This window comes from Ricinus communis, chromosome 10 (assembly GCF_019578655.1).
Source record: "Ricinus communis isolate WT05 ecotype wild-type chromosome 10, ASM1957865v1, whole genome shotgun sequence".
In the NCBI taxonomy this organism is placed as follows: Eukaryota; Viridiplantae; Streptophyta; class Magnoliopsida; order Malpighiales; family Euphorbiaceae; genus Ricinus; species Ricinus communis.
The window spans coordinates 18,469,825-18,612,240 of NC_063265.1; the positions used below are offsets into that span (position 1 = coordinate 18,469,825).

The 142,416-nt window shown below is 31.2% G+C and overlaps 18 protein-coding genes, 1 non-coding gene and 1 pseudogene across 24 annotated transcripts; 14 read left to right on the plus strand and 6 right to left on the minus strand.

Annotated features, from left to right (window-relative positions):
• The first annotated feature begins 993 nt into the window (after positions 1 to 993).
• LOC8267086 (delta(12)-fatty-acid desaturase FAD2) lies at positions 994 to 5,493 on the plus strand. Of its 2 annotated transcripts, none has more exon segments than NM_001323719.1 (2): positions 994 to 1,127; positions 4,089 to 5,493. In NM_001323719.1, a coding segment is annotated over 1 exon segment (1,152 nt). In that variant the 5' UTR covers positions 994 to 1,127; positions 4,089 to 4,099; the 3' UTR covers positions 5,252 to 5,493.
• A 9,547-nt stretch (positions 5,494 to 15,040) lies between these two features.
• Positions 15,041 to 16,002, plus strand: LOC8267065 (VQ motif-containing protein 17). The gene has a single exon (XM_002530659.4). It carries the CDS (start codon positions 15,188 to 15,190, stop codon positions 15,740 to 15,742), a length of 555 nt encoding a protein of 184 aa, XP_002530705.2. The 5' UTR covers positions 15,041 to 15,187; the 3' UTR covers positions 15,743 to 16,002.
• Positions 16,003 to 21,562: 5,560 nt separating this feature from the next.
• LOC8267066 (probable plastid-lipid-associated protein 13, chloroplastic) lies at positions 21,563 to 26,197 on the minus strand. Its single transcript, XM_002530660.3, has 7 exons — positions 25,842 to 26,197; positions 25,634 to 25,755; positions 25,453 to 25,536; positions 25,268 to 25,364; positions 23,895 to 24,111; positions 22,533 to 22,585; positions 21,563 to 21,815 (listed from the first exon to the last, which is right to left on the minus strand). Exons 1-7 carry the CDS (start codon positions 26,067 to 26,069, stop codon positions 21,723 to 21,725), a joined length of 894 nt encoding a protein of 297 aa, XP_002530706.1. The 5' UTR covers positions 26,070 to 26,197; the 3' UTR covers positions 21,563 to 21,722.
• Positions 26,198 to 28,249: 2,052 nt separating this feature from the next.
• TRNAA-UGC lies at positions 28,250 to 28,322 on the minus strand. Its single transcript has one exon. It is a non-coding gene; the product is annotated as a tRNA-Ala (tRNA).
• Positions 28,323 to 28,336: 14 nt separating this feature from the next.
• Positions 28,337 to 34,830, plus strand: LOC8267087 (DNA polymerase delta small subunit). The gene is made up of 15 exons (XM_015726315.2): positions 28,337 to 28,484; positions 28,647 to 28,776; positions 29,422 to 29,528; positions 29,636 to 29,762; positions 30,366 to 30,473; positions 30,713 to 30,828; positions 30,924 to 31,007; positions 31,530 to 31,598; positions 31,699 to 31,770; positions 31,840 to 31,931; positions 32,015 to 32,142; positions 32,335 to 32,436; positions 32,555 to 32,622; positions 33,302 to 33,368; positions 34,455 to 34,830. Exons 1-14 carry the CDS (start codon positions 28,428 to 28,430, stop codon positions 33,359 to 33,361), a joined length of 1,320 nt encoding a protein of 439 aa, XP_015581801.1. The 5' UTR covers positions 28,337 to 28,427; the 3' UTR covers positions 33,362 to 33,368; positions 34,455 to 34,830.
• Positions 34,831 to 35,813: 983 nt separating this feature from the next.
• LOC8267068 lies at positions 35,814 to 36,681 on the plus strand. The gene is made up of 2 exons (XM_002530662.4): positions 35,814 to 36,303; positions 36,432 to 36,681. The coding sequence occupies exons 1-2, from the start codon at positions 35,932 to 35,934 to the stop codon at positions 36,519 to 36,521; spliced, it is 462 nt and encodes a 153-aa protein (XP_002530708.1). The 5' UTR covers positions 35,814 to 35,931; the 3' UTR covers positions 36,522 to 36,681.
• Positions 36,682 to 41,388: 4,707 nt separating this feature from the next.
• On the plus strand, positions 41,389 to 45,011 carry LOC8267069 (probable protein phosphatase 2C 68). Its single transcript, XM_002530663.4, has 4 exons — positions 41,389 to 42,162; positions 42,494 to 42,858; positions 44,128 to 44,364; positions 44,459 to 45,011. Exons 1-4 carry the CDS (start codon positions 41,850 to 41,852, stop codon positions 44,699 to 44,701), a joined length of 1,158 nt encoding a protein of 385 aa, XP_002530709.1. The 5' UTR covers positions 41,389 to 41,849; the 3' UTR covers positions 44,702 to 45,011.
• Positions 45,012 to 46,045: 1,034 nt separating this feature from the next.
• Positions 46,046 to 50,222, plus strand: LOC8267070 (bifunctional purine biosynthesis protein PurH). Its single transcript, XM_002530664.4, has 12 exons — positions 46,046 to 46,320; positions 46,427 to 46,550; positions 46,686 to 46,761; positions 46,867 to 46,963; positions 47,160 to 47,262; positions 47,382 to 47,515; positions 47,858 to 48,035; positions 48,349 to 48,503; positions 48,643 to 48,852; positions 48,979 to 49,326; positions 49,428 to 49,554; positions 49,797 to 50,222. The coding sequence occupies exons 1-12, from the start codon at positions 46,171 to 46,173 to the stop codon at positions 49,946 to 49,948; spliced, it is 1,854 nt and encodes a 617-aa protein (XP_002530710.1). The 5' UTR covers positions 46,046 to 46,170; the 3' UTR covers positions 49,949 to 50,222.
• A 1,277-nt stretch (positions 50,223 to 51,499) lies between these two features.
• LOC8267071 (actin) lies at positions 51,500 to 54,054 on the minus strand. 3 transcript variants are annotated; one of them, XM_048380204.1, is made up of 5 exons: positions 53,866 to 54,054; positions 53,553 to 53,647; positions 53,062 to 53,455; positions 52,269 to 52,882; positions 51,500 to 51,940 (listed from the first exon to the last, which is right to left on the minus strand). In XM_048380204.1, exons 2-5 carry the CDS (start codon positions 53,610 to 53,612, stop codon positions 51,611 to 51,613), a joined length of 1,398 nt encoding a protein of 465 aa, XP_048236161.1. In that variant the 5' UTR covers positions 53,613 to 53,647; positions 53,866 to 54,054; the 3' UTR covers positions 51,500 to 51,610. The 3 variants fall into 3 exon arrangements, with proteins under 3 accessions (XP_048236161.1, XP_002530711.1, XP_048236159.1); XM_002530665.3 differs by having other exon boundaries at positions 51,500 to 51,935; positions 53,553 to 53,624; positions 53,866 to 54,046; XM_048380202.1 differs by having other exon boundaries at positions 51,500 to 51,935; positions 53,866 to 54,045.
• Positions 54,055 to 59,230: 5,176 nt separating this feature from the next.
• LOC8267072 lies at positions 59,231 to 65,733 on the plus strand. 2 transcript variants are annotated; one of them, XM_002530666.4, is made up of 6 exons: positions 59,239 to 59,963; positions 61,820 to 61,912; positions 63,508 to 63,637; positions 64,370 to 64,652; positions 64,762 to 64,816; positions 65,260 to 65,733. In XM_002530666.4, the coding sequence occupies exons 1-6, from the start codon at positions 59,841 to 59,843 to the stop codon at positions 65,332 to 65,334; spliced, it is 759 nt and encodes a 252-aa protein (XP_002530712.1). In that variant the 5' UTR covers positions 59,239 to 59,840; the 3' UTR covers positions 65,335 to 65,733. The 2 variants fall into 2 exon arrangements, with proteins under 2 accessions (XP_015581810.1, XP_002530712.1); XM_015726324.3 differs by lacking the exon at positions 61,820 to 61,912 and having other exon boundaries at positions 59,231 to 59,963.
• A 3,366-nt stretch (positions 65,734 to 69,099) lies between these two features.
• Positions 69,100 to 69,651, plus strand: LOC8267073 (agamous-like MADS-box protein AGL61). The gene has a single exon (XM_002530667.2). The coding sequence runs from the start codon at positions 69,100 to 69,102 to the stop codon at positions 69,649 to 69,651; it is 552 nt and encodes a 183-aa protein (XP_002530713.2).
• A 1,250-nt stretch (positions 69,652 to 70,901) lies between these two features.
• Positions 70,902 to 75,949, plus strand: LOC8267074 (nudix hydrolase 23, chloroplastic). Its single transcript, XM_002530668.4, has 7 exons — positions 70,902 to 71,406; positions 71,917 to 72,045; positions 74,142 to 74,218; positions 74,407 to 74,542; positions 74,639 to 74,779; positions 74,860 to 74,918; positions 75,447 to 75,949. The coding sequence occupies exons 1-7, from the start codon at positions 71,119 to 71,121 to the stop codon at positions 75,505 to 75,507; spliced, it is 891 nt and encodes a 296-aa protein (XP_002530714.2). The 5' UTR covers positions 70,902 to 71,118; the 3' UTR covers positions 75,508 to 75,949.
• Positions 75,950 to 77,024: 1,075 nt separating this feature from the next.
• LOC8267075 (metal tolerance protein C2) lies at positions 77,025 to 81,840 on the plus strand. The gene is made up of 10 exons (XM_015726316.3): positions 77,025 to 77,638; positions 77,843 to 77,951; positions 78,063 to 78,102; positions 78,728 to 78,804; positions 78,992 to 79,080; positions 80,120 to 80,189; positions 80,311 to 80,349; positions 80,472 to 80,622; positions 81,269 to 81,358; positions 81,544 to 81,840. Exons 1-10 carry the CDS (start codon positions 77,191 to 77,193, stop codon positions 81,643 to 81,645), a joined length of 1,215 nt encoding a protein of 404 aa, XP_015581802.1. The 5' UTR covers positions 77,025 to 77,190; the 3' UTR covers positions 81,646 to 81,840.
• Positions 81,841 to 87,994: 6,154 nt separating this feature from the next.
• On the minus strand, positions 87,995 to 90,384 carry LOC8267076 (probable L-type lectin-domain containing receptor kinase S.5). Its single transcript, XM_002530670.4, has one exon. It carries the CDS (start codon positions 90,299 to 90,301, stop codon positions 88,343 to 88,345), a length of 1,959 nt encoding a protein of 652 aa, XP_002530716.1. The 5' UTR covers positions 90,302 to 90,384; the 3' UTR covers positions 87,995 to 88,342.
• Positions 90,385 to 92,900: 2,516 nt separating this feature from the next.
• LOC112536600 lies at positions 92,901 to 93,872 on the plus strand (annotated as a pseudogene).
• Positions 93,873 to 94,192: 320 nt separating this feature from the next.
• LOC8267077 (LOB domain-containing protein 24) lies at positions 94,193 to 95,092 on the plus strand. Its single transcript, XM_002530671.2, has 2 exons — positions 94,193 to 94,422; positions 94,753 to 95,092. Exons 1-2 carry the CDS (start codon positions 94,270 to 94,272, stop codon positions 94,951 to 94,953), a joined length of 354 nt encoding a protein of 117 aa, XP_002530717.1. The 5' UTR covers positions 94,193 to 94,269; the 3' UTR covers positions 94,954 to 95,092.
• Positions 95,093 to 95,209: 117 nt separating this feature from the next.
• On the minus strand, positions 95,210 to 97,348 carry LOC8267078 (probable L-type lectin-domain containing receptor kinase S.5). The gene has a single exon (XM_002530672.3). It carries the CDS (start codon positions 97,256 to 97,258, stop codon positions 95,297 to 95,299), a length of 1,962 nt encoding a protein of 653 aa, XP_002530718.2. The 5' UTR covers positions 97,259 to 97,348; the 3' UTR covers positions 95,210 to 95,296.
• Positions 97,349 to 107,413: 10,065 nt separating this feature from the next.
• Positions 107,414 to 109,454, plus strand: LOC8267079. The gene is made up of 2 exons (XM_015726320.3): positions 107,414 to 108,990; positions 109,079 to 109,454. Exons 1-2 carry the CDS (start codon positions 107,707 to 107,709, stop codon positions 109,175 to 109,177), a joined length of 1,383 nt encoding a protein of 460 aa, XP_015581806.1. The 5' UTR covers positions 107,414 to 107,706; the 3' UTR covers positions 109,178 to 109,454.
• A 4,030-nt stretch (positions 109,455 to 113,484) lies between these two features.
• On the minus strand, positions 113,485 to 114,152 carry LOC8267080 (putative defensin-like protein 244). Its single transcript, XM_002530674.4, has 2 exons — positions 114,004 to 114,152; positions 113,485 to 113,819 (listed from the first exon to the last, which is right to left on the minus strand). The coding sequence occupies exons 1-2, from the start codon at positions 114,077 to 114,079 to the stop codon at positions 113,620 to 113,622; spliced, it is 276 nt and encodes a 91-aa protein (XP_002530720.1). The 5' UTR covers positions 114,080 to 114,152; the 3' UTR covers positions 113,485 to 113,619.
• A 14,478-nt stretch (positions 114,153 to 128,630) lies between these two features.
• LOC8267082 lies at positions 128,631 to 131,200 on the plus strand. 2 transcript variants are annotated; one of them, XM_015726318.3, is made up of 4 exons: positions 128,631 to 129,338; positions 129,558 to 129,616; positions 130,094 to 130,164; positions 130,265 to 131,200. In XM_015726318.3, exons 1-4 carry the CDS (start codon positions 129,087 to 129,089, stop codon positions 130,957 to 130,959), a joined length of 1,077 nt encoding a protein of 358 aa, XP_015581804.1. In that variant the 5' UTR covers positions 128,631 to 129,086; the 3' UTR covers positions 130,960 to 131,200. The 2 variants fall into 2 exon arrangements, with proteins under 2 accessions (XP_015581804.1, XP_015581805.1); XM_015726319.3 differs by having other exon boundaries at positions 128,655 to 129,338; positions 130,268 to 131,200.
• The last annotated feature ends 11,216 nt before the right edge of the window (positions 131,201 to 142,416 follow it).

A 142,416-nucleotide genomic window follows, 5' to 3' on the forward strand; every position in this document is an offset into this window, starting at 1 on the left:
AAAAATCTATTAAAAATATTTTAGTAAAAGATAATTAAAAATAATAATATTGATCAAAAATTTAAAAATAAGCTTCTAAAAATAATATCAAAGTTCTCGAGGATTATTTAACGTGTTGATTCAGTAAAATCTCATTAGAATCCATATATATAACTATTAGTAGCTAACTTATCAAATGTTTGAGTATTAAATATTTTTAATTTAATATTTAATTTTATTAATAAAATAATATCAATTAAAGATAAAATATATTAGTATTTCATTATATTAATAAATAAAATTAATAAGATAAAGAATAATATAATAACTTAAAATAGAATATATTATATATTCTTTAAAATATATATATATATATATAATAATATTTATATATAGTTATATATTTACGATCAAATAAAATTTATAATTATAAAGAGATTATAACTTAATATAAATTTAATACTAATTTTTGAATTTAATATTTAATTCTATTGACGAAATGATAAAAATTAAAAATAAAATAAATAAATATTTTATTATATTATATAAATAAAATTAATGAAATAAATAATATTATAGTAAGATAAAATATAATATAATATATATTTTTAAATTATATAAATATTATAATATTATTATAAAAATTAAGAAATATAATATTTTATTATAGAAAATAATTTATTTCTATTTAAATCGAAATCAGATAGAATTTATCACTATATTAATCTATTCTACTTATAATCGGTATTACTGTGAATGAATTTTAGACAATACAAATTTAAGTGTTTTAAAATTGGAACCGGTCTCGGTAAAAAAAAAAAGAGTTAGAATCGGAGAAATTGACACGTAATTTAGAGGAAAAAATATAAATAATAGAAAAAAGAAACTTAAGATAGCAAACAAATATCAGGTTGCAGGTGGGGCCCTCTGAAAGGCGTTGGAGGGGGAGAGGCGCAAGGATAAGTAGTGGCCTCATGTGCATGCTTTGTGAGAAGAGCTCGGCGATTCCTCCACCCCCACCACCACGCCCCCATTCCCTTTCCGTTCCCTCAGATAGTTAGCTTAGAGAGAGAAACTCTTTCCCTGAGGCGGAAAAGAAAAGATAGAGAAATTTTAAAAGGAAGCTTTCTCTTCTATCTATCTATCAGGTACTTTCGTCCATTCATCATCATCTTCTTCTTCTTCTTCTTCTTCTTTTTCATTAACTGATTTCCGCACCCTACATTTTTGCTTCTGGTTTCATAATGGTTTCCTTTTTTGGTTTTGCTGTAATGATATTATTATGTGGATCCATTATTTCTATAACAAGATTAGTAATTTAAGATCTTCTCTTTCAAGCTTAGATTTGAAAAGAAAAAAAAGTTGAAATTTCTTTTCTTGATCTCGTTCTGATGACTCTGCCTTTTTTTTTTTTTTTTCGGTTTGACGCTTTCTTTTGCTCTATAATGGAGGTTAATATTTAATGGATCTGCTGTCACGTGATTATCTCAGGATTTGTGCTTTTTATCTGGCATCTTTAGCATGATGCTATATTCTGCATTTCTTTTTTAATTTCTTTTCAAAGCCTGCTTTAGATTTATAATAAAATATCTTCTGAAAGCGATTTTGTTTTGTTGTTAACTAACTTATGCGTATACTTAATATTACATTATGAATAATTAATATAATAGTTAAAAACAGATAACTTTTTTATTCGGCATGTTTAGAAATTTTTCTTTGGATAGGAATCTTTGGATTTTGATTCTTTTCTTATTTACTATTTTCTTTTGTTTTCACTGAAATTATGTTGTTATTAGGTAAAAAAATCGTTGCCGGCGATTTTTTCTTTTTAAAGAGTCCGATAATAATTATGTCTAATTTGGAAAATTATGGTAAAAAATATAGATTTATACCTAACAAGACGTTTGTAGTTCGCAACCGCAAATTTCTCTGGTAAAGCCATCATGTAGGTTGTTAAAGCTGCAAATATAGGGATGCGGTCAAATTAGCTGGCGCTGGACCCCCAATAGCTGTAGAGTTACTGTACAATTCATTAAATTTAGAGATGCATTCAACGAATTTTTGTTGACACACACACACACACACACACACATATATATATATATATATATTTATATATTGGACTGTAGCAAATGGATTCTCTTTATCTGATACAAATGGCTAGCTTTCATTGGGTATTAAGTGTGTTGTTTTACCAATCAAAGCATTAATTTGGGTAGTTTTTGAGTCAATATTTGTGGACGTAGGTCGGTGGTCCTCTTGGTTAAGCTTCGATTCATCTGTTAATTTGTTCACCGTTTCCTTGAATTTTCTCTTTTTCAAGTTGTTATTAGGCTGGTGATGGTGCTACATGTTTTTGAATGGGCAAACACTTTTTGGTAGGTTAATAATTTAGGCACTATAAACCTCTCGAGTCCAAATGAGGACACAATTCTAATGCTAATTTAAATGTGAGGCCGTTAAAGGAAGTCTTTTTTTGGCCTCGCATCTTATGGTTTCCTTACCCTTATTACAGTCCGTTAGAATAGGCTTCACATATTGTGAACAACCTAAAATTTGGCCTTAATTGGCTTCTTCTGCGTGCCAGGTGGTATTTGGATTCTAAATTTATGGATGCAAGTGCCCCCTTGTTTACCATATGGCCGAGATTAGATCTTCATATTTTGTGGACCACCGCCCCGTTTGTAATGTAATGCTGTATGGACGTTTGTTTCTGTGAGATACACTTAACGGATTACATCAACTATATATATTTTTTTATATTGAATTTGGCAAGACATGAGGTTGCAACTTGCAGGTACTTGGACTTTTGGCCTTTAATATAAGGCACAAAGTCATTGCTAGTTTAATGGCTTAACTTAATGGATGGTTGGTAGATTAGGCTCTCACTGTGAGTCGCACAATTTTGCATCTACAAGCGCATGTCCAACTTGGGTATATTTTATGTATATTCTTTTTCCTGTGAGCTATATCTTTGTCTTTAATATTGTTTGGTAAGAGGAAGAAAAAGGAAGTACTTCTACACAAATTGTGTAATTGTTTGGTAAAAGCATAGTACCATGATCACCTTATATTCTATGAATGATGTCATATTCCACGTCAGAGTGCTACTTAGATGACAACATGCCCTTGCATTTGCTTTAGAGGAAAATTCCATGTAATTTCTTGAAATAATGGTACCACCATTTTATTCTTACATGATGTATGCAAGCTATATGGTGGACCAGAAAAAATGTACTTGGGCATTTAGGACATTCCCCACAGAGGAAACAAGTGTTAGGTCTTTATGCATGTGATTAACTTAATTGTGATGTTCCAGAGTATGGTGCAGGGTTAACGATGGATTGAGGTTTTGGTGGTTGATATGAGATTTGGAGTCATTTGAGTCTATTTTTTAACTCTCAGACGTTTAGTTGAAAATTATTTAGTTTGCAAACCAATAGGGGAATTTGTCTGGTCAAATTTTATATAAGGTGCAAGAGTGGCTTTTGTTGGTTAGAGATCTATTTGAATGCTGCTATTATTACATATTAGCCTAGTATTTAAAGCAACTTATGCCTATGTCTAGGGCTGCAGGCGAGTTTAACTATTTATCATTTTTAGTGAAGCTGGATTGTAGGCTAGGTATACAGATCCATCGCCTACAAACTTTGTTCTGCGTTCAAATCTTTTTGCTCTGCTTTAAATAGAGGGATATTTTTACCTACTCTTTTGTTTTGGCTATAATAGCTGATTAAGACTGATGATTTTTTTATCAACTACATTTACCATTAGGATGGGATTTGTCCAATATCTGCACAAGACATTTTCTGCTGCTATTGCTAGATGTTCATTGTTGGATCTAGGTTGATTCCTGTGTAAGAAACTGCCTATTAATATAACTTGATGGCTGTAATATCAAGTGATTAGTTCATTACATAGATTTTCATGCTTTTATCAAAGCAGGAGTTTACATGTTCTAAAGCTGGTTACTTCGTAAAGTTGATTGTTGATGTTGTGACTGTTATGTAGTTGGGAAACACTAATACCCCTAGGTTATTTTTCTTTTCCCTCAACTCTATCATTTATCCCATCGAATGGGAACTCACTCTTCCGCTATTATTTTTCAGGTCGTGGAACGATGGGTGCTGGTGGCAGAATGTCTGTTCCTCCTCCATCTAAGAAAGTGGAATCCGATGACTTGAAGCGAGCTCCCTCCTCAAAGCCGCCATTCACCCTTGGTCAGATCAAGAAGGCCATCCCACCTCATTGTTTCAAGCGATCTATTCCCCGCTCATTCTCATATGTCGTTTATGATCTGACCATTGCCTTTCTCTTCTATTATGTTGCCACCAATTACTTCCACCTCCTTCCTGAACCTCTATCTTATGTGGCCTGGCCAATTTACTGGGCTCTCCAAGGATGCGTCCTCACTGGTGTTTGGGTTATAGCACATGAGTGTGGCCACCATGCCTTCAGTGACTATCAATTGCTTGATGATGTAGTTGGTCTTATCCTACACTCCTGTCTCCTTGTCCCTTATTTTTCATGGAAACACAGCCATCGCCGACATCATTCCAACACAGGGTCCCTGGAACGGGATGAAGTGTTTGTTCCCAAGAAGAAATCTAGTATCCGTTGGTATTCCAAATACCTCAACAACCCTCCAGGTCGTATCATGACAATTGCCGTCACACTTACACTTGGCTGGCCTCTGTACCTAGCATTCAATGTTTCAGGCAGGCCATATGATCGGTTCGCCTGCCACTATGACCCATATGGCCCGATCTACAATGATCGCGAGCGAATCGAGATATTCATATCAGATGCTGGTGTTCTTGCTGTCACTTTTGGTCTCTACCAACTTGCTATAGCGAAGGGGCTTGCTTGGGTTGTCTGTGTATATGGAGTGCCATTGTTGGTGGTGAATTCATTCCTTGTTCTGATCACATTTCTGCAGCATACTCACCCTGCATTGCCACATTATGATTCGTCGGAGTGGGACTGGCTAAGAGGAGCTCTAGCAACTGTTGACAGAGATTACGGGATCTTGAACAAGGTGTTCCATAACATAACGGACACTCATGTAGCTCACCACTTGTTCTCAACAATGCCGCATTATCATGCAATGGAGGCTACAAAGGCTATCAAGCCAATTTTGGGAGAGTACTACCAATTCGACGGGACTTCGTTCTATAAGGCAATGTGGAGAGAAGCTAAGGAGTGTATTTATGTAGAGAAAGATGACGCAGAACAGAATGGAGGCGTTTTCTGGTATAACAACAAATTTTGATCCACTCTGGACATCACCAAATATTATTCGTCTGTGGAAGTTCTGGTGTTAGAATCTTAGCTTTGCTTTCTTGGTAATTTAGCCTGTTCAACTGTCTTGTGCTTTCTCTTTGGAATAATTTTATCCAACCTTTTGTATTGTAGAACTTGTATTCCTCGGGGAAAAAAGAACTTTTAATTTTATTTTCGTATAAGCCTGTCATCGTATTCTTACTTAACTTATCATAAATGCTTGATTATGGATAATATTTAATTTTTCTTGCGCATCCGTCAATTTGGTTTAAAAACATGTGAAAATTAAATTATCTAAATCTTTTCAAAATGACATCTCAACTAAACAAAAATAAGAATAAGAAATTAATGGAGTTTAAGTCTTTTTGGTTCAATATTTTGGATCTTGAAATTTTTCCTTTTCCTTTCCTTTTCATAATAACCGTAGTCAATATCTTACAAACAATTGGGAAAAGAAATTCACATATATTCTAATTAATGTTTTATTAGTATATAAGTATACACCGGACTGTTTTTCTTTTTTAGTGCTTGAGTTCCTTTTTTTCCCGACTTATTTCAGTTTAGTTTTACATTTTCTTAAGGACAAAGTACACAATTATATACTCTGGTTAGGTGCTTTTGCATTTGGAGGATTATCGTTTTTTTCGTAATAAAAAACTATTTTATGATTTAATTTTTTTACACTTTTACTACCTTATAAATTAGTATGTTTTGATTTTTATGATTTGATATTAATATAGTATTTATTTTTTAATAATAAAATTATTTTATAGGTGATTTATAATTAAATTAATTGTAAAGTATTTCTAAAAATGTTAAAATTTTAATAATTTTGTTATTGAAAATGAGTATTATACTAATATTAAATTATAGAAATCTAAAAATATTAGTTTGTAAAGTAGTAAACTAAATCACATGGTATTTCTTTATTAAAAAAAACTAAACTTTTTTAAGTGTAAAAGCGTCAAACCACGTTGCACTTTTTTTTAATATACAGTCGTCCTAATTTTAGTTCATAATCATGAAATTTATAAACAACATATACATAGATGATGATTTCATTTTTCTTTCTAATACATACTTGTCGTTTTATTCACGTATTTTGCATGTAAATATTAATAATTAATTTTTTTATTTATATAATAAAAATAGAAAAATCATTAAATACCTTTATTGATAAAAAGAAAAAGCATATAGTTAATGTAGTTACTTAGATCAAAAGTTATAATAGAATTAAAATTAAGTTTTCATATACAATCTAACTCTCTTTTGGATCGATTGTAATTTTTTATTATAATCAAATTCAATAATTTTAGAAATAATTATAAATTTAGTGTCTTAACTTTTAGATTTTTTTTATTTTAACATTTGATTTTTTTTATTTTAACATTTGATTTTTTTTATTCAATTAAGTGTCTGAACCTTGAAATTTATGTATATTATAATGTGTCTGTCTTGCAAGTTTTACATATTAAAATAATAATTTAACTCATTATACGCATAAAATAATCCAAATATCCTCACTCTTCATTACTTATAATTTTTCTATTTCTTTTCAGTTTTTTTTTATCTTCTTTCTATTTTCTATCAAATATTTTTAACACTAAAAAATTTATTTAATTAATTTTTTATTTTTAGTTTTTATTCATTTTTTGAAAAATAAATTTACTTATTATTTTTTTATTACTAAACATTATTCTTAAAAAAATTAATAGCTCTTTCTCTATTTTCTTGGCGTTTTAAGTGGAAGAATATATCTTTTCTTTGAGAGTATACAAGAAAATAAAAAAACAAAAAATAACATCTAATTTTCTACTTGGATGAATGAGATTTTTTTTTCTTTTTTTAATTTCTTGAGAAACAAATAAAAATTTGGAAAAAAGGTGTTGAAAATGAATAAAAAAAAGAAAAAAGAAATTATAAATTATTTTAAATAAAAATATTTAAATCAATTTACGGTTTAAAATAAGTAGCATATGTAATTTAATTCGTAAAACCAGTTAAAGAAACCATACTAATATATGTATTAAATTCACATATTTAATTAAACAACAAATAGTTTTAGATACTAAAATAGAGAAATATTAAAATTAAAATACTAAATTTATAATTTTTTTATAAATATAAAACTATCTTAAATTGTTTACTTCCTAAATATATGAAAATGCAGCTATAGTTCTGTTAACACTCCCATTAATTCTAATTAATATTAAACTTCTGTCTGTTTTCTTTAGTTTCTAAATCTATCGCCAGATGTTGGCAGGCATCTGTAGTCAGTCATCAAAGGTAATGGTTGACTATTTACAATTGTCTCGCTACAGTTAACCTCTTACAATTTGGTTTGGAATAACTCATGTTAACCTCTTAAACATGACTAGAAATTGTTAATTAGATGGAACCCTCTTACACTAAACTGAAATTACCAAATTGTTGGATATTAAAATCGTACAATATTTTTTTATATACTTCACGTTTTTTTTTTAATTTTTTAAAACTCTTAATAATTTAAAATTATGTTTTATAACTAATATTATAAATCATAATAGAATTGAGTTAGATTTATATTTAATAAATTTTAATATTATTATTTAATAAATTAATGACCTAATTAATCTAATTAACTAAATAATTATTAAGATATTTTTAGTAAATTTATGTGATAGGTCCAAATTTTATATATATATATAGTATGGTAAAATTATATATTTTTATCTCACTTCAGCTAAATTGTCTATTTCCAAATAATATTAGCCAAGAGAAAAAAATATAGAGTAAAATATTCAATAATGGACTTAAATTGGACTGTTGCTGTCAAAAACTCACGATTAAGATGCATGAGCTGCGATTGCAAAGCCTAACTGAATATATAAAGGCGCACGATGAGAAATTAATCAATTATTATGGAAAAGTACTTTTAAGTTGTTTATTGTATTTAGGAAAGTTAAGTGATAACTATTAAAGGTGTTGTCCTTAAGGAATGACTCTGCAAAAGAAATCTCTACAAGCAGGGGAGATCTATTATACTAAATATGAGAGTTTTCTCCTAAATGCTCTTTGCATTTATCTACCATTATTTTCTTTGTAATTCTTTTATAAACACTTCAGTTTAGTTTTCATTACTCTTTATAAGATCTAAGGAGCTTTTCAAGAAATTGAGAACGATTACCAATCATTTTTCTATTTGAAGAAATTCTGGATCTAAAATGAGCTTTTAATTTATTGCTTTATGTCTCTTTATTTAATTTTAATATAATCATTGGGTTAAATATGTTAAGCTAGTTTTTATAAGTATTTAGTTTAGTTTTATTTGTATGAACCTTGTTATTTATTTATTTAATGAATGATTTATTTACCTTCGTATCTTTATTAGTTTTAGTTATTATTGTTAGTTAACCATCAAACTAATTTAACAATAGTAATTGTTATGAATATATTTAGGTTGAAAGTATTAAAGACATCAACTTTGCTTCAATCTATATAGGTATAAAAAATTTTAATTGCATCATTAGCTTGAGTGACTAAAGGAAAATGCACGTCATTATCTCATTCATTAGATCTAGGCTTAATGTAAAATAAAGGGATTACTAAGTAAATAGCTAGGCTAAATACTCTTTTTTAGCATATAATTTAAATCATAAGCATTTGCATTGCATATTAAATAATTTTGTTGTTTTTATTTATTCAAATAAAAAAATTTAAAAAATTAAATATCTTTTTTAATTTTTGTGCATTCACCTAAAAAAAAAATAGAATATATCATTTCACCTTAAAACAATAAAAAAGAAAGTAAAAAGTATTAAATATTTTTCTAAAAATAATTTCTAAAAACATAAAAATGATGAATAATTCTTAAAAAGTTAAATAAGTTTAATTCAATATTTTCTTTAATGGTAAAAAGATTTAATAAAAAAATTAAAAAAATTAAAAAAAAAGAAATAAAAATTTTAAATTTTGTAAGAATTAGAATTGTTTTATATATAAAATGAGTAAAATATTATTTTAATCTTCAAGAGATTTCATAATATATATAAATTAATAGGTACGAATACTTATTTAAATAAAAATAATTTAAATACTGAAATAGAAAAATAAAAAGTACTAAATTTATAATTATTCAAATATTAATATTATAATTTTTATATAATAATTTACAGCTTAAAATTATGAGGAGAAGTGGGAGATGGATCATGGAGGCAGAAATCTTCAAAAGATATAGCGGGAAAGAAGTGGTCTCCAACTGACTAAACGTGAAGGGAAGGAACCACCACCTCAACGATTGGGGTCCACTCTCTGTTGGTTCGGACAGGCAGTTCAGTTCGTTTGGGCTGGCTCTAGCTAACCCAACTCATGGGTGCATATGATTCTTCCACGTGGCATTAACAGAATAAATCCCCAAATCGGCTGGTACTGCTGAACTTAGATTTTGGTGCCGGGCCGGCCACGAGACTCGTGTGTTCTCTGCTTGTTTTACGCGCTTTCTAAATCATCTCTCATCGTATCTCAGTGTTTCACGTGCATATATATATATATATCATACGGTCCCTATTAATTCTCGTTCTCTGTCAACTCCAATCTTTTGATTTTGCCTTTTCTATTAATTAAATATATTATCTATAAACCTATAATGGTCTATGTATGACTTATAAACTATAATTATGATTAATAAAAATACAATTAATTTTAATTTGGGTCACATTATTTTCTCTTAACATCCAAAAAAAGCTAAAGTTAAATTAATCATAAACTATATGAAAACTTATCATTATTTAAGTGAAAGCCAAAGATGGTCTTTTGCTTATTCATTTATTTACTTGTTTAAGGTTTTGAAATCAAATAGAAGAAAGGGTAAGAAATATATGCAAGAAAGATATGATATTTTTATATGGTTTAATTAGCAATTATGAATTTGTTGTTCATTTTTTATTTATTTGTATTTTAACCGAAGAACAATTTTATCAAATTTGTGAGTTAAATTCCAGTTCGAGTGCAACAATAGACTGAAATCTAAAGCACTTCACAACTTTAGTATCCACGTAACACAGTCACATCCATTTCTCCAATTCAAATAATTATCCTTTTCTACTATGAATAAAAACTGAAATAAATAGTATTATTTTCTTATATATTTTATTATAGAAATTAACTCGTATTATGTTTTGTTTATCTTCTTCTTATTTTTAACTCACCCATAGACTGATGCATTTCGTTTAGGCCATCATGCCAGCCATCATTATACAACTTGGTTGCTTTAAATTAGATACAAATGGTTTCCCTTAAGATTGCTATCAATTATTTAATTTCTATTAGATTGCCTAAGTCCAATGAGATTTAGAGTTGGGTTTTAAATATCTTATTAAGAACATATATATGAGCTAATTTTATAAATTAATATACTCTTATTTTATTGGCAAATAGAGATGTCAAGGACTTTTATAAAAAAAAAAAAAAAACGCATGAGAAATAAAAAAAAAAAAAGAAATAGGGGCAAGAAATGAGGAAAATTAAAGAAGAGGTGCATATGGAAGGCGGATATGGTTTGTGCAAACAATGACGATTGCTATAACAATTTTGCATCATCTTTTTCTTCCAACTACGCGGATTCTTTTGTCATTAAATTCAGTAGTGGGAATCACACACACTTTTTTGTACACCAATTTTATATTACCAATGACACCCTTCTCTCTCTCTCTCTCTCTCTATATATATATATATATATATATATATACAAATTGCATAAATTACTTGCTTTCTTATTTTATAAGAGTTGCATTAGAAAAGCTTTAATTTAAGTTCCTTAATTTTAAAAATCTAGAGTAAATATTCAACCACTATCATTTAAGTATATCACTTAAATTACTAAAATTCAACTTCCTATTTGAGATTAATTTTACTTTAACCAAGTAAATTATTAACTTTAATTCTAATAGAATTAATTAATTTTTGTGATCGGAAACAGTTTTGAATATAATTTGATATACTAAAAATACAAATAAAACTCAATAACTAAATAAAATAAAATTAGACTTTTATGAAAATTAATATTATATTAATCTCATATATGGTATGTCAAGTTAACCTAATTCCGTTATAATTTGAGCTAATGATTTGATTCAAATAGAATTAAACTCAATTAATAAAAAAAAAATAGACATTTGATGACTTTAAAAGCTTGAGTGATCGTATTGTAATTAATCCTCGTACTTCATCTTCTTTTATCATCTTTTACGTATTAGTTTGTCCTTATACTTATAATGAGGTGCATATTCATCCCTCAAGAATTTTCTTTTTATTCAATTTTACTTAATTTTTTTAAGGAAAAGCATGAGTCCATGTCTCTCATTATATGGAAAAATATTTTGAATTAAATAATCGTTGCTTTGAGCTGATGTGGCAAAAATTTCTTTTAGAAAGTGAGCCCCACCGCAATGCCACACATCAACCTTGAATTAAACAAAAAAAACCAACAAAGTAAGCAACATGGCAGTGTCGCATCCTTTCCTTTCGCCATAAAACCAACAACACAAGCAACATTACACTTGTAGAAATGTGGAAGAAAGAAGGAAGATAGAAATTCTTTTATTTTTCTTTTCCTCCTTTTAATTCTAATAGGCTCATTTTAATTTGATCTATTGGAATAAAAAATATATATATATATATATCTAAACTTCGATCCTTTTAATTTTGCCAAATTTGTTTAAAAAAATATATTTATTTTGATAATTTTAGTTAATTTTATAAATTGACATATTTATTTTATGTAATGTGATATGAAACACTTACTGCTATTAATATTTAAATACATATATACATAGGATGTCTCATTTGTATTGAAGAAGCGCTGACCAAGTTGGGTGAGTTTTTCTCTTCTAAATTAAAGAGTTGTATTAATATAATAAATCATCAAAACCTATAATCTTTCTTTGCAAATAGATTAGAAATGAATGAATCTTGATTTTGCTAATATTTAGGGCATAAGTTTAAATTTCTACTCTGATTATGGTTCAAGACAATAACGTTAGTTGTTAAGGTGAAAAATGAGGTATCATGTGGATTCTTTCTAAAGTTTAGTCTATCGGTTTAACTTTTTATTTAACTATATCAGTATGTTAATCAATTTGAGTCATTCTTGTTAATTGGCTAAAATTGTTAAAATGTTTGTGTTTTTCAATAAATTTATCAAACTTCAAGGAATTGAACATAATAATTGTCGGTATATGATAAAGTTGATGTTTTTTTTTAATAGTAATAGGCATTTTAAATTTATTCTACATCACAATTCGTAAAATGGAGTTACTCTTTACCGAGTTTTTAGTTGAGATAATGACTCAAATGATAAATCTAGAGAAATTTGAGTTTTGTTGGACGGAAACGAAAATTTAGGGAGGCAAATTTTGACACTCACTACAAATATAAAGGGTGAAAATGCATATTTTCTTCAAGAATTAATTATGTAGTTTAATTGGATATTTCTCCTTATAGTTTACATGCTTATATAGTGTAGGTTTAAATATTCTTGCAATGGTGTTGTTTTTATAGGCTTCTTTTGTATACTAGGTTAAAGGGAAAAAGAAGAAGAAGAAGAATTTATAAACTTACGTACAGATGTTTACAGAATAATGATCCTTCTCATCAACAATGGCATGCATTCTACTTATACTTTTAGGTGCTATAAATGTTTACACCACACATTTAGTTCTTTTTCTTTTTCTTTTTATTATTTATTATTTTTATTTTTAGAAAGAAACATGTAGCTATCATTTCTGTACATTATGGGGTTTCTATGCCCCTTTTTATACATCCCATTTGCTATTTTTAACCATTGTTAACAAAATAAATAAATAAAAAGCTGGCATATGGAGCCTTAATTAGTATTTTTAAGTCTCTTATGTCTTTCTTTATCAATTCAAGTATCGACCAAAGCTTGCTTCATGAAGAAATTTTGAGGAAAATCTTCCATATGATTACAATTATATGACGTGTCACATATTTCATAATGTATTATTATATTTATACATAATTAGTGTTTAATTATAATTGATTAATGATAATTTATGTACCAATATCAATATAAATGCAATTATACATCATGAAATAATTAAATATTATAATTATTAACCATGGATATATAATTTTACGTAACGAACATAAATCATTTAAGAATTGATATATTTAATGAAATAGATTTTTATTTTTGGCATCAATATACTTAAATAGTTAAAAATTAAATTATTGAAAATAAATTCGTGTCATTACTGGCACCGACTTGAATGGTTTGGAGACTACTTAATTGTTTAATATCATTATCAGATTCTCTACAATTTTTCTTGTTTTATTTCCTCAACAAAGCCTATGTATGTTCATGTCAATTTTCAATGATTAAGAAATTGAATAAATGCATTGACCTTTTTGTTTAGCCAAGATTTTACTTAAATCTCCTTTAATTAGAAGAACACTGTCAACTTGATACCTAATTATATGATTATTAAGGAAACTAAGTAACCGCATTAATATTATCCAAAGATTCGAAAAAAAGAAAGAAATGGTAAAAAAAATTAAACATAATGCAAGTTGGGCTATAATCCAACAGAAGATTAAGAAAGAAAAGATGGGATTTGCAGTCATTTCAGTAAAAATGGTCATTCTCTTTTTAAAATGCACCAACAAAAATTATAAAAGAGTAAATATTATTGTGTTCATATCTCTCCTTTTCACTTGCCCTCCTAAAATACACCTAAAAAGAATATTATAAAAGGTAATAAATCTTAATTAGGAAACTTTTGGGACCATTTGGGTTTTGTTACTTTATTAAAAGATAAGGGTCATTTTGGCCCCTGAACTTGGAATAAGGGTCCAAGAAATTCGAATAATTTGAAATTGTCCTAATAAATCCATAACTAGCAAAATTCGAGAGATATGAGCCCACTTATTGAGGAACACCTCCATTTGCCCATTACGCGTTGCCTATGCCAAGTGTAGCACTCGTTTAGTATTTTGTCTTATAAAAAGAATAAGTTAAATAGAATTTAATTTCTTAAATTACTTTTCCTCTCTCTTCTCTCGTTTTCTTTTGGATTTCCTCTTATCAAACTTATACATTTAAACATCGTCTAACCGCAACTTAAATCTTTAATTTTATATTTTTTAATATTTTTATTTAATTATTTAAAATTTTAAAATAAATATTCATATTTTTAATAATAATTTTCGATAACAATTATTGAAATTTTACGGTAAGAAAATTAACGTGACAACTAAAATAATAATAATTATAAATTAGTAAAAATAATTTATCATAAATTTAATAATATATTATTAAAATTTATATAAATCATTTCACACATCTTTCATCTAAATGCAATATATTTTTTTCTAGTTTGCTAGTTTTTTTAATAATAAGTATAATTGACTTGTCACATTAATTTTTAATATTGTAAAATTTTAAAAATTATTATTAAAAAATATTTTTAAAAATAAATTAAAAATATAAGTATTTATTTTAAAATTCTAAAATAATTATTAAAAAGTGTAGAGTTGATATTTAATTGGTAATAGGCCTTCACAAAGTTATGTATTTACATGGCCCAAAAGATTAATTTGGCATGCTTTTAGACCCGTATCTGAAGTTCAGGGGCCAAAATGACATTTTGTCAGTTTTATTGACTCTGTTTGTCCAGACAAGGATTCATATAATCCTTCTCTTCCTCTCAACAGACAGCTTGTCTTTCTCTTTAAAATTTCTTCTTTGTCCTTTCACTCAACAACTCCTTTCTTTTCTTCCTTTCTCACTCTCTCTCTCTCTCTCTCTCTCTATTTATATATAAGAGGCATCCTCCTCCCCTCTTTTCCTTCTAAACAACTACACCAACTCCTTTTCGTGTCTCTATCTTTCTTTGATAAAAAGGAAGTGACCTTCATATATATATCAATGGAGGAAGTGATGAAGATGATGATGAAGAAACAGCAGCAGCAGCAGCAGCAGGTACCCTGTGTGTCCTCTCATCGAACAACTACTTCATCACCACTGTCCATGCATAAAGATTCACAAACGATATCCAAAGTCAAGCCAAAAATACGCATAATTCACATATTTGCTCCTGAAATCATCAAGACAGATGTTGCTAACTTCCGGGAGTTGGTGCAAAGGCTTACAGGAAAACCAGCAGCTGATCAAAAGGGTTCCAAGAGTAAGATCAAGAAACCAAGAAGAGTAGATCATCATCATCAGCACCACCACCATCATCATCAGCCAAGAACTAACCTGCCTGCAGTAGTGACCAAGAAAGTGGAGATAAGAAGTGGGCTTGGTATGGTTAAGAAAGAAGAAGAAGAAGAAGAGGCAATGTGGAATTGTGCAAATTCAGGTGGGTTCTTAGCTGGTTTTGCAGATTTGGATGGTTTCATTCAAGAACTTGATGAGTTCTCAATGCTGCCTATGGAAACTAATCACATGCATGGTTTCGGAGAGAGTCAACTTGCCTAAATTCCTAATCAAAAATAATTTTGGGGTTTTCCTTGCAAATTGGTAGCTTGGTTTATTTAGTTTTGCTTAATTAGATAATTACTTAACTGAATTTCTTGCTATATATTTATTTTTTATTTTTTTTTTGGTTTGCCTGTCTCTCTATAAATTTCTTAATCTTAAGGTATGATGACTCTTCCTTAATGTAAATACAAAGGGGAAAAAAAGGCCTAAAATTATATATATATTTCCTTTGCAGAGAAATGGCACTTAGTTACATATTTGCCTGCTCCATTTGGATGTAAGAGATTAATTGATATTGTTCTCATTTGTTTTTGTTATAAATTGTCTGAGTTTATATAAGTTTATTTTGGATGTGGCATCGGCCTTCTCTTACTGGGAAGAACATATTGTTTGGAAGATCAAACATGAACGTGCTGAAATATATATATATATATATATATATATATGATAAATAAATTACTTTTCTTGCAAGGCTTATTGTATATATATATCTACTAGTCTTCTCATAGTAATAGTCTAACTATATGATAGCGCAATTGCACCTCTCTCTCTTTTTTTAATTAAATTTCTTAAGAGACTTGTAATTTAGATGTTTAATTTACTACAAGCATGTATTATTTATATATATGATTATCCAAATGTTCATAGCAAAACAGTTGAATTCCTATTCCAAGTGTGTGCCATGGAAAATGTTTAATTTTGCCATCTGTTTCTGTTCTTTTATATAATAATACATAATATATTTTTCATCTTTCCGCATCGGAAAGCAGCTTCTATTTTATATTGTAACGCTAAATTCAGTGATGGACAGAAAATTCCGTCGCTGAAGTCTAAGCAAGAGCATTATAGTTACAGAATTACTTCGTCCCTGAGGACCTTTGGCGATGGAGTTTTAAGCTTTAACGACGGATGTTATTGATGATACGCTATCGCTCAAAATAAGATATCAATGAAGGAAGCCTTGAATATGAATTCTATTTTATTTGCTTTTTTCATAATGTATAATGACGAGAGGTAGTCACACATTTGTGAAAAATGATATGGTGGGAGAAGAGAGTTGCTTGAGTAGCTAATGGACTGAAAGGAACAAAACAACTAAGCAGGAAGAGGCCATTTTAGCATCTCCTTCAATTTAAATTAATTAATTGTACAATACAATTAGTCATTTTCCTAAAAAATCATCTCTACTTTTTTTTATATGTCATTGTTGAAACTGAAAGTGCATGCATATCTCAAAGATGTGGAACTTTCAGAAGCCCCTTGCCCAATTTCAGAAACTAGTACTTAAATATACAATGGCAGGAAATCTCCTATAGTTATGACAAAAATGTTAACATCATGGTAAATAGTGACTATACAATCTCCATTAACATCATGTGAACACAATCCTTCTTCTTTTTTCTTTTTTTTCTTATTATATTACTTAATTTTTAGTAAATTTAAAACAACTTGCTATATTTAGACAAAACCTTTAAAAGCAAAATATCAATTATGTAATTAATTGTGATAGAAAAGGCTTCATATCAGAACATCATGTATGTCTGTATCAATGTTTTTAAAATCAGACCGGTGTTGAACAAATCAGTTAAGGTATTATTTACTGGTGCAATTGGTTAGATCGGTTGGACCTCCAATTAAACTAGTTAAATAAAAATTAATTATAATAAAATAAACTAATAATAAAATATCAATTTTTAATGGTATCTAACAAAGTCTAAACGCTAAAATTTAAATAATTAAATAACAAACTTAACTACATACATATTAGTACAACCATAGCTTATAAGTAAAATAATAAAAACATAACAGTGTAAGAAAATGAATTATAAACACCAACTTTTAAAAAAGAATTATTACTTTTTCTAAATGCAAGCTCTAATCATCTTAAACACAAAGGCATTGGTGTTATAATCCATTTTTTATTTCTTTAGTAACTCTTTTTATAAATAGATATAAAAAAAATTGGTTGATTCATTTTTTCAGTTTAATTCTATTTAATCCGGTCCAGTCCAGTTTATTCGCAAATATGATATTTTACAATTATTTCTAGACTGGAAGCAGCAGTGTCCGGTTAATTCGACTGGTCCAATTTGATTTTTAAAATAGTGATATATCGATTTTTAGATTAGTCATTTTTAAATTAAATTTTATTGGGATGTTGAAGTGTGAGTGAGAAGATAAAAAAGACTGTTTTTAGTTTACCAAAAGATGTGGGATTACTTGTTAAAGATGCGCAAAATTGTGGTTAATTTAATGTATCAATAAACAATTTATATAGATAAATGAAGATGATTCGACAAGTGGTTGTATAATTTTACTTTTCAATGAAGAAAATCCAAGTTTGTGGCTAAGTGTTAATTAACATTAATATTTGACTAAACAAAACCACATAATTGAAGTCAACTTTTTTAGTAAATTTTATGTGCAAATGGCAGAATTATTGTATTTGGAGCGGCACCATCCATAGAAATTAAGTTACCCCTTCAAGAACTCAATCTAATCAGGATAAGTACTGACGACATTAGAAGTTAGAACCACCAATCTGCAATAATTGATCATAAATCGTTTAGAGAAGATAGTAATTTAGTCGGACACTGTTATTTCCATGATTAATGTATAAGTCAAAATCAATTCATTTGCATTATCTTGTACTAGAAAACAAACAAATATCAATACCAAAAATTTGAACAAAGGGCAGGGCAATTTGCAGAGAACCCTTTAATTATTTAGTTGGTCATGATAGGATGAGTCTGTTAGATTCTCGTTTTCTGCTGATGTTGAGTAAAAGTAGAAAAAAATGTATACTTTCTAAAACGTGAGATTAGAAAAAGTTCTTACTTTCAACATTTATTACTTTTGATTTGATAAAAAAATAAAAAGAAATTTTATGGGATATGATTTTTTTAAAAAAAAAAAATTAAAAGGGAACATAGGCTTCGTTAAATTTATTTTATAATTCTTTTCAAAAACTTTTATTTATACGATTTCTTTCCTTTAGAATTTTGTAAAAGAATTACTAACAATATACTTAAAAGATATCATTTAATTTATATTACTGTGAAACCAGCCAAATGAAATAAATTTATTATTTTTATATTATATCTTTATGTTTGAAATTCATGAATTGAATGATATTATATGTTTTTCTATAGCAATTAGGTGTGATTTGACGTAAAGATATGTCTTTCAAAAAGTATATCATAATATACCAAAATATAGTTAAAATACATGAAAATAAAATTAAAATAAAACTAAAAAAGCTATTTAAGGGTGTTAATAAAATTGAGTTTTATGTTTATAGCAGTTATTTGAATTTCTATGACAATAAAAAAATGGATAAAAATAAAAGATGAAAATAATGTTGTTATAATTTTATTAAGAAAATAATACTAAAACAATACCAATAAAATATTAAAAAGATACCATAGTATAGTTTAAAAGAAATCGTATAAATAAAATATTTTTTAAATCTTAGATTGTAAAAAAAAAAAAGCTGTGAAAATAAAACCATTAGAACCCAAAAAAATAATTGTACCCAACTTAAAAGTCTTTTAATTAAATAAAAAACTATTTAAAATGATAATTTAAAATAGTTAATATTTATTATTGATTCTAATTGGAGTGATATTATACATTTAATATATGTTTAGATTATCACTAATAAACTAAAAATTGTTTATTTAACTTTTAGTATATTCCTAAGTTATTATTCACTTTTATGCTCTTGTTTTATGACTAAAAGTATTTCACTTCAAATTTTTTATTTTATTAACAAAATTTGAAATATATGAATAAATTTAAAAATTAATAACATAGAGTTATATATGTTCAATCAGTTACAAATTAATTAGATTTAGGAGTTTAAAATCTTAATATTTATTATACTAATGCCGCCTTTAATTTTCAACATTACCAAATCCGACCTAAGAATTTTATTACTAATTGAAATTTGTTTAAAGGGTGAAAATACAATCTTTAGTGTCAGTCCAATTCCTTTTGTAGCCTCAATCACAAATGACGTATAACCTACGTAGGTACTAATCAAAGAGGTCACTCATCAACAAGCTCTTAAAGAGGTGACTCATCATGGAGTTCTTAAATCATGCTTATTCCATATTATAAAAAGTATGAGAGCTCCAAAAGATTTTAATTCATTCCTTTTTTTTCTAAAAATCTAAAAAATAATTTAAGAGCTATATGCCCTTTTCTTAAATAGAGAAAAATGACTTTAACACTAATTTATTATTTTTTCTTTTCTTTTTTAAAGCAATATTCTCTACTTTTCTCATTGATAAAAAATTGAATATAAGGCCAAATAAAATTGTTCAATCACACAATTCGAGATAAATAATAACAGTTAATTTTTTATTATTATTTAATAGAAAGTATTGTTAGGGATGATACCTTAGTAGGGAATCATTTTATGAACAGCTATGGCAAATTCTTTTGAAAAAGTAAATTTTCTTCCAAATGGGCACTACGGCCCTTATTTGTTCTTGAATTTAAATGATTGCCACTTGACAAATCCTGGTAGGCGAGCAGAGAGACGTTTTGCTCGCAGAATCAAGATACGGAATTTGGGCTAGTTACCATCAACAAACTAGAGTAACATAATAAACTTGTAAATATTGGTCACCACCGTCACTAGATTTTCCTGCATTAAGTTGTATTGAATTTAGGGTTTGTGCTTTGCCTTCACGAACGCATAAAAAGGAGAATTTTCTGGTTAGTTTATGGAGGTTCAATTGATAATTTTAAAATTTGTTTTAGGAAGAGAATTTATGTCTGGTCAAGTTTGTCTACCAGAATGTAGCGAGGTAGTGGGGGTGAAAGATTAGTTGTGTTGAAGATTCCTCCATCTGTCAATGAAATAATAGCATACAAAAATAAAACACAAAGAAAACATGCTTCCCCTAGAGCAACAACAGAAGGAAAATCCTCAAACAAACAGGCCAAAGATGAAATCAAAATGTTTCTCCATTCAAATAGGTAACGTACGGTAAAAGTTAAAAAGGGAAGAGGAGTTACCCTCTACTTTTTAGCTCATTCAAGTTCCGGTTTTCTTTAATAAAAAAAAAAACGAAAAAGGGGAGAACATACAAGGTATCACATACCTTCCCTAATGATGCTCCTTAGGGATAGAAACTCAATTGTCAACTTTGAACCCAATCCCTCCAACTGATAACTGTTTCAAGTAGAATAAAGTGGAGGTTGGCAATCGCCATCCATGTTGCCTGTCATCTTCTGCTAAAAGTCAAAAGTTAGGGATTAAGATATTTATATTCATAAGGAAATCCACAATTGATAAGATCATATAAAATGCAAAACAAATCTGTCTTCCCATAGGCCAGAGTGACGTAAAGCCTAACCTTTGAGAAGCGATGAGACTGTAATCAGCATTACAGCAAAGCAAAACAGAGAGTCAACCAGCACGGCTCAAGGCACATATTTAGTCCAGAATATTCATACCTCATACCAAACTGCCTTCAATAATTAATTCAAATCTTCCACAACTGACGATGAAAGCACCAATCATTTATAATGAGTAAAATATGCTCGAGGGCACTCTTGATTTGTCAATGAACATGAAGAGAATAAAGATATCAAAGACGGTGTGAATACAATGGTAAGATAATAATCACACCACTTGAAAAAGTATGCACAAGATGACGAGACCATGAAAACCACTATTCAGAATCAACCACTTCATCTTTGGACAATCCAATTCACAAGGCCGAAAAGTTTCACCGACTCTTTGGTCGCCTTTGATATGATTGGTGAGCTTTTCGTGCATATAAACAGGCAAATAGATTAGGATAAAGGGGAAGAATGGTTGTCTTATTGAGAGAGACAAAATGAAATAGCTCTACAATGTAAAATAAATTCAGACAGACAGAGGAAGAATTAGTGACAACATTCATATTCTCTTTACATAGTATCAGAAGTTTGAGAAACAAAATAAAAAATCTCAGTATCTCTAGCTCTCGTATTCGCCGTTGGCTACCAGGGGAGATGTGGGAGCTTCCAACCTTGTAAGAACTTCAGGAATTCCAGCAGTATCCCTTATAATCTGAGTCAGGAAACAAACTAAGAATTTAGGTTGTGATGAGGTCTAGCCCTCCATTTGCTCTTCCTCCATATCAATTTTAAAGCAAGCTAAATAGTGTCTAATGTCTACATAAGACAATTCTTCATAACAGTGATTATACTTATTCTGGCTATGTTAGAACAGGTGTACCAAGGGAAACAACCAAATTTTAACATTCATACATTTGTTAATGAAATCAGGATTCACATCATAATTAATCTAGCAAAGCACCACTTAACAACTTATCGCAGCAGAATTGCACTGGATTTTTCAGTTCCATATACATCATTTCAATGCACAAGCCTTCATGAATGTAGATGGACTAATTTGTTGCTCTCAATTTATGATTGTATTAGTAATTCTTTGTGTTATTTAGTAATATCCTAGATCCCCAAATTCACCTTTTTCCACAATCCACAGGCATGTTTAATATTTCATGTCCGATACCTTTATGACAAATATAAATTTTGCTATTGCAGAGTAATAAATGGGTAATCCCAATGCATAAGGCTCTCCATTTTGCAAGGATTCAGAGGCTCATCGTACTATTACAGAAGTGTTAATACAACAAAACCTAGATCACATAATTTTGTTCCCAATGATTATACCCAATTCTGCCTTGAGACCACTGCATTAATAATTTAAGGGCAAAAATGTAAATCTATATTTATTCCAAGATGTACTCAGTAGAATACTTACAAGTATCTCCTCATCAAGATAAGAAATCATGAAGATTCTCTGGAACGAACCAGCTGCAGGCAATTAAAAGGAGAAGTCTTAGGATGAGTTTAAAATGATAACTTAAAAAACAAAGAGTACCATAAACATTATTAGATATCCAAATTGGTTTATTGGCAGATAAGCTATAGTAAGACTTCAAAACAGAATCATCTCATGAGCCTAAACCACCCCAATGGGAAAGTGAGTGGGTTCTTAATTCTTGGAAGTAGCACTTAAAAATTTAATAGTAAATAGCTAAAACAGTCTTATATTTAAGAACAGAGGATATAGTATTAGAAATGAAGCATCAGAAGTATCCTCAGAATAAACACCACGAAAAACTTGAATACCAAGCCATAATTATTTACAACTCCACTAGCAATGGCATATGTTGAAGCTATAATGTAATGCATAGTCAACTAATGCAATTATATGCACCCACTTAACCAAATTGTCAGTTGATTCAGATTTTACAAGCTAGTTCATTTCTACATCTCTCCACAGCAAAAGATAATGAAAGCCGTACATAAAAGTATACACTAGTCAAGGCATAGCGGGTCAAAGTCTATTGGTTTGGATTCATACAGAAATGAAATATTGTTGGTGCCAGGAGATTTACAGTAACAAAAAAACTTCCTTTGTCTCATTGGTCCAATTACTACTAGCATTATGACCTTGTTAGTGCAAGAATCTCAATTAAAAAAACTCCCTTTGTCTCCTTGGTCTGATTACCATTGATATTAAGGCTTTGTTTGCACAAGTATTCAGTTGAATAAAGTCTTGCAAAATCATGTGACTTTTTGGCATAATTTTATTTCTTTCAAACTTTTTCTTCTGAAACTGAAAAGAATCAAATTTTAGCAACTAAGAGCTCTCCAAACATGAGAATAGAATCCAGATTGAACTCTTACATTTTAGACTTTCCAAACATAACCTAAGGGATCTATAGCTAGCCTAAGCAACAAAACATCATTGGAAGTATTTCACATTTCTAAGAATCTTGTAAACGTACAGATTTCTCACAAATCCTCTATAATGAACAGTATTTTACTTATTTAACTTAAATCTAGTAACCAAATTACAGAGGTGGACTAATTTTTGAATCTAGGCATGAAATACTACTGTCAGTAACCTGATAGCAAGATACTGGAGCTTTATAGAAGTAAATTTAGTGAGGAAAGAGATTTCCCTACCAGCATGAGAAGGAAACGACTGAAACATATCAAAACCCCCTTTCTTATTCCTTTTGCTTAAAGGGATATGGAGGAAAAAGCAAGACATTTGAACCCTCAAATGCTAACAATACAAGACAGATACCATTATCCAAATTTTAGAACTTACATAAAGGAACTTTTAGCCCACTGGAAACAGCATCCCTGATAGGAACTGGAAGTTGTTGCACTGTGCTAACAGCCTGACCAAGTACACCTTTTAATTGTTCTGGTACAGATTCTTCAATGATTGTTGGTGTCTCAAGCATTCCTTCAACATATTCCTCTTTCATTCTAAGAGGTCCCTCTACAGATAACTTGGCAGACAGTACAAACTTGCTTTCTATCTGCATTAGACCAGAAATAGAAATTAATAATAAACCCAAAAGACCCACTACAAGAGCATGGCGAACAGGTTTCATAACGACTATAGCAACATTTATTCAGTTAGCATCATCCATATCTCATCAAAGACTAAACTCTGTTATGGCTGCATGGTTTTGTAACTTCACTCCATAATTCAGAAGGAACTGGTAGAAGTTTAACATGGACAGAGACATCAGATCCTTATTTCATATAACCAAACCATGAAGTCCTTATTGCACACATCACCAAAGAAATTGCAACAGGCCTTTAAGGTGGAGATCTTCCTCCAACTTTAGATTACTAATTACACCCTAAACTTCAGTTTTTGCCATGTTAAGTGCAAAGGATCCCTAATTGATTCAATCCATGCAACTGGCCCACAGATCATTCAACGCATGATTTGGATCTTAACAAAGTATTAAATAAGAAAAGGTCTAAAAAGGGGGTGTATATCAAACCCATTAGTGACACTCATTGCATTGAATTCTTATAATCACTAAAGAAAATAATTATTTACAGCTTAGAAATAAGGTTTAAGGGAGAGACAAGTAAAAGGAAACACAAGAACAACTCCATCTGCTCCAAGTTCCTCCCTTAAAATGCCATAAAACAAAAGAATCTGAAGAGATAACATTGTGACCTGACGTGAGAAGATTATGTCTCCCTTTGAATAGCTCATCTCCTCATCCAAATTAAATTTCTGATTTACCTCCCCCACCACCAACCCATAGAAATTAAGACATAAGTCCTATAGTCACCAGTCACCAGTGCCATCAAGCAAGTCATGGAAGCAAGGCATACACTAAATCACTCTAGGCAATATGTGGCCCAGGCCACAGAAAAACAAAACAGTACCAAACGGAGAAATAAATTAACTAAGAAGAATCAACTCTAGTTATAACTACAGTGTTTAATATTACACAAAGCTAAGACATTTTTGGTTAAATGAACATGAAGAAAGGATCCTGAATTATATGCTTTGCTTGTTAGAGGCTTTAATTCTGAGTTAATGGCTTCAAAGAGGTGCCATCCATTAGGTTAGCTGGCTTGAACAGAAAGCAGAGAATGCTACAATTATGGTTATTAATTGATATGCATTGAAATACATAAGTTTCCGAAAGAGAGGATGTATAATACCGAGGACAATAGTTTCATTATGGCAGTAACCTTTGCATTACCATCCTTAATAACCACATCCATTTTCGATAAATTAGCCAAACTTGAAGGAAATCTCCTGAAAAAAATGCATAAATATAAAATAAGATTAACTAACAATTCATTTAAAATAATTAACTGTAATTGATTCAGAAATCAGTACTGACTCAAATAAAAATCTAGCAGCCAATAATCCAGGACTTCCGGATCCAAACCACTCGAAATTCCATCGACCTTCGAGAAATGGTGACCTGTGTATAGCTGATAAAACAAATAAACATCTAATAACAAAATCTAATTGAAATTCTAAAAAAGATAATAAATAGATAAATAAAAATAAGCACCTACGTAGTAGGTCTAGGCGTAGGATTAAGCCTCTCAAGACCAATAATCCTTTCATTCACATCTATTCTTTGCATTTCTGTTACCTTCCCCGTCACCAGAGCTTCAAATCCACCTGAATCTTTAAACTGAATTAAGAATCCAAAATTAGAAGTAGAATGGTATTAATTGACCTAATTAAATAAAAAGTTATTGAAATTGAGAGAGACTTAACAGCGAGAAGTAAAGACTCTTTAGCAGAGAGACGTTCCATAGCTTTAGCGTAAGTAGCAGGAGCTCCTTGTACAGCAGCTGCTTCTTGAACCATTGCTTTGCATGTCATTTTCCGGTTTTCCCGGGTAAATCGCGGGAAGGAGACGAGTGAAGTCGTCGCATTAGCTGAAGTGAAAGACGGAGATGACCGCCATGTAATTGCAGAAAGCGATGTCTGTACTGATGCCATTACTGAGAAAAAAGAAAGAAAATGATGGGACGAGGGGCGGAGGGATATTTGTTATTTCAGCTAGCCAGTTGGTTCAGGACGTTGTTGCTTCACTTCTCTCTCTCCTTTCTGTTATTTGTTTCATGATATTAAGATAATTATAAATACAATACCAACTTTATATCCTAATCTATATCTTTATACCAACTTTATAATTATTTTATTAATAAATTACATTACTAAATAAATATATACTCTAAATAAAATATTAATTATATTTTAATAATAAATTAATTAATCAGATAATAATATTAAATTTATCATTAAAAATAGTATATTAATTATATTTTAATATTATATTAACTAAATTTTTATAATTAGATAATAATTTTAATGTAAAAATAATATTTTAAAATAATATTTCTAATATTATATTTATTATTATATAATAAATTTTTAATTTTAAAATAAAATAATATTAATTATATTAATATGTTAATTTATAATATTAAAATCAATTAATATATAATTTTTATATTATTGCATTAACAAAATTTTAAAATTTAAAAATTTAAGAACATTTAAAAATAGTTAGTTCATTATTATTTTTTAAAATTTTATAAAATAAAATATTAAAAATTAAAAATTTTATTAAATCAGATCTATCAACTTGATTTTTATAATTAAAATAATAATAACGCGTCAAAGTGCAGAGACGTTGATAAACGACTAATAATATATAATTTTGATATTTAATAAATAATTTTTAAATTTATTGATTTTATAGACATATAATTATTCTATCTAATAATTTTAAAAGATATTGCTATGTATAGAATGTTTTTAAAAAATAATATTTATATTGAGACATAATAAATTTTTAGTATATAGCGCTATATTGATTTTTAATTTAATATGTATATTTATTTTTTATATACAAATTTTAATTTTTTATAATCTTATAATTATTTTTATTAATTATCAATAGATACTAAATTTTTTGATTAATTATAATTTAATTTTAGAATATATTTTAATATCATAATAATTAATAAATTATTTTTAATTATATAATATTTTTAGTTTTAAGAGATAATAATATCTTATTAATTATAAAATTTAATAATTTATTAATATTGAAAATAAGAATAAGAATGAAGATATGATAATTATTTTCTTAAAAAAAGTATATCATAATGAAGGTAGACCTTTTTGATTTCTTAAACTAAAAAAGAATACTATTTAAATCCCTCTCTTTTTATTGTTAAATTTATATATTTTGGAGGAACATAATAAAATATGTATATAATTATATATTTAGCACTAAATAAAATTTATACTTATAAATAAGTTATAATTTAATGAAAATTTGATTTCTCAATCAGTTAAATTTCTAAAGAAGCTATTTCTTAAATATTACAAATAAATGAGTTTAGTATATAATTTGACTTTCTAAAAAATATAAATTTTGTTGCTTTGTTATATATTTTTAAAATTAATAATACCTGTAATAAAATTAGTGTTAACTTTTTTTAAATACTTAAATAAAGATATATTGGTCAATTGAGTTTTACTTAATTAAAAAAATCCTATTTTTTCTATATAATGGAAGTTAAATTGTCTACTTCCTAATAAAAATTTGTTTCATCATGCAATCCAAATATAATTAAAATAGCTAAATGTAATTGTAGACTTTTGTAATTAATATTTATCTGTTTTTTCAATATTTGTATAATTAATTACATTAAAATAAAGAAACATATAGCACAACGCTAACACTAAAACGATTTTGAAAGAGCATATATATATATATAAAGAGATACTTTTTTAAAAAAATTAATCTCTTTATATAGTAATATATAATTTATTCATATTTATAACTGATTTAAATAAATTTTTTATAATTATATATAAAAAAAATTCTATATAAAGTATTATTATAAATTATTTTAATACATTAATTTAATTTATTGAAATAAAAACAAGAAAATCAGGAAATATTGGTAAAAGATGTGAAAGAATATGTTGGAGGTTGCTTCAATAGAGGTAGCCAAGACTCCCAACGATTGCAGAACAACTTTCACATTGTGGTTTCTGCTACCCTGAATTCATGGTACTTCTATTTTGTGTGATACTTGAGGTGCAGAAAACGTGATTAGAGGCTCATTGACGGATAAAAATTGTATTAGGAAAAATAACATTGGAGATGCGGGGTATCGAACCCCGTACCTCTCGCATGCAAAGCGAGCGCTCTACCGTTTGAGCTACATCCCCTTGCTACTCAAATGAGTTGATTTCACATTTCAATTTGAAATCTTGAATACATATAAACCTAGAGCAAGCTAATTTACTCAGCTCGTCTCTGCTTCATTTCCCGCCATGGAGATCGACAATGAGAAAAGTCTCCACAGAAAGCAATGCACTTATGCCTCATTGGTTAGCATCTTTCCCACTCTCCAACTCATACACTTTGCTTCAATTCCTCGCGCAATAGTTTCAGATACAGTTGCATATTTGTATGCAAGTAAAGTTATTATAGTTTTCTTTTGTGTGTGTCTGTGTGTAAAATTGTTACTGAAATTTACTAAGAAAGCGCAGGATGAGACATATGAGATTCAAAATGAGACGTACAGAGGGCAGCAATACAGCCAAATATACTTTGCTCGTCTTCACATGATTAGAACTTTGCTCTATTCTCTTGTTCCTCTTTGGAAATCCCATTTGCCTGGTATCCTCTATTCTCAGCTCTTTTTTAAAACTTTCTATTTTGGTATTGGTTTATTTTTCACTTTAGTTTGGTAAGGTTCCTTTCTTGATATGATATAGGGGAAGGGGGGGCTGGCTTGTGTTAAAAGCTAATTTATCAGATTAAAGTTAGGGTTTTTAATGGTGAATTCTTATGTGCGTGTTTTGGTATACAGTTTGGTGGGGAATTTATAACTTATATACCCTTTGGCATGTTTACATTATCTGGGTTTCTCTGTATGCATTTCATTGACAATTTGGATAATCTTTCAGTTTTCAATTTCCTCTGCTTGCTGCTCAAATGATTATTTTCTTTCCTCTGCAAGTCGAAAATTTTTAAAGTTTTAAGAATGTTATAGCTTTGAATTTTGAGTTTTGACATAGATTTTAATTCTCTCTGTCCCTTTGCTGTTGAGGTTTAATTGTAATTTACAATTGAAATTTAAGAGTTTTGATCTTTTTTTTACCTTTGGAGTTCTTTTGATTCTATTAACAGGGCTGTGAATTTTGGGAATTTGTTCACATTTTATCAATAAAATATATGAAATTTGACTAGGGTGGAAGTTTACTGAGTTTTATATTCTGTGATATGATTTTGATAGTATTTTACCAGTTTTTTATATTGCAGTTTGCACAGTTTTGGGACTGGTAGAAGGCAAGGAATGTATCATTGTCGGAACATTGTATAAGCACATGAAACTCAAACCCTGTATTCTTGATGAGTACTCTAAAGAGGTAACTTGCTCGTAAGAATGCATTAGTTTCATGACTTTCATTTCTTTTAGCTGAATAAAGAAAGAAACTTTAGGTTGTAAGATATTCTACTTTTGTTACTTGTACAGAGATCTGCAATTCCACTGGTCAAGCCTCATAATTTTATGCACCTGGATGATCATTTAGTTTTGGAAGATGAGAGTGGAAGAGTCAAGCTTGGAGGTGATATGCTTACGCCTTCAGCATATGTAACAGGTACATGCTATAAACAAGAAATTTTATCAGGAAGGTTTTCTAGATCCAAGACTATGGATAGGAATAAATTCCTGCTTTTGCTGCAAATTACTTAAACCTGGTTGACCAATGTTCTTTGAGCTATTTCTGTTATTTTTCAAATGTTTAATATTGGAGTATTTGACCTATGTGTACTTGAACAGATTTGGACCTTAAATTGTTAGACCTGAAACTCTTTCTCTCAGCAAACTCCTCCCCTTCCCCTTCCCTTTCGCCGCACCCCACCCCCCCTCTCTCTCTCCTATTCCTCTCTTCTTAGATGATTGTTTTGATTATTCAAAAATTTAAGTGATTGAGTGGTTTTAATTGCTACCATGAGTTCATTTCTTGTCAAAGGTCTTCATTCTATTAGCATGTATGTGTGAACGCATGCCAATGGAAGAATAATGCTTTCCCTCCTTGTGTATTTAACAGTGTACATAGGCACTGGAATTGTGTGCATAACTAATTCACATACTTTCTCTGTTTCTGTATTGTTTATGTAGTCCTTGTTGAATAAAATTATCTTCAGTATCATCAGCTTGAATAATATTAATTATGCTTTGACATTTTTGTGTTTGGTAGGCCTTGTTGTTGCTTTGCATGGAAAGGAAACTGGTGCAGGCGACTTCATGGTTCTTGATGTCCTCGAAGCTGGTCTGCCACCACAGATAGAACTGCCACTTCAGTCAAGTATGATATATATTTATTATTCAACCTTCTCTATCTATGATACTTCTACTTTGTTGCAGATAGATGAGGGTGAATGTTGCGGAGTTTTTGTTGTGTCATTTTTGTATTTCATGTATATCTATGAGTTAACTCACAGGTCATTTACGACTTCAAATCTTAGAGTTCTATGATAAATTGTAGACTAGGAACTTTTATGTTCTATAAGCCTTAATTAAAGTATCAAACTATAACTATCACAGGAGAGGACAAGTATGTAGTTTTTGTTTCTGGGCTGAATGTTGGGAGCAGCACATTTAACCCTCTCCAATTTCAGCTTCTGGTTGATCATATAACAGGGCATCTAGGAAATGAGAAGGTTTTTACTATTTGTTCCTTGCTTCTTCAAGTTGTTTTCCGCATATCTTGTAGGAAGCTGTACTCTCCTGCTTATTTTATTCATCATCTGAGCAGGAACAAGCTATTGCAGCAGAGATAGTTCATGTCGTGATTGCTGGGAATTCAGTTGAAATTCCTCATGGACTTCTTAATGGACAAGTAATATTCTAATTTTTCCATCTTATTTATTTTAATGAGTTCTTAACTTCTTTTCTGTAAGATTTTTCTCTGATATGTTTTTTGCTAATAGTTTAATATCCCATGTCTTTCAAAGTTTTGTGGAAATGGAATCTATGCATTTTGTTTGTCGCATCATCTTTCAGCAAAAATGATGGTTGTGCTGTTTACAAAGAATTGACTTACTCATGGATTCAGAAGTTATAAATGCAGCTTTCCATAGATTTTCTTCTCTTTTTGTATAATTAAATAAACTGAAAAATGTAAGAAGAATCAATCTGATAAAGACATTTTAGCTGTTAGTCTTTTAACATTAGAGTATGTAGCATTTATTTCTCTTTTATTCTTTAATCTCTAATTCTAATTTCATTTGGATGAATTGTCTTCACTTCTTGGATTTGTTTAATAAAACTTGATTTTTCCAATTGTATAGGAGTTATTCATCTTCAATCTCTATTGCTATACATAATGATAACTTTTCACCCTTAATGATCTTTGTTTCAGAATTTGGCTTCAAAGGATCAATCAAGATTATCCGAGCCGGTGAAAGAGCTAGATATATTTTTGTCTCAGGTTGTTTTCTTTATTATTTAATGACTGGCTCTTTCTTTCCTTTTCTTCTTTCATTTTTAGTCTTATTATTTTGATTATGCTAATTGTTATATGTGTGTAGATTGCTGCAAGTATGCCAATGGATATCATGCCTGGATCCAATGACCCAGCAAACTTCTCCTTACCTCAGCAGGTGCCATTTAATTTCCAACTATAACATTATAAGTTCTTGTGCCTTTTCCTAAATTCGTTTTTTGTTCAGCCTCTGCACAGATGCCTTTTCCCTGGATCAGCAGCTTATAACACTTTTAGGTCCTGTACTAATCCTCATTGCTTTGAGCTTGACAATATCAGGTAAGATATGTTATATCTGAGTGCTGTTAGGATTTTAAGATGCATCTAGATAACATCAATCTGCAACACATTTTCTTTACCAGGTTTCTTGGAACATCAGGTCAAAATATTGATGATCTTGAGAAGTATTCAGAGGCAAAGGATAAGCTTGAATTTATGGAAAGGACATTAAAATGGAGACATCTAGCACCAACAGCACCTAATACTCTTGGTAGAAATTATGGATTTTTATTATATTGTTCATTTAATTTTTGTGCTTTTTCATTTGTTAATTTCTTTAGTAACATGGTCTCTTTGAAACCTTGGAACACAATACATTTACTTAATGGATTAGGATTACCATGATGAACTTTTTTCTTTATGAACTTATCTTCAATAATTTGGTTCTGTCAATGTCTTTCAGGTTGTTATCCTTTCACTGATAGGGATCCTTTCCTGATTGAGAGCTGCCCTCATGTATATTTTGTTGGTAATCAGGATAAATACGGAACTCGCCTATTAAAAGGTGCGGGCTTTCCCAGAAAAATGAAATTTAACCCTGCTTTACAGGTTTAGGGGAACGATTCTATTTAGTTTTATTCTTTTAGAACAAAAGCTAGTTTAATGATTATTTAAAATTGCAGGTTCAGAAGGGCAGTTGTCAAGGCTCATTTCCATTCCAAAATTCTGTGAGACTGGTGTTGCTGTTGTGGTAAGTTTCTAACATATCTAATGATGCTGAAAACTGTTCAAGGGATCTATACTGACTTAGAAATTTCATAGATCATAAAAAGCGTGTTGGATGAGCAATGCATACAGGCTGGCATGCCTTGCATCAATGTTGTCCTGGGTAGTCTAGATTTAATATCTTCCTTAGCAAATAAATAATGTGTTTCTTCCATTTCTTCAGTACTTATATGATTATGAATAGAGTGTAAAGATCAAACAAATTGGGTAATATAAATGTTCTTGAAAGAAAAGCATGCTTATTATTCAACTTGGATTTTGAGGAATGTAAATTCAATTTATGTTAGTCCTTCAAGAAACATATGGACAAGATAATGCAAGAGGGAGATGATAATTGGTGATGTGTAAACCCTGTTGCTCTTCTATGTAACAATGCTCGCATTTTGGAAATTTATGCAACTAAAACTTATATATGTGGCAATTCTGCTTAAGCAGAAGGTGCTACTACTGTTCAATCGCATGAGAGGACAACTAGAAAAAAGGAGAGTAGAATATATGTTTAAGGTGGGCAAAATGATAAAGAGCTTGAATACTTAGTGTAATTCAGATAGGGAGTAGAATTATCCCTTTTTGTCCTTTAATTTTATGTTGTTTATTGTTTTGATCTTATTCCTAATGATTGATTTTATTTCCTTAATCCACAGCTTAACATGAGAAATCTTGAATGCCACACTCTTAGTTTTGGGACTCAATTTGGCTCATAATCATGAGGTATGATGTGATGTTATATTTTAATAACTGTGGAAGTTTTACCTTTGCCTAGTGCACTTTATCCAAACAATGGCATTGTTGATCTGGAAACGAAGTGATGCACTGGAGAAAAGCACTAAATATGGCTTCACCAATTAATTAATTAGCATATGAATTCTTGGAGGACTGTGCATCACAATGTCTTGCTTCCTTTTTTGGGCTAAAATATAAAATTAGTAGGAACGGCGCATATGGGCATAATTACTCCCATTGAGGAATATTAAATGGAAAATTCGTGAGATAGTTTTCCCCCAATTAATCCATCTAAGTGACCCTGATAACAAGTTAAACAAAGGGGAAATGATTAAAGTTTTCATTTCATTGTGTATTTTATAAACTCTTGGCTGTTACAATAGATGCACTTTTAATTTTTTAACAGAAAATTATCAAGAAAGCGCCACTGGATGGTGAGAGTGAGAGGATAAGGTTGTGTTCAAAACTTATAAATGCACTAAATGAAAACCATTTATGTCCTTTTATATTCCTTCAACTGTTTTCACTTTCTATAGACCAAGCATAATTGTCTGCTTTTGTATCTCTTAGCCCTTTATGTTTGACTACATGGGCAAAATCTGTCTGTCCACCTAATGTACTTGAATGGTTATGGTGGGAAATTGGGCTATGCAATTTGATTATACATATTTTACTCAGACAATAAGGCTGTTCAGGATGCTGTAGTTTCATGTATAATATTATCTCGGTCAATTCAGATCATTCTGGCTTCTAATGCTGGTTCTGCTAATTTTTCAGTTACAAGGGTTTAGGAGCTGATGCAAATAGTTGTTTTTTTTTTTTTATTTTTATGTAATTTAAACTCTGGACCCTTTTTTATCAGAATTCACTTGGAATTGGTAAAGAATTGAGAAAACAATTTATGTCGAGAAATGAATATAGAATAACTAGTATGATACCTTAAATCTTTTATATACTAATCCTGGTTTCGATATTGAATGTACTGGAACATTGATGATCAACTCGGTTAACATTAGTTACTATAGGTGATCCTTAGATCTATGATGTTGATTTTTTTTCCTCTATTCTTTGTAGGAAATGGATATGTGAGGTAATGGCAGCTGCCTGCTCAGATGTTTCTAGCATGCAGAGAATCCGTAATGTAGTCTTATTCATTTTCTGATGAGCCGCACGAAGAATGCAGAATTCCCGAAAAGATGGTTGAGACCTGGTAACTTGAGAAGGGTTAGCACCAGATGGCATCCAAGTGTAATATGTATTTCTGAAGTGGATTCCTTGTGCATTTTACAATGTAATTTAACCTTCTTAACTCTGGAATTCATGGATCATTTGCCTCTGGCGTTTTGCTTTTTCTTTTGCCTTCCTAATTTTTTACTTTTGGTATACCAGACAAGACATGTATGTCCGAGCCATGACCCTGTCTAAAGATTATATAGGCGTGAGTTTCATCGTGATTTTTCTCCTTGAAAAGTTCTCTTTTCTAAAATCTTTGCTGAAAAACATTGTGAAGAGTATTTATTTATTTAGGTCTTGTTTGTGGGAGTTTAATTTTATGAAATAACTGTAAAATTGGTAGACAATTAAATATTTAAATTTTTAAAAGTTATAATTTAATATAAAAGTTAGAGTATTTAATATTTAAATTTGTAGAATTAACCACGTATACAAAAATAGCTAAATAGTTATAAAATTAAAATTATTAAAATTTAATAGTTACGTCTTTAAATTTTTAAAAATTATAATTAAATATATATACAGTAGATTAATAGTAGTTATAAATATAAAATTTTAAAATACATTTTACTAATTTAGATAGATTAAAAAGAATAAAATTATGAAAAAATATATGAAAATATTTATTTCTTACAAAATAATAACCACTAACTTATAATTTTGAATATTTAATTATCAAATATTAATAAATTTATACATATTTTTATCCGCTGCACATTGCAGCGGGTGTATTTCTTTCCTAACTTCTTAATTCCTGCCTTTATTGGCTTTAATGAAAGGGAAATTCTATTTCTTACAAAAGAGTTACACGGAAAGGCTTATAAATCTTTTTATGAATTTATTTATAAATAGTTTTAAATTTTATTATTGGCAGGAATAAGTGAAATGCTCTGTTTTCTTTTGGTTCTTCTTCCAGATATTTTGCTGGAAAAGTCACTATTATCTGTTATGAAATATGAAATTTGCTGTTGCAATTTATCTAATTCTATTTTTCTTTTTATTAATTCCATTCCAATCATTCCCTTGCACTCATTCACATGTCTATGCCAATTTATTGTCCTGCTGTTTGTTTATTCTCCAACGGCTATATTCCCTCCCTATGCATTTATTCAAAATCTTTAGTTTCCTTCAACGGTCCATTTCCCACTATACTACAAAACTTATCTCACTATCCATTAAAACATATAATAACTTTACCCTCCACACACATGAACACCATCTTTATATCTATGTATGCATTTCCTTTTCACCTCCACACCTCTCTCTCTCCCTCTGACCCAACTCCATTTCTCTCTATTCTTTTGCTCTCTGAATTAAAATGGACACTACAAATGTCAGTGCTGCAACAGTTCAACATGTAACCAAGAAATCTTCTGATGAGTTACTGAGGAAATTTGCAGAAGTGGGTGATGACGATAACGATACTGCAGAGGCTAAGAAAATGTCAAAAAGGCGAAAAAGAAGCATAAGAAAGGATAATACAGCAGCAGCAGGAGGAAGAGGAGAGGTTTCATCATTATCATGTGAGAGTCCTGCACATTGTAATACTACTAGTGCATTAGTGGAGAGAAGGTCACTACTTCCTGTGGTTACAAGGAAGTCTGTGTTGCTTAGACAACTTGGGATTGGGAGGTCTCAGCTTAGAGCCAGAGATATCAAGAATAAGTCTATCCTTGTTGCCCTTGAAAAGGTAATTACATACTTCTTCTTCTTCTTCTTCTTCATGTTTATATTGATGTTTCTGGTTTGCAGGGTTTATATATATAAATGGTTATTTTGTGTGAATTTAATTCATAGCGAATTCTTCTGATTTTGCAGACATGGCGCAAGACATTAGAAGGAGCTTCAAAAGTACTTTTGGAGAAGCATTACAATCGACATAGACGCTTAATCAATGACGTTGTTTAGCTCTAAATCTCTTTACACCAACTGTTTTTTTTTTTTTTTCCTTTAACTAAATGCATTGTTTTAGTCTTTGTAAATTAGCATTACATTTGTATCAATTCCTTACTATTCATAAATTTGTTTCCCATCCAAAAGGGAATAAAATTACGATTATTTGCCTCCATTATTAAGGCCATTTTTTCCCTTTATCTTTCCTTGCACAATTTGAGCTAGCTAGTCTAACTAAAATATCACTTTAGGAATTTCAAACTATTCCATTAATGGATACAGTGTAAACTGGTATATGAATTTTAGGGGCTAAAACCATAAGAATATAGATCACATTAGTTATTAAGGTCTACATAATTATGTGAATCCATTTATAAGTAGCCATCTCATTATATTTACTATGAAAATGATAACAAGTCTAATGCAACTTCCATTTCAAAAATAAAGACTTATCACTTGAGTTAATTAGATGTGGAGTCCAATTTTTGATTGCCAAAGCTTGCTTATGAGGTGAAATAATGTCCCAAGCAAAGCTAATTTTTGAGGTAAGAGTTAAATTCAGATGTGTTTTGATTTTGCAACTCAAAAGGGTTTGTAACAGTAACCCTTTTTCTTTTTAATTTCTTGAAAGTATTTATCAAAGCCAAAATAAGCAATTTTCTTCTAACTTAATTTGCTTACCAAAGAGGCCTAAAACATTCCTTTTTATGCAGTTTGTTTATGGCAATCTGAATACCAATTATATATGTGAGTCGCGTTCTGCTTTCACTGGAAAAGTTTGACTTTTAAAAAGGGGAAAAAAGATCTAATGTTTTAAAGTTTGAAAAAGATCCTTCACTTTTAATCTAATCTCAATTAAATCCTTAAATTTCAAAATGAAATAATTAAAATAAACGAACCCTTCCATGAATGTCCGTCTAAAAGAAAACTTCTAGACTTTAAGAGCAAAGGTCATTATCTCAAGTGGGTCCAAAACTTGATATTACCATTGTGAAAAATGAAGTTAGCTATCATCTCTATCCTCTTCCTTCTTTCTCCTTTCTTAAAATCTTGATTTTATTATGCAATAATTGTAAAGAAAAAAAGAAATAATCAAAAGTGAAATCAATTGAAGTTATTAGCTTTCGCGGATATATAGTGGCAATATTAATGTCTTCCACAAGCTTTAGTAGTAGCAAATAAAGGGATCCAGTGAGAGACAATGGAGTTGTTCTAAAAGCTCTAAATAATTCTAGAATAAAATTCAAATAGTTCCCTAAACTTTGTTGGTAGAGCCAAATAGACCCTTTTGATCTTTTTGGATCATTTTTATCTAAGATTTTAGATTTTTGAGTTCAATTCACCCTTATATGAGCGAGTGAAAACTACTCTCTTTAAAAAAACAGTTAAAGTAAAATAAAAAATAATTACTTTTTTTAATAATAATATTATCAATAACTAAATACTTTTTTGTTAAATTTGATTTTAAAAATTGATTTTGACTATTTTTATTGAATTCATTCTCTACAACTTTTATAAAAAAATAGTTAAATGGAGTTAAAAAAGATAAATCTTAAATCAAAATGGCCTAAAAAGGTCAAAAGAGTCTATTTGATCCCACTCTCAAAGTTTAAGAACCTATTTAAATCTTATTCCAATTTTTTTACAACGAAATTTGTAACATTTAGACGGTATGGAAGGTGTCAAAAAATAAATCAAAATTTAGTTTAATTCTGGTTATTTTCAAATAACAAATTAGACTGAAGTCTACTTTATCGACTACAAATTTATAGGGAGTAAGTATCCTGAGAATGAATAAATGTATCTTTGAGACTAGAAAAGATATCATCAAATGAAAACTCTGTATAAAATCACATTGCCATCGAAGTAATTAATACAGTTTGAGGAGTTCTCCTTTTATCTTCCTTTTTAAGTCCCAATTGTCAATTTTTGTCAAAAATGGTCAGAAACTTCTGAGAAGCTACAGTCAATGAATATTCCAAAGAATATCCAATACTTAACCAAATGCATCCTCTCAACTGTATCCTATGTAATGGATATAAATAAACAAATGAACCTTAGTACCACGAAAGAAGAAAAGAACTCAATAATCTATGTACTCCATTTTCATTTCATCATCTTGATCCATTGCTTTGTGTAACTCTGTCGCACTCCTCTCTATTAGAAAAAAAGAAAGAAAAAAAAAAGAGAAAAAAAGCGATATATATGTGAATATTTTAATATTTAATGATTGATATGTATTTTATTATTTAAATTTAATAAATATATATTAATTATACGAGAGATACTGTGGATTGGACAAAAATTTTCCACACTTAAAAAAAGTGGTAGGCCTATAAAACAGCCAGAGGAAGGAGAAACTCCAAAGTGATAGAGTGGAACATGTACATATGCTTAAATGAGATATAAGGAATCACATTTTTTTCTTTGAAAAAGGACCTGACCCACTAGCCAAAAGCCCTTTGATCTTAAGTGTAATTGTGAATAGCAGTAGTGGTAGTGAAGTGGGGTCTAATTTCATATGGCAATGGTGGCAACAGACAACAACATATCTTTAATTGCTAACTGTATTTATTGGTACCATTATAGCTTAATAAGATTTGAATGACAAATGTAGGTAAGGTAAGTAAAACTACAACACAATCACTCTCTTGTGACCAAAAACAAAAGTAGTTTCACATGTCACTTGTGTTTGTGCCTTGACAGTCCTTTTAGACTCTGATAACTACTTGCCTCTTCCTCCTTTCTGGTCTCTTCTTAATCTACCCTCTTTTATTTATTTACTTTTTTCCCATTTTTTATTTCAGTATAAAAGCTTTAGCCCTTCAACCTTTTCTTTTCTCTTTTGACAATATTTACTGTTTTGATCACTCTCATTAAACTTATCCACACAAATAAATTTTTAAGTTATAAATTAGCCATGCTTTAACTAGGATAAATTTAGATTTATTTACTATTGAATTGAGCTCAAATCATGTTTCATCCTCTCCTTTATAATTTATGAGTTTAAATGAATCTAAATAAGCCAAATAAAATCGAAATCATGAACTATGCTCATTCATGAACAAATACTTATTATAAAGTTTATAATATGTCTTATCAGTCTAATCTTATAAAAAATTTAAATAGATATTTATATTATTTATTATAAATAAAATTAAATATACTTACATGTCTGATATGTTAAAGAATTTAAGTTTATGAGTGGCTTTGTAATTTTATTTAATTGCATTATATAGATTGAATTTGATTTATTATTAAAAAAAAATCTCAATAAAATAAATTTAAATAATTTTTTATTCGGTCAAATTTTGAGAGGTTTACAGACAATTCAACTCATTTGAATTCTTATAAACATGTAAACTTTTATTTTTATTCTATTTTGTTTTATCTTTTAGATTAGGACAAACTTCCTAAAGTTATAATAAAGATTAAATGGTAACATCATAGGAGAAAGAATTACTAACTTTTCTTAAATCTCAATAATTCACTAGCTTTTTTTTTTTTTTTTTTAGTTTTTCAAAGGTTCATATTAACTCACTCATTATATATCATATCATAATTTTTGTACTATTAACAAAATTTTAGAAAGCTAAATTTAATAAAGTGTTTAGTTCAAAAACAAAAATTTTATGAAATTTATTTGTAAATTTAAAATTTATATATTTTAAATAGACTGGAAGTCAATTTAATATTTTACATAACCATATTAATTGATTATAACTAAACTAAATTCTAACAAAATAGATAGAATTTGCAAATGAATTCTACATTATTAAATCAATACGTTTTATAACATAAAAATATCTCTTTTAATTTTATTATTTTTATTTTATTTTCTCTCTCATGACTTTTTTTTATGGATTTCAACCAAACATAGCATTAAAGTTATTTAAAGATTATATTTTTATGCTCTATTTGGTTAAAATTCACAAAAAAATTATTTTATTTGAAAAAAAGACATGAAAAAAAATAAAATAAAATTGATAAAGTTGAAAGAGATATTTCGGTGTTATATACTATATTGACTTACTAATTAATTTGAAAATTTTACCTATTTTGTTAAAATTTAATTTAACTATAATCAATTCCACATAAATTTGTTTATATAGAATACTAAATTAACTTCCCTCCATTTAATATATATAAATTTTAGATTCATAAATAAATTCTATAAATTTTATAGAACACTACGTAAATCTTAATAATCTCACGTTCTTAAAAAGAACTAATAATATTATAGAAATAATAATAATAATAATAATAATAAGCTACAAAAATAAAGTTCATATACACAAACTTATAAAAAAAATATTGTTGGGAATATTGCAATCACGCTATTTTATCTAATATAGGTAACGATTGCTAAAATCTAAAATTGCGTTAAAGATTAAGCTTTAAAAAGAATAAATTTAATACTTCAAGCATAACTTAGATAATAAAAATGTTTATTTTTTAAAGTGAAAAATCTCAAATTTAAATTCTTCCTTTCTCGCTAAATAAAATTTTATATTTATAATAAATATAAAAATAATAAATTCTTTTATTGTTTAACCCATATTACTTATTTGCCGCCATTAATAATAAATTAAATTTACAAATACATTAGAAATAGAGAAAGAAAAAAATATAAAATATAAATAAAAAAATAAAACACAAATAAAAGAAAACAAAACATAAATACTTCCATTGGCTGGTATTGTATCATCACATAAACTTGTTCTATTTGTAAAAATAAAACACCATAGCCAAATCACTCGACATTTTTTGTTTTTTTGGTAAGGCACCCAACATTTTTCTTACTTTTTTAAATCACAACTAGAAAAAAATAAAAAGAAAAAGAAAGAAAGAAAAAGAGAAGAAGAGAAAAAGAAAGAAAAAGAAAAATACTTTGGTTGCACACATTGTCAACTTTCTTTCTCAACAACTCAAAAACCCAGATGTTTGCTTTCTTTCTGTACCACTTTCTCTAAAATTTTTTTTTTTTCTCTCTCTCTCTCTCTCTCTCTCTCTCTCTAAAACCCAAAATCTCTCTGTTTTTTTTTTAAAAACTTTCTTTCTACACAATGATCCATCAATCATTTAATCTTTTTCCATTTCTTGTTCTTTCAATTACAGTATCTGTCTAATTTTGTTTCTCTCTGCATTTTTGCTTTTAAAAAGACTTTTTAATCTGACTCCTCTATTGTTACTGGGTTGTATATCCACTTTCTTGATTTTGATCCACATACCCAAATCCCCAGTCTTTACTGTATTGCAATCAAAATCTTCGAAAGTTGAAACCTTTATAGTTTCTTTTGAGCAATTTGGAGAAGTGGGTATTGTTTTAAAAGGAAATGAGGGATGCTCTCGTGGCTGGCAAGGATAGCAATGGCATGTTGGAGACCAGTCAGTCGATATGCCCGTATGAACAAGGATGATAGTATTCATGATGATGATGATTCCTCAATTGGTGACTCTCTTTTATGGTCTAGAGACCTTGAAAAACATTCTTATGGCGACTTCTCTTTTGCTGTTGTTCAAGCTAATGAAACCATTGAAGATCACAGTCAAGTAGAAACTGGCCGTGATGCTACTTTTATTGGTGTTTATGATGGTCATGGTGGACCTGAGGCTTCTAGATTCATTTCTGACCATCTTTTCAAAAATCTCATGAGTGAGTGTTTCTTTTTTGTATTTTGGGTTTCCCAAATTTTGGATTTGGTGTTGATATGACTGTTTTGTGGTTTCTTAAAGAGTTTAATGTATAGCAGATTACCGGGTCATTGGTGAATTGGAAAATTTATCTCTCCATGGCTTGTCTTGATTCTTGAAATACTACTGCTAGTTATTAAATTACAAATAGAGCTTTAGTTTTGTCTGACCATGTGATTTTGTGATGTATTAGATGGAAGATTGTGTCGGCATCATTGTCTAGTGGTTTCTTTGATGGACCTGTAGTAATTCTAGAAGTTTTGAAGAATGTATCTTTGTGCATTGTTTTGTAGGGTTTGCTGGAGAAATAGGAAGCGTTTCTGAAGAAACTCTTAGAAGGGCCTTCTCTGCTACTGAGGAAGGCTTTCTTACTCTAGTTCGTAGGACTTGTTCAATTAAACCATTGATTGCTGCAATTGGATCTTGTTGTTTGGTTGGGGTTATATGGAGAGGGACATTGTATATTGCTAATCTGGGTGATTCTCGAGCTGTAATCGGTTGTTTAGGTAGATCTAATAAGATAGTTGCTGAGCAATTGACCAAGGATCATAATGCAAGTATGGAAGAGGTTAGACAAGAACTTAAATCTTTGCATCCAGATGATTCACATATTGTCGTTATGAAGCACGGTGTTTGGCGCATCAAAGGCATCATCCAGGTTGTTCTCTTTGAAACTTGTTCCGTATTTCTGCTGTGTGGAAGTTATAATGCATGTAAACTCCTTTTTCTGCTTCAGTTTTCTATTTTCTTGAAAGGGAATAATTTTATGCAAAAATAACATATATTCTTGCAAGTTCAATCTGGAATCTTCCCAGCATAATTCAAATGACTGAAAATGTATTCATTAAGCAAATAGTTGTTCTTTAATTCCTTCTGACAAGGTTTGGGAAAATCATGCAGAAGTGCCTCCCTATAAGCTTGAATCCCTTGTAGTCTCATTTTAATATCTAAAGGGGTATCATCTATCTCTTTCGATGGATGGTTGTTGACATGTTTGCATGTTATCAAGATACTGTTAAAGATGAATGATCAAAGGGCCTGGGGGAATTGATATTGCTGATACTTTCTTGTCTTTCTTTGCCCCCCCTTCCAGAACTTCGTTTTCTTCACTTTTCCAGTAAAGCCTTGTATGTGGGGTATTTGGACAGTTTCTTAAGGTATTAAATTACAGAGTTAGTCCAGAAATAAGTAAAATTGGCATAAGCATACAGCGTTTTTAAGCATTCAAGGTTATCTTGGTTGTCATGTGTGCTTCCCGGTTTCATTCTCTCCGCATCTAGTGGTTTTATACCTATTTTAACTATAAGACAGCCTCTGTTTTTTTCTAAGATATAGTTTTGATTCTTAGAAGAGTTATATTAAATGTGTTTACAATAGGCCTCTAAACCATAATCTAGAGTTCATTTGCATGGTAAAATTCAGGCATTATCATAATGCTGTCGGCTATGTCAATGTTTTTTCTAAAATAATCATTAGTTATGAAACTTAGAAACTGTAAAAGAAATTATCCTGAGTTGATGTTGTAGATGATTGCAACTGAAATGATCCTCATATTTTGGGAGGATGCATGCCCTTTATGGCTCTATCTGGAGGTCATTTTTGGGGGCTGGGCAGTCAAAGGAAAGAGTATCAGAATTCTTTTTCTTTTATCCCTTTCTTGGAAAAGAAAAGGATCAGGTTCAACTTCTCACATTATACTTATTGCAAGTCTCTATCATGTGCCAAGGTCATATGAGACTTTGACTTTTGATGCAAAATCTTAATGTCTTCATCCCTCAGTTAAAAAGAACTTTCATTTGCCTGTTAAATATCTATCACCTGTTTGTATTTCATTTGTTCTTTCATGCCAACAGGTGCTTTGTAGTTTGCTAATTGCTTGTTTTTGATTGACAATTTCTTTATTCTGTTTCTGTTGGTGTGATATTAGGTATCTAGATCTATAGGTGATGCATACCTGAAGAAGCCAGAGTTTTCTCTTGATCCTTCATTTCCACGATTCCACCTTCCTGAGCCTATTCGCCGGCCTGTGCTAACATCAGAGCCATCCATAAGTTCAAGAGTTCTACGACCCAATGATAAATTTGTCATATTTGCATCTGATGGACTTTGGGAACACATGACAAACCAGGAGGCTGTGGAGATGGTGTATAATTATCCTCGAGCTGTACGTACACGATTGATGCATCTGATACTTATTTTTCTGTTTTAAATCTTCAAGCTGCTCATTCTTTTTTTTGTTTCATTTCTTCAAATAATAGGGAATTGCAAGAAGACTTGTTAAAACAGCTTTAAAAGCGGCAGCTAGGAAGAGGGAGATGAGATACGATGATCTTAAGAAGATTAACAAGGGCAACAGACGGTTTTTCCATGATGATATAACAGTGATTGTCATCTTTACAGATCACGAATTGCAGGGTAAAAATATATCTGTACCGGAGCTGTCGATGCGGGGTTTTATTGACACTGTTGGACCATCGCGTTTTAACACTCTCCATGGTTGATGCCAGTATCAAGAATAGCCTGTAGCAACCTGAAATGGTGACTGGAAGAGCAAACTTGGCATGCTTGTGGTCTCCTCTTTGCCATCCCTTTTCTGCGCCTCGAAATGTATTCTAGTTCCTGGGGTGTAATATGTTTAGTTCTCTCATTTCTGCTTTCTTGCTATAAATCCTCATAAGGGAAGCTATAAAATCTTTTTTCTTTTTCTTTCTTTATTTTTCTTTTGGGTTTAACATGCTGGAATTTGTATACATTCAAGTTGGTAACAATTCATACACGATGTTCCAAATAAATTTCTGTATTTCATGGCAATTCCTGTTAATTCAGTTTTCATGAGCACAGTGTTTCTAAGGTTTCAGTTTCGGACTTGCAAGTTATTGCTGTATTGGTCATGCGGTTGGAGTTTTCCTCATGTCCAATTAATAAAATGTTATTTTGTTATCAATAAGGCGGCAATTTCCTTTTTAACTTATTACATATTGGAGCTCTATTTTTCACTTTAATTAGAAAATGTAATTTTGTAAAAATAATAATATACCTCGGCTAAAATTGGTCTAATTGCTATTTTTATTTATAAATAAAAATATCGCATTTTATTGTATATTTCTATTTATAAAAATTAAATATATATATTTTATATTCATGTAAAGACTTAGCAAACAATCTTATTGGAAAGTCTTAGCCATCTCTAAAATACATGATCTTGTTTTTGTAATTATTTTAATTTGTCATCAAATGAGTTTTCCATACTTAATGTAATTTATATTTAAGAATAATCAATTAAAGATATATAATGTGTATCATTGTGTGGAAATAAATATTAGAATTTCACTTATAAAAATAATTATGAATTGCAACTACATCAAATCTTCTTTACTTTATAACAATTTTTGCGGGCAATATCATTCTTTTTTCTCTAATTTTTTTCAGAATTATATATTTTTTTTGTCATTCTAAATAAATTAAAATTAAAATTAAATTGTCCTTTACTATTTTATTTTATAAATATTTTTGTGATCCTTAATTTAGCAAAACATCCGCCAATAAATTACGAGTATATTTAATTCTTGATTTTTTTTTCTAATAAATACTTAATTTTAAATATTTTTTTTTAAATTAACTTATATTTCTGTTAATTCATTAAAAACATTATGCGGTTTTTTAAAGACTTTTACAAATAAAAATATTAATAAATTTCTTAATCAAATAAATAATATATATTATTGATGAAATTTCGCAATCCAAGAAGAATATAAAAAAATAAATATCATATATTACTTTGTTTATAATTTAAAAAAAATTATAAAAACCAAATGAGGAAAAAGCGTAACGGCGTCGACGTTACGTCATTTGTATCCGTGCAGAGTCATTGTAAAAGGGTGAGTGAGCTAAAGTTGCTCTCCCTTGGCAACAGCAGTCAGCAGCAGCGACCGCTTAAAAAAGGAAAAAGAAAAGAAAAATTCTTCAAAGTATGTTTGGCTTGACTGCTACTCTCTCCACCGCTACCGCCGCCGCTTCCGCCACTAACTCTCTTCCTTCTCGCACTCCCTGCACCGGCCTGCATCATCATAGAAGTACTTCGTCTGCCGTCACCGCCGCTGTTGCTGGTTGCACTCAATCGGTAAACCTCTTTATTAACTTTTTTTTTTTTTTCATTTTATCTCTTCCAAGTTGAATACTTCTCACTTTATCTCTTTTAATTGTTGGTTGGTGTTATCAAATTTCAGGCTTCAATTGTGTGCGTTCAAGTTCACGCCACGTCTTTGAGGCCCAGTTGTAGTGCAGTAAAAGCTATGGCTGATTCTCAAACCCTTTCAGTGTCTAAAAATCAGCCTCAATCTCCTTCTTCTGGTAAGTTTATAAATTAGATATACGGTATCAGTATTCTCAGTCTGACACGCCTTAATGCTTTTGAGGTTGATTAATTTTATTATTTGTGCAAGCTTTTTATACTACATAGTCTTATATATGGTTATTTGATTTCAGGCAATAAGCAAGCTTTGATTTCTTTATCCGATAAAAGGGACCTGGCTTTACTTGGGCGTGGACTACAAAACTTAGGGTAGTTCCCCCACTATTTTATTGTTTTTCATTTTGTTTTATCTTCGTGGTTTTTCTTTAGTTAATATCTGAGTCCAGCATGCTGATTTCTTTTGTGAATTGGAAGGTACACGATTGTTTCGACAGGAGGAACAGCATCTTCTTTGGAAAGTGCTGGAGTATCTGTAACTAAAGTGGAGCAGCTTACTTCTTTTCCTGAAATGGTACAGTCGTGGTTTCTTTCTTTCTTTCCTTTTTTCTTCTCATTTGAGATGCTTGTCTAACCTAAATTTCTCTTGCATATTGTTGAAAACTTCAAAACATTAAAGTGAATGTAGCAAAGAGCATTGTCTGACATCTTCTTTCAGGGTATTTTGATACTGTTGGACGCTGATAATAGTTTTATTACCTTGTTATAAGCTTGATGGTCGTGTAAAAACTTTACATCCCAACATTCATGGGGGTATTCTAGCTAGAAGGGACCAAAAGCATCACATGGAAGCTCTTAACGAACATGGAATTGGTGAGTTGTTGTAAATTCTGTTAGTACAAGTCCTTGGTCGTAATTTTCTGGTCTTTCAGTGCACTGTATCTTTTATATGTACCTTTTAGTCTTTTTCTGCTAAAACAGTTTTTCTACAGGTACATTTGATGTGGTAGTGGTGAACTTGTACCCCTTTTATGATAAAGTTACTTCATCTGGACAAATTGATTTTGAGGATGGAATTGAGAACATTGACATTGGTGGCCCTGCCATGATTAGAGCTGCTGCAAAGGTTCATAAAATTTCTTTCTTTATATATGTTTGAAATTCTTCTATAGCTGTAGAAATTTATTGACCTAGTGAACTTTGCTGATGGTGTGCAACTGATTTCAACTTAATCCTTGACAAGGATGCATTAACCAACTTCATTCAAAATGTGCAAGCAAGATACTGTTTTAAGATGATTCAAGTGCCATACTACTTCAAAAGTAAAAGCCATAATTTTGCTTGCTTCATTATTTTTAGAAGTGCAGAGCTGAGTGCAATAGAAGTGATACAATTAGCATTATGCTAAAAGAAGTTTAATGCTATTGTTGCATTTTCATATGTTATCTGGTTTGTATGTCTTCAACAGAACCACAAAGATGTTTTGGTGGTTGTTGACTCTGAAGACTATCCTGCGTTGCTAGATTATCTTCAAGGCGACCAAGATGATCAGCAGTTCCGTAGAAATCTTGCCTGGAAAGCTTTTCAACATGTTGCTTCTTATGATTCTGCAGTTTCTGAGTGGCTTTGGAAGCAAACTGTAGGAGGTAGATTTTTGAACTTATATTTGTAGCGATGTACTTTGTTTGAGCACTATTATCGGGCAATCATGAACCACATGTTCTATGCAAAGGGTGATCTACAATAAATGAATCTTCTGAATGTCCAATTTATGTTTAAGAGAAAATGGGGTGAATAAAAAGAATTGGAGATTTTGGAATTTCCTTGGTAGGTTTTGATATAATGAAGAAAGAAACTCAGATAGGGATCTGTCCCATGAACATAGTTCAGTGGATTTATTTCATTTCACACGAGCTGTATAGTATCATAGGTTGACACAGTTGTATATATGCTTGAAAGATAAATTCCCGCCCAGCCTAACCGTGCCTCTCTCACTCAAGAGTTCTCTTCGTTATGGTGAAAATCCTCATCAAAAGGCTGCATTTTATGTTGATAAGAGTATTTCTGAGGTCAATGCTGGTGGCATTGCAACAGCTATTCAACACCATGGGAAGGTGAGACAATCTCAAAGTATTTTCATTCATGACATCTACTATCAATGGAAATTTATTTTTACTGCTATCGTTTGTAATCTGTTTATTTATTCTATTATGTGATTTACTATTATTCAGAATGGAATTTGTCTTGGTGCAGGAGATGTCATATAACAACTACTTAGATGCTGATGCAGCATGGAATTGCGTGTCAGAGTTTAAGAACCCTACCTGTGTTGTTGTTAAGCACACAAATCCTTGTGGGGTAGCTTCACGTGATGATATCCTTGAAGCATATAGGCTGGCTGTAAAAGCAGATCCAGTGAGCGCATTTGGTGGTATTGTAGCCTTCAATATAGAGGTTGATGAGGTAAGGTCTGGCTTTTGGTCTAAATATTAATTGTATAAGCTCTAGTAGTAATTTGATAAGTTGGCCAGATAAGGAGGTAAGCTTTGTTATGTAGTCTGATATCTCTTTTTCTGACTGTGTTTCTAGGTTCTTGCAAAGGAAATTAGGGAGTTCAGAAGTCCAACAGATGGTGAAACTCGTATGTTTTATGAGATTGTGGTTGCTCCCAAGTATACCAAAAAGGGGCTTGAGGTCCTACGGGGAAAATCAAAGACATTGAGGATCCTTGAGGCAAAAAAGAATGAACAAGGAAAGCTTTCACTAAGACAAGTTGGTGGTGGATGGTTAGCTCAGGATTCGGATGATTTAACTCCCCAAGATATAAAATTCAATTTCATGTCTGAGAAGACTCCACAAGAAAGTGAACTGAATGATGCACAGTTTGCATGGCTGTGTGTTAAGCATGTAAAAAGCAATGCCATTGTAATAGCAAAGGTTTGTGTTTTTCTGATGTTTAGGTTTTAGAACTTCTGCTTAAAAGAAAGTTTTGGCATATATTGCAATGATGTTCTCATTCTGATCATCATTTTGGGCAGAATAACTGTATGCTGGGCATGGGAAGTGGGCAGCCAAACCGTTTGGAAAGCTTGAGAATAGCCTTGAAAAAAGCAGGAGATGAGGTTAAAGGAGCTGCTTTGGCTAGTGATGCTTTCTTTCCATTTGGTAATTTCTTTTTCATACAGAATAACTGCATTTTATTTATGTCTCGACAATGCTGCAGAAAACTTGAATAAGTTGTAATTAGAACCATAAGGCAACTAATACGTGACCACTAACATGTCCTGATTGTTTACATAATCTTCTTCGGTGATTATAAGCTCTTACTAGCTAGAGATAATTCAGGAGTCAGGATTAGTTTCCACATGTATTAATGAATGTGCTGAAAATGGCTTGTTCTTGGACAGCTTGGAATGATGCAGTGGAAGAGGCATGTGAAGCTGGCGTTGGTGTTATTGCAGAGCCAGGTGGAAGCATCAGGGACAAGGATGCCATAGACTGCTGCAACAAGTACGGCGTTTCACTGATTTTTACCAATGTGAGGCACTTTAGGCACTGATAGATCACATTTTGAGTTTGTTTTTGCAATTTTGAGTCAAAACCTAGTAGCCAATCAGCAGAGTTTCGAAACTCTATCAGATTCCTCTGATGGGAGTTCCCATAGTTCACCAGGTGGTGGCATCACATTATGCAATTTAAAATGATGTACCATAAGCGCTCATGATATTTTTCTTTCCAATCTCTTAAAAATGAGGAAAGGGATTTAATCTCGAGTTTCTTTTTGCACATTTTGATCTCAGTCAATCACATTGTCTACTTCATTTCCCTTTTTATTTATTATTTTTTTTGTTTCTCGTTTATTCTTATAATGGTTGTTGGAGCCTTGATGTGCAGCCTTCTTCATTTCCCTGTATTTGTGAAATTGTGTCCGAGGAGAAACAGTAGAAAAGTAGCTCCACCCTCCACCTTAATCATAAACATGGGACAGAAGCAGTTCATTTACAAGTCTTGTTTTTGTGTTATGTGGATAGGTATTACTGGAAGATCCACAATGAGTTAACTTTTTGTAGCTTTTTATGATGTCAACTGACAATTTAGGATGGTTAGATTTATCCTTAAAAGACATCAACGTTAACACCAGTACCATAGGTAGGTATTTTGAGCGATTAGTTTTATTTATTTTTCTTTTACTGGTTAAAGGTAATATTGATGAAAAACTCAGCAATACTTCTATTTTTTTCTTTGACTACACACGATTTTAAAAAGGAAAATATTAATTCTACATTTTATTAAAGATAAAAATTTTAAGATATGTTCGTCATGGACCCTTTTATTTGATTTGGTTTGGGTTAATTTAAGGAATTCATTTTTGGGTTAATTTAGGGGATTCATTACATTTGTTTGATAAAAACCTACTAAGACAATAAATTGTTCCTTTTACTGATTAAAGGTAATATTGGTAAAAATTAAGTCATACTTATATTTTATTTTATCGATTATACTAGATTTAAAAAAAAAAGAATATTAATTTATCTTTTATTAAAAAGTAAAATCTTTATAACATCAGTGGTAATTTAGATTTATCATTAGAAAATATGTATGTTAGCACCAATTTCATAAGTATTTTGAGCCACTAGATTTGTTGGATAAAAATTTATTAATAAAATAATAAATTGCTTTAAATTTAGTAATATTTGTATTTTATTTCACTAAAATTTTAAGAAAGAAATATTAACTTTATTTTTTATTAAAGATAAAAAATTTATAACACAAGTTCATGTGACATCAAATATGATGTTAGGATGGTTAAATTTATACTTAGAAGGCATGCACGTTATGTAAAGTAGGCAATATAGATGCGCAACATGTATCCCAGCTAGCAGAAGTAAGATTCACATTCATTATAACCAAAGGCCGACTCTAAAAGAAATCGTAGCAGCGACTTGATTACCAGTGGCCATTAAGTGCAGTGGCGGGGCAGGGACCTGAAGTTGCAGAATGCCTACTGCTTGACAAAAATTGGATATAAAATGATATTTCTAATTTCATACTTGAAAAATGGGATATTTTCTTACCCATAAAAAGGATTGTCATTCAAATGATGATTGAGTTGTTGATAACACATGGAGGAATATAATTATTGTCTTTTTATTCAAGTAAAATGACTCTTAAAAGAAACAATATTGTAATGAATCCCTTAAATTAACCCAAACCAAATCAGTTACAAAATACACAATGCTTCTACAACCAAATAAATGAAAAAATTGAATATTGAAAATTTATCACTCGCCCTCATCTTTGGTGTCCAGACATTAACAGAGCAAAACAGAAGATGGAAAAATAACAAAATATAAAAGAGTAAAAACAGAGAAAATTTTTGCAACCACTTGATTAGAAGCCTTCTGCAAACAAAAAGAGAAGAAAGAAAAAAAGAATTTTGTATAGGATGCGTTCCGGCTTTAGCTTTATGCTTTGCATTATTAGAAGCACTTCCTGTGGACAATTGATGGTCCAGACTCATCATATTCTGCCTTTGCAATCCACATCTGCACTCAAGATCAATGGAAAATTTTTCCAGTCAGATCAGAACAGTTTCACCCAAAATGATGACACTGTATTAGCTCATGAACTGATAGTTTTAGATGTAAGCAAACGTCAAGATTATTAAATTTTGACAACCGAATGTTTTTGTCCTGTAGGGGTAGCTAAATGTAGAAGCATCTATATGATTTGCATATCAAATTAAGAATGAAACAAATGTTCCCAAGTTATTAACTAATAATCATCAAGTTAAGAATGTAAGGAATATTGATATGTAATATAAGGTACTAGCCAAAACCACATTAAGCTGTATCAGTATGAGTAGAATCAGACAGTACCTGCTGGAAGGTGCTGAGGGATGCCAAAATGGAACCTCCAATCCAGACACTGTACTTCCTTTCTGGTGGTGCCACCACCTTAATCTTCATGCTGCTGGGGGCTAATGCTGTGATCTCCTTGCTCATCCTATCAGCAATGCCTGGGAACATAGTAGAGCCACCACTGAGGACAATATTGCCGTAGAGATCCTTCCTAATATCGACATCACACTTCATGATTGAGTTGTAAGTGGTTTCGTGTATGCCAGCAGCTTCCATCCCAATCATAGATGGTTGGAAGAGGACCTCTGGACAACGGAATCGCTCAGCGCCAATGGTGATAACCTGCCCATCTGGCAGCTCATAACTCTTCTCGACAGATGAGCTGGTCTTTGCCGTCTCTAGCTCCTGTTCATAATCAAGAGCAATGTAGGATAGTTTCTCCTTCATGTCTCTTACAATTTCCCTCTCTGCAGTGGTGGTGAAAGAGTAACCACGCTCAGTCAAAATTTTCATAAGAGCATCAGTGAGATCACGGCCTGCCAGGTCAAGTCGCAGAATGGCATGCGGGAGAGCATAGCCTTCATAGATGGGAACTGTGTGGCTCACACCATCTCCAGAGTCCAGAACAATACCTAAACACAGCACATTGATCACAAACATATTAGATCACATAATTCAGCTCTATTGGCTAATCTTAAATCATTGCGAGCTAAAACATTTCTATTTCTCAAATTAAACATAATTTTCTGATCTCTGATTCCATTATAGAGTATAATAACGTGAGATAGGGTGACAAGCAATAGATACTGACCAGTAGTACGGCCGCTGGCATAAAGGGAAAGGACGGCCTGGATGGCAACGTACATAGCAGGAGTATTAAAGGTCTCAAACATGATCTGTGTCATCTTCTCACGATTGGCCTTAGGATTGAGAGGAGCTTCAGTGAGAAGAACAGGATGCTCCTCAGGAGCAACACGGAGCTCATTGTAAAAGGTATGATGCCAAATCTTCTCCATGTCATCCCAATTGCTAACTATTCCATGCTCAATTGGGTACTTCAAAGTCAAAATACCTCTCTTAGATTGAGCCTCATCACCAACATAGGCATCTTTTTGGCCCATACCTACCATCACACCAGTGTGGCGAGGGCGTCCCACAATACTAGGGAACACAGCCCTTGGAGCATCATCTCCAGCAAAGCCAGCCTGCATTATAATTCCATTAATATCCAAAAACCGAACATCACATTCAAGACATCAGATCAAATATAAAAGGATCCGCATATATAGATATAACTAATACCTTCACCATTCCGGTACCATTGTCACACACGAGAGGTTGAATATCCTCACCATCTGCCATTTCTCGTTATGTCTGCCACAGAAATGCCAACAACTCTATATCAAAATGGACAAAAGAAAAAGGGTACAATCTTCGAAGAGCATAAAATCCATTTGATGCACCCTTTTGACATCAGAATGCAAATGATGTTAATATGCAGACATATTATCTCAATTCCATAAGCCAGATATGATTATACAATACATAACTGCTTATTTCTGATTCACCGGCAGACTAGAAACAAAAAAAAATAACTAAAAATGAATGACATTACCTTCGATGAACAGGGGTTCTTTCTTTCTTTCCTTTGATTTGATTTTGTTGGTGGTTTGTGTAAGGTAAGGATAGTGGTGGCTGGGCGTTAAGGTCCCCGCCTTCTTGTTTTAAAAAAAAAAAAAGGATAACAGAAAAGGAATAGAGGAAAAAACACTCAAATGCAAATTGGCATCAAATGAAATTCTACTTAAATGAACCTCAAATTCATTCTCGAGTGATCATGGCCGTCTGTTTTCATTATATTATCTTTGGACCCCATGACGCGTCACTCTCTCGGTCGCAACAGCTGGCTCACTTTTGGTAGCTTCTTTTCCAAGGACGCATTTATCCTTCCTCATTTCCCGTATTTCCTAATCTAACCTCATCCTCGCTGCCAAGGTCATTCTTGGAAATCTAACCATTCCTTTTCTTTTTTTCTTTTCTATTTTCATATTTTATAAATCATTCCTAATAACTTAATATTTGAATGACAATACTATTGCTTATTGCTTCTAGTCTCAACCGTTAGTTCAATAATTAAAAAAATATTTTTTTTTCTCTCTCTAATTATTTAAAATTCAATGTCTTAGAGCTAGCATATAAAATAATAAATGCATCAATATAGCATTAACATTAAGATCACTCAAGAGAATTTAGCCTTTTACAAAATGAAAGCAATACTAATATATCTTAACTATTTTAATATTTTATAACATCATCTTAATAAATAATATATTCATAAATTTAATCTGGTTATAACTATTTATTTAAATTTAAATAAAGTCTCAATAATAATTTTATTTTTTTCATTTAAATAAAAAGTAAAATTTATTGTCCAATAGTTTGCATTAAAAATAATACTTAGAAATTTTTGTTGTTTTAAAACTATTTTATTTTATAATCTTATATACTAGAGTATGTTTATCATATTTTTGAGATTCTCATAACATTAAATTTAATATTATGTTTCATATATTTTAAAAAATTTAATATCAAATATATATAAAATTTATATGTAACACATAGAATTTTTGACATATTAAAATTCTTTATATATGTACTTACTTAACACATAAATATTCTGATGACATGTAATTTTTATATTTTTATTATTTTTATTTGAATTATCATAAAGTACATTAATTAATATTTTATTTTCTAATACATAATAATTGTAATCTTATAACACAATATGTTAACTAATAATTTATGTTGTTAATTAAACCTTGATTCTTAACTCTAAAAAATATTAATTATATTTTAAATATTTCCTTATATAAATATACTTAATATATTAAAAAATAAATAAATAAATTTTTTATTTTATATCATATTTTTAATTATATTTTTATTAAATTTTCATTATATTTATTTAATTTTTGAAAATAATATTAACAACCATGAAACGTTGTGAGAGAAAATATTCTTAACGTGTAGATTTAATGCATTTGATATATATATATACGTTTAACCCATAAGTATAATACTAATATATAATTTATATACTTGTTTGAATTATAGTATGTTAATAATATTTATATATTTATAATTATATTAAAAATTATAATTAATTAATATAATAATACTAGCTGCATAAATTAATACATAAAAAGACAACCAGTTATATATATATTTTTATTTATTTTATATGATTGAGGAAAAATATAAATAATAATTTAATAAAATAATCTAATTAATCTTCTTCTTTTTTCTCAACATTTAAAAGTTTTACATCCGTCCAAACCGAAGAATCAAGTTAATACAATCATCCCCAAAAAGGAATTATTTTAAATTGATTCCATAAATACCCTCAACAATAAATTGGTAGAAATTTGGATGACAAAGGGGTAAATTAGTCCGACAAAGTGCCCACTAAAAAAAGAAAAGAAGAGAAATTTCTAATTTAGATACCCATCCCACTAATCACTTTAATTCATTGGAAAAAATAGCAAAGAAAGGTGGGGACACATGCCAACTCAGAATTCTATTTCCAACTGTCTGGAGATCATGTCGGTGTGTTTGTTCAGGTGCTGTTAGTACTATTGATATACCTTCAATTTCTCCACTAATAACAGAGCCCTTGTTGACCAAGTGATGGAGTCAAGGATCTAACGGTAGATAAGGCACTTGTCTGAATGAGTAGTGACGTGACGTGACATTCATAACTAACTATCCAAAAGAAGCGGAAGGACATGCTGACCCATTTGGGACAGAATTAATGGTTGACTACTTTTTAATTAATCCACCGCTAATCTTGGTTAAGATTTTCTTAATCCGAATTAGCTCTGTTAAGCACCATTTTAAGGATCTTTTGGTAAAAGGATTTACCATATTTTTAGGACAAACCTGCGGTTATAAACCCACTATTGCTTGCCAATTGCTCGCGTGTGAGGGAGACTCGGTCTTCTTTCACTAACAAGTGAAACTGTTATTTCATATTAATTATGAAACATCAAATTAATTATGGGTTTATATATAATTTTTATAAACTGTTTATGTACAAATTTTTCATTTATAAAAATTATATAAACTCGTGATTGATTTATAATTTCTTATTGTATCTGTATTATTAAATTAAAAAGAAATGTTTAGAAAAATATACATTACTAATTTAAAAGTTTAGATGATAATTTAAATTTGGGTAATAAAAAAAGTACCAGAATATACTCTTTACCAAAGTAATCAATTAATTTAAGTAGACTTAATTTGGAAAGGGATAGGCCACTAGAGAGCCCCACTTAAGAAAAGGAAAATCTTTAATTTATAGATACCCTTTTCGCTAATCACTTTAAATTTTTTTTAGTCGTTGGTGAGTGAGAGAGTTGAGCATTCTATTTCCAACTGTCTTGAGATCATGACGGTGTGTTTGTTCAGGTGCTATCAGTACTATTGTCGATTGATTGTTATACATCGTTAGATTCTTGATTCCATCACTTCGTCTGATCAAATCCAATCAAAATTACAACTTCTCATTCCCGTTATAATCTTTATGATTTCATGTCTTAACTAATTGACTAATTAAATCTCGTTATTATGGAAGATTAGATGAAGAACTTCTATATATATATATATATATATATATATATGGAAGCTGTTAACTAATTTTATTGCTTTTCATGAGAAGACATTACTAGTAATTACAATGAAAAAGAAAGTTCTAATTACAATGCAATTATAATGTATTAAAAATATAAGGAATTAAAAAAAGGTTTAAAAATATTATTATGATTAAAGCTGGTAAAAATAAAAGTTTGGTTATCCATTACAGCCTGTCATTTTCATGTATTAGTTGTTTTAAATCATGCAAATTACATATAAATAGCTATTACAAGATTAGATGAACATGTCCAATATATGCATACTTTGTTTGACCCGAATCCTTCTTAGTTGGTAATAAGTTTATCACAGTTCTGTTAGTGGAAACCAATTTACTTTATACTTTAATCATTGTTAGGATACCTTTAATAAATTTAGAATGGGTAATTGTGAAATAAAAAGACTAAAAATGATAATTGGATGATATTCAGACAATAGCATTTTGAGGATTGATTCTATTTATTTACTTATGCTGATAATTTTACTTACTTAATTCTCAAAATGGTATTTTCAGAATATCATCCAATTATCATTTTTAATCTTTTTTCAATTTTATTTTAATTTCATGATCCAGCGATATAAATTGGTGGGAGTGGGAAGAGAAATCTTTTTATTTTTTATTTATTTTTTTTCAGTTGAAAGTTAGAGGACAACAAAATAGCTTTAAGCATGTGAATCTTACAAAGTGAATTTTAATGATCTTTTGCAATAAAATGTTAATTCTGTGTTGTTTTTTAATTTTATTTTTATGGGTGGGTGCTCATGAACTTCAAAACTTGAAGCCTCGTGTTCTTCAAGTCTAGTGGCAATCATTGGATATATATGTCTATCTTTTACGCTCTTAAGTTGTAAGTTTACCTCTATAATTATTTATTAATAATTTTTAAGTTATATTTATAAATATTAATGGAATAATAAGTGGTATGTGAATGTTTAAATTTGAATTGGATCTCAAATTCAGACTATATCTACAGTAGATTTTTTTTTATAATTATACTATATATAGCAATAATATTTATACAGTAATAAAAAATTACAGTCCCAATTTGGATCAGTTATGAATAAAAATAAATTCTTTATTGTAATAAATGATAAATTTTTTAAATTCTGTATTATTTTTTTTTTCACTATATATAGTAATATTTATATATATATGTATAATTTTAAAAAAATATTTTATACTATGTGTTTATTTTACTGTAATATTGTTTTATCTCATCAATTTTATTTGTTCAATATAACAAGATATTTATGTATTTATTTCACCAACAAGATTAAGTATTAAATTTAAAAAAAATTTAAATATTCAAACCCGGATCAAGTTATAATATTCTCTTACAACTATAGAAAAGTTTTAATATATGTATCAACTATTTATACCATTCAACATACTAGTTAATACTCATTGTTGAAGTGTACATTACACTGTGTTCATTTCCTCAACAATTTAGTATAATACTTTTAATATGAAAGTTATTTTAACAGTTTTTGGAGACTAAATAAAGAGTATAATTTATATAATAAAGAATATCTTAAAAAATATTTAAATATAAAAAATTAAATATTTTATTAATATATTTTTATATTTTATTTTTATCTTACTTTTATTTCATAAGCATTCGTAGTTTTAATTTCTATTTAATTTTATTTTTAATTTTTACTAAAAAAAAATAAAAATTATAATATTAATTAAATCAAATACTTGGAAAATTTATAATGCATTTATGTATTATAGAGTAGACAATAAAATTTGACTGTTTATATATAAAGAGTCAGAACTCTCTATTTCATATTTAAAAGATAAAACGTATATTGAATTGTCATTTTATGATATGACTTTTTAAAATAAAAAATATGAAATATATAAAAACTACATTAAAAATTCTTTTAAATAATATAATTTTTATGCATATGCATTGAAAATGCTGTTACATAACATAATTTTGAACCCAAGAAAGAATACAATGGCCATGGCCTTTTAGAATACAGAGTCAAGAAATGGACTCAGCATAAGAGGAAATGCTAAATTTACTGGGCCCATTAAGATAGATGGGTCGGAGAACGGTTACACAAAGTCAAGTGCTATAATAGGCTTTTCTCATCGTCTATAAGTACAAGAATTTCTTAAGGAATTTCTTTGGATGATTGAATATCGGGACAGGATAGATTCTATTGTTTTTTTACATATTTTATTTTTAATAAGAAATATTTTTAGAAATTTATATAATCAGTAAAATAAAATATCAATATTATTTAATTTCTCATTTATATTATCTATAAGTGGTGTTTTATTAGTAAGTTTTATTTATTTATTTCAACGGTCATAATTAAATTTAGCAAATTTAATGTCTTAAAAAACACCAAATCAGTTGCGCATCATCACTCAAACAACACCTAAATCAAAAAAAAAAAAAAACCAAAAACTAACTGCCTTTGCCCTGTCTGTGTAGTCAGTTTGAGTCTTCTTTTAATTGGTTACTACTGTATGTGTTGTTTAAAATTACTGTTTCCTATGAAGCTAGAAGTTAACACTACTGCCTTCAAAGAACTGTGAGTCATTTGAGACTAAGATTGACCATAGCCTGGTGATGTTTTTAGCTAAAGAACTTTGGCTTAATATGCTATTAGTAGAAGGTTTTGGATTAAAACGCTGATTTTGGGGCGAATTGGACCTTAAGAGAGTTGTTCAGGGGCTAAATTGACTTTTTAAGCCAATTCCAACGGTATAAGTAACCATTTACCGGGAGTCAATCTTTAATTTTAATTTTTAACCCTACCATTTGAAAGCGGAAGGAGTTAATGGAGTTGTCGATGTGCCAATATCAGACTAACTAGTTATTGTGTCGTTGTTTCAAGGACAGCAATTTTGACAAATATTTGGATTTAGATTGCAGAGAAATGATGAATAGCGGCACAAAAGCAGCCATTTTTATCCCTCAAAGCAATTGTTTTCAGCTGCGGGCTGCTCTCTTTCATTCTACTCCTGTCCTTGAACGCAAAAGACGCAATTTTTGGGATTGTGTTAGTCTCTTTCTATCTCTCTGTCTCTAAACACACAAGAACATACATAGATGCTTTATTATTTGTTTATTGTATTATTATTTTTATTATTTTAGTGGCCTTAAATCATTGGTTTTTTTTTTTTAATCTGGGTTCTGTTCTTTTCTTTTTTCTTTTCAATATATTTGTTTGGTTTCAATCTTTTTGATGATTTTTAGCCTTGTTGCAATTGGGCATTGTTTTGTTTTAGAATTTAATATAAAGGGATGCCTTTGTTTCATGGGTTTCTATGATATGAAATAGAAATCAATTTTGCTTTTTTAAAGGTATGGTTGAGTTTATGGTACGAGCTTTACAGGAAAACTGTATGGAGCAGGTGAATGTTTCTCATTGGCAATTTGTTGGTAGTTTCTAAAAGTTTGATCTAATATTAACGGGAAAGAATTTTAGTTTTTTGTAAGAGATTGGAATGGTTCCATGAAATGCTATTTGCCATTCTATAAGAATGGTCCCATTTATCTTAAATTTCTACATATGATGTTCTGGAATTTGTTTGGAAATTTGTAAATAGATTTATGTAAATGATGTTTTAATGCTCATTTTTCTGTATGCAAATGGTATTAAGTGTATTAGGATAATTTGGGTGATGGCATAATTGATGCTTCAACTTTTTCTGCTAGGGCAATTTCTGTGTCTAACAGTTTGTTGTCTGATGGAGCGCTCTTGTAAGATTGACCAGAAATGAGTTCATTGTGAATGTATTATGTAAGAGGAATTTAGTTGACAAGCTAAGAAGTGAGAGAAGAGATGGTGAATTGTTAACTGCCAGATACACTATGAAGCTGGCTGGGGAAAATGACCAATCGGAGAATATTTAACTAATTATTGTGATAGACCAGTAGGTATATGTGAGCTTAGTACATAGTTACTTTGAGTCTTAGCAATATTCTCGAAGTTCTTTATTGCATAATACATTCCTCTTATCAAAAATCTATTATGGCACTTGAATTTAGTTAACATTGTACTTGACTTTTGGTAACTAGTTATCTCTACAAACTGCAAAAGTTTTGGAAAATACTTGGGTGTAAGCCTGGATCTGTATCTGCACTAAATAGCTTATCCCTATCAAGTCTTATGTGCTAAAGTAGCCTAGGTGATTACGTAAATCACTGAATCATATGAGTGGATAGTACAGAGATTCTGTTAACAATTGTTTATTATTTTTCATTTTTTTCCTTATTTGCTTCTTCAGAATGCAATAAATACTATGACTTTACACTTTATTTCAAGTGGTTCAATTTGGTGATGGGGGGAAGCTATTGCTCGGTATAGTTGTAGTAGCCTTGGGCTTATTTCATCATTACTTCTCTCTAAATTTTTTGTTTGCTGTGGAGCAAAACCATAGGTTATACTTTGGGAACATTACAATGTATGGAAGATGGGGATGTTCATAAATTCTAAGAAAAAATGCTTTGGTTGATATTAATAATACACATTCAGTTGTCATCCTTAATCTAATTCTTAAAGGCATTTCTTTAATGTTATAAGCAACTTAAATATTGCCATCCAAGTTGCCAATATTTTATTTAAATTGGAAATATGTAAGTTTCCTAGCTGGTTTAAAGGTTTTCTCTTTCTATTCATATTTCTTTTTTTCTTTTTCTTTTGGCTCTTTCCTTGGTGCATCCTTACATGTTCTTTCCGTTCATCCATCTGTATTAGTTTTTCCTTTATTGCAAGTTCCCCACACATTTATAACTATAATCTATATTTTATATTTTCTTGTTTTCTTTCTTGCTTAAATACTCTATATGGCCTTCTTTTTGTACGATTCAAGTGGCCATATTTTCTTGCTAACTAAAATGGTTCGCTTATAGAGATCTAATGGTTATTCCCGGAGGTCAAGGAATCTGCACGGAAAGCAGTCATTATTGCGGAATGTCAGTGCTTATGCAGACTACTTGTTCCAGGTTATTCATGACATTGCTATGTTCACTGTTGATGTTTTATTGAATTTTAAGTCGTTTGCTTAATTGTTCTTTTAACATTTCTCCAACTCTGAAATGGAAATATATGTTTCTTTGGTCTTAGTGTTCCCCTTCTTGCTTTGTATGTTAATAGGAATTAAATCAGGTTAGTGGCAATCATGAAGTTCTTTTAGGAATTCTTAAAACACATGTTTGATTTTTATTCTTTTACTTTTATATATATAAAAGAATATTCTACTGTGTAGGATTATAATATTTTTTTCTTTTAAATTTCAAATTTTGCAGAAATTTATTGGTCTAAGAAATTTGCCAAAATGTGTAGATCAACCCCTGTTGCGACTTTTATGGCTCATTGAATCAGATGCACCCTGGTGAATCATTTTGTTGCTGTGGTCACACACCTTAAAATTGACAACAATGTTATCATAAGTCTTTGTCTTAAATATTTGGTGATTATACTTTTTCTTAGGTGGAAAATAATTGGTCTTGGTGTCTTCTTTTAATTTTCTTAAACAAAAAGCAAGTAAAGAAAAAGAAGGTATAGCATGTATGTTTCATAATCCTGAAAGGTTACTTGGCCTTTTTCCCTTCCCTATTCTACGACTTAGAATTTTCTACCAATTGAAAGGGCCTTTGGTTGCGGGGTTTACATGTCATGAAATAAATGAGATTTGCAAGGGGGAAATGTTAAGGGGAGAATAAAGTCAATCTGAGCAGAGGCTAAGGGGCAGTTCAGAATCAGAAGTTGACTTCATGATATCGGTGTATTTAAAGTTATGATGAGGGGTTCTTTGGTTATAGGTGAGGTATCTCGGAAAAATGGCGTGATGTTATAGATGGAGACTTGGTTTGAAACATAATTTAAGCTGAGATGGTTGATGTTGAGCTTCGGGTGTAGGACTGTTTCAGCCATATCAACTGTTAGCAGAAGAAAGAAGAAGAAGAGGAAGTAGAAGGGAAGTTCGGGCAGAGTGAGGGAGCTGTGTGTGCATGACCCTGGTAGGGAATGAGAAAGACAGGAGATTTGAAATTCTCATCCTCCCTTTATTCTTTCTCAATCAGTAACTTTTATAGCCTTCTTTGAACGTTTGTTGTTATATCACCCTTAATTGTCACTTTTCTGTATCATTCTTCATAAGACCATTTTAAAATCTGAACTGCTGATTATCAACAGCAGTCATGGCCTTATGGAATTCCAGTTTAGTAGCAGCTTATGGAGATCGGACTTCTAATCAGAATCTGAAAAGCAGACAATCTGCTATTATCTGATTTTGAGGGCTATCAGAGCATGTCGTCTTCTATTTGAGCCTAATTTGTAGAATTTGTTATTACTGACTCATTGAACTCTTTGTTTTGTCTCATTCACAGAGCAATTATAAGTTATAACAGGAAATTGTTTCTTGTGGAGTCACCATTAACATTGTTACACCATAACCAGATTGGCATGGTTCTTGTTAAATTTTCTTTGTATTACTACCTATTGCTATTTCTAATTATTATGTTTGCATATTGTATAAGTTTTCTGGTCAGTGGATTTCTTTGAGTTCCTTCAATCATTATTTTCTCTGAATTCACAGAGCTGGAAGGATGATTTTGATGAAGATGATACATCTTCTAGCAGAGGCACCTCATGGTTTAGAAAGCAATATTCTAAGGGATCCAGAAGAAACTCGACTGGCAGTCAGGGATCCAGGCGTGCGGGTAGAAGTAAGGACAATTGATATCCCTGTGCACTTAGTAGGGCATATCTATCCTGTATGATTGATATGTCAAATGGAATATCTGTTTACGGATTTCAATGTTGAGACTGTCAGACAGTAAGCAACTTACTAGGATAAAATTGTTCAGGGAATTTGTAAGTTGGCAGGAAAAGCATTGTGGATTGGAGAAAATACCTTTTATAAAAAATAGAAAAAGAAGATAAGTTATATTAAGTAGATCTATCAATCCATTAAAGTATGGAACATTTCAAATAATTCTGAGACACGGCTGAGTAACTGTTTGGTATCAATTTTCTGTTTGGTTTTGGTTTTTGTTGTTCAGTTTTCAAAACATAATATATTAATAAAATATTTCATTCCTTGTTATTTTATTTCTCAAGACAAAAACAGGTTTCACTACTTAGAAAAACCATAAAAAATAAGTAATTTGTTTGGTTTTCTCAGCTTGTTTTCCAAAAATAAATATTTTGAATTTGAAATAGAAACTAAAAATAGGAAACAGAAATGATAGCAAACAGCCTGCATTTATTTTTCCAAATCCAACACTACATACAATAGAAAATGTCTTATATTACTGCATGCTTAAGTCTTGAATGGGATTAGATTTCTGTCATTGTATGTATAGATTTGAATTATGCCTAGTATTAGTATTAGGTTCATCTTTTTCTCTTTCTGAAGTTCTTTAATAATTTATGCGGTTTTAACTTTTATTCAAAAGGTTTCCAGTTTTGCGAAGATGAGGTTGATGTCGAGAGCATATTCCGATCTGCATTTGGTGGGAATCGATACTTCTACTGGTCTTTCATAAACGAAGAAAACCCCCATTGGAGGAGATCATCTAACTACTCTAACTACTATGAGAGGACCTGGCGACACCGATTTGAACACGATTATGATTCCTCACCAGAGTCTGATAGTTTGGGGTCAGATTTGGCTTCAGATAGGCTTGCCCTCGGGCTGAGTGCTTCTGGTCCTCTTAAGATTGAAGATGTTAAAAATGCGTGAGCCCTTAATATACTTATTTCTTTATTGCACATACCTCACTTGATTGAGCATAATAGTTGGCAATTAGACCACACTTTCATTTGCTATGTGGCTTTTGACTTCCAGATATCGGGCATGTGCATTGAAATGGCATCCTGATCGTCACCAGGGCTCTTCCAAGGTACTAGCTTTGTCCAGTCATTTACTAAGCTTGGCTACATATATATGTTTTCTAATTGATTAGCTGAAGTAAAAGGGTTACTTTGATTAATTGTGGGATATTGGACAAACCCTTTAGCGAAAGGTTGCTTAACATTCTTCGGAAGGAAAAGTCCATTTTTAGTGATAGGAGTTACAGGCATGAGCTTTTTTTTCCTTTTCTTTTGAATATTGCGAAAGAGTTCTTTTTATCTCAATCACAGCTCTAATGTATAGCACGACTCCTTTCGGTAAATAGGCAAAGGTTGCTCAATCATTGTTGTTCTAGATGAATTTATATCTAACAATGGGTAAACTTTCTACGTTTAACAGGGTTTGCATGCCACTATTTTACAAATTAAAAAACTTCTGCTCCGAGCAAATGAACTAGTATCAATAGGGCAACTAATCATTGTTCTTGAACAGGCTATTGCAGAGGAAAAGTTCAAGCTTTGCAGTGCAGCATATCAATCTTTATGCGATAAGTTGGCCCCCGCATAGAGATTGTCCTAAGCATGTTTGTCTATACTTGACCTCAAGTCGCTGGAATTTCCATGGGCATGCTAGTAGATGTAATGTAGCCAGAGTGAAATTCTTATTCAATTTAACAGTCGATGAAGTTTCAAGAGGTGATGGCAGAATTGGCATAATTCTGCCCACGAGGTATACAGCACAATAACCATCTGATGATGATAGCAATAGCAATTTTTTTGACCCAAATGTATTAATAAAGGTTTGTAGTCCATATAATCAAGTTAGATTTTAGAACAAATTTGGTGATCCCTAGTGCCATTATAGATTGATAATTATTTTCTGTCACTAGTCTTCAGCAGGACGAGCATACAGATATATGCGAATCTCTACTTTCGGAGCTTAAAATATCTTGCACTTTTCATTATATGTCTTACAGGGTAAAGAAGCAGCTTGTACATGCTTGACTCGGGCAAGCAAACCTTTTTATGAATTATCTATGAAAAGGAAACCCAGCAAACCAAATATTGCTTAGTTAGATGTCTGGAAATCTCATTCTTGATTCCAATAATATGAGTTTTGATGGCTCTTTTGTTACCTCGGACTTCTAAAGTCATCCAGCATTTCCGGGGGAAGGATGACACCTGAGGTTTTGTTTGTTTTGCTGAAAATATTTTCTGCAGTTTTTTCAGTGTCTGATGCATACAGGAAAATAAGTTAATGGACAATATTTATAATTCAAAGAGAAAACAAACAAATATTTTTTTATTTATTTTTCAGAAGGAAATGAGTGTTTTGAGAAAATGAAGTCATTTTCTGGATTTGTAACTACTTATAAGTAATAAAATTAATTATGAAATATTTATATGGACATATACTAATTAGATTTAATAGCCTCCGGTGGCCATCAGGCATTAGCCATTACTTGCACTAGTGACCCGAGCCAGCCAATCACCAAACGTTTATTAGAATATTTTTTTAATTAGTAAATTTTGTATAAATTTTATTTGTTTTTAATTATAATTTAAAAATATAAAGTTCAAATGTTTACGTCTGAAGTATTCTTTTTTTTCTGAGATGAATACGTCTTAAGTATTGATATATACATAAATCACTTAAAATAGGTGATTTTTTTTTTTTTAAATTTCAGATCAATCCATTTACAGAAACACTAATATCGAACATAACACAATCAATCCGCCGAATAGTAATATAGATTGGTAGTTAGTTCTTCTCCAACAGCTGATGGAAGTGTCTTGGCAATTTGATTTTCATCTCAACTTCTAGTAGCTCACATGGTGCTTTTGACATACCTGTGATTTTCACTAGTTTCTCTACTAGCTCGTCCATGCTCGTTTGCTAAATTCAAGCCTGTCGTTGATACTATTGACATCACTGTGAATATTCAACTGATAGTTGCTAAGGCAAAGCGGAGTCATATGGTGCTAAGGGTGGTCGCCGTTCCCGGTCCCATGGCCCCTGGAATAGACCGAGTTCGACAGTGTGAAAAAGATTAAGAAAATAAGATTCTTTTAGAAACACATACAACAAAAATAATTTATGAAATCTCTTTAAGATAACTTTTTCAAATATGATTTACTTGACGGTTCTGGTTTAGGAATTAACTGCTGCAGTTCCATTAATCGAGAAATATATCCTAAACCAGTTTCCATATGGTTTGGAGCCAAGTTCTGGACTCAAAACTGGCCCGTGGCTACCTTTAGATAGTGTAACTAAAGCTCTATAAATGCAAGACTTCGCTTTTGGCATTCATTCTCAATATTAGATAGTTTGTTTGGAGACTCCAAAGTAAATCTATCCACTACTGATGAAATTGACCAGAATAAGCACAAACATATATAACTCATAAAACATGCTGAGACCAAAGTAAGGCACCCATATAACAGACAACCAAAACATCATTAACAATTAAAAAGAAAAAACAAAACTAAGACATACTAACATAGTCAAACTAAAGTCATATCAAGATATATTTATTAACTTTTATTAATGAAATATTGTTGGGGATGCATTTGATTCTTATAAAGACATTGAAATGCTTGAAGATGCTAACCTTTTTCTTTGATGAACTCCTCCTTTTACTCATGTATTGATGATAATATAGATTATTGTTATGAATTTTCATAAATAATTATTGCCTTTTTAGATTTTTATTAAGACTATTGGTATAACTTATAAGCATTCGGTGGTATTACCCCTCACTGCAAATCCAATAATTGGTATAATGAGCTGAAAACTTTTAAGAGAGGAAAAGTTTTGAAATTACATTTTGGCTATAAACAAGATATGACAAAAACAATCACATTTTATAGTTATTATTAATCTTCTTTTTTTTTTTTTTTTTTACTTTAGTTACTTAAAATATTAATTGTGATAAAAAACTTGCATTTTTTAAAACTAAAATAAACTTTTGATTTGAATAATAAGTATAAAGTAATTTAATTGTTTATGACCTTTTTTTTTTAATAAACTGTTTATAAGACTTAATTTATCATATGTCACCCCTAAATAACTTAAATTAAATATTGATATATTATATTATTTGTTAATTGGTGCGTTTGTATTAGTTGACTTATCTATTACTATTAACCAACGTGAAAAACTGAGTACTTACTGCTTTTCTAACTAATAACAAAAAAAAGGCTTAATTATCAAAAATATTTTAAACTTTACACATGTTATCAAATATAACACGTAATTTTTAAATTTTCAAATTTCAGCATATTGATTTCAATTTTGGTGTCAAGTGTAATCTTCAACTAAGTTTGCTAATGTGACATAAACTCCAGCAATAGTAAAAACGAGGCGAGTCAATATTAAGATTATTTACATATCTCGTTATTAAAATATTATCAATTTTAAGCATGTAAAATTAATTTATTTTATTTTTTTAATTTTTTAATTTTATTTTTCTTTAATGTGCTTAAATGATAAAATTTTAGCAATACGAATACTGACTTAGTTTCTCAGTTTTTTTGCTGTCGCTAGAGTTTATGTCATGTCAACAAATTTGGTTGATAATTTCATCAGAAGATAAAATTGAAATTAATTTTAAAGTACGATGCTGAAATAAAAAATTTAAAAACTATATGTTAGATTTGATAAAAAGTTCAAAGTTGATTATTGTTTTGGCAATTAAGCCTAAAAAAAATATCATAGGCTTGAGGGCTCTAACACACTGTGACTTAATAGAGAAAGATATTTGATTCGATAAACAGTTTATTCCATCAATATTAGAAAAATTATCTTGCAAAGCTATTTCATCTATAATTATAAATATGGATTTGCAATCCTTAACTAGAAAATATCTCCAAAATCGAATTGTTTTTGAAACAAAATCTAGAAAATAAAATAAAATAAAGAGAAATACTAACTAGGAATTAATATTTTCTATCAAACATATATATAACGGTTCATATTTTTTTCAATATTGTTACTCTAACAACTCATCGTCTGTGGGATTGGCATTGAATTTTAAAGGTAAAAAACGGTTGTTTTTATGATGACAACTTGTGTTGTTAATCCCATACTATGACAACTATGGAGTAGTAGCAGAAGATCACATAACACCCAAATCCTGAATAATTAAATGGTAATTATTTGTTAGAGATTAAAGTAATTAAATGATAATTATTTGGCAAATGAGTAGAATTTGGAGGGAATTTAACACTATAAATTCCCAATGTTTCCCTCCAAGTAATGCCAGTACACAGAAAAAGAGAGAGAAAAGACTAAGCATTTGACACTCTATTCAATTCTTTAATTCAGACTACGATGAAGAGGTGTAGTTTGGGTCGGCAGAAGATTGCCATTGAGAAAATATCAAAGAAATCTCATTTACAAGTTACCTTTTCCAAGCGTCGTGCCGGACTTTTCAAGAAGGCTAGTGAGCTTTGCACTCTTTGTGGTGTTGAGATTGCGATAATAGTTTTTTCTCCTGCTGGCAAGGCATTTTCATTCGGCCATCCTGAGGTTGGGTCCGTCCTGAAGAGATTTCTTGCCCGGAATCCCCTTGGTTCCATTTCATGCCAGTTCATCCAAGCTGACAGAAACGCCAATGTTCGTGAGTTAAATGTGCAACTGATTCATGCCCTTAATCAATTGGAAGCTGAGAAAAAGAGAGGAGAAGCACTTAATCGGATGAGGAAATCCAGCCAAAGTATGTGCTGGTGGGAAGCTCCTGTTGATGAACTTGGGTTGCAAGAACTGGAACAGCTTAGGTATGCATTGGAGGATCTAAAGAAGAATGTCGCAAAAGAAATCGACAGGGTTTTGGGTACTACTACTAGTTTGCCATTTTTAGCAGGAAACAGTTTCAGATTATGAGAGCAAACGAAATGAAGAACATAATGGAAAAGGGAATCTTTTGAGCTTTCCGTAATAATTTAATTAAGGCAGGGAATTACGAATTAGTATTTCACTATTTAATAACTGCCCGTTGTATTGTTCTTATAAATAAAATATAAGTCTCAAAATTTATAAGAGAGTATTTTATCATCACTAGAAGTCCTATTTGGTAAGCTTTAAATTAACTCTATTTATAAAAAAAGAAATTTATCATTGTTTTTTATTTTTCTAAAAATATAATTTATATATAAAAAATAAATTATATTATTAATAAATTCAACATCATATAAAGTTAATTTATAATTTAATATTTATGATTTATGATATTTTTAAAAGTATATCTTATTTTATTTGTTATAATATATACTATTTTGTATACATTTTTATATAAATATATTCTAATTTATCATTTTTAGTTATTTTTATAAATTTTTTATTAAAATAATTATTATAAAGTGATAAAATCTTATTTATTTCAATATTAAAATATATAGGCTTCTTATTTTACAATAACATAAATGCTTTTATTATTTCATATGTTTTAGATCTAAAAAGAAATCGGAAGTTAATATATATATATATTTGTATAGATAAAATATATAAATATATATAAATAATATATAAATAGTATAATATTAAATTAATAAATGTTTTAATAAATAATAAAATAATATAATATTAGAGGTCATGTGGTATATACATAAAAAGTTAATTCTTTTGAATTTAGAAATGGTATAGCAGAAAAAAGAAATGTTAGTTTAGAGTTTTAATTGAAAATATATAAATGGATTAAAGGGTTTTTTGTAATTTTTTTTAATTTGAATGTGTCATCCAACCCAAAATTCTTGCTCCTAACATGACATGTACAAGATATGGTGGCTCTTTCATTTTTATACTGTATTTTTTAAATAAAATCCTAATTAACAATATGTTTGGAAAAAGAAATTTTTTTATCAGGTAGATATTCTTAACTCTTTTTAAAGTATTTATAAGAATGTCTCAAAAATATTTGCACCAAATAATTAGATCAAAACGGAGTTCAACCTAAACTTAAAAAAAATTAAACCCAGCCAAAACCTGTCTCAGCAATTAAACAGAATAACAAATGACATGTCGTTCAGAACTAGATTCTTCTTCATCATAGGCAAAAGGACAGTCGTTCACATAACAAAAAGTCGTTTGAGTACGAAGATTTGATTTAATTTAATTAGTAAAAACATAAAACTTTGTGACCCGGCCTGAAGTCGCAAGAAAGAAGTGAGTTAACGCGGGATCTTTGTTAGCATTTATTTGACAATTCTTTTTCTTTTCTTTTGGAACAGTGTTTGACAATTGATTGAAACCACAAATTAGTCACCATCTATACCTTTGTTTCTTTTTTTTTGCTTTGGGAGGAATCTATAATCCATTTTTCAATATTTCAAAGCAAGAATTCTGTGAAATTCAATGCTAAAAGCAATACAAAATCTGGGTTTATCATCTTCAGGATTCGTGGCTTATCGATGGAAACCATATCCACATGCCACTAGCAGTTTAACCATAGTCTCCACTAACCCATTATCCTATTCTACTCATAGAAAAGGACCCACACCAGCAAAGCCTACTAATGTTTTCTTGTCTCCTTTGTCGATTCGCAAAGCTACTATTTGTTTGACGCCAATTCGTGCCCACTCAACTCGGTCCGAGTCCAAGATGGATCGTCCTCCTTCTTCATCAGTCGCGGTTAGATCAGCTGTGAGTTTCTTTGAGTTCCTCATGGGTTTATCATAAATATTCTATGGATATTATTGAGGATATGGCATCTAAACTCTATTTTATCAAGAAATGAAGCATACTCGGCAAAGATATGATCTTTAGACGTAGGCCGGTAGTCCATTATTGTATACTTGTTGTAATAATTCTTTGTAGTGCTGGTACTCCAATTGTATAATTTATAAAGAATTTGGTCTAATATGCATTAATATGATCGAGATTTCTACTTCGCATTGACATAAAAGAAAGAGTTTAGCGTCTTCTCTTTCATGTGCTACTTCTTTTCTGTTAAAAATGCTAAGCTTACTGCGCAAAGATTTGATCTTTAGTAATTTATTCTACAACAGCAATAAGAATTCTTTGTAAAGCTGGTATAAAGAATTTGATGCAAAGGTAATTTCAGTTATCAATTTCTCTGAATTTGATGCAAGTTTGTGAACCTGTTCTATTTTGAACGTAGTTGTCGGCGTTTATAATTTATTTTTGGTGCAGCATGTTCGGAACATCAAGTTTTGTCAGTGGTGTGGTGGTGCAGCAAAGCATGAGATACCTGAAGGAGAGGAAAAGTTGAGAGCTATTTGCACAGTTTGTGGAAAAATTGCCTACCAAAACCCTAAAATGGTATGATGATGCGTTGTGTTGAAGCTTTCTGATATCTTATTTGATTCCACATATGGGTGAAATTTTTGAGGGAACAATTTTCTCCTCTACAGTACTCCTTGTGAACTTGAATATAGTTGGTTAGATATTACCAAGGAGTGGTTGCGCATGGATGACTGCATTTAACTTGAGATTTTGTTTGGATTAACGCGTTTGATTTGAAATATTAAGTTTTAAATATAAGGATTTCAAATAACATATGGTTAGAGGTTATTTTAAATTCTCATTAATCTGAAGCCATGTAGTTGCCACAAAAGAGATTTATCACAAATCCAAATCCAAATCCAAATCCAAATCTTAATATCCAAAATGAATTGCTAGATCTACTAATTTCTTAGCACACTTTTGAAAGTATTGATCTTAAATCAAGGTGTTTTAAGGATTGAATACAATTTTGGACGTTATACATAGGGACAAAGTTGATATAAAGGGTATATAAAGGATGTGCAGAGATTTTCCAGGCTAGAGACCAATGATAAAGAAAGAGTTAGAGGATATAAAGGACTTAAGGCGTTGAAATTTCTGCCATAAAATAGAAATTAATGAATTATAATGCTTGTTTTGGCTCATTTGATGAGATTGAAAGTGATTATTGTAAGCATGTAGCTGAAGCATAAAAACTACCTGCGACTAAAAGTCTAAAACATAACTTTAATTACTGTAATTGCTCAAATAGAAATATGATAGAGTTTACCTGCAATTACCAGTCACTATTATTTATTATTGCTGCATGATGACAACTTATGTTCATTTTATTATGCATTCTCATTTTACATTTGATAAGTGAAAAACCTTAGATAGAGAGTCTCCTACTATAGGCGAAGTACACATAATCCATTGCTAATGTTTGGGAGGGGGGAGGTGATTTTCTTTAATTTTTTATAGAAGACTTCTGAAAGAGGGTTTTGGCTTTCATTGAGACACAAGATTTTTATGGACTACAATGAGTAACAAGTTGTACTTCAGATATTAGCAGGAAACTCTAACCTTTCATGCATGTTCATATCAGATGCAGTCATGATCATGCCTATAATCATATGTATTTGAAGATTGCAAAGTATGTATAATATAATAGGAGTGCAGGATTGAATGGCTAGGATTGATGGAATTAGTCTACAGAGCTTGATCGATTTTTGGCTCAATCATCCTGAAAGACCAATGGATTTTGGAGCTAGATATCAAGGAGTGAATTAATTATCATTACAATTTGATGGTGTTAATTTTAAGCGGTTGAAATTGACTGAGAAACATATCTTAAGCGTCGGACCAATGGATTGTGGAGCTAGATATCAAGAAGTTAATTAATTATCATTACGATTTTATGGTGTTAATTTTAAGCGGTTGAAATTGACTGAGAAACATCTTAACAAAATGAGAGTTGATTTGACAGCAAAATTTTAAAGGAAAAGGGGGGCTTTTGGTTTTAATGAGTATATGAATTCCATGCTGGTGTTATCAAAAATCAAGATGAGGATATTTTCTATGGAATAACCAGAGAAAGTGCATTGAGCTTGACTTGGTAATTTAAAGGACTGACACACCACAACATGACTCGCTACTTTGAGGGCCGATTTTAAAGTACAATAGATTTTAGCCATTCTGGAATGATTTGATTACCATATTATTGAACCTTGAAGAAGAATGATTCTATCTGGAAGGCTGTGAACCAGAATGCTGAAATTGGGAATTGAATTTGGAAAAATCATGACATTTCAATAAAAAGAGGTTTAAGTCCCTTTTAGCTTGGAGAGAGAGAGAGGAGGTTTAGATTCCAGTGATAAATTAAAGGAGACTACTAAGTAGAAATGAATAGGCTGGAGAAAGAATCATATGGACCACCATTGCATGACTGCAGCAGTGGATGCTGCATGTTGCTAATTTTTTCTCCTAGAAGAATTCCGCATTCTGAAATACGTGCTCTTGTATAATTTTTTCTTTTATAAGTTTCTGATAGTTTAGTACAGCTTCTAGGTTTTGTCTGCATATTAAGGATTAATTACTGCCTTTGAATGTGATGTCATTGCCTAATATTGCGTGTTTCAAATTGATACTTATAGGTTGTAGGATGCCTGATTGAGCATGATAACAAGGTGCTTCTGTGCAAGCGAAATATCCAACCATCATATGGCCTTTGGTATGTACGTACTATGTACAGATTGGACTTTCTGTTTGAAAATGGTGCATGTTCTGTTATCTTTTAAAAAAATATAACGTTTCTACTCTTGGAAGGTGCTTGTGGTTTTATTTATTGGTGATGTAGCTAGTTCTATACCTTCAGTTGTTGTCATAGATAACCTAGATAATTGGTTGGCACTGACACAGGACCCTTCCCGCTGGTTACTTAGAAATGGGTGAGTCAGCTGCTGAAGGGGCAATGAGGGAAACCTGGGAGGAAGCAGGTGCAGAAGTAGAAGTGGTGTCACCTTTTGCTCATTTGGATATTCCTCTTATTGGCCAAGTAAAGGAAGAAATGCCTCTCAAAATGTCTTAATACTGATATTCTGTAAACCTGCTTGGTGCTTTACAGTGTTCTTTCTTGCCTTGTTTTGAGCAGACATACATAATTTTCTTGGCGCGGTTGAAAAAGCCCCATTTTTCACCAGGTGCAGAGTCATTGGAGTGCCAGCTTTTTTCACTTGACGATATACCTTTTGATTCTCTGGCATTTTCATCAATGTTGGTTACCTTAAATTTGGTAAGAGCTTATATGGGCAGAAAGCTTGTTCTCTTTATGCACCATTAGTTGCTCATTAGTCTCATCTCCTGTGGTTGCAGTATGTTGAAGATGTTAAGGCTGGAAGGCTAAAGTTTCACTATGGCATCATTAACAAAAGGTACTTTAAGAAAAAGCTGAAATTTAAGTACACTATGGATGTTAAAAAGAAAAGGTACTTTAAGATGAATTTATAGACTTCCTTCATAAGCTTAATTACCTCCTATGTCAAGAAGAATTTGAGCACAAGTGCAGTACTCAAATTAGCTAAACCATATGTTTTCTCAACCATGTGGCAATGGCTGCTTGCTCCATCCAGCTGTCATGAACCTGCCAGTGTTTTACAAAGGATAGCAGCTGTTTGTTGCCACCTGCGTGGTGCATTAGAGGCCAAAGATGGATGTGGATGCTGCCACCTTTTATTATTCTTATGAAAGAAACAGAGGATATTGAAAATGACCGACTTCTTTCTTCTCTTCTTTACATAATTTTTTTTCGCTCCTGAAAACATGTCTCTGTTTTCTCAGAATTTAAGTTAGCACAAGAAGTAATGGCATCTTCTCTTGGTTTTCTGTTTGTAAAATGTTGTACTTTTTCTAGCCTGCACATTCATTTTGTGATTTGTTTATTTTCTTATGCTTCCTATCAGGCCTGGCACAAGCCCTTCTGATATCCGCGCCTTTACTGTTGATTATCATTTTCAGTGCTGAATTATGGAAATTGCTCAAGACATCTGTTGTGAAATTGTTGAGACATAGAAGCATGAAATGCTTAGTAGCTGGGATTGAAATCCTTTTATTTTTCATCCCATGGGGAGGGGAGAGGGATTATTAAAGCGCGGTTTTTTATGTTTTGAGGCTATTGACAAGGGAAGGAATGGATTCTGTGCTCCACAGGATTATGGAAAAATGCCATTTCCTCTAAGCTGTTTCATTTGTAACTGGTCAGCATATTGGTTATAACATTAGTTGGTAGCTATACTCCACCCCAACTGTACAGTGAAGGCTAATTTCCCCTCTTGCATTGAAGTAAAACCCCGTAACCATTCGAATAACTGTTGATAGTTTTCATGATCTTTGGTTTTGCTGCTGGCTTTGAATTCCCCAGATAAGTTGATGAATGTGGATCTTCAGATGATCTTTTGTTTTCTTACTTTCTACTTTTGTGCATGAGTAAGCTTGTAGGTATGACCGCCTTGGATTATTTTCTTCTAGTAGAACTTAAGGGAAGTAATATTTTTTTACACTTATATTTGAATTAGCTGAGCTCCTAATTGGTGCTTAAGTTAACAAACAATTTGGCTCAATTTAATTATGTGTTCTTTTGATATTTTGGAGATTCTTGGTGGTAAATAAGGAATTGGGTGGAAATTGAAATCAGTTATTCAAACTGTTATTGGTATTTGATTCGCCAAAAATTAAGATTATTTTATTAATGAGAATTTTCAAAATTTTCTCTTAGAAATTTCAAATGAAAAGTATTAATTATTAATACTAGTAAAATAATAATATTATCATTTAAAATATATATTGTAATAATTAATTAATTGATGTTAAGTAAATAGTAAAAATATAGAAATAATTAGAAAACAGTTTATAATGTAAAAAAATCATAAAAATATCTTCACATAAAAATAGTAAAATATAAATATTCAAATAAAAATAAAGATCTTATTAAATTTTAATTTTAATTTTGATATCAATTTCTTATTCAACTAAATAATTTGCTAGAATTTGCAATCTATTTTTATTTTTTATTTTAATTTTAGTTACAATTTCAACTTAAACCAATTTAATTGTTGAAATATAATAGAATTAAATTACTTATATTTAAAACCTGCTAATTATTTATTTGTAATTTTATGATGGTTGATAAAAGTGATAATTTCTATCAATTAATTTTTTTGTTTAATTTTATTTACCATTTCAAGTATTATAATCCACATCTATTAGGCTTTAATTAATAAAAGAAGTTACTGGGTTATATATATTTTTTTCTTTTTTCTTAACAGATTAGATTTTTTCTTTTAATATTAAAAGTAATGTTGATATTTGGGTATTTTTTCAAAATTTTAAAATCAAGTTATTCGATATCGGTATTTTTTAAAAGCAATTGGAAAAACTACTTTAAAAAAAAAGAAATTGGAAAAATAAAAACAAAAAGGGCAATTTTGTAAGTTTATTTATTTTTTGAACAAAAGAGCAAGTTTGTAACTGAGAATAAATTATAGTAACATGCGATGGTCCATTTCCAGGAAACTGGCAACTTGGAATTAATCGCACCAAATGCAAAATTCTTCTTGCTCCTACTTTACTTGACTCTCTCTTTTCTTTTGAATTTAAACTATTTCAATTTACTCCAAATTAGGGTTCTTTAACCTTGAATTGAAAGAAATGCAGTCCTCTATGTACCAAACACAAGACACAAACTCACAACAACATTCATGGCCTGCAGATTTTGGATTGGGTACAAGCGATCGCAGGTACGCTTATTTTCGGCAATCTTCGTTTCAGCAATCAGGAGAGCCTCCACACACTCCGATTTCAATCATATCAAGCGACTCAACTACAAAGCCTCTGCTTTCACGCACCGTTTCAAGTATTGACGTCCCACCTGAGATTTACACTTTTGATTACGTAGACATGGAAAAAGAAGATTCCATGTCGTGGCCGTCGTCGTCGTCATCGTCGTCATCATCATCAGTTTTGTACACTCTGATTTCCATGTTTAGGGTTTTAAGGAGTGGAAATAGGCAAATGAAGCGGCTTTTGACTTTGATTTCGCTTAATGTTGCTTATTCTACTGCTGAATTAGGAATTGGTCTCTTTACTGGTCGTGTTGGTAAGAATTTCCAAATTCCGAGAATTCTGTTCTACTCTATTCTGATGTTTGGAAAGCTCAATAACGATTGCTAGTGTTTAATTGTTTCAACTTAACAGAAACAAGGAAATCGTATGGCGTGATTTTGCAATTGAATTCAGTTCAATTTGCATATTCATTTGTTCCAAACAGGGCCTTAGTTTGTTTATTTTTGTCTGGTTTCAGGTTTGGTATCAGATGCATTTCATTTGACATTTGGATGTGGCCTGTTAACGTTTTCTTTATTTGCAATGACCACTTCTAAGAAAAAGCCTGATCGTGTCTATACTTATGGGTAAGTATTGCTTGGTTGAAGCTACCCTAAAATGGTTGTTGCTCAGCATGTTTTTATACCTTATATAATGTGTATAAATTGTTTCACAACCACTTTTTTTTTTTTTTTCAGGTACAAAAGGCTTGAAGTTCTGGCTGCTTTTACGAATGCTGTAAGTTTATTACATTTCTTGCTCTATTTATATGTTGCTTCTGATTTCATATGCTTCAGTTTCATTTTTGTATTGACAGAAATGATATGCATTGTTGATTTCTTGATGGTTCTATATTCCTTCTTGTGCTAGTAGTAATGTAGTGGTACAAGGTGTTTCATTCAGAAAAAAAAAGGATACGAATTACTTGATTGAATCAAGAATACAAAATTATAAGTGTCACTGAGATGAATTTGTTTTCATTGCGATGATATTTTTATTTAATTCTAGCACATAGCTACTTTTGTTGTTGACTTACATATTCAACCTGCATTGAAGTCAAGTGGTTGAGATTGGACTTCATTTTCCACTTTGTGAAACACAGTTTGTTGTCATGATGTTGGTGTAATTGTGCTGTATAATCATTAGATCTAGTGTCATGGCTTTTTACAAGCTTTGGTTGCTTCTTTGGCACACAAGATACTTATCTAATTTGATAGCCACTTGAGCGTTTGTTTCACTGCCCACATATTTCTTTTATCTCAGTTCCTCTATCTGTTGGGTTTGAAGTTGCTAGGATTATGGTTAATGCTCTTTCTCTGTGCTAATATCTGGATGTTCTTTATTTTGCTGCATGTTTAGCCAGCTGTTTCTTTTGTTCATGTCGTTTTCTATAGCAGTGGAAGCACTTCATGCATTCATACAAGAAGAATCTGAGCACAAGTAAGTTGGTCTTGTGGGCTTTCAGACCAGTATATCATATAACGTGTTAATTCCTGCATTTGGGATGATATACAATTAGCTATTGCATGGTGGATGCATAATTGGCCTGAATTCTGATTTTTTTTTTTTTTAAGAAAAATAATGTGAATAACTTCCTGATATATTTGCTGATGAGATCTTCTTGCAGGCATTATTTGATTGTTTCTGCAGTGACAAATTTACTTGTAAATCTTATTGGCGTTTGGTTCTTCAGGAACTACGCTCGCATTAACCTTGGTTAGTCTTCTACTGCAGTTTTAGTTATGCTTGATATCATCTTAATAAAACTTAATCAATATAAAGGTAATTTCTCTGAATAATTTTTTTTTTTTGGTGCATTGGGGATTTAAATGCTTATTTAGATATTTGTCTTTTGTTTTATTATATGGAGGGGAAATTCTATAACATGGTGATTTTCCCACATGATTTCGAAAAGGATTCATATGTTGCTTTGATGGGGTTAAGTTGATCGTCACTGTTAGTGGGGTGGTTCAGTTTCGTGTGATTTTGCTATGATATTCAATTCAACCCATAGTCTGTGGATTGAAAATTTTTACCAATCCAACCCAATACGCAAAAACTAAAAAAGCAATCTAATCCAACTCATAATTGTGGATCAGATCAGATCAGGTTTTGTTTTATATACATTTCACTTTTTAATTTATAACTATTCCTATCAAGAAAATAAAAACACACTAATAAATTTAGCAGATATCAGCTTCTGAATGGGAAATGATATCTTGGAATTATTTTATTAACTATATAATTTGCTAGAGTTATCATCTTCAACAACAAAGAAAAAGAAATTAAAAGTGTCAAAAGCATGAAATGCTAATTTGCAGCAATCTAGATGTCAATTTATATTAATGTTCAAATGGAAATAAAAACTAATAAAAGAAGCAATCATACTTATTTTGTAGTTTTTCATGTATTTGAAAACAAAAGATAAAAAGAAAAGTAGCTAATTGATTACTTCATTTTAATATTTATTAATTATTAATTAAAACTTAAATTACAGAAATGTAGGGATTGGGTTAGATCAGTTTGTGTGTTGATATATACAATATTGAACCCGACCAAGAAAATGCGATTAAAAAACTCAAACTAATCCAACCTATGAAACTTGTTATCAAACCACAGTTTAATTATGGATTGGTGTGGGTTGGTTTGGATTGGATGGGCTGGGCAGTTTTTGAGCACCTCTTAGTGTTTCAATTATATACCCCTTGGTTTTCCTTCTTTGGGACTTACTCTTATTGTACATATTTACTTGCAGTCTACAGAACAGCAGAAGATATGAATTACCACTCAGTTTGCTTGCATGTTCTTGCTGATTCCATTCGCAGGTCTGCTCTCTCTTTCTTTCTTGCTGTCGACATACATCTTTCCTTTGTCAATTTTTTTTTCCAAGTACTTGATTTCTTATTTATATATCCATGCTAAGGTGGTAGCCTTATTGTTTCTCAGTTCAGGTTTAATATTGGCATCCTGGTTGTTGTCCCTCGGGTACTTTCTTCACCTTTCATTTTCAACTGGATTTCTCTACCTCTTTTCTCATGTCCTTCATATCCTCCCACCTTACCTCCTTTCGTTCTTCTTTTCTTTGTGATTTGTTTCTTTGGCTGCAGGGTCGCCAATGCTGAAGTTTTATGTTTGGGGCTGGTTTCCGTTGCAGTCTTTATGCTTGTCATGCCACTGTTTAAGACTACTGCTGGTGTTTTGCTTCAAATGGCACCACCTAGAGTTCCATCTTCAGCACTGAGCAAATGCCTGAGACAGGTTAGTTCTAGAAGGACTACTGCTAATTTACGTGCTTTTAGGTGCATTCAATGTAACTTCATTTACATGGAGAAGAAAATCTGATGTCTGTATTACATATGAAAAATTAAGGATGTAGCAGTAAATGGTAATTCAAAATGGTTTCACAATGCTTCTTTGCTTGATATTGTGATTCTTGTCCTCATTCAATTCTGTCTCTTCCTCTTAGTTTATCTCAAGTGTCTTCTATTTCTTGTGCTGCCTTGTGGCTGTCATAATGTTGCTTGTGAAACTAGTAAATAATCTTTGCTAGTCTCACGCATGAAAGTGACGGGATAATCATTTTCTATCCTTCATATCTTTTCATTATTTATCTCGCTGATAAAATATGGTGTTCTTAACATTTATCCAATTTAATTTGTCCATTTTTCGCTACTTATTGCCCAAGCTGTGTCGAAGGGAGGTATGGCAGTAAAACTGTTGATTGTGGATAATATTGCTTGGCAGTAAAGCTGTGTGATTTGTTGTGTTTGATTGAGAATTCTCCATCTAATTTGATTTGAGGCTAATAATCTGAAGGAGATATATTAAGCAATATCTTTTAATTGAGTAGATTACGGCTGCATTCCATCTGCTTTATTTTTTTCTCTGGAAATTTATTATTTAGGTTACTGCTCGGGAAGATGTTAATGAAGTTTCTCAAGCTCGTTTTTGGGAATTGGTGCCTGGTCATGTTGTTGGCTCGCTTACACTTCAGGTACATCACTAAAAATTCGCTTATTTGTCATCTCTATTCACACGGAGATTGTTTTACTTGTCGAACATGGTATACTTTTGATTGTTTAACATTTTTTTTCCCTTTTATTTTTTTTAATGTACATGGTTAAAAGACTTGCAGTTTACTAAATTTAGATCTTTGTTTTTGTGGGATGACACTTGCAGTTGAAGAAAGGGGTGGACGATAGGCCCATATTAGAGTTTGTGCATGGTTTATATCATGATTTGGGCGTACAGGACCTCATAGTGCAGACTGATTATGAATAAGACCCATCTCTCACTTTTTTATGATCTGTTGGTACAAGCAGCTTTAGTGTGAACCTCATCATTTTCTCTTCTTTTTTTGTTTCCCTAAATCATTGTCATTAGCAAACAGGTCTATTACCTATAGAAGGGAATTTTTAATCTATTTTCCCAATATATGGATAATAATTCTAATCTATTTTCTCGATTTACAATGTACACCGAATTACACCATTTGTAATTAGTATTTCTTTTCCCGTCTCTGACACTACCATTTAATTGCCTGGTGGGATTGCTCAATCACTTGTAGGATGTGAGGTGGGGTGTATTATGTGGAATCCTCTTCTCTCTTGCACCTGCTTGGCATTTTTTATTTATTTATAGAGAATGTTAGTGGATAACATTAATTAGGTTCTCTATCAATGATTTTCTCTATTATGGATTTATAAAGACACGCAGCAATTTTCATTTTCTTCCTGTTCTTTTTTTAAAGTTTTATAAAATTACAAAGTCATGTTTTATGTACTTCGTTTCCCAGCCCAAAGCATGCAGTCCTATTATCGTCTTATTACTCAGTATTTTTGCATTTCTTATCAAATTTAAGATGTATTTTTTAAATTTTTAATTGTAATAATATATTTTAATTTAATCTTAAATTCTAGTCTTCATTTCATTAAACCGACGGCAATAAAAAGAGTTTGACTCAATTCGATAGTTGATTTATTTTACTATTTACTTTTATGTGTTTTAAACTATAATATTTTGTAAATTCACTTATTTTTTGGATGGAAAATAGGGCAACAGCCCAAAAAGCTAGATGCAAAAACATGAATGCATGGGAGATCCTTACTTCCCACTGCCGCTGCAACATTCTCTTAATATCACGAACCAAACTCAACGTATAGTGCTCATGCTCAGAGTTTAATGAAATAAGCTGAACCACACCACTCAGTTATCCACTTCCAAGGAAGATCCCTAAATCCCAGCTGAGCTTAAGCCCGTACCACACTGATTGCGCACCAAACCACCTGCTGCAGCAATCAGATTATTCCTCTTAATCGAGCCATCTGAATTTCTAGATTCACTCCTCTTTTCTATTTACTATTTTTAAACAATGTTGAAATTTAAAAACAGCATACTACATTTAATTATAATTAAACCTGTTATGCACTATTTTAATAACCTATTCCTTCATTTCAATTTTTTTTTTTTCTTTCTTTGATCCCAGATGTAAAAATTCATTGTTAACAATCAGAATAGAGCCTAGGGGGCAAAACTTCTTTTTATTATCTTTGCTAAGAAGAAAAAGAAAAAAGAAGAAAAGAAAGGGACATAGTTGTACAGCCAGTCTGGATTCAAACATCCCTTAGCATGTGCATCTGCCTGTCCCTTTTAAACAACTTGAGCAACCAGAATTCTTCAATTTTAATGTATTTAGTCTTAAGTCCTAATACTGCCAACGGAAGTCCGGTCACATTAGGTTCCTTCTAAGGATAATAAATTATCAATGGGATTATTAGGTTCATCGGTCCATAAATTTCAGAAATCTACAGTCATCGAAAAGTGACAAAAAAAAAAAAAAATGTTCCACTTGGAGATTAACTCGAATCTTGTGCGTCACTCATCAGATGTCATGCTAAGCATAGCATACCAGTTAAAAATACATTAAAACCTCTTTATATTATAATAATATTATTTATGATGGAATAAAATTTATAATTATAAAAGAATTATTAAATTCTGTATGAAGATAATATAAATGAATAAATTCTTTTTATTTTCTAAATATCATCATAATAAATATAAAAAAATAATAAATATATATCAGTATTTTATATTTCAATCTAATACGTAGGTTTAACGTTGTATGGTTGGTCCAAGCAATTTTCAAATTTGCTTGTTTTCCACATCTGCAGCGAGGAATCACACATTGGGAGAGAAGAATTTTCCATTTCGCCTCATGAAAGTTAGGATTTCTAATAAATTATTCTTCAAAAGAAGTTTAGGATTTGACGTCACTCAGTTAAAGAGAATGGACTTTGTCGATGTGTGCGAGGTCGCGCTGCTAGCACGCCACCACCCAAAGGTGTCCCACGCCCTGGTTGGTCGAACGCATGTGACGGAACCACTTCGGCGAAAGGAATGACTTCCACTGCCGTTTTAAAGAAACAAGAAATGGGGAAGAAATTTTGAGAAGCCTGCTGCGATTTTACTTAATTGATCTTCATCTTCTTCATATTGGAACTCTTCCAGAATGTCGTTATCTCCGGGTTAAGATGTCTTTGTTATTCTAGATATATATGTTTCCATTGAAATTTATTAATTTTAGATAATTAAATATATATTAATTATTTAATATTAAATATTAAATACTTATATTTAGTTAGCCTTATAAAAAGTGGATTAAATTATTTCAATATCTAAAATTTAGAATAATACATATGGATGAATATTATTATTATTTTTTTAATCTGGAACTTTTAATTTTTAATATATATGATTTGTAAAGGATCTGTATGGTTGAATCCGTCCATCAGATTTGAGATGATGTTTTGGTTTTTTATACTACACTAATATAATAAATAGTATTATCCAATCCTGGAGTAAATCAAACCTAAGAAAACTCAATCTCACAATATGATAAAATTCTTGCACCCCAAGAAAAATAATCAACACATATAAATTATTCATTTTCTCATAATATAAAGTTCTTTTTTTCTTAAATCTCATAATATAAAGTTCTTGAATGGTGGCTTGAGGGTTAACTTTTTCTTTTGGGATTCTTTCATAAATATTTTAAGCAATATTAAAAATATCATTTTTTTTAAATAATATAAATTAAAAAATTATTTTAAAAATACAGTGGTATATATTAGGTATACATTTTTTATAAAATAGTATTGTTATTAGCAATTAGTAAATATTTCATAATTTTTATGATATTTAATTTTTGGTATATATTTAATATATGCTGACATATGTTTAGTATCTATTTAATAATATTAATTTGATTACATATCAAACTATTGGAGAGCCAAATATATACATAACTAGTACTTAAATATATTTTTTAAGAATATAATTTATTTTATATATAAGTCACATTTGTTTAAAATGAATTTGAAAATCATCATAAAGATAACTTTTTTTTTGTAAATGTACAGTAAAAAGTATATATTAAGTATGTTGGATATATATTAATTAAGAAATTTAATTTGTTTAATTTAAATATTTTAATTTTAAAAATTATTTTTCTCAATAGCAATAATATCAGTTTTAATTGACTGATTTAGTTTAGGTTTATATAATAACTCTCATGATTATTAAAAATTAAGAAAATAATATTACGATAATTATTTTATTATTTTATATTTCTATGAAATTATTAAATATTATGTACACATATAACATAATATAATAAAAAAAAGATAGAACTATATGAGATCCATTCAAAAAATATGAAATACATTAAGTATATATTTAGTATTTGAAATATTTTAATATTATATATATATATATATTTATTTATTTATTTCCAATATAGAAAATTGAAAAGGTAAACTCTAAAAATTGGTGTAAATTATATTTATTTTAGTATATGTTGTATATATTTATAGTATATTTTAAATATTTATACCTTTTAAGAAAAGGTCAAAAGTAGCAGTAAATGATATACGCTCAATAAATTATGATATACATAAAATATATATTTGGCATGTGCAACTATTTTAACTCATATAAATTGCATATTTATAAAAATAAAAAGGTAAACTCTTAGCAAATACTATACATTGCACTCATTTTTTTATATGTTGGATATAAAATATATATATGTTAGCTATATATTAGGTATATGTTACATAACTTTTAATTAAAACTTTAATTTTTTAACACATTTTTATTTTGAAATTTAATTTTTTTCAGTAGCAAAAATATAATATCAGTGTTTATTCAAAATAATGAAATATATTCAATTTATTATAATATATGCTTCTTGTATATAATATACTCACTATGTTTATATCTTTAAAAAAACACAAGAAAAAATTACAGTAAATGGTATACATTTTACAGATTTTAGTATATGTTTCATATATATTTAGTATATATATAATATTTACATAGTATATGAAATTATTATTTGGCTTTACTTGTACTTTGGTATCTATTGCACCTGTGCTCTGTACTATTTAAAAAACTTAGCCAATTTCTTAGTACAAGCATATTATCAAACATCATTAGTACAAAAATTAATTTCATTTAATCCAATTTATTAGCCAACTCAAATGGTCATGTAATTGTTCATGGAGAATTAACCATGAAGTCTTGAATTAATGCTTCATGTCATTTCATTTCTTTACTAGTTTTATAATAATCTACTTACTCTTATTTTGATCGTTCTATAATTCTGTTTTTCTTCTAATTCTTCACTATATATTTTTGAATATAAAAATAAAAATGAAACAATAATGTTTGTATCACTACACAGAAAAGTTTCTAGCATATCAAAATAAAAAGGTTACAAATAAAATTTTTGTCTTCTTAAAATTGTATAAAAAATGGTATTTATATACATATTTTGATATGTATTTGTATATATATAATATATATATACTGTCTTGAATACAATATCAAACATATTAGTATCATACCCATTAAAACGATCACCAAAAGCAAAAAAAAAAAGACTTATTCAGAAAATTCATCAAACATCTTAAGTGCATGTTTAAATGTTAGTTGCAATCATCTATTTCTTTACATTTTTCAATACTATAAAATAAATTACACACTTCTTATCAAATTATGAAACCCTAACATTCTAAAAATGAAATTAATAACAAATTAAAAGGATTTAACATATTTTTTTCGATCATTAATCAATAAATAAAAAACTCACAAATTTATTTCAAGTTAGTATATATAACAAAGAGCAACAATAAATAACATTTTAATAGCAATGAGCAAATTTATTTATCGAGTTTTCCTCTACAATATTTTTAGATGAAAAAATACCAATATCTTGCTTCTTTTCAAACTCTTAGCTACTGATTTCTTATTCATTTTCTTAGAAATAATATTACTCGAAATCTCCTTCTAATCAACATAAATAGGATTCACTAAATTTCTTAAGATTTGAGAAGAACATTTATTACATTTAGGAGAAGTAAAAGAAGAAGTTAAAACCATTTTAAAAACAAAATCAGTTGCAAATTCTCTCTCTCTCTCTCTCTCTCTATATATATATATATATATATATCCAATATTCAAAAAATTTGAAAAAATAATTGCCATGCAACACCATGAGAGTGCCGAAAAAAAAGGAAAAAGTGAATTTGAAAATTAAAATAAAAAAGAAAATTAGAAGAAAATAATAAAAAAAAGTGGAGAAAATAATAAAAATGATATAACTAGAGTCAAAATAAGTAAAAATAAAAGAAAAAATACAGAAAATATAATATTTAAAAAAAAACAGTATTTTATGTAATTTATTTATTTATTTATTTATAAGAGGCCTAAGGAACCGTAGACTAGACAACACAGATAATCATTCCCTTCACTCGGCATAAAGCATAAAGTGCTGGTTAACGCATGGTTGTATTTTCAACTTTTCATATAGAGTTTGCCATTTTGTTTATTATTGTAACTGTATGGAAACAAACAACTATTATTTGATAAATAAGCTGTGATTTCTGTTATTATAGCTAGTAGTGTTTTATTGAAAAAAAAAATTAAATCAACAAATTTTTATATATAATGTATTATTTTTATTATTATATAATTAAATAATTAACTAATAATTTACTTTCTTAATTAAATAATAATTTTAATCATAAAAATAGAATCTTGATTATTTATTAATTTATTATATTAATTAATGAGTTTTTGATATTAATTTTATATAAATATAATTAACATATTAAATAATAAATATTTTTAAGATAATACTATATTTGTTGTATAATAGAAAAAAAATTAGAATTTATAAAATATTAGAAAAAAACACTTAAAAAGTAATTTAAATTTTTAATATTTTTAAAATATGATAAATAAATAAAAGTTTAAAAATACTTATCAAATCCTTTTATTAATTTTTAAAATTATTATTTATAACTGAAATAATAAAAATAGTCACGCAACGTAAAGTCACGTAATAGTCAATATTAGAATTTATATAAACAATAGTGAACTATTATGATTTCTTAGAAAAATAAATGGGAAAAAAGAAAGTGAATCATTATATTGTATTGCTAATAATCTGCTAAATCGTATGGATAAATAGCAGCATGTATGTAGTGTAGTATTATTTAGAGGATAAACATGGACAATTCTTCTTTCTCTTCTTTTTCAAACATTAAGGTATAACACTTGAATATATAAAATAACAAACTCTTTAATTTTGACGTTTAAAGGAATTACAAGTACAGCTTCTCTCTTTAAAAAACATTATGATATTTACAAGCTAACTTAGAAGCAATCGCCAAAATTAAACATAATTGGTTAACAATAATATCTTTCTAACAATTGAATCCAAACATCAATCCGACATTTCCATGGAAAAAAGATAAGCATATATTTATGTATACATTCTATGGCTAGAACCCTACACTGTTTTGAGACAATCACGAGGACATTTATTTCCATATCCTTATAAAATGTCCTGGATCTTTCTACTTGTAACAGATTAATTCTGCTCCAAGTTCTCTACGTGTGGCTGGTGCTTCTATCTGCCATTTATTTCGGAGAATGGACTGATTTGGCCAAGAGAGATATCCAATTCTTTGAAAGACGGAGGCAGCGGTGGCCACATAAAAGCTGGCTTTTCATTAGGGACTGGTGGTGGTGGTGCTTCTCCTTTAAGAACCTGCAAAACAATTTTCATTGATGGCCTTTTGTTTGGGTTTGGATGACAACATGCCAATCCAAGAACAAGAAGACATTGCATATCAACTGGTTCAAAGTCCTCATTCAATCTTGGATCTGCAGCGTCAAGAACTCTTCCCTTCTTGTGAAGTTCCCATACCCAATGCACTATGTTACAACTATAATCATTCTGCTCGTGTTGACTTCCAGGTTTCCTTCCACAAGCAACTTCAAGGATAAGTACCCCGAAGGCATATACATCCGTCTCGACAGTAAACCTTCCGGTCAGAATACTTTCTGGAGCCATGTAACCAGGTGTTCCAGCAAGTTCTTTAGTGGAATGATGTGTCTGATCACTTAGCTTAATTGTGCGAGCAAGACCGAAATCCCCCAGTTTCGGGTTGTAAACAGAATCCAACATTATGTTGCTGGCCTTAATGTCTCGGTGAAGAACTGTCTCCTCGCAGCCGTTGTGCAGGTAGTCTAATGCCTGCGCTGCCCCAGATATTACAGTAAGCCTTGTTCCCCAGCTCAGTGTTAATTCTTGCATTTCTGACTTCTTATCGTAGAATACGTACTTGTCTAAGCTTCCATTAGGCAGGTATTCATATACAAGGAGGAATTCACGCCTTTCATAGCACCAGCCTATTAACTTGACAAGATTTCTGTGATGGAGGTTGCCAATTGTAGTGACTTCTGCTATGAATTCTGTCTTGCCTTGAGTTGATTTCTTGGAAACTTTCTTGACAGCCATTTCCTTGTTTCCTATGACTCCTTTATAGACAGTTCCGAATCCGCCTTTTCCAAGCTTATTCTTGGGGCTGAAATTGCCTGTTGCTTTCCTAAGTTCTTTCAATTTGAACTTCCGCGGAGCAGTTGAAGAGCCTTTGATCGCTTCTTCGATGCTTGGATAAGCATCTTCCAGTTTCTCCCTGTCACTTTTCCTCTTCCAGTACACTAAAAATGCAATACCAGCCAACAAGAGCATTCCAACTACGGGAACAACAATCCAAACCCATATCAGCTTATCATCATCATCTATCTCAACTCCGTTGAATTCCCATGAAACCACACAGTTTAGTTGAGTTTCACTGCTTGTTGAGCCTGAAAATCCAACGTAAATCTCTCCTGGAAGATAGAGTGAGAGATCGAGATTCTCAGAAAACACTGGCTCCTCCATATCTTCCACGAAAAGTGTCAAAATTTTGCCTTCACTATCATACTGAACAAGTGCTGTGATATTTTCTTTGGCACCATCAGAAATTTTAACACCCCGACTAGTCATTGAGAATTGTCGACGAGAGTAGACACTGTTTACATCCAAGCCAACATGGTTATCATCAAGATCGTCTGTGTAGCTTTTCCTCGTGTCGAACTCTATCGCCACTATCTTGGCTTGAGAAGTACCATTCAACTTCGAATTTACAATACCAAGCCATGCTCCCTCGCTGTCGGCAGGAACATTGGAATCAGCTGCTAATATAAAGGCTAGCCCTTCACCACCTGGATTTGTCTGGTTTAAAATGTTTAGTACAAAGGTGGTGTTAAAAGATGAATGGATGCTTTTGCTGTTCCAGAGTTTGAATGGCTTCTTGTACACCACACGCCCTGATCTATCAGCCATACTTGCTCCATTAACATCTGGTGTAACTTGGATGGCATCAAGGAATAATCTGGCATTAGAACTGAAAATGAATTGGTCTCTATCTGAATCCTGGAACTTTGTATAGTTAAAATTTAAACTCTCTACTTGAGTAGTAAGACCAACCCACAACAGGGTTGCTAGGATTGACAACTTTACTGTGACAGAGAAAAGCATATCTTGCTAATGTCAAGCAAGGTGTTCTATGAGGAGAGGAAGAGGAGAAGGAGAAGGAGAGGGTGATGAGTCTTTTAAAGTTCTATTTAATACAGATATTTATTGGCAAAAATTTTAGAATAATCAAAGCCGGGTCAAGTTAACTAACATCTTCTGCAAGGGAGTATGTTTCCTTACATTTTCTCTTATTTTTTACAATCTTTTATTCTTATACATCCAAAGTTTAGACAAATAATATTAATTCCTGATAAATATGCTTCATATAATCAAAACATATGGCTTGACCATTACAACCTGGACGTCACCAAGTAGATATATTATTCCAAGCTTAAGGTAGGTAGGTTTTGTTCTTTTTTCTTTTAATAATATTCTTTTTTGTTTGAAAGTAAGGTTAATTAAGATCACTTGCCTAAAATTAACAGTAATCATTAGTTTGAAATTGCCGCCTAATCCCCAATAATTAGTTACTTTAATTGTTTTTTTTAATTACATCCATTGTGCACAGCTCCATATATATCTTGATCAAGCTAGTTTATTTTATATTACAAATATATATAATATCTCAAATTGATAATTCAAAATCCAAATTCACAAGTTATATATGATGTAACAAGTTTATGGTCAATGAAAATGAATATTAAATAAGTTCAAGTATCTCCTTTTCTTTTGCTTTTATGTTTACTAGCTGGGTTTTCCTTCTTGGCAATACTAACAAGGAAATTTCATGAGCACAGTGATGCTCACATCATTAGACTAATCAACAATATTAGGAAAAGGAATGCAGGGTTAATTAGTATAACATTTAGCCAAGAATTCACTGTGTTTTTAGAATAATGCATAATCTTCAAACTTAATGCTATTAGATGAATATGAAAATAAAAGTCTTTCAACACTTGTTTTTTTATTATTATTGTTATTATTATTATTATAAACATATCTCTTGTGTAGGGACACATAAATGTATATAAATTGAAAAGGGGGTTCTGGAGAAGTTAAAGAGTTTTCTTGGTGGGTGCAATGATGGTAACATATATTAGATTTATATAGGAAAAGTTGTCTTTTCATTATTGTTTTCTTGACATCTTCAACTAATTTCTCATCCAATATTTGTCAACGATTCCTTTTTTTGACCAAAGCAGCTGCCAAACCTAAATGCCTATAGATAAATTTAAATCGATCATTTATTTTTATCCAATGTATCTATAAATGATATATGCTAAAGTAATCTATTTAAGAAATTTAATGTGAATATAATTTATGATTAATTTTTAATTATATCATATGTGTATATTACAATAAATAAAAAATGACATGTATACTTTAACTTAAATAATTTAAATTTTTTAATTATTTAAAATTAACAAATACCAATTATCAATTTGGTACGGGATGAGAATATATTACAATTAATATTATCATAATTAGAGTTTAGATATATGTATATAGCAATGTAACCAAAAACATTACATGTGCAAACCTTAAAACCGTGTTTGTTTAGCAAGGTTAGGTGGGATTATTAGTGGACAGTCCAATTCCAATAAAAAGAATTGTCGAAGTAATAGGTTTTGGGATTCAGCAGTCACTGCCCGTACAGTCTGGTAGCTTTTGAGACAGAACAAGAATGTTGAAGGAGAAGTTTGGCTTTGTCAAGATTCATATGCATAGATAAAGGAAGATTTTGCATATATGGTCCTCACGAAGGTTCCTACAAATTGATGCAAGAGGGCACACATTAATCTTTATAAACTTAAAAATTTAAAATAGAGAAGTGCGTTTATAATAAAATAATATTAACTATCAAGACGATTCATAAATATTATAAAAAATAAAGAATATATTTCTTTAGTAAATAAAAAAATATAATTAAAATTTAGTTGAATCTCTAAAAGTTTGAATAGATATATGAAAAAATTTTGATGACATTCTAGAAAGTTTCTTAAACAAGTATTTTAGATTTAATAGATATAATATTCCATAGACTTTTTCTTCTTTTGAAAAAAGAAATTCTCTATATTTTTATTATTTTATGTGAAATAATGAAATATAAAATTTCACTGATAAAAATCATTTTATATAAATATTATGGTAGTATATGCTAAATTATTAGATAACTGAAAATTAGTATCACATATAATGATATTAAATAATGGGATATTAAAATGTAAAATATAAAATTATAAAGCATTTTTTTATTAAAAGAAAAGAATTATAGCCCTTTAAAGTGTAAAAAGCACCAAATTAGAAAAGACTATTGTGTGAAGCTCTCGTCCACTTTTTAGTTTAAAGAATCTTGAGTTTGCCGTTGACCCTTTTATCTTCTTCTAGATCTACTGTTAAGAAATAAAATTAATCACATAAAATAATTAATTTCTATTTCTTTTAATGTGAATTTGTCTGTTTTAGTTGGATAACAAGAGTGGGTACTAACTACTACCGGTAAGAAAAATATACTTTTAATTTGGATAAGATTTTCTTGCATATGCAAAATAAAGCTCAATGACTTTAGTCGATTTCCTATATAAATATATTTATTGGCAAATGTGTTTGTGATATTGAGAGAGAGAGAGCTTAGATCACATTGCATATGTCACTATGATTTATGGCGATGGTGCATTAGACCTTTTTTATTTTAACAATAAATAGAGATTTCACTAAAACAAACTGAAATCTTACATTAGATTAAAAAAAAAAAAGAAATTGAAAATGAGATTTTGAAGAATTTTTAAAATAATTACAGAATTCCAACTCATGATTAAATATGTAAAATTTATATATTTTACATAATATGTATAATTGCTAAACATATATTATTAGAATCTCTTAATTCTTTTTCGGGATTTGATATTCCATGCGAATTATCATTCTATTAAGCATATTTTTAACTTTCATAATATTTAAGTTTAAATCAAGTAATTATTTTGATAAATCCGGTGTGATTAATTCAGTCAAAAAATTATACCCTCCTTCAGGAAAATGGAAAACAAGGTTTTTTAGCAGAGATCACAACCATCAACCTCCATTAGAAAACGATAGCCAGATTATGGTGCTATGAAAAATAATGACCTCCTTGTATACGAGTTCATGCCGAGTGGGAGCTAGCCTTGACAAACTTCTATTTTGCTCTTAAATGATGCCAGGAGGAAAAAAGATTCGATTCTGAGCTGGGAAAGAATGCCTGTGGAACCATTTGGGGAGTGGCTCGAGCACTTGACTAGTATCCTCTGTGGTGTGGCTCGAGCCCTGGAGTATCTCCATTACGGTAGTGAGAAAAAGATGCTTCATCGAGACGCAAAAGCCAGCAACAAATAAGTTAGATTCAGAGCTCAATGCTCCACTGGGAGATTTTGGTTTAGCACCCACCATTCGACTCAACTAACCACTCACCACGCAATAAAGGAAATTACTCGAACTCCAGGATATATGGCCCCAGAAAGTTTTCACACCGGCAGGGAAACTTATTAGAGAGAAGTCGATTCAAATACTAGCGGAGGCCAACTTACTCTGACAATGGAGTATAGTGGGAGATGATAATACCTGTAACAGGATGACTGACATTTTTTGCTTCTCTTTTAGTTCGTTGCTAGCTTTCGTTTGTTGTAGCTCAGTTTTTCGGATGAACAAACTGTTGAGATGGCGTGTTTTAGGAAATAATAGAGGTACACAACTAAGCAAAAATCTAAAATTCTAAATCCACTTCTTCCATCCCTAATTATCTCCTACACATGGATTCTCATACCATTCTCAGAAAATTTCCTTGTCAAATATTGTATTTGAAAAAGTAGCCGTTGGAAAATCCAACAGCTAGTTTGCTCCAAATGCAAATTCTATATCTTATATTAACATGTTAATTCTTCAGTAAAGATATTGAAAATCTTCATTAGATTTTTTCTTGTCTTAAGATCAAAAAGAGAAGTGACAAATCTTTTTTACTGAGATTTTGGGTAAGATTTTTGTTTAGATTTTCAAGAATGATTTGTGGTCGTTGTGCAGCTTGCAAGTATTTGAGAAGAAGATGCCCTTCAGATTGCATTTTCTCACCTTATTTTCCTTCCAGTGATCCTCAAAGATTTGCCTGCGTTCACAAAATCTATGGTGCCAGCAATGTTGGGAAGTTGCTCCAGGTAATCATAAATAACATGCAATTTTTTAGATGTAGCCCTATATTTTCTTTTCTCTGAGGAAAATAATTTTGATCTATAATTGCTGACTAATATAGAGAAAAAGGAAAATTGCATTCTAGAAAGCCGAAGTTTGAAACTCTGAATCAAAATTCTAAATGCAAATTACTAATATTATCCAACTTCGATTATGTTTTTCTTTTTTACAAAAAAAAAAAAAAAGAATAATAAGAAAGGTGGTATCATGTTCCCAATGAATGAAACTCTTCTCTTTTCTATATGCTTCAGTCTATATGTTCTGATATGATTGTTCTTTTCCCTTTGTTGATCAAGCAACTCCCTGCTTATTTAAGAGCTTCAGCAGCAGATTCATTGTATTATGAGGCACAATGCAGAATTCAGGACCCTGTCTATGGCTGTGTTGGAGTAATCTCCCTGTTGCACCAACAAATACATAATGCAGAAAATCAGTTGGCTAAAACCAGAGCAGAAATTGCAGTCCTTTCTTCTTTTGCTCAAGACATAACAAAATGAAGCATGAAGTAGCTTCAATAATTTCATCATGGAACAAGGAAATCTGTAACAATCTGGCTCTTCCACTCTATTTTCAACAATTTTATACATAATTGTTCCAAATGAATAAGACAAGGCACTCGTGCATTCATTTTTCCTTTTATGATGGGAGTGGTAAATGTTTTATGAGTTAAATTCGTTTCAGAAACTTATTTCCAATCGGCATAACATGTGAATAATTAAAAGTTTCTGGTACCAAATTATTGCGAATCTTAGGTTTCCTGGAAAGCAGACATACTGAAATGTAAATATTGAAATTTGCAAGTTTACAGTTCAGAATTTAAAAAACAAATGCAGAAACATTTCATCTCCCAGTAATTTCTGAAAATGGAGTGAGTTGACTTCCAGTGAGAGAGCAATCTGACTCTTTTATAGGTGGAGGCGTGGTCTGCCACACAAAAGCAGGCATTTCAGGAGGTACAATAGGTAGAGGTGCTTCCCCTGTAAGAACCTGCAACACAATTTTCATGGATGGCCGTTGTTCTTGGTTTGGGTTGCAACAAGCCAGCCCTAGAATAAGAACACACTCCATTTCTTCATCTGAGCGCACTCCAATCGATTTTCGATCAGCTGCATCAAGAATTCTTCCTAACCTATAAAGTTCCCATACCCAACAAACTATCCTACTATTATAGTCACTCTGCTCATTTTGATTTCCAGGTTTCTTTCCGCAAACAACTTCCAAAAGAAGTACACCAAATGCATAAACATCTGTTTCAACGGTTGCTCTTGCAGTGAAAAAACACTCTGGAGCCATATAACCATGTGTTCCTGCAAGCTCCCTGGTTGTGTGATGCGTTTGTTCTCTTTGTTTTACCATACGAGCGAGCCCAAAGTCTCCAAGCTTTGCATTGAACTCTGAATCCAACATTATATTGCTGGTTTTTATGTCTCGATGAAGTACCCTCTTCTCACATCCGTTATGCAGATAGTCCAATGCCTGAGCTATTCCTAAGATTATATTGATCCTTTTTCCCCAATCCAATGTTTTTTCTTGCACTTCTGCAGTGTCTTCTCTGAAAATGAGCTTATCTAGGCTACCATTTGGCATATACTCGTACACAAGAAGGAACTCATTCCTTTCGTAGCACCATCCGATTAGTTTTACAAGGTTCTTGTGGTGAAAGTTGCCAATTGTTGTGACTTCTGCAATGAATTCTTGCTTGCCCTGGGTCGACTCTCTGGAGATTCTTTTAACTGCTACTTCCTCATTATTCAAGATTCCCTTATAGACTGCTCCAAAACCACCTTTTCCAATCATGTTCTGCGAATTGAATTTGGCTGTTGCCTTTTCAAGTTCTTTAAAAGTGAACTTCCTAGGGGCCATTGATGATCCATTTATCTCTTCTTCTATGCTTGGATCGGCAACCACTGGTCGGTGCTTTTCCGCTTTCCATCTCCGGCAGATGTAAAAAGTAATACCAATAAGCAAAGCTGCTCCAATAGGAGCAACGATTTTAACCCATAACAGACTGGACTCCTCTTTTATAACTGAACTGTAGAATTCCCAGGATCTTACACAGTTTAGCTCAGTATAATTGCTGGTTGAACCTGAAAATCCCACGAAAACCTCCTCTGGAAGATAGGCGGACAGATCAATAGGCACAGAAAATAGAAAATTCTTTTCCTGCTGTCCAATAGAAAGAATCAAAGTCTCACCGTCATATTGAATTTGTACCATTACATCAATGCCTGCTGAAAGATCAACACCATGAATACCTAATGGTTCTTGTCTAATAGAGTAGATACTGTTGACATCCAATCCTACATGGTTATCGTCAACATCTCTTGGAAAGCTCTTCCTGGTGTCAAATTCTATTCCAATTATCTTGGCTTGAGAATTCCCATTAGTATTTTCATTTACTATACCAAGCCATTGTCCTTGACTATTTTCTGGGAGATCAGAATCCTCTGTCAGGATAAATGCTACACCTTCTCCACCTGGATTTGTTCGAGGACTAATGTTAAGCACAAAGGTCGAATTGAAAGATGCTCTGGTACGACTTATACCTTTCTTGCTTTTGCCCCATAGCTTGAATGGCTCTTTGTACAAGGCTCGCCCTGACAGGTTGGTGATGGAGCCTCCACTAACATCAGGTGTGACTTGGATAGCATTAAGAACTATATAGGAATTGTGTCGGATGAGATCAGTCTCATTTTCAGTTTCAAATTTCGGATATGTAAAGCTTAGACATTCTACACTAATTACAGCAGAACCCAAGAGGGCTATTTTCAGGAAGAACTTAATTGCCCAAGAACAGTACATGAGGAAACAAGGTATTGATGCAAATCCTGACAAAGATTAAGTAAATACCAAGACGGAGACGAAGGTGACTTCTTAATTTACATTGAAAATAGCTCTTCGTGGAAAATACAATGATGTCAATTAGCTTTTTCTATAGAGTAGACATTTCTTTTGTGACATCGACATCTCTTTTTCTAATGCCCTTGGCCTATGAAAATAAACCACCGTCCTTATCTTCCCAATATACAAATTCAACTATTCGCATTATAAATAATATATTATAAAAGTATTTACTCTTGAAAAGTGGAGGTTTAAATTTAAGTCCTCTCTTCGATACTAAGTCAATTTTTATTTTTATAGCGAGCAGATGAGAGATGACTACTCATGTTGTACGACTCATTATACTTCTTATGAATCAAAAAAAAAATTATATATTATAAATCTATTATAGTAAAAATTAAATATAAGATCAAAGTCAGGTAAACCAGAGTACTTGAGCTTTTAACTTAATTATTCTTTTTCAAAAGAAAAGTGCACTTGCCTAGAATGTTACTATAGAATAATTGGTCTATTGTATAACTATAGAATGAACCACTGAAATTAAAAATGAATTTACCTAAGGATTTTTTTAGCAACTTAACTTAGTTTTAGTCGTGTTAAGTAGTCCATGCCTCATGCTAAGCCAAGGTAATTAATAGATAAATTTCTTGAAAGTTTAATTGCCAGATTGAACAGTTTTTAATTTTTGTATGTCTACATTCTGATTCTCTTGACATCATAACAGCTTTTGTTGAAGATTGTAACCAGAAGATAGAGAGCCTCGAGACAAAAAGGTGGGGCTACCATCACAGTCGCGGGGAAAAAGGGAGCAACCATCCCTGTGGTAGGGAATGGTCACTTCAACCTTCCCTAAACAGAAAGGAACGTTGGACAGAGTTTACAAGGTAACCAGTATAGATTAGGCTACCGTTGCACTTCATGTATATATACTCACAATCATCAAACAATGTAATCTTAGAATTTATAAATAAAAACACACTCTTCATTGATCATAGAAATTCATCATGGTATAAGAGCAGGTTTCAAACCTGTGAAGATTCAATCAAACATAAACCAACCTTTCGTTTTCTGCTCAGAACTAAAAAGTTCATCATGGTATAGAAATTCTGAAAGGACGCAAAATAAAATTAGGGCACATCCGAGTCTTTGGCTATGTTTGTTATGTCCATGTCAAACGCCACCATAAGTTTGACAAAAGTTCCATTAAAACCATTTTCTTAGGGTATTCCTCACAAAAAAAGGGGTACAAATGCTACGACCCCTCCACTCACAAGACTTATGTATCTCGCGATATCTCCTTTAAAGAAAATGATTCCTACTATCCTCAGATTCCTTCCACACACACTCATGGGCCACACACTCATTTATTTCCGCACAACTTTGTTTCTTCTGATTACAGCCAACCGACTCAGGATGCTCCCCCTGAAGGGGACTCAGAACTAAATATTCCCTCAAGTGCAATTCCTTCAGGGGGAGAAAGTGACAACACCGAGAATTTAGAAGATGGATCTGAAGCTACTCAAGAAGAAATTGCCTTGAGACGATCCACTCGACAGACTCACCCTCCCGCAAAACTTCGAGACTATGTGTCTCACCAGGTATCGTATCCAATCCAACACTTCATCACATATGATCACATCTCAAACACATACCGGGCCTACCTAAGCAATATTACAGCTCACACCGAACCCACATCCTTTTATGAAGTCAACACCGACCCAAAATGGTGTCAGGCCATGAAAGAAGAACTTCAAGCCCTAGAAAAAAACAACACATGGGACATAGTGCCTTTACCACCAAAAAAAAACCGTAGGGTGTAAATGGGTATACAAGATAAAATATAAGTGTGATGGGACAATTGAGAGGCACAAAGCTAGGTTAGTAGCCAGGGGATTCACTCAAACATATGGAGTTGATTACCAAGAAACTTTTTCCCCCGTTGCCAAAATGAACACCGTTCGAATTCTATTATCTGTTGCTACTAACCTAGGGTGGAACCTTTTTCAAATGGACGTAAAGAATGCATTCCTTCAAGGAAACCTAGAAGAAGAAGTTTACATGACTCTTCCCCCCGGCCATAAATCTTCATCGGATTCCTCTCTGGTATGTAAACTAAGAAAGGCAATTTACGGATTAAAACAGTCTCCACGAGCATGGTATGCCAAACTGAGCCTCTTTCTTTTGAATATTAATTTCAGTAAAAGCACCTCTGATTCCTCTATGTTTGTCAAGCATGCACACTCACATACTATTGTTGTCCTTGTATATGCTGATGACATCATAATAACAGGAAATGATGACCAAGAAATTGAAAAGGTCAAGCAAAGTCTAAAAAGAGAATACGATATCAAAGACTTTGGTCAACTGTCATATTTTCTCGGAATAGAAATGGCCAAGTCAAAGGAAGTATGTCCTTGACCTACTAAAGGAGATAGGCCCGGGAGTCAAGCCGTACCAACACTCCAATGGAAACTAATGTCGGACTTAATTTAGAAGATGGTGAGCCTGTCTCAGACATAGGCCAATATCAGCATCTGGTAGGAAAGTTAATTTATCTAACCGTCACAAGGCCTAATATTGCATACGCTGTGAGTATGGTAAGCCAATTCATGCACGCATCCCGTACTAGTCACTCAGAAGCTATCGACGGGATACTTAGATATCTTGTCACGATTGGCCAAATGGGTAGGCTTAAGGCCACCGAAACCCGTAGTAAGCCTGACACTCACTGATTTAAACAAATCTCATCTCAAATTAATATTATTAAAACCACAAATTATCTTAATAGCTACATTCTACATAAATACTTGCCCGGAAAAACTAGGCGAGACCCGGAAGCTCGAAAATTTACAACTGATACATTTACTATTATTACTACGGAGAATCTAAGATTTACCAATTTACATACCAAATCAAATACATCACCGATGATGATAGAGAGTCGAAGTTATCTTGATAATAAATCCGTCATCTGAATCAAAAAAATGCGGGAACTTAAAAAAAAATGCATGTAAATACGAGAGATGAGTTAAAATCAAATAATCTGTGACTATTGCTTTTCCTAGAGAAAACATAGATTATTCAAATCAGTATATCAAACCATACTATAATCATACCCTACTATTTCCTTCACATAAAATATTAATCATTCGAATCAAAATATCAACCATGCACGTAAATACAATCCATATTATAATCATACCTTAATAAATAAATAAATGAATAAAAATATATATTTACTTTTACGGGACGAGTGGCTCAGTAGAACCCTAAACCCCAAAATCTAGTAGCCATTCGGCTCTCTTAATCCAATAAGACTGGCGCCCAGAGAGCAAGCTCGATCAGGGTCCTTACCTCCAGCCTGAACACTTGAATTCCAAATAAGCCGGCGCCCAGAGAGCATCGCTCGATCAGGGACCTTAACTCCGGCAATCAATCGAACTCGACCCCGAGAGAGCAATGCTCGATCGGGCGACAAATCCATAATAATCTTATATCCATGATCATTAGAATGGTGCAAGACGCCAGTGTCCGATGTAACCCATCAAAGGCATGTTCTACAAGCCACATTTCCCAAATCGCAATCACCACATTTAATAAATATCATTGTCTAATGAAATCATTCAACACTTATCGGAAATAAAGATTAAAAATTTAGGATAAGGCAACGTGCAATTCATGTTTACGGAATAATAATATCGTATTATTATAACGTTACTAATAATAATATTTATATTATTTTCAATAATTAATAGTCCAAATTGAAATCATTTACGTTGCGATACTAATAACCATATTATGCATAAACTTTCAAAATAGCATATTAAATCGGACTTAGCAATAGTGCAATGATTAAATGACTTTAACTCACAGGGATTGGGCGACCTCCTAGCTCTGCCTCCCGGCGTGCTTCCCAGAGGAGGCCAGAGTGCGGCATCATCTAATCTAATCGGAAAAATAATTTATCAATATACGGATCGTGATCAATAAATCTCCTGCACTTGACACTGACTAAATCTCTGACCGCTTCGGGAAGAGAATCCAAAATAATGAAAATCCACTGCACCTGACCCCCAACACAGAACCTCCTATCCCAGGGGTCTCTGCGGACTCCAAATATCCAACAATTTAAACAACGGACGTCTGGTCCCCAAACTTCACTATTTCCGACCCCGCCACACAAAGACAAAATACGAGGCAGTAACCGACAGACAATTATTTTGACTCACAAAAATCATCAAATACTCAATATAAACCATTAGACACAATTAAACCAAGAATTTCTAAAATTAACGGGCCAAAGATAATTAGGGCAGGGAGAACTTCGATCGCCAAGGTCCGACTCGCTCCCAAACGCCGAGTCCGATCGACGATCCGAACACACCATCGGACTCACAACGACGCGTGTGTGATGACGATCCCTTCGCTCGATTTTCTGATCGATCGACCCCGACCATCCGGAGAGATTTGAGCGATCACGGCCGTCCGATTTAAGAACAAGCCCGATCGCCACGAAATCGGGTGCCATCGCGAAGCTTGAGATGAGGAGAGTCGGGATATGTCCTCCGATCATCCATCCTCCGGCCGGAGCTCACGGAAAAGCCCAAAAACGCCGGTACGCCACCATTATCTCTCTCCACCGGATCTTGGTCTCCGGCCACCACAGCATGACTGGCGCCCTAAAAGACGCAGGAGCCGATCGCCACCTAACTCGACCTTGACCAACCCGCCAGAACACGCCCGCTTAAGCCCATGGCATGAGAGCCGAGTGCATTGCGACGCTCCAGTCTGTCGCAATTCCGACTATACGACGACCTCCGTCGCGCCCACCCGACGACGCACGCCTTTTCCTCCCTTCTGCCATCGCTCTCGATCTACTTTCTCTCCCGATTTCTTTCCCTCAATATGTTCGACATTTGACTGAACTTTTCCTTATTACAATTTAGTCCCTCAACTTTCTTAATTACTTACAATTTCATCCCGCAGAATTCCAATTTGACCCCCAAACTTCTTTTTAGCCTTTCAATTAAGCCCTTAACTAATTAATTTGGGCCAAATCCGAATTATTGAAAATACACAATTACAAAAATACCCCTGACCGACATATTTATTTACGAAAATACCAAACTCACAAATTTCTATTAAAACCCCATAAAAATAACATTATACTTTCAATCCTTATTCCAAAATAAATTTCCAATTTAGTCCTAACACACAATTAAATTAAATAATCAATTTCCAACTTAAAATTTAATACTACTAATCAATTATAATACCAATTTTCCCAAAATTCTTTTATTAAAACATCCTTTATAATTTCTTACAAAATTTTCCGATATATAATTTTACTTATATAAATATGCTCTTGGGAAAATTTGAATAACCAAAATAAAAAAATATAATTTATTCCTTAAATAATTTACTTGAATAATTTCTTAAAATTTCAAACTAATTGGGTATAGAAAATAACTCATTTATTAAATAAATAAAAATTCCGGGTGTTACATATCTCAAGGGCACCCCAGGACAAGGAATTTGGATGAAGAAAAACAACACTAACACCATAGTTGGCTTCCGATGCAAAGTAGGAAATCAACCACAGGTTTTTGCACCTTCGTAGGAGGAAACTTGGTGACTTGGAAAAGCAAGAAACAAAATGTTGTGGCAAGGTCAAGTGCAGAAGCTGAGTATCGAGCCATGACCTCTACAGCCAATGAGCTTATCTGGATCAAGCAAGTACTCCAGGACTTAAAGATTAAATGTAAAGGATCTATGAAGATGTACTGCGACAATCAGGCAGCATGTCACATTGCATCCAATCCAGTGTTTCATGAACGTACAAAGCACATTGAAGTGGATTGTCACTTCATCAGAGAAAAAGTACAATCAAGGGAAATTGAAACACCATTCGTCAGAAGCCAAGATCAGCTGGCCGATATCTTTACAAAAGCCCTCAACAAAAATAGTCACAAAATCATTCTCAGCAAAATGGGTTCGATTAACCTCTACGAACCCATCTTGAGGGGGAGTGTTGAAGAGCAACGACGGTGGAAGAGAGCCTCGGACGCAGTGTAAAAAGCACGCTACTCATCAGGGAAAAAGGAGCAACCATCCCTGTGAGAATGGTCACTTCAACCTTCCCTAAACAGAAAGGAGCGTTGGACCCAGAGTTTACAAACCAAGATATATAGATTAGGCTACCGTTGCACTTCATGTATATATACTCACAATCATTAAACAATGTAATCTTAGAATTTATAAATAAAAACACACTCTTCATTGATCACAGAAATTCATCAGCTTTCTTTCGTTTGGTCAATAACTGCAATATCAACAAACAAACAAAAAACCTGCTACCTTTTCTTACCATTAAGAAATTCTAGGTTCCGTATGAATTCTGCAAAGAACAATTCCAAACTTTATTGGCTTTTGATATCCGGTTATAGTATTTAACGATCAACTTGGACAGTTCTGATAAAATGCTTAGCTACTGATTACAACATCGATGTATGTCTTATTGTGTCAACCATTTATATAATCCGGTTTGGTCATACCTTCTCTTGATAAAAATCGACTGAAAGACTACATTGAAACTGACTTCTTCATCTAATAATCTCTTGTTTAGTAAGGTTTATTACTATGTACAATATCCCTGAGATTGGCCAAATTATACTGTCAGTTTCTATGGCTTTTATAGTACTCTGAGAAATCCTTAAGGTTTTAACTAGTTACACTAATTTGCCTCTCAGTTAGTTTTTATTGTGAGTCAATATTATTGATAAAAAAAAAAAATTAACATAATTCTTGAACTTATTATTAAGTATCAATTCAGCCAAATTAAGTTCTTATCAAATTGAAATGAAACCATTCATTTTAGCATAATTTAATCTTAATTTTTAAAATAATTAATTGAATGTTGTTTTCATTTTTAGAACAATTTAATCTTAGTGTGTAAGAATAATAATTTACTCCGGAAATTATTTTAATTTTTTACATAAATAAATAAGAATTCCAAGAATTTCAAAAAAAAAATCATATTAGGATTGACATTATTGATTCGATAGGCTCATTCATTCCTTTATCTGTATAGGAATTAGGAAGCCTTTTATAATGAGCCTGTTCCTTATATTTCAAGAAAACATAGTTGTAAATTTCTCTGTTCCAAATTCAGTCTTTCCTCTTTAATATCATCTTTGACATGCAATTCCTAGGTAGTTTCTTCTGAAACCAACAAAAACTATTGTATTAAAATATGGCTCAGTAATTAATAAAACAAGATCATGATGTGTACCAAATGTTAATTTTGTATCAAGGAGAGTGTTAAAAATTGATTCAAATTTTATGTTGTTTGATTTAGTCATATGCAAGCTGCTTTTAGTTCTTTAACTTTTTCTTTCTAGTTTTTTAGATCATGTTCTTGTAAGTGCCAGTTATATTTCCATTTACTACTTCGATTTGTTATTATGTAAAGACTATTTAAAGCTTCAATATGAGATGATTTTACATTGTTTTCATTTCTTTTCATTATCACACTCTTTCTTTTTTGTTGAATTATTTTGATAAAGATCACAAAAAAGAAAGAGTGTGATATTAGAAAGAAATGAAAGCAATGTAAACTCATCTCATACTGAAGCAATTAACGCCTTTAAATAGGCTTTACATAATAACAAATCAAATCAATAAATGGAGATATTATTGGTACTAATAAAAACATGATTTAAGAAGTTAAAAAGAAAAAAATCAAGGAACTAAAGAAAAAAGCAGCTTGCATATGACTAAATCAAACAATACAAAATTTGAATCAAGTTTTAGCACTCTTCCTTGCTACAAAATTTGCATAATTTTGTATTGGAGCACTTCTCTTCAAATTTTCATGATGCACTTCTCATCACATTCAAAAAATATTATTAATTATATTGAAGTATTTCTCTCCAATTTTGATGCACTTCTAATTACCTTCAAAAATTATTGATTGTATTGGAGTACTTCTCTCTAATTTTGATGGACTACTTCTTTTGCCATATTTAATTTATCTTATTTTTTTTTATTTTTAGTTTTTTGACTTTCAATTTTTTTAATATTCTCAAAGTCAATATCTTTTTTCTTTTGAGAAAATGGGAGTAGAAGCCATTGGTGGAAGATTTTTTTTTATTTTTTCTCTCAAGGTCACTCTCATAGGCTAAAAGGATCATTGATGCTCTAATACCACATGTTGGATTTTTCTCATAAAGATCACAAAAAAAAAAAAAAACAGTATGATAATGAAAGAAAATAAAAGCAATGTAAATTGATCTAATATTGAAGCAATTAATATGCCTTAATACGTTTTACATAATAACAAAGATATTATTGGCACTAGCAAGAACATAATCTAGAAACGAAAAAGAGAAAATCAAGAAACTAAAAGAACACCTTGCATATGACTAAATCAAACAATACAAATTTGAATCAATTTTTACAGAATTTATGTAATCAGAATAAATTTCTTTAAGGGTATATTCGTTTGTGTGAAATCAAGACTTCTATGACTTTTGTTCTTACCCCTAATTTGGTTCCTTCACTTGTCCCACGTCACCCTTTCCTTTGAAATCCAAGCTTGTTTCATATCATTTCTCCTACATGTCTATCCTGAACCAAGAACCTGAGGCAAGAAAGCTTGAGAGATGGGTCGAATCAATAATGAAGAGGAAAAGCCCAAGTATAGTCATTTCAGTCACGAGCACCCATTAGAATTTACCAATCTTAGCCGAGCAGCCGCAGCAGAATATGTTCAAGTTGCAACGGGGATATAGCAGCTGGCAAGGATTTCTACACTCGTAAGTTTTGCTCTTATCATCTCCACTGTGCTTGCTACAATATGGAAAGGTTATACCAGAACGTGGCCATGACTTGAACCTTCTTCTCTTGCCATCTTTCAAATGCAAAGCCTGTGGACTTCAGGGTTGAGGTTTCAGCTACAATTGCAGAGTATGTGCCTGCAATATCACTCACTATGCTTGAGGATGCCTCTTACGGAATCATATGCTTTTCATGAATACTTGTTGAAACTTGAGGTTTCTCCTCCATACGATGACTGCATTGGGTTTCGATCACTAGTTCTATAGGTGCAATATGTGTGAATTCAATGTGCATCTTAATCGTGTCGATGCTTTGCCCAGGCTGAAATTCCAAGCTACCCATGGTTGTCGACAATTTTGATTCCTCCATTAATACTTCCGCTGAAATTTATGTTAATGGTTATTGTGTCACACAAACTAGTGCAAATTATATAAACAAATCTCAAAATGCCTAAGCCTCATCCACCACCAGCAATGCCAGAAAACAACATCAACATGATGATCCCCACAGCTCCACTATGTGCACAAGCACAACTTACATGAATCCTAGTCCTTCAGCTCCTTATGCAAACTTATGAATCCCAACAGGAAGTTATGTGTCTAATCCAGGGAATTTTACTCAGCCTGGTGTTAGCCATCAAAATCTGACAGGCCTTACTCAAGGAATGTTGGGGAGTGGAGTGGCTGGACTTCTGGCAACATGAGTTATTACTGGGATTGGAGAGAGGATAGGACGAGATTGTCCAGGGCCTTTTCAATATTTCAGATCAGAGTTCCTAGAATTAATGCTTTGAATTGTCCTAATTTTACTAGTTCAGTCTGTTCTTCCAGTATCCAGTTAAAATTTTCAGTCTTCTGTATGCAATATTGCCAAAGCTATCCATACTAAAGATTAATAGTTTTGCAATTTTCGCTTGTGGATAATGCTATCCACAAGTATTAACCAAAATTATCCTTCCGAATTTATGTTATGGGGCGTTAATAATCACAGAAAATTAAGCTGTGTTGAGAAATGAGCAAAATGTTCTGTAATTTTGAGAGTTAAATTACATTTTGCATGTAACTTACAAGGCACCATGGCAGACCGTCTTTTATATATTTGACAGAAATATACTATTTTAATTCTCCTAAGCTCCCTCGCAAAAGATGGAGAAAAATATGTAAGAACAAAAGAAGTAGCTAGATGGAAAAATGCTTGTTTATTTCCCTATTTTTCTGAATAATGGAAATCATATATGCCGGCCGTGCATTCTAGAATTTCTTAAGATGGATCCTTCTGTCTTCATTCTGTTGCATTCTTTTCAAATTCTGTCCTTTTTGTTATGAAGTATTTTAATGCGGCAAAGGATCCATAACCAATTCTTGAACTTTGGAGTATTAGCGGATACTTCAATAAAAAGATTCTATACTTCATTAGAATATTCTATACAGGACTTGTAGACAATTCTCTTCAAGCATCATTGTTGAGCTTTATATTTTCAATCTTTAAGACTGCTATAACAAGAGGAAGATAGCAAAGAAAAATTGGAAAGGGAAAACATGGTGAAATGAGTTGTTGATGGAAAAGGAGTGATGGATATAGCAGAGAAGCATACCTTTCACCATTTCAGCCATCAACATTTGTTGGAAAGCACCATTTTGTCTTCCACTGGAAACATTACCTGTTATGGTTGCAGCCTAACAATATTGTCCGGTAAGGACTACTATGACTGTAAAACTTGCTCATTTTCTCTTCACAGGATATGTTCAAACATGCCTAGGAAAACCAGACACCCTGCACATCCAAATCATTATTTAACCCTCTTGGTTTCGCCTCCATCTGCCAATAGCACCTTTAAGTGTAAGGCTTGTGGAAATAACGTCTCCGGATTCTACTACAACTGCGCGGAATGTGGAATTTACTATCATATTTTATGCTCATCTCTGCCTCTTTCAGTTGCAATAACTTCCCACCCTCACACACTCAAGATAGAAGTTTCGTCTCCGTATGATTTCTGCTGTGATCTATGTGATAAACCAACTCATTTAGGCTGGCTATATAGGTGTCGATTCTGCGAGTTCGATGCACATATTTCTTGTGCCATTTCTGACCAACGAGTTCAACCTGTGCCACCACCTAACACTTTGACAAGGAAGATTATTTACTCGTCAGCTTCAACAATGGAGGTGAACCGAATGATAGATTATGGAATTGAAAGTAAAGAACTAATGCAATTAGTATTGCAGGGAGTTTCAAGAATTCATCAGGACAGTAATGACCAAGAAGTTGCTCATAGTACCGCAGTGTCCGGATGGGATGAGAGATTGCGAAGCCCTAAAGAGAACCATGACAGAGACAGTGGTGGATTTGGACGATTTCGGTTAAATCAAACAGAAACACAAATTTCTAGCACTTTAACAAGTCCAATAAGCAGATCGCAAAATAAAGATGCATCAACTCCAGCTTCTGAAGACCTGACAATCCCAAGTTACCAATTTAGTGACTTGTGTTTTTCAATTGATTTGCAGAAATCTTATTCAAGTCAAGATCACAAGTTTCAGGCAAATAGGGAAGCCAGTTATAGAGAAATGGAGAAGGTTATTGTTCCTGAAGTCGAAGCAAGGACCAACTTTGATGATGCAAAAATGCTTAATAAGACTTCAGATAATTCCCAACCTCTGCAACAAGAACTTGATTATCCTAGAAGGCCAATGTTCAATCCCCTTTATAAGGCTCCAGAGAACTGGCTGAACGAAGAATTATCTTCCAAAGGTGTCAATCATTATGATGCAAAATTAGGACAATATCAAGCAAATGGAAAAACAATTAGATCCGAGGGCAGGGAGATTGCAAATAACAGTACTAAATCCAAAAAAGTAAGTACGATGATCATAATGTATACATACAATAAATATAATTTTCTCTAAGGACGTGCAATACTTTAGTTCTTTGCTTTCTCTGCAGTCAAGTTCAAGGTGCTCATGTTGGACAAAGCTGTTCAGGTGTTGCTATTATTCAAGGTACCAAAGATGTTCCAGAAGCTTCAAAAATGGAGGCCTGTGAAAAGCTATTGCCAACCAAGTGGATGTGAAGTCAAATTGTATAGGAAAATAAATAATCAATTGTTTAGCAATTTTACAAATGTCATCATTATTAGTTCATGTGATTAAAAAAAGTGTTAAGAATCACAGCTATGTATTGATTCATGGACATTACCATTTACACATTCAACTATGTCTGTTGTGCCTTGGAGGAGATCCTTCACAGTAATCATGAGCCGCAGAACAAAATAGCAGTTACCCATTGTGGATACTTACCTAATATAACTCACTTTCACTCATGTCTTGGAATTATAATTTTTTTTCTTTGGAATTGAAATAATAATAAATTTGATCGTTTACAATCTACAAAATAATTATATATATTAGAGTAAACAAATTAAACTTGGAAATCATGTTAAGAATTTAACCGTTGAAACTAATGTTACTTCCATTGTAAATTTAAATTGTTTACATCTAAAAATATTTTAACAACTTGAATCTATTATCGAGCAAATAACAATAAGAAATTATACATATTCTAATAATTGCACATATAGATTCCCATTTTGCGTGGGTCTTAAATTCATTTTTTGATTTTTTATTTATTTATTTATATCTTCCTTTTCAAAAAAAATAATTTTTTAAACCTGAATAATTTGAAAATATAAAGTAAGTTTTATTATCAACCAACTGATGCTTTTGTGTTTTATAACTCTAAACTGTATAAAACACAATTTATAAGAATTTTTTGATTATATGTTTTTCGAATTTTGAATTTTTTTTATAGATGCATTCATAAAATTTTATAAAACTGCAGTGTTGATAATAAGAATCTTTTTATTGATGTTCTCATAATCGGACTCAATTAAAAATTAAAAAATTAATTTATAATTAAAAATAATCAAAATATTATTATTATCAAAGAAATAGTTAAGAATAATGATCGAGTGCAATGTATTGATTGTCGAATTATAAATTTAAGTAGTATTACAGTGAATATAGTAATTTTTATTTTTATTATTGATAAAGTAGTATTTATTAATTTATATATATATGCGTAAAATATTTATAATCGTAAAGCGAGATATTTATATCTCCAAATCTTTTTTCTTTTTTTTTTTTGGACAGAACTCCAAATCCTCTCTGTGTCCTGATATTACAGGTTATCTTTAAAAGGGATGAAGAAGAAGAAGAGTGCACAAAATAAAAGGGGAACACCTACTCACATTCTGTTTTTCTTCACCAAAATCTAGGGACTATATCAATCGATCATATTAAGATCATATCAACACCCCATTATCAAATCATACAAAAAATATGGAAGTCCCTAAATTTGTTATCTTGATGAATGCTTTTCTGTGAAACTAAGAATCAATTTCCTAAATTGGAAAACCCTATTGGTTGCCATCTGAAATATAATTAATAAAATTATCTTAATTTTGTAACACCCGGAATTTTTATATATTTAATAATGAGTTTTTATTTAAGTTAATTTTAGCTTCATTATTATTGGGTTTAATTTGAAATGATTTAATGAAAAATTTAATATTAATCAAATAAATGAGTTATTTTCTATTCCCAATTAGTTTGAAATTTTAAGAAATTATTCAAGTAAATTATTTGAGAAATGATTATATTTTGGTTATTCAAATTTTTCCCAAATGCATATTTATATAAGTAAAATTATATACTGGAAAATTATGGAAGAAATTATAAAGGATGTTTTTATAAAAGAATTTTGGGAAAATTGGTATTATAATTGATTAGTAGTATTAAATTTTAAGTTGGAAATTGATTATTTAATTTAATTGTGTGTTAGGACTAAATTGGAAATTTAGTTTTGGAATAAGGATTGAAAGTATAATGTTATTTTTATGGGGTTTTAATGGAAATTTGTGAGCTTGGTATTTTTGTAAATAAATATGTCGGTCAGGGGTATTTTTGTAATTGTGTATTTTCAATAATTCGGATTTGGCCCAAATTAATTAGTTAAGGGCTTAATTGAAAGGCTAAAGAAAAGTTTGGGGGTTAAATTGGAATTTTGATGGATGGAATTGTAAGTAATTAAGAAAGTTGAGGGACTAAATTGTAATAAGGAAAAGTTCGGGGGCCTAATGTCGATATTGAAAGGAAAGAAAATCGGGGAAGAAGAAAGGAAGAGAGAGAGAGAGGAAGAGAGAGAGATGGTGTCCTTCCGCGGACGATCGGGCGGGTGGTGAGGGAAATCGCGACGCGTGTGGCGGCCGTTCGGCCGATCTCGGTGGCGATCGACTCCCCCAGAGAAACTTCCTTTTGGCGGCGGCCGGAGGAGAGAGTTCGCGAAGTGGTGGCGTACCGTGTTTTCCGATTTTTCCGGTGAGCTCCAGAGGATGGACGATCGGAGGACGTATCCCGACTCTCCTCACCAAGCTTCGCATTGGCACTTGGTGGCGATCGGGCCCGCTTGTAAATCGACGGTCGTGATCGTCCGTAAATTTCTCCCGGATGATCGGGTGTCGGATCGAAAAATTGAAAGTGGGAATCGCCATCGGCCGTTGTGAGTCCGATGGTGTGTTCGGATCGTCGATCGGACTCCTTTCCCGTTGATCTTGGAAATCCTTTGATTATAAATTTGTGTTTATTGGATTATATTGAGTATTTGATGATATTTGTGAGTCAAAAATAATTGTCCGGTTTGCATGCCTCGTATTTTGTGTTGTGTGGCGGAGTCGGGAAATAGTGAAGTTTGGGGACCCGACTCCCATTGTTTAAATTGTTGGATATTTGAAGTGTTCTTCTGGCAGGTCCTGGACCCGTTTTTACGGGGGGTAATGTTCGTGTTGTTGGGGAGGTTCTCACGGGATTTTCGGTGAGAATTCTCCCGAGTCGAGATTCTTGCATACACCCCATGAGTCTAGACCTAGGATTAAAGATCGATTGTTTCAGCGTTTTGATAAATTGTTTTCCGTGACTAGATTGTCCGTTTGTTCGGCTCGCTCCAACCGAGGCACCAGAGCAGAGCTAGGAGGTCGCCCAATTCTGTGAGTTAAAGTCATTTAATCATTGCACTATTGCTAAGTTTGATTTTAATATGCTATTTTGGAAGTTTATGCTTAATTTGGTTATTAGTATCGCAATGTAAATAATTCTACCTGGATTATTAATTAATGAAGATAATATAAGTATTATTATAGTAATGTTATAATAATACCAAATATAGTCAGTTTTCCACATGAGTTGCCTGATGTCATACTCTTAATTGTTAATTGTTATTTTGATATGGTTGAATGATTTCATTATACAATGATATTTATTATATGTGATGATTTCGATTTGGGGATGTGGCTTTCGTAGAACATGCCGCTCGATGGGTTACATCGACTGCCGGTAATGATCATGGACATGTAATCGGATTTTTTTATGGGTTTGCCCTGGTCGAGCATGGCTCTCTAGGCCGATTTGTGTAAATTCACGGGAGGTAAGGTCCCTGGTCGAGCATTGCTCTTGGGGGCGCCGACTTATTTGGATACTTAAGTGACTGGAAGTAAGGTCCCCGGTCGAGCATTGCTCTCGGGCGATCTTATTGGATTAAGAGAGCCAAAATGGTCGTTAGAATTTGGGGTTAGGGTTCTCACCGAGCCACTCGTCCCGTAAAAGTAGAAATATATTTTTATTTATTCATTTATTTATTTATTATGGTATGATTATAATATGGATTGTATTTATGTGCATGGTTTGATATACTGATTTGAACAATCTATGTTTTCTGAGAAGAATGCAATAGTTCTCAGATTATTTGATTTTAACTCACTCTGAGACCGCATTTTCTTTTTTGATTCGGAGTCCTCTCGCGACTCTTATTCAAAGAATCCGACTCCTTCATCATCGGGTGATGTATTTGATTTGGTATGTAAATTGATAAATCTTAGATTCTCCGCAGTAGTAATAGTAGATGTATCAGTTGTAAATTTTCTGAGTTTCAGGTCTCGCCTAGTTTTTCCGCATCAAGTATTTATGTAGAATGTAGTCATAAGATAAATTGTGGCTTTAATAATATAAATTTGAGATGAGATTTGTTTAAATCGTTGAGTGTCAGGCTTACTACGGGTTTCGGTGGCCTTAAGCCTACCCATTCCCTAGTGCCGGTCACGGGCCCACGGGTGGGGTCGTGACAAATTTATTTTCGAATTTTTGCACCCTATATTAATTTATTTTGATATTTATCACCCTTGTCCGTCAAAAGCATCTATTCTATAAAAAATAAAAAAATAAAAAATAAAAACAGCTAAAACTGACCAAGGGTAGATAACCAAAAACAAATCAGAAATCATCTACAGATAAAGAAATAAATAAGGGCAAAAAAGGAAATTTCTTTTTCAGGCTGTGACCACATATAATTTGCAAACCTTTGAGAATTATTGTGGATGAAACACCCATCAAACTAGTAAATACCAAAACTTGTTGCTGCTCTGGCAATTTTTTGAACTAAAATTGTGAACAAACAATGTCACAAGTGCACAATCTTTTATCAGTTCCTGAAGATTGGCATTCACAATTCTTTGGCATACTACTTGCTCCGTACTTCCCTAGAAAGTCAAGAAAGCATTGATAACGCGGCCCCCATTCTGGGCAGGATCCTCCTCCGAATATCTCCTGCTTAGGGCACCATTTTATATCATCATCCCCTGCGTTGTATCAAAATAAAACTAATTTTAGCCATTTTTTCCACATACGAATGCTTGAATTGCCAATTATTCAGGAATTGGCTCGTTCGTATTTGGTTTGTTAGATTACTGGCAAGAGCGAACGTCAGAGTTTAAATTTATCAAAAAAAATTTAAAAGAATAGCTATACAAGAATTGTTTTTACCTTGAGTATGAACAGTGGATAAATTCAACAGCAGCATCATACACGAAAGAACGAAAATGATCTTTGCCTTCACCATCTTAAATTTCTTTTTCACTTCTATTTCTTGCTGTGATGTTTAGTAAAATGGTATAATGTGTTGCTCAAGTATGCAATTCGAATTTATAGGGATCCAATAGACCAATTTGGAAGCTAGTGACTATTTCTGCCTTTTTATTATTAAATTACCTAAAATCTTGTTATTGCAATGCGCACAACCAAATTTAAATTAATCAATTGATTTCTTTCCATGTACTCAAATTGATACGTTTTATAGAAGGAAAATGCATGTGCGTTAATATTATGCCTTTCAGCCACTGAATTAGCACAGGAATAATAATATGCATTTATCTTTTTATTCATAAAATTTTAATTATTTTATTTCAATAATCTCATTTTTAATTATAATTTAATTTGGTATTTTTGAAAATGAAAGATTCATACATCACAAGATAATAATAAAAATATTTAAGAAAATTAGTTCTTTCAATTGTTTATTGGTAAAATAACTAAAATATATCAAATTTAAATGATTGAAATATAAAAAGAAATTAAAGTATCATGAGTTAAGCAAAAATAAATGTAAAATTTAATAAATATTTGTGTCATTATCCGTCTCAACCGATAATAGGTGTCTTTACCTGCACAGAAAGTTAACATCCTTTAAGAAAACTTCAGGATATATAATTTATAAATCATTCATATTTTCAATATAGAAAGTTTTTTAATAAAATACCTTTGAGGTTTGTGGTGGGATAAGCATTCGTCTATGACGTTTTGAAATTACCAAGTTTAATCTATGAAAGTTGGTACCAAATCTTTTTATTCTTAAAGAGTAAATTAAATTATTATTAAGAAAAATGAGTTGTGAAAAATCACTTCTAACGGCCTTTTTGAATTTTCATTTACGTTCTTTTTCTATTGGAATTCATTATAAACTCTATTATATTTACAAATGAATTTAAAATAGAGTTCATTTATAATTGAATTTCTTATTTGTTATTTTAAATAATAGTGAGGCCGGCCCAACATCCTTTCTGACCCTAGTTAATATTTAATTTGTGGCCTATAATTTAAATATATTGTAAAATTTATTTTAAATTATCTTTTATACCTTTTTGAGATGTAAAATCAATAATTAGAGTTTTATATTCAGGTTTAGAAAGTAATTTTTTTAATTGATAATATAATTAAATTATTTAATTTTTCTTATGACATATTGAATATAAATAAAATTTATTAATTTCTATTTCAAAATTTCTTTTCATTACAATAGTATTTTTATAAAACTTAATATTTCAATTGATATTACATTTTTATTTACAATTTTTAATTCTGAAAATAAATATAAATAATGATATCACAGAATATGAATTAAACAACTCTTCTAAAATTTGTTGAGGTTCATTTTTTTAATTTCTTATAGAAAATTTGCTATCCCATTTATCCATATTTAGAGAAAAAGTATCTCTTGCTTTTCATTTCCATTTCCATAATAATGAATAATATGATTTGCATTTCGAACAGATATAAATATAGCATCTATAAGATAATTTCCCTCTTGAAAGTTATTTATTAGTTTTATATGATAGCCTCGATTTGTAATCCAATACACAAATCAATTAGTTCCGTTAGACTAGCGATATGCTCTTGTTTTATTTTATTTTATTTGATACTTTATATAAAAATGAGAATTTATTTTATAATTTATTATGATTTTTATCAGTTCAGTTTCTGATGTGTGTTTTTAAAATATTTAGAAAGGGTAAGAAGAGAAATTAGAAATATAATAAAAAAAGCAATGAAAATATATATTTGAACAACTTCAAGGATATTGTTTTGTTTATTAATTATTTAGAAAGTCTTTTAGGTTTCTATAGCAAATTCTTTATTGGCCAAATAAAATACGGTGAAAACTTGTCCGCCCCTTTCTCTTTCTTATAAGATATAATCTTCCCCTTCCTATTGTCACAGCCCGCATATTTCCCCTTCTCGCACGAAGGTTCAATGGCCCAAGAAGCCTCTAGAGTTCGCTACAAAGTAAGGAAGAATTCTAGAACATTCTAGAATCATCTGGAACATTCTAGATACTTAATTTTAGCCATTAGATCGAATGTATCCTCACCATCCATTGAGGAGGTGGAGACCTATATATAGCTTAGAGAATTCATTTGTAAGCATCAAGCTATTCAAGTTGTAATTAAGCAATTCAAGCATAATCAAATAGAAGAGAGTAGTTTCTCTCTCTAGAAGTTCTCTCTCTAAGCTTTCTTAAGCTCTCTTTTGTTCTTCTTGCCATCCTAGCTAGCATTTTGCCTAGCATTTGAAAAGTAAGGCTGACTAGTTTACTTGTTTCCGCGAGAAAGTAGCTAGTGCCGCACAGTTCGTTGGTAGAAAAGACCAAGCCCGTGACAGTTGGTATCAAAGCAAAGTTAGACAATCGTTGAAATGGCAAAGACATCGGGAGCAAGCGAGGCTACTAGAGTTCCGGAAGAGGTAAGGCAACTCCAGAGTGAGGTTGTGAAGGACCAACCGGAAGCGTCCAAGCTACCAAGGAAGGAGAGAGGAAGGTCGAGGGATGTTGTGTCTGACATGGATGCCAGGCTAGCCAAGATAGAGCTAACTGTGGCCGAGGGACAAGATACGTTCTCGGATTTAGAGCAACGCATCGGGGAGCTTGAGAATGGAAGAGAAGAGTTTTAAAAAGGGATGCAAGCTGCCTTGAACGAGGGGATGTCCAAGTGTCAAGAACAAGCCAAGACCGTGGAGAAAACTCTCCTTACCGAGATTGTGACGTTAAGGGAAATGTTTGATGGCATGGTTGCTAGGTTGGTGGCAACCGAGGAAGAGCTTATCCTCCGTAAGAAAACAGCTATCCAGGGAAGTGGAAGCGTGCCTATAATAGTCTCTACTCCATTGAAGTTAGATGTTCTAAAGCCTAAAGCTTATAAAGGCTCGAGGAACGTGAAGGAAATTGATAACTTCCTATGGAGCTTGGAGGAATACTTCAAGGCACTTGGCTTAGTAGAAGAAGCCAAGAAGGTTGACGCTATCGCACTCTTCCTAGAAGATACCGCAATGTTGTGGTAGAGAAGGAGGAGTGGCGACATGGAAAAAGGGACATGCACTATTAGCTCGTGGGGAGAATTCAAGGAAGATTTGAAGAAGCAATTCTACCCCGAGAATGCTATTCGAGATGCAAGGCCAAGTCATGACTGACACGGGAAGTATCAAGGAGTATATTAAAGAATTCACCGACACACTCCTTGAGATTCCCAACTATACCGATGAAGAAGCCTTGTTTACATTCACGGATGGGTTGCAGATTTGGGCAAGGTTAGAGTTGGAGCGCCGTAGGGTCCAGGATCTCAACACCGCCATTGTCGTGGCCGAATCCTTGATAGAGATCAGGAGGCAAGACAAGTACAAGCCTGACCAAGAAAGGAACGGCAACGGAAAGAATGGGGGAGACCGCCATCACAAAAAGGAAGGCTCCTACAGGTTTGACAAGCCAAGAGAGGGAGGCAACCATGGCAACAAGGATGACAAAGGTGGAGAAAAGCCTCGTATCAAGTGTTTCTTCTATGATGGACCGTATAAGGCGAGAGAGTGCCCTACGAAGAACAAGCTCTCTGCGTTGGTCGAAGAAAGGGAAGAACACCAACGAGTGCAAGAGGAGTCCAAGATGGGGTCATTGCAACTTCTCAGTGCTATCAAAACCAAATTTGAGATGCCCAAGTCCGAAAAGAAAGGCCGGTTATTCGTGGAAGCAAAGGTTGGAAGCTGTACGGTAGAAGCATTGATAGATATCGGGGCTAACAACAACTTCCTCGAGGTAAAAGAGGCAGAAAGACTTGGCATCAAGTATGCAAAGGAGCAAGGGTGGCTCAAGGTCGTCAATTCGGCACCGAGTGTAACTTGTGGGTTTGCGCGAGACGTCAAAGTAAGCCTCGGTGAGTGGTCTGGCCTCTTGGATTTTTCCATTATTACGATGGATGACTATGAAATGGTGCTTGGCATAGAATTCTTGGATAAAGTGAATGCATTCCCACTCCCCTTTGCCAACACTATGTGTATCTTGGAACAAGGGAATACTTGCATGGTACCGTTAAAACGAGAAGCCAAGGTAAAAGCCATGAAGATCTCGGCCATGCAACTATCTGAGCGGGTAGAGAAGGCTCAGCCATCATTCCTTGCAGCACTAAATGAAGAAATGGCAATCTCGCCATAAGATAAAGTGCCAAAGGAGATAACAGGGGTCCTAGATGAGTTTGGGAACGTAATGCCTGCGGAGTTACCCAAGAAGCTCCCACCGAAGAGAGAGGTGGATCAGAAAATGGAGCTGGTAGAAGGTACGAGGCCGCTTACAGCAGTCCCTTATAGCATGGCACCCTCTGAGTTCGAAGAGTTGCGGAGGCAACCAAAAGAGTTGTTGGATGCTAGCCACACTAGGCCATCCAAGACTCCATGTGAACCACCGGTACTCAAGCAAAAGAAGCCAACTTCGAAGCAAATAAGATGGCAAGCATCCTCATGAGTCCGATTACAAGGAGTACAAGCCGGGAAAGGCAAACTTAGTGGCCGATGCGCTAAGTAGCAAGGCAAAGTTAGCTTCCACCACTAATGCTAACTTTCCTTCATTGGACCAAGACAAGGTGGAACAAGACAAGCCCGCCGGTTTGTTAAAGCCATTACCGAAGTACAAGGGATGGCGTGAGAAAGCCGACAGGGTATGTGCTCCTCTAACCAAGGCCGCCAAGAGAATGAAGAAGTGGACGGATGGAAAGAAGAGTCATTCAGAGTTTGAGGAGGGAGGCTTAGTGATGGTAAAGCTCCTTCCCCATCAAGGCTGAAGATTTGCCAAGGAACTTCAAGGGCATAATCGAGGCATACAGCAGGGACGCGACGAGGGCGTCGCCAAAATGAGTGGGGGAGAATGTCACATCCCGCATATTTTCCCTTCTCGCACGAAGGTTCAATGGCCCAAGAAGCCTCCAGAGTTCGCTACAAAGCAAGGAAGGATTCTAGAACATTCTAGAAACATCTGGAAGCATCCAAAACATTCTAGAATAATCTAGAAGCATGTATAATGTGTAGATAAGTATGGAAGTGTGTAGAACATTCTAGATACTTAATCTTAGCCATTAGATCGAATGTATCCTCACCTTCTATTGAGGAGATGAAGGCCTATATATAGCTTAGAGAATTCATTTGTAAGCATCAAGTTATTCAAGTTGTAATTAAGCAATTCAAGCATAATCAAATAGAAGAGAAAGTAGTTTCTCTCTCTAGAAGTTCTCTCTCTAAGCTTTCTTAAGCTCTCTTTTGTTCTTCTTGCCATCCTAGCTAGCATTTTGCCTAGCATTTGAAGAGTAAGGCTGACTAGTTTACTTGTTTCCGCGAGAAAGTATCTAGTGCCGCACGGTTCATTGGTAGAAAAGACCAAGCCCGTGACACCATGCATAGTGTAAGTGTTAAAGAAATAAGTAAGAGCAGAGAATAAAAATTATCAACAGATAAAGAAAATAAGTAATGGGTAAAGAAGGAAACTTTTATTAGGCTGTAAGACACCATTTCTCCGTCCACTATTCATTAACATCGGTGAGGTTCTTATTGCCCTACATAAATATACAAAGACTCGAGGACTTCTAATCGGCAAAGAATGTAAAAAAAGGATTCAGCTAAACATTTGTGGAAAATAAGGCCGCCATAGCTATCAGGAAATGTTTTCCTCTTGCTTGATATATCCAATGTTGTCTCACTTCATTCACCTCATTGGTTTAAGATCTTTTATTTATAAATAGAATAATTAAAAACTTAGTGGAAGATGGGCAGACCTTGATCATGGTCCAATTCTCTAACATTTCAGACATCCACATACACTGAAACTCGTGAATTATTTAGAGTCTCATATAATTACTGATAAAATAACCTGTGCAGCCTGCAAACTACTGCCCCATGGATGGATGTACACTTCGAGTTCCTGCAACTACTACTTTTAAAGCTTGCTCCAAAATGCCACAAACCAAGAAGCATAATATTGATCCTGAGCACACCCTTACTCTACTTCCATTTCCAGTCTATTCTTAAGGTGCTTTCAAATGCAACGCTAGTGGAGATCACAGCACTGGGTTTTGCTTTCATTGTAAGGAGTACAAACCCGATGTATATGACCTGTGTGCTTACATGTTTTCTTCCGTTAATACTGACTCTCACAATCACAGACTCGTCCTTTGTTTCTCCCCTCCTTATTGGAAAAAGGCATTTCAATGCAATATTTGTAAAGCGTTTGGTTCAAACCATTGGCTTTGCCGCTATGAAACCTGTAATTTTGATCGTCACTTGAACTATGCTATTGCCAACATACAGTCCAATTAAATGCAGCAACAGTAGTAATAGAACCAACTTGTTAAGACTCTCATGGTTCAGCTGATGAATGCAGCCCGCTGTGGCTGGTAGTTAATGATTGTTTAGCCGATAATTCTGATAACTATAAATTAAACTGATTGATAAAATTTTATTATCAATTATTATTAATATACCAGGACTGCTAGTGTCCTCCTCATTTCTCAAGATTCCCAAGTACTCATTCCACGCATATAATTATTCCAATGATTTATCTGCTCTGCATCATCATCATCAGGACCATATATATAGTTATCTCACAGCTACATATCTGGAGCCCATATCTGAATCCTGTAGTGGGGTCCTCAAGTGGCAGGTCTCAGCCTGATGATTAAATGAGTTGCTATTACATGTCAGGTGTGCCGATTGTAGCAAGTACTAACCAGTATGTTCAGCCTCCAAGATCAAACAACATTATGAACGGGGCTAGTCATGAAAGGAGTAGTGGATGGAGTTGCCCAACAAGCATGTCAGATTCTGCTGGGAAGCATATTGGATGGTTTCTCTTTCACTTAATTGATTCAGTTTAACAATCTTCTAATACGTACACATAAATATAAAACTGATTCAATTAAGTCAGCTATCTTTGTATTGCAAATTGTAAGATTTAATGACTGTCCATATATAATTTACCCGTAAAATCCCAACTCGTATCTCATTTTGTACTTAGGCTTTCCTTACTATTTTCATAATTAACCCATGCATATATTGATGCTAATTAATAAAAATGCACTTTAGGATATTAAATTATAACAATATTTTCAGCTTTTCCAAAAAGAAAAACCCAGAATTAAACCCCCATAAATACAAATTTCATGTGAACTGGTCCCTCAGCTCATATTAATTACATTAATTTCATTTTCGCACATTGAGTTACTGATCCACCTTTTCCATTAATGCAATTAACGATACTCCATATATATATATATATATATACAGCTGCTGCTGTAATTTTTATCTTCTGCAAGATTTATATATATATAGATGAAACTTAAGGAGGCTAAACTGAAATTTTAAGGTCAAATTAAAACTTTAATCTCTCTGCCATTGCTTATTAACCTGAACCTGACTAAGTGTTATGGAATTGGTTCAGATAGAAAGCACGTAAAACAATCAATGATGAAATATGATTGAATGAAATAAAACGGAACAGGCAAAAGATAAAAAAATAAAAAAAAAAGAAGAAGAAGAAGAAGAAGACGTCAATAGTGATGATTTTAATGGGTAGGCCCTGAGATTGGTGCAGAACCATCGAGGTAGGGCAATGTCATAATGATCTGGCGTCCAAGTATATAAATTATAAATAAAAAATAGAATCGAAAGTTTTAATATTTGAGCATAATATATTCTAAAAAAATATATAATTATGCAAAATATATTTGTAGAATGTATATTATAGCACAAAATAATATGCGGTTTAGCCTTCTTTCCAACCTGAAATATATTTAATATTTTTTAATAAATTAGTATAAATAGCAAATTATATTAATAAAATTAAATATTTATTATAATTACGTTAAAATTTAACCTAACATATCTATTATTAATATAGAATCTATTCGAATATTGTAGTATATTGTTTGTTGATGCGTTATATTTCTCTTATAATTACATATAGTTTTATCATTTAACAATTTTTAGTGTGTGGCTTTTCTTTAGATAAAAAGAGACTTGTGGTTAAAAATTATGATAAAAAAATTAAAAAGTCTTAATTTGTAAAGATCCAACCACCTTTATATTGATCGGCCATCATTATCATATTGTCTGTATTTGATAATATGAATTTGAAGCTTAACAACTCTTAATTTTAATATATTGACAGTTAAATCGGGATTTAAAAAATCATTAATCCAATGACATCAATTTAACAATCAAACAATGACGGTTGAATCGTTAAGTTTTAAATTTATTATCAAATACGAAAAATATGATAATATAGTTGATCAGAGCAAAAATGGCTAAATTCTTGACAATTGAAAATTTATAATGGTGAGATATATTTTTTGTCACAATTTGTAATCTCATTTTTTTTTATGTCTGAAAAAAAAAACCACATACTTAAAATTGTCAAATAATAAAATCACATCACATTTTTATGTATTTATCCTTTTCTTATATCATGTAATTGTCAGTATTTATAAATTAATAGTATTATCATAATATTTTGTATTTTACTAATAAATCTACGGATCCGGTTTTGATTTAATTAATCTTCTTTTAATAATTTGATATTCGGCTTCTCATTTCCGAAATCCTCATTAATTGGTCAAATAAGAAGAACATAGGAAAGATATTTTGGTTAACTAACCCAGCATATATATATATATACTTTTTCTTGAGTGAACACCATAAATATTATACTAAACGGATATGTTTCATTTTCATATTTGTAAATAATAGTACTTCCAAAAAATTAAATTCTAAGGATGGTTCTCAGTGGTGGACCGCTGGTGTTACTGTCATTTTCTTACAACGGTCAGGGCATACATATAATAATATGAAATCGCAGTAGCATTTCCACAATAAAAAGCTAAAAGTTAATTTTTTTTGAAATGTAATATTGAAATGGTTACCAATCTATATCTTTCAATCAGTTTATTACTATTTATTTTTAAAATAATTTTAAATTAAAAAATAACTTATTGGTTATATAAATTATTTTGAAAATTCTCAAATATGTGATATATGTGGTACAGTTGAAAAATATTAATGTACATATATTATGGTCGAAAATGATATTTTCTCTTCCAAAAATATGGAAAACTCTACTTTTCAAACATTAGCAGACTGAAGAAGCAGTCTAATGCTGTGCACAACGTAAGTAAATAATTATGAATTTACATTAATGATCGAATTAAAATAAAATAAACAAATAAAAAAGGAATTGATAATTTGAGGGCAATCTGCGAGAGATCATGATGGGCCAAGCCCTTTAGTGTTACTTTAAGGTGGACCTGGGCTCATGATCATGATTGAAGACTAAGCCCAGCCTAAGACCTCTCGCACTTCAATTTTAATATAAAAGCAGCCCATGTTCATGAGGTAATACTACTATGAAATTTTGAGAATATGTAGTAATTAGGGGACCGAAGAAGTCATTATTTTGTGAATTAGGTAAAGAAATTTATCTATGAGAGATCCGATGACTATAAATCATGCAATTAAAAAAATAAAAATTTAAAATCTTTCTTCTTATTATAAAAAAAAAAAAGTCAAAACAAATATTCTAATTGCACTCCACCGTTGACAATAAACATATATTAAGACGCCTATCAATTAATACTAGAAAACTCCTCCGTCGCTTATTGGGGCCTTTGTTACTACTGTACATCTTTTGCATGTCCCAAAAGAAAAGGGTTGGCAGTGTAAGTGGATTCAGATGCCCAATGCGCTAATTTTACAATCCAATAACACAGATTCTTTTTTCAGATCAAAAAAAAAAAAGAAACACAAGTTCTAGTTATGGATTCACATTTTCTATCATAATATATGAACACGAGTTGTTATAATATATAATTTCTATTCTTAAATTTAAGGTTCAGTTAAGGGTGTCTCAAATTTTGTCTTTATGAGAGCATCTTCAATAATATTTTCTTTATTTTTCTTTATTAAATTATAAATAATTAACTCTTTATTTAATTTATTTTGCAATGTATGTATATTCCAACAATATTTTATTTTATTCCCTAATTAATTTCTTATTAATAAAATAAAAGGAGAAATAATATGACTCTTAAAAAAATAAAAAATAAAAAGAGAAATAATATGATATATTTAAGAGCTATTTTTTACTTTTTAAATTTAATGAGAGAAAATATTGTTTTTAAGTCATTTTAGAAAATGGAATGGATTAGAGAGTTTCTTAGAAGTCTTAAAAGAGTATGATTTAAGAGCTTGTTGGGATGCTCTTATGCTCCAAAGCTTGATTTTCTATAAATTAAAGTTTGATTTTTGTCTAAGTTCTCTTTTTCTTTTTATATAGTTTCTATTTCTCTCGTCTGCTCCTTTTCTTTTTGAAGGAGATTTGTGCAAAATTGTCAACGGTACTTTACATTGGCAATTCGTTTAAGGAATGTGGCTAGAAGATGTTAGACAACAGTTTGGTATGGCAGGTCCTATTCATTGAAATTCTTAACCAGAATTCATTTAAGAATAATATGCCACACTTTATGTAACCTTAAAGAAGTGTACGGTAGAATCTATGGGGGATAATTTCTATGTATATTTCACTTCAAGTCATCCAGTCGTAGACAATGTGCCTTGCATATTGGTCCTCGTTGATTTGATAACCATTTGGTCACTTTTAAAGAATATTTAAGGAACAAAATGTGCAATATATAGAATTTATAGAAGATGAATTCTGGGTTCGGTTTCATAATTTGCCTGTCATATGTGTGATTGCTACTATTGCTGGAGAATTGGGTGCGATGCATGGTAGGATGGTTGAAGTACAGTGCGACCATCATAGAGATTGTGTTAAAGAAGTTTTTATATGTTCGTATTTGGGAAAATGTGGGTCAGCTATTATAAAGATTCCTTCAAAATTAGCTTAAATGAGGAGAAAACCAGTATTGTGGTATTACTAGCATGGGAAACACTCCCTGAGTTATGCTCGTGGTTTTCTAGGCCATATGCACAAGGACTGCACTGAATCGAAGTTCCATTCAGAATCCATGATGTTTGGTGAATGCAGAATGGATGTTTCTCTACTCTGAGTATTCTTATCAATCACTAGGTGGAGCAGGAAATTTGAAATTCTTTTTGTTCAAAGTAAATTTGAAATTGGATAAAAGAAAATGTTTCTCTACTGTAGGTGATTCTTTTTTTAAGTAAAAGGAAGTGGTTGTCAAGGCATGCCTAAGCGATGAAATGGGATAATAATCCAATTGTTACTAAAAATTTAACTAATATTTTAATTGGTATCAATGTTTTAATATCTTTTGATATTAAAATTTTAACTTTTATTATAAGTGATGGTATTTATTGAAAATTTATTTAATTTTTTATAATGCATAATATGGAGCTCCACATAAGCATTCTCTTCACCATCCAAATAATAATTGATTTAAGTAAATTGCCCCATTAGTACTAAAATTTTGCCACTTGTTTCAAATTATACCAATTTTTTAATTTATTTTTTTTAAGTACTACATCCATTATTTTTATTTTATTGACAGTGGCTGATAAAAACTCGCCTCAAAGCGAATTTCTATACGAGTTAAGAATTCGCTAATATTCAACAGTCCACTTAAGCTACTAAGATATTCGATAGGCAAACCATCAAAAACACCAATGAAAGACTATTACTAATACAATGCTCAAACATTTTTTGTGGAGGCCTTATTTCAAATGAATCAAATTGTTATTATATACTGTTGGTTACGTTAATACTCATTGGGATTTTCAATAAATACTAATAAATACCATCAAACACGAAAGTTAATTAAGCATGATATTAATTAACACATTAATTAAAAAATTACTAAAATTTAAATAGATGCCATCAATTAAAATAAAATTATGAGTATGAACTGAAAAAAAAATTAAAAAACTGACACAATTTAAATATAAGTGGCAAAATTTTAGTTTCAATAGGACAATTTACTGAATGTCAAGTGTGATATCAACGATACTATCAACGGTGGTTAAAATGCTAACGCATATCATAAAAAAATTTTGGTGCCTTCACCCCTGCGTTGAAGGCACACTGTCTTTAACGTAGTCCACGAGTGGCCTTCCTGGTGGAGATCAAGGTTATGACTCAGCAGCTTGATAATATTAAGGTGAAGTTGGGTTTTAATTGGGTCTGATAGGAATGGAATGAGGGGTGACTTGGGGATTTTCTGAAAGGTGACATCTCCGTCAATTTGAATGTATTAACTCCATTGTGATGAGAAGGGCCATAATTGGAACTGGCTTTTACGATAATCCGGATGCTAATAAAGACACAATTCTTGGAAATTAATCTGTCGGTTGAGTGGATAAAGTTCTGGTGTCCGGTTAGTTGTTGGTGACTTTAACAAGATCTTGCAAGCAATAGAAACATCTGGTGAAAGGGATAGATTTCGTCGTCAGATAACAGGTTTAAGGGAGTTCTTGATGATTGTTTTGTCTGAGAACTTGGGTGTAGTAGTAACTGGTTTACTTGGTGGAAAAAATATGGAGATACGTAATTTGTGAACGGTTGGAGATATCTTTAGTCAACATGGAATGGTTTGCTTTTATAGCTAATGAGAAACTTCTCCCACTCATCTTGAATTCAGAAACTCGGATTCCATTGTCAATTACTAGCACAAATGATATGATTTTGACATGAGAGCATGCAAAGGAGAAGACAACGGAGTTCAATTTAAACTAGCAAGGCAAAGGATGATTTGTGTGAATAACGAACAAATTTTGTTCTTTCACTTGCGATTGCAACCATCAAACATTCCTGAAGTGAAATCCTTCAATTAATGTGCATTAAATGTAAAATAAATAAAATGAGACTTTATAACTCCTAAAACTAGAAATTGTTTGGAAAGCAAAAGGATCTAGATTATCCTAGGTTGTCAATTAAGCTGATTTACTCTTACTAAATCTAAGAGATACACCAATTTGTAAATTTGAAAAAAAAAAAAAGACTTAAGGATTGATTTCAATTCTAAAGACATACAATAAATAAGCTAAGGAATTCGTTTCATAAAAATTAAAGTAAAGAACTTAATATACTAATTTTAGCTTTGGCTAAGGATGTTAAACTCAAGGAATTAATTAATCAAAAATAAAAAAATTGCAATTGAAAAGCTTGGTTAATTAAGCTAAAAGTAATAAAAAACGAGCTAAGTAATTATTGAGCTATGAATAGTAAACTTAAAAGGCATCTTACAGTAAATTGAAAGATGGGGATTTGAAAGCAATAAATTGTAAAGCTGGGGAAAGAAGTCTTGACTTGTCTACAAATAAGAGAAGAGAAGAGTAAATTAATCCTAGAGTTTATAATAACTCTTTTGTGTCTAATTTTGTTTCATAAATAATTAGTGTTATTAAACTTAAAATTTAATACTATTTAGTTATAAAATTAAAATTTTAATATTTATTATTATAAATTATAAAATTTAGCTATATAATTTATTCCCGTGAGTGTGTATATATATATATCCCATAACCTCTGCATCTTACCTGCTCCTTTTGTTGCCTACATATATCTGTGCAATAACTTCACTTTCTTATTGTTCACTTCCTTTAATCAACCAACTAATGACTTCCAACTCCTAACTTCTTTTCCACTTCTAGTTATCTCATCAAATATTAAGTTGCTTCTTATAAAATTCTCATAATAAATCTTGAATTTTATATTAAAATTCAATTTTCATGGATTGAGATATCAAAATCAAATCATAAGTCAGGATTTAAAAAATATAAATATTATAAATTTTGAATTAGAAATTAATAAGATTTTGAACCAGAGCCTATGAATTAACTAAATTTATATTGAATTCAAATTTTAGTAAAAAATAGATAATGATATAAATATATTAGTATAAAAATTGTAAACTAATAAAATAATATTAATTTTATTAGACTCGTGAACTTATTAGGTCGAGTTCTATAGAGCTCAACCTCAACCTTATTTTACTTAACATTAATTTAATTTTAAATATTTTTTAAATTGATATCAATAGATTGCGCCCGGGTTATCCTACTAATTAAAAAAAAGAAAAAAAGAAAAAGGAACTAATTAAGAAGAAAAATATCAGCTATCCTGTTCTAATAAATTATGTAATTATTGAAATTCCCTTCTTTCTTTCTTCTTCCCTTACTTTAAAACCATACGGGAAAATTTTTAATTTCATAATTTAGAATGCTGAAAATAGTGTGGAACTAATGTTAACATGAAGTGAACAGATTGTAATTTCAGTTTGCAAGGCGTTTTAATTCGTAAAGTTGTATCCATATTATCAAATTCTAATTGATTAAATACAGAAAAGTATTTATTTATTTATTTATTTTGTGAAGAAAGAAAGACAGAGGAGGGCATCTCGGTCGTTGTTGAAGACATGGGACCCACAAGCCCTTCTAAAAAGTAGAAACGATAAAACTACCCACTCCCATCATTTTGTATTCTCTTCTTCTCTTCCACCCTGTCAATCCTCGTCCGTACCCTGTCCCCTTCCTTCTTTCTTATGATGCTCTCACTCTCACTTGCTACCTGTTTACCCAGTCATTTCCCCAGACGTCCTCCTCCACACGTGCAAACTCCACTCTTCCCTTTCTATGGTGCAACAAATCAAAAGTTACACAGCCCCTCTACTATTCTTATTCCTCTCTCCCCCTTCTGTGGTGCAACAAATTAAAAAGTTAGAGAGAGAAAATAAATACAGAGAGATAATTTTTTCTTTTTCTTGGTCTTGGTGTTATTATACTAGTCTTGTTTTTGGGTTTTTGTTGCACACACAGCTCCGCCCCCCTCTCTCTCTCTCTCTCTCTATTTTTCTTTCTCTTCTTCTCTTGAAAAATCTGACCCTTGATATATAACCAACAAAAGAAATTTGACCCTTGAAAGATCATCTTATTTTTCTTGACAAGCTGTGTTTTAGATGGTTGTCTGATCAAAATCTTGCAGTAAAGAAAGAGTCAAAAGAAAATCTTGTCTTGCACTGATGAGGATCAGGAAAAGACAAGTGCCGTTCCCTCTCGCTTCTCTATCACCAATACCTCTTTCAGATCTCCAGTTGCATCAGTCGCCGGTAGTGCAACTTCAATTGCACCGTAACCCACATCGCAATCCCTTTCAAGAAGACGACACAGCTGCCTATTTTGATCCTCCCTCTTCTCGTCAACCACATCAACCGATCGGGGACGAGTTTTTCTCTGATGCTACTGTTGCTCATCCAGAGGCCACAGATTGTCCGGTTAGTGAAATGATTTCAAGTTCTAGAATTATATTTGATAACTGTTTCTAGATATATATATATAAGAACTAATAGGACTGCACTTGTGATTAATGTGACCTAGAGAGGCATTTCTTGTTTTATATATTTACTTTTGATGGTTAATTTGCACCTGCAAGAATTACATTAACCATAGGTCTGATTCAGTAGGTACTTTGCTTTGTTGTGATTTTACTGTAGGTTTGGTTGCAGAAAGATGAGAGAGCAGCTGTAGAAGGTGAAAAGAGTAATGATACCAGGTAAGAAAGAAGGGCATAAAGTTAAATATATATTAATTTATACATGTTCTTCTCTTCTTTCGTGAATATCCTAGTAATGAAAATTGGGAAAAGGGTGAAAAGAGAGGAGACCCATTAATTAATTTTTACCATTATATAATAAAGATATATACTGTAAGTGGAAATATTGTTTACCTGTTCTTTTCTTATCGTTGGCTACAAACCATACCTTAAATCATCTGATCCAATCTTAGTCTTTTTTTTTTTTTTTTTTTTTTTTCTTTTACACCTCTCCATGTTGGTAGATAATAGATAGATGCCCATGCGGTGCATGTTAGCATGGGATGCTGGTCCCCATCTATTATATTATACGCATCTTCCTCTCTATACTTGCACTCTCTCCATGATTCTTACTTGCCTTTTGTTTTCTTGTCGCTGTAAATTTCATATATGTGGTTATGATCGATCTTCCTTGGCCTGGTTTGATATTATTATTAGGAAGGGGAATTTCTTGGGTGCAGAAACAGAAAGTATAGTTATTCTTCAACAACCAAATTCTCCCCAACAAGGTAGAGGTTATTTAAACTCTAAAGTCCAAGTCCCAATCGAAGATCACTTTCAAGAAACTCATCTTTACTGCTTTTATTATTGTTTCATATTGCATTATAGCAGTAGGGAGATGGTACGAGGAAGAAAAAGCATTTCCATTGAAGAAAAGGAGAGGGAACATTGAAAGAAGTTCGAGTCATGAAGAAATGTCAACGAAGAAAGATAATAAGAAAATGAAGACAAAAATGAACAAGAGATGTCTGCAAAGTAATGTTAGCCATGATCAAGAAATAGGAGAAGACAATAAGGAAACTAAAGAGGGTGTTGTTGATGGCGGTAGTAGTACTGGTAGTACTGCTACTAATGTTAAAAAGAGAGCAAGGGGTGGTGCACTTATGGAGGGATCGCGGTGCAGCCGTGTTAACGGAAGAGGATGGAGATGTTGCCAGCAGACTCTTGTAGGATACTCTCTTTGTGAACATCATTTAGGTAAAGGAAGGCTAAGAAGTATGACAAATGTTCGAAACCGATCCATGGCTAGTGCAACTGCTGCACCAAAGAAGGCTGCCATGCCCTCTCAGCCATTGTCCAGCACCACATTTTCATCATCAGATGATAAAGATTCACAAAAGCATACGTCTCCAGCTGATAATAACAAGAATGATGTTGTTGAAGATCACGAAGGAAGAGAAGAAAAGAAACCGCTGACGGTTTCAAAGAGGAAGAAGAAGCTTGGAATAGTCAAAGCTCGATCAATTAGCAGCTTGTTGGAGCAAGTAAATAGTGCAATTGCTGTTGATGAGAATAGCAAGTAGGGGGGCAAATACCCTTTCCGAAGCAGAATCAGGATCATTTAATGTTCTTGTTCGAGATTCTTTATAAAGAACAGATAGGTCCTTGATAAAGTTTTTTTTTTTTCATTTGTTTTGTGCTTTTGTCTAGTGCTGCTCATTATGGGCATTTGTTGGAATACTATAGTTAATTATAAGAAAAAGATATGTGTGTGTGTTTATTTTCTGTTTAATGCGAGATTATCTGGCTAAATTTGTACTTCAATTAATGAATTAATAATATATTTGCATAAATTATAAAGTGGGGAACCACCCCATATGAGACCTCAGTTTAATGTAGATGGTTTGCTGTAGACCTTTTGACCATGTTAAAGAGGACACAACCTTTTTTTTCCTTTTCCTAAGTTATTAATTTACAAATTCTTTCCGTTCATTTTCAAAAGATATTTATCATACTTCATGCAATTTCTCATTGTCGATGCACATGGATCTTTATTCTTCACCCAAATGGAGAAGGAGATGTACTTAGACTAAACTAAAACAATAACAATAAATGCATGAATGGTGAATCTCAGAAGGTTATCCTTCAAACAAAATGCTGTGATGAACATTCGTGATATGTAAGTTCTTTTGTTAGATGCCTCAACCATTTTGTTCTTCAATGAATATAATTTCTTGCACACTCTAGGCAACGATTCTTCCATGATGGAGTTGAATTTTTCACCAACTAATAACTTCTTTTTCTTTCTTTTAAGATCAATTACGAATTTATTGTATGAAGGAACTTATTTTTTTCTTTTTTAAATGTATATATAAATAATATCTATCTACTTTAATAATATTTCAACTATATCAAACAATAGATGAATAATGCATTTTTATTAATATTAATTAATGTCTGAATATAATATTCAGCTTACGTATTACTTATTTATTTTTTGTGTTTAGTATAAGTATGGTTTATTAGAATATAATTATAGATGGGATCTAAACTTTAGGATGTGTTTGAACTTGCATATATATTTTAATGATTTTTTTACTGACTGAACTTCAATTTTCTAAACAAAGTCGCTGTCTTTAATTTTGTTAAGGTGGCAACCGAGAGAAGAATGTTACCACAGTAATCATGTCATTTTGGTACATAGAGTGATACCTAGAATTTGAGTTTTGTTTCAAAAAGGATTCCAAATTCCTTTTTTTTTTTTTTCTCTTTTGGTTAATGAAGCATAGGCGAAAATATAATTGATATATTCTTTGTGTGATTACCATCTCAGCATAATTAAATAATAAAAGAAATAGAAATTTAGTAATAAAGAAAAAAATGAAAGAAAGTATCCAAATTAAAAATAAACTAGTCGTGTAACTATGCGTTTCACGGACGTTATTATTATTTTGACTATAAAATTAAGCTAATAAATACAATTTTATAATTTTTTAATATTTAATATTAATCTATAATAAAAAAAATAATAGCAAACTAATTATATTTAAATGTTCTTCTTAAATTTTTTAAAAATTTTAAGATTTTTATTAGTAATAATATAAAAATTATTTTAAAAATATTTATTAATTAATTTTAGTATTATATAAATTAATACTATCAATATAATTAATATTATTATTTTTAAAATTAAAAAATTAATTTAATATTAAATATAATACTAAAAAATTTAAAATATACTTTTTAAAATTAAAATAATTATTTATTTAGAAAACTAATATATTAATTGATATAATATTAAAATATAATTAATATATTATTTTTTAGAATAGAATTAGTATCATTATCCTGATTAGAAAATTATTTATTAATTAATATCTTGTTTCTTAGAATTAGAGTCCATATTTAATTAGAAATGTAACCAATTAATCAATAAATTAATAGAAAAAATTATAAAATTACATAAAAGCTTAAATTTTATGTGTCAAAAATAGTACACATGTCAAAATAATAATTATATGTGTCAAAAATTAAGCATACACTAGTCGTTTGCCTGTACGTTAATGGTCATTATTATTACCTCGATTATAAGATTAAATTTATAAATATAATTTAATATATTTTTCAGTATTTAATATTAATCTATAATATTTTTAAAAATAATAGCAAACTAACTATCATTTTTAAATATCTTTAATTTTTTAAAATTTTATTAGTATAATAATATAAAAATTTTTAAAAATATTTATTTATTTATTAACTCTAATATTATATAAATTTATACCACCAATATAATTGATATTACCCTTTTGGAATTAAAAATTATTATATGATTAAAATTAATTTATTAGTGAATATAATCTTAAATATATTATTTTCTATAATTAGAATTATTATTTAATTAGAAAATTAATTTATTAGTTAATATAATATTAAAATATAATGAATGTGCTATTTCTTAGAATAATTATTATCTAATTAGAAAACTAATCATTATCTAATTAGAAAATTAATTTATTATTAATATATTATTTTTAGAATTAGAACGAGCGTTTAATTAGAAACGTAACTTATTAATCAAAATAAATACACATATCAAAATAAAAAATTTATATATTAAAAATTAAATATACATATCAAACAAAATTTACACCCAATAAATTAATATATATAAATTCTCTAAGCATTTAACCCGTCGCTCACCTTTGTTAAGCGCCCCAATGTGCGCGGACGCAGCTGTCGCAGCCCATGCATGACTTCTCCAATATTATTATATGTATATGTTGGAGACAATTTTCTGCATGCAATATCATGCAACCATTAACTCCAAGAGCGATCTTCAAATGTATTGAAAGTTTACTTCCAGCAAACTTCATGAATCTGATTTCAAACTTGTTCTGCATATACATATTACTGCACTCCAACAATAGAATTATTTTATTTTATATATTTTTCTGGCTTTTGTGGATATGGCGTACGTTATTGCACTGCAGGCTACAGCCCCAAGGGTACTTCCACAGTGCACTCACCCTCCTGATATATGGGAACTATATGGATGGAGTAGATAATTAGTTCCATCTCCACACCCAACTGCTACCACTAAATTGTTGACTTATTGTTCATGCAAATTTGATTTCAACTATTAATGTAACTACTAATAATAATAATATTCCATGTTCTTTATTTATCTATTTGCATATAATTAATAACACTATAAAACAAATTATATTTAGCAACGGAAAAATCGTTGCTAAATCAAATAGCGATGGATTGCATCTCACTTGTCATATTTTTACGAAAAATATAAAATTTCTATCACTAAATTTAGCTATATTTATAACTAGATTTAGCGATGAACATCGATAAATTGGTAGATCTATTTTTATTTTTAAGATCCATTGCTAATCCATCAATCAAATTTAACTTATTCCTTCAGAATATTTTTAATTTTATTTAATTAATAATTCTAATTTCAATGTCTAATTTTTTTATAAAAAAGATGCGAGCAAAAAAGTAAAGTACTAAAAAATTTGAATTCAAAAATCTATCACTTAAATAAAAAAATAGAAAAAAGTATTATATAAAAAAGTTTCGAAAATCCATCGTGGATCTCTTTTGGCAATGCATTTAAAATACATCATTCAATTTGGCTAAAAAAATTGAGCGACTATACTTTAACTACGGATTTCAAATTCATGAATAAAATTCATTTGCAAATTCGTCACTAAAGCTCACTGGAAAATATGGCATCAAATTTAGCTTCAATTTACGACGGATTGGATCCATCGTTAATACCATAGTTGTTCTATCACTAAATGCCATAGTTATTTCATCGGTAATCCGTTTCTAAATCTTCTCTTTTTTTGTCGCTATAGTGTCGTCGGCAATATCCATTACTAAATGCAAAAAAGTTTTTGTAGTGTATAATTCCATCTTCATAGGATACAATGTGGGTAGAAAGGCCGACCCGATGGCCCTGGAGGGAGCTGCCTCGGGCTCAAAAATGACATTGATGACTTAGAATAAAATTAAAAATTTAATTCGCTAAACAAAATATTGTAATTGAGAACTTCCCAAGGAAAGTATGCTATTTTATTTGTAGAAATTCTAAAAAGAATTTCACAAAATCAATACTAACGCTATTAGATTGATACGCCCAGTGCCCTCCAAAAGAAATGGAAGCAGCCGACTCTATCAATAAAACTTTTCTTGTTAAATTTGTTGGAATTTAAATATTAGCGTTTATTTTTTAAAAAAAGAATTATTATTTTTTATTATGCCAAGGCACCAAATTCAAAACAAAGTTTTATTATAAGAATAATCTCATGATCTTAAAATGGGACCTATAATTTTTAGTGTGGTATATATGGAAACAATTGTGTACTGGAAATTTTCATGCCATGAAATGTTCTTAAAATTTTGGACTTTTTCCTCTCGGATGCATAATAATATTTTTGGTATCTAAATTTATCAGACAATGATAATCAATTGATTAAATTTTTAAAATTAACAATTAAATATAGCAATCTGTAAAAAAATAATAAAATAATATTTTTAGCATGTCACATATTATAAATGCCAATATGAAAAATTTTTATGCTAAATGAGATGAAAAATAAGAAATATGTGGTAAAGATGAGTTATAAAAATAATAAAATAATGAACTTGTCCATCATATATAAATGTATTTTTTATTAAGTTATTAGCGTCCTATAGATAAATATTAGGATTCATAAATTCAGAAAATTAAGGATTAAGACTACTAATTAAAGATTAATATAAGTTTGAGAAAGAGAGTTATATAAGATAAAATTTATTTTAAGTGCTGATGAACTCATTTTAGTTTTTGACATATTTAATATTTTTTATTCTCTCATCTATGCTAATAAAAATTTAAGAAAATTTAAAAGTCATCTCCTAAAAATACCATTTTTTTTCAGATTGATACACTTAATTATTAATTTTGAAAATTTAACTATTCAATTGTCATATTTCTTAACAAATTTAAACACTAAAAATATAATTATTCAAAAAAAAATTAGGACTCGATTCAGTGCTGTCCGTATATGTACAGTTCTTGTTGATTTACTTTTCGGAAAAATAAAAATAAAAATAAAGGCTAAGAATCCATATGATTGAAGTCGAATTAATGGGAATTCTCTTTTACTTTAAGACAGAAAGTAATTATAATAAATTAGACTAATAAGGTTGCATTTAGGGTTGTCTATCTTACCATGAAAGTTGTAATGCTTCCTAACTACCCAGCTAAGTAAGCATGCTTTATTGTTAAGTCTTACACGTAATGAGGTTGCTTAAGACTTGGTCAACTTTTGTCATATCCGTCATTTGATTAGAGCTTGACTACTGCAGTGATCTTAATGTCAGGTGCCAAATAAATATATTTCGCAGTCCCTCCATTTCTTTGAGAAGAGCTATAGGTCTTTTATTAATATAAAGTAATAAATATATTCTAATTTAATGTCAAACATAAAAAAAAAACATATGTAAAAACAAATCATCACTAATTGATGGAAAAATATTTTATAACTTTATAAAAATTACATTTCACCTGATAATAAAAATTATATATCGATTTTATAAATATATTTTTTGATAAATTCAACTGTATGAATGTCAAATTTAATATATTTATCCTCTTCATCAATTCTGCTGAAAAAAAAAATGAGAGAGAAAGATTGGCTAGAGACATGTCTTGCCATCCCTCGATAATGATTTGCCCCCTACCGATGGATTACAATGTTTTCAAAATTGAGCCGACTAACCAGTTCAACTCAAAACTGATGGTTAAATCGTTCCAATTATCTATATTAACCAAATGCAAATCAAATTGGATTAAACCACATTGAACCAACTAAATTAAAAGAAAAAATCGGTTCAATCATAAGTTTACTTATATCTATAAACAAAAAATAGATTATAACACCAAAAACTAGACAACTTTGTGCTTTATCTATTACAATTTGCATTTTAAAAAATATAATTATCTTTTAATTTTAATTTTTATGTTTATAATTATTTTCTTACAATTTATATATTTTATTTTTGTTATTTACTTATAAGTTTGATTACCAAACAGATATTGTGATCCTATTGATATGTACATATTAAAATTTACTGTTTAATTATTTGGATTTTGTTAGATACCATTAAAGTTTAATATTTAATATATTACTTTTATTATTTATAATATAATAAACAAAATATAATCAATTTTTATTAAAGTAATTAGACTAATAATTTAATTGGTCCGTCGATTGAATCGATAAATAATAAGTCCCATTTGAAAAACATCAATCTGCTATAGATAAATTTAGACTAACTAAGTAGAGGCTACTTATTGGATAAGAAGGTAGAAGATTTTTGTTCCTTTTGTAATATATTTAGGCTAAGTAATGGGGCTTAATTTGTTGATTCATGGCTTAAAAAGCATTCAAGAGGCATTGAATTGCCACATACTAATATCCATGAAAGTTGTTGGGTTGCATTTTTGGGCATCACCTTTTTATTGCTTAGAAGTCAGCATAGTAGTTGAACTGTTGTTTTCTCATCCCACTAATTCCAAGTTGCACACTGGCGGCCCTGAGGTTTAAACAAAAAGGAAAGTTCCCATCCCTTTCTTTTCTCTTCTTAACTTTCATTTGGACGTTTATTGGAGTTTGGACCCCAAAATTATTGATATTAGTTCCTTTCCAATTCTTGAATCTAATCATCTTTCACCATTAGAATAATAATTTTTCTGATTTGTTACAAAGAAGTTTTAATTATCCGAAAAGAGCGTTTAACGGGTTGCTGAAGTTTAAAGTTTGAAATTTCTGTTTATGATTAGACTCTCATATTTTAGGTAGTTCCGCAAGAACTAGATATGCATAATGCCCTTCAAGTATACATTACAATTTCTTTTTACATCAAATTATTGAATAAATTAAACATATTTAAAAGTATGTATAAACATTCTGCAATATAGAAGAATCCATTTAATCACGTTCAACAGTTATTATTATTATTATTATTATTATTATTATTATTATTATTAGTCGATCTATCTTTCTTTTTTTATTAATAAAAAAGTAACGCGTATTTAAATATTTTACACTCATGCCAATAAAACAATTATATCTATTTAAATTTGTATACTAATTTATACATAATAAGATCCAGTGTAATATAAACTCAAAGTCAAATACTAGTGAAATAGACTTAGAGAAGCCAATTCCTTTTCTTCTTTTTTAACCCTAACCCAATATCCATATATAACTAGTATCCTTAATAAGGGGCAGACTGGTTACACTTTGCAAAAAAGAAAAGAAAAGAACACCGTTAGGCAACAAGGATAGTAGCAAGTAATTTAGTTAATTTTATAGTGGCCAAAAAATATCATAAATTTTGTGATTTTAAAAGTTTTGATAAAGTTGCTCCTGTGACTAATCCATTCAATGTGACAGATCTCTAAAGATGGAGACCCTCAAGAATGGAGACCACAGCCAAACCCCATTTCCCCAAGTTGATGGATTCATGCCCTCATATTCTAGCTGGCTATTGATACCTTTAACCAGAATATATAAATGGGCTAACCAAAAAAGAGAAAAAGAAGAGAATATTATAAAGGGATTAAAAACTTAGAATAAAAGCTGCATCTATGGTTAATCAATGCACAGTGAAAACTGGATGTAATAATTTATGCTAGAAGTTATTCAATCAAGCTGTTATAATCATATGTGTTTCTTCATAGCCGAAAGGCCAAGACAAGAATCGCTTATGAGTTTCTTAAGCTTTTGATTTTATTTATATGAGCACATTTTTCTACTAATTGTTTTTCTTTTTAATTGGAGTGGATAATAATTAAAACTACAGGGCAACAGAAGGTACAAAAGTTCAGCAAATAGAGAGAGGGCCTTTGAGAAGGTGATGAACTTAGAGACAGGCTGGAGCAGAGGCAAATTCTATAATAGAAATGAAATTAAAATTGAAATGCTGTCAATTTTCATGATTTATATCATAATCATTGGATGGTCGTTTCAAACTTAGCTGCTAGGTGGGCCATTTTGCTTTAAAGCCGTCTTAGACTATATTATTCATATATATAGAACAAAATTCTTGATGCAAAGTGCATTTCTTAATTCCAATAAGAATTTACACAAGATTTCCCTTCCAACCCGTATCAAAATTCTAATAATTTACCCAATATTTTATGTATGGAAATACGCTAATCTATTTGTGGATTGAAAAATAAAGTTATCAAACTAATTTCTGATCCAAATAATAAATCGTCATAACGATGACACTGAACTTTCTTTCAGCTTCTATATTACTAAACATTGGTTTGGCCAGTTAAGAATGACAGATTATGTTAAGAATTAATGGATCATTTCCTGTGATATGGATTTTATAATATAATGAAGAATCATATCCTGCAGATGAAAAAGAAGATGAAGAAGAATATTTAATAGGAATATGAGTATTTCATACAATTGAACTAGTGAACAAAAGGAGTACCCTTTTCAAGAAAATGCATTTTCCATTGCTGCTCCAAATCAGAGCTCCAAACTAATGGAAATTTTCAGCATCTTACTAGTCTCTTTCATCCCTCGCATTTATATATGGTTCTGTAAAGTAATATATTAGTCATCTCTTATATCAAAATATAGGAAGTCAATCGACATACTAAAGTATAATTCTATTGTTTTACACCATAAATTTTATAGATGAATTAGTTATATAAACCAGACAATTAAGTATCAAACTCTAAGATAGTATGTGTTGAGCTAATATTTAATTATATATTCTTCTTTTGTTATTTCACATTCTACTCACGAAATTATCAATTGTCATTTTTTGAACCATGGACATAAATATTATTTTTAAAGATATTACGATGAAAATGCACAATAAGGAAAACCGTAAAACGAATTTATAATTATTCTTAAATCTAGGTTTAATGTCATAAAAATTCTAAGTTTTGCATTTATTATCAAATCTAGTAGGTAGGTTTTAAATTTTTAATTTCAGTATTAGCTTTTGGTGAAATAATTAACTGATTTTATTGACATGATATGAATTTTGGCGATAACAAAAAGAAATAAAAGTCTAAGTTAACATTGACATTATTAAAATGTTGTATTTTATGCAAATTAGACGAATGAAGCTCTAAAGTTAGGAAAAGAATAGCATATTTTTATATACTTCAACGATAACATTTTAGTAATGAGATGGTTAACAACTCTAATATTATCATTATGTTAGCTTTTCAATAAAACTTATTTTGTAACCATCTAATGTAATTTTAGAATTTTGTAGCTGAAATTGCTGATAGTGAAAGAATATACTTGAAATCTAACGATTTAAAACACATAATGATATCTATTTTAAAAGAAAAAACGCACTTAGAATTGAATAAGTATGAAACCACAAGCATATTTTTATTTTTTTCTCCTCAAAATACAAAAACAATAAGTTCATTCAAAGTTATAGGAAGTAGTTAATATTGTTATTGTATAAACAGAAGTGGTACTGAATGGAAAGATATAATTCCACTCTTACTCTTATAAAAGGGAGGATATCAAGTTTCAAATGGCAGCTCCAATCACTAAAGGAGCTATACTTTTCGATCTCTTGAACCTTAAAAAGAAGACAAAAATACGAATCTATGTCAAAAAATTATGACAAAATCGAGTAACGCAAACTAAAATCTAATAAATCTAAGGTTTCTGAAACAAATTATCATTAAATTATGGTTAAAACCGCTTGTCACATTCAACGCTTAAGCTTTTGAATACAATAGTTTTCTAACAATAACCCTTCTTGTTTCCCCAGGCACTGCGCTTCTGTTTAACATGCAGACAACCTTTCTTTTTTTTACATGTTTGACAACGAAGAAGAATGATAAATAAATAGTTATAAATACAAGGTAGAGATGGCTGACCACAAGCACGTGTGGCTGTGGTTGCACCGATCTGGAGAGAAACCGGCAACCGAGAACAGTCAACGACAAAGGTACGGACAGTGCCAGGTTGGAGAAATTAATGGGTTGTGGGTCCTGTTACTATTTGTTTATTTATTTAGTTACAAAAAATGGTCCAGGGTGAAACACACATCACGTTGACAGTGTTTTCTTTTTCTTTTTCTTTTTTAATTTTTTCTACCAATAGATCTCAGGTTTCAACTGTCATCTCGGCTTATTATGATTTTATCTACTATACTGTTACTTTGCTTAAATAAATAAATATCTCTTTTTTAGTTATAAATTAAAAAAATAATCCAATTTAAGATTTAATTCAATTGAATAATATATTTTTCAGCAAACCAATTAAAATTGTGAGCACTAATATATATATTTTGACCAATCATAGTATGCTTACATGACTTTATTTTATTGTATCATATAGTATGTACTTTTTTTTTTGAAACATTTTATTTATCATATGGTACGTACTTCTATACCTGATAATGAGCAAAAATATCATTATCCTGATGGGTATTCTTGTAAATTGCTATTAGTGATGAGCTGTCAATCTCGTTAGTCACATGCGAAGTAGTTTTGTATAGGCAAAACTCATGTTTAGGTCCTTATACTTTTCGAGTTTGTTTCACCTTGTCTCTAATTATCTATTGCGTTTTAAAGAATCCCTAAACTATTATTTTTGTAATGTTCAAGTCCTTTTGCAGTACGGAAGTATAAAGTTGTTGACGGTTTTGTTAAATTTATTCCCCCCTAAGCAAACTTGAATATAAGAATAATGACACAATTACATCTCGTTGGAAAGCAATCTTAGGATAGGACACAATCTTTCAGTTATTTCAACAAACACGTGGAATGCAACTCACAAGTATTGTTTTTATGCAAATTAACTTCTTCATTTCTAGCTCAGATGGGAAAAGAATGCAAGTAAAAGAATGAAATCAAACAATTGGAACAAATATAATAACCAAAGATCATCATCATCAAAACTATACAAACACGAGATGTTTTAAATACAATCAGCTAAAACTTCACTCAAAATTCGGAAATGTGATGCTCATGATAAAGCAGAATATCTTATGGAAGCTTGCAGTAGCTCTTGGGGGAGCAATCCCACCTAAAGCTATTTCTCTACTCACCAAAAAAGAAAAAAAAACAAATAGCTCATATCCACGTTTCAATTTTAATTGCTCTAGATTTTCCTAGGTTCCTCTCTCTTATTTCGATCCAAACCAGACTTGGTATTGTTTTGATAGTACAAATTGGACCTACCCATTTAGACTTTGCATAAACCGACAACCAGATATATCATTACCTTTCTTTTCATCCAAATATGAAGCTCATTTTCATGTACGACAACCTATCATCACTCTTAAATATCAATTTGGGCAGACCATTCAGGCGGTGACTTTCAGGTCAACGACGGTGGAGAGGACGAGGGTCACCGCCGTTCCGCAATCTGTTCGCTTGTCGAAGCCCAATCAAAGCCTGATTATGGAATGTTGATTCAATGAATCATCAGAAAACAAATCAGTGACGTTTGCAAAGTAGAATTATTGGGTTT

Coding starts and splice junctions, on each gene's coding strand:
- LOC8267065 (XM_002530659.4), top strand. CDS start 15,188: ATGGAGGAAGTGATGAAGATGATGATGAAGAAACAGCAGCAGCAGCAG.
- LOC8267077 (XM_002530671.2), top strand. CDS start 94,270: ATGATTTGTGGTCGTTGTGCAGCTTGCAAGTATTTGAGAAGAAGATGC. Junction 94,423..94,752: donor ATGTTGGGAAGTTGCTCCAG/GTAATCATAAAT, acceptor TTGTTGATCAAG/CAACTCCCTGCTTATTTAAG.
- LOC8267075 (XM_015726316.3), top strand. CDS start 77,191: ATGCAGTCCTCTATGTACCAAACACAAGACACAAACTCACAACAACAT. Junction 77,639..77,842: donor TCTCTTTACTGGTCGTGTTG/GTAAGAATTTCC, acceptor GTCTGGTTTCAG/GTTTGGTATCAGATGCATTT. Junction 81,359..81,543: donor TTGGCTCGCTTACACTTCAG/GTACATCACTAA, acceptor TGACACTTGCAG/TTGAAGAAAGGGGTGGACGA.
- LOC8267074 (XM_002530668.4), top strand. CDS start 71,119: ATGCTAAAAGCAATACAAAATCTGGGTTTATCATCTTCAGGATTCGTG. Junction 71,407..71,916: donor CAGTCGCGGTTAGATCAGCT/GTGAGTTTCTTT, acceptor TTTTTGGTGCAG/CATGTTCGGAACATCAAGTT. Junction 74,219..74,406: donor CAACCATCATATGGCCTTTG/GTATGTACGTAC, acceptor GCACTGACACAG/GACCCTTCCCGCTGGTTACT.
- LOC8267069 (XM_002530663.4), top strand. CDS start 41,850: ATGCTCTCGTGGCTGGCAAGGATAGCAATGGCATGTTGGAGACCAGTC. Junction 42,163..42,493: donor TCTTTTCAAAAATCTCATGA/GTGAGTGTTTCT, acceptor ATTGTTTTGTAG/GGTTTGCTGGAGAAATAGGA. Junction 42,859..44,127: donor GCATCAAAGGCATCATCCAG/GTTGTTCTCTTT, acceptor GTGTGATATTAG/GTATCTAGATCTATAGGTGA.
- LOC8267066 (XM_002530660.3), bottom strand. CDS start 26,069: ATGGCATCAGTACAGACATCGCTTTCTGCAATTACATGGCGGTCATCT. Junction 25,537..25,633: donor CCTACGCCTAGACCTACTAC/GTAGGTGCTTAT, acceptor AGCTATACACAG/GTCACCATTTCTCGAAGGTC. Junction 21,816..22,532: donor ATCTTGATGAGGAGATACTT/GTAAGTATTCTA, acceptor TTCCTGACTCAG/ATTATAAGGGATACTGCTGG.
- LOC8267086 (XM_048379805.1), top strand. CDS start 4,100: ATGGGTGCTGGTGGCAGAATGTCTGTTCCTCCTCCATCTAAGAAAGTG.
- LOC8267070 (XM_002530664.4), top strand. CDS start 46,171: ATGTTTGGCTTGACTGCTACTCTCTCCACCGCTACCGCCGCCGCTTCC. Junction 46,762..46,866: donor CGTGGACTACAAAACTTAGG/GTAGTTCCCCCA, acceptor GTGAATTGGAAG/GTACACGATTGTTTCGACAG. Junction 49,555..49,796: donor TGATGCTTTCTTTCCATTTG/GTAATTTCTTTT, acceptor GTTCTTGGACAG/CTTGGAATGATGCAGTGGAA.
- LOC8267082 (XM_015726318.3), top strand. CDS start 129,087: ATGAGGATCAGGAAAAGACAAGTGCCGTTCCCTCTCGCTTCTCTATCA. Junction 129,339..129,557: donor CAGAGGCCACAGATTGTCCG/GTTAGTGAAATG, acceptor ATTTTACTGTAG/GTTTGGTTGCAGAAAGATGA. Junction 130,165..130,264: donor ACCAAATTCTCCCCAACAAG/GTAGAGGTTATT, acceptor ATTGCATTATAG/CAGTAGGGAGATGGTACGAG.
- LOC8267078 (XM_002530672.3), bottom strand. CDS start 97,258: ATGTACTGTTCTTGGGCAATTAAGTTCTTCCTGAAAATAGCCCTCTTG.
- LOC8267079 (XM_015726320.3), top strand. CDS start 107,707: ATGGATATAGCAGAGAAGCATACCTTTCACCATTTCAGCCATCAACAT. Junction 108,991..109,078: donor ACAGTACTAAATCCAAAAAA/GTAAGTACGATG, acceptor CTTTCTCTGCAG/TCAAGTTCAAGGTGCTCATG.
- LOC8267080 (XM_002530674.4), bottom strand. CDS start 114,079: ATGGTGAAGGCAAAGATCATTTTCGTTCTTTCGTGTATGATGCTGCTG. Junction 113,820..114,003: donor ATCCACTGTTCATACTCAAG/GTAAAAACAATT, acceptor GATACAACGCAG/GGGATGATGATATAAAATGG.
- LOC8267068 (XM_002530662.4), top strand. CDS start 35,932: ATGGACACTACAAATGTCAGTGCTGCAACAGTTCAACATGTAACCAAG. Junction 36,304..36,431: donor TCCTTGTTGCCCTTGAAAAG/GTAATTACATAC, acceptor CTGATTTTGCAG/ACATGGCGCAAGACATTAGA.
- LOC8267071 (XM_048380204.1), bottom strand. CDS start 53,612: ATGGCAGATGGTGAGGATATTCAACCTCTCGTGTGTGACAATGGTACC. Junction 53,456..53,552: donor ATGGTACCGGAATGGTGAAG/GTATTAGTTATA, acceptor ATTATAATGCAG/GCTGGCTTTGCTGGAGATGA. Junction 51,941..52,268: donor CCCTCAGCACCTTCCAGCAG/GTACTGTCTGAT, acceptor ATTGATCTTGAG/TGCAGATGTGGATTGCAAAG.
- LOC8267076 (XM_002530670.4), bottom strand. CDS start 90,301: ATGCTTTTCTCTGTCACAGTAAAGTTGTCAATCCTAGCAACCCTGTTG.
- LOC8267073 (XM_002530667.2), top strand. CDS start 69,100: ATGAAGAGGTGTAGTTTGGGTCGGCAGAAGATTGCCATTGAGAAAATA.
- LOC8267087 (XM_015726315.2), top strand. CDS start 28,428: ATGGAGATCGACAATGAGAAAAGTCTCCACAGAAAGCAATGCACTTAT. Junction 31,771..31,839: donor ACTTCTCCTTACCTCAGCAG/GTGCCATTTAAT, acceptor TTTTTTGTTCAG/CCTCTGCACAGATGCCTTTT. Junction 32,623..33,301: donor AGACTGGTGTTGCTGTTGTG/GTAAGTTTCTAA, acceptor CTTAATCCACAG/CTTAACATGAGAAATCTTGA.
- LOC8267072 (XM_002530666.4), top strand. CDS start 59,841: ATGATGAATAGCGGCACAAAAGCAGCCATTTTTATCCCTCAAAGCAAT. Junction 61,913..63,507: donor ATGCAGACTACTTGTTCCAG/GTTATTCATGAC, acceptor CTGAATTCACAG/AGCTGGAAGGATGATTTTGA. Junction 64,653..64,761: donor ATTGAAGATGTTAAAAATGC/GTGAGCCCTTAA, acceptor TTTGACTTCCAG/ATATCGGGCATGTGCATTGA.